General features: G+C 35.0%; 7 protein-coding genes across 37 annotated transcripts; 4 read left to right on the top strand and 3 right to left on the bottom strand.

The window, feature by feature from the left end:
* Nucleotides 1-35,441: 35,441 nt before the first annotated feature.
* Nucleotides 35,442-50,865, top strand: LOC131165410 (probable protein S-acyltransferase 15). The gene is made up of 7 exons (XM_058123197.1): nt 35,442-35,895; nt 38,277-38,369; nt 38,498-38,599; nt 38,686-38,757; nt 49,962-50,060; nt 50,160-50,255; nt 50,345-50,865. Exons 1-7 carry the CDS (start codon nt 35,623-35,625, stop codon nt 50,438-50,440), a joined length of 831 nt encoding a protein of 276 aa, XP_057979180.1. The 5' UTR covers nt 35,442-35,622; the 3' UTR covers nt 50,441-50,865.
* An 18,051-nt stretch (nt 50,866-68,916) lies between these two features.
* Nucleotides 68,917-77,206, top strand: LOC131165407 (amino acid transporter AVT1C-like). 19 transcript variants are annotated; one of them, XM_058123173.1, is made up of 14 exons: nt 68,924-69,149; nt 69,775-69,814; nt 69,963-70,221; nt 70,639-70,955; nt 72,733-72,947; nt 73,253-73,276; nt 73,718-73,898; nt 74,153-74,372; nt 74,818-74,953; nt 75,531-75,554; nt 75,742-75,883; nt 76,472-76,515; nt 76,613-76,675; nt 76,834-77,206. In XM_058123173.1, exons 3-14 carry the CDS (start codon nt 70,040-70,042, stop codon nt 76,927-76,929), a joined length of 1,644 nt encoding a protein of 547 aa, XP_057979156.1. In that variant the 5' UTR covers nt 68,924-69,149; nt 69,775-69,814; nt 69,963-70,039; the 3' UTR covers nt 76,930-77,206. The 19 variants fall into 19 exon arrangements, with proteins under 19 accessions (XP_057979171.1, XP_057979156.1, XP_057979157.1 ...); XM_058123174.1 differs by having other exon boundaries at nt 69,765-69,814; XM_058123175.1 differs by having other exon boundaries at nt 68,992-69,149; nt 69,765-69,814; nt 70,007-70,221.
* Nucleotides 77,207-79,461: 2,255 nt separating this feature from the next.
* Nucleotides 79,462-83,802, top strand: LOC131165409 (thioredoxin-like 3-2, chloroplastic). Of its 3 annotated transcripts, XM_058123194.1 has the most exons (5): nt 79,831-80,282; nt 80,657-80,731; nt 83,043-83,109; nt 83,411-83,428; nt 83,505-83,802. In XM_058123194.1, exons 1-5 carry the CDS (start codon nt 79,966-79,968, stop codon nt 83,607-83,609), a joined length of 582 nt encoding a protein of 193 aa, XP_057979177.1. In that variant the 5' UTR covers nt 79,831-79,965; the 3' UTR covers nt 83,610-83,802. The 3 variants fall into 3 exon arrangements, with proteins under 3 accessions (XP_057979179.1, XP_057979178.1, XP_057979177.1); XM_058123196.1 differs by lacking the exon at nt 83,411-83,428 and having other exon boundaries at nt 79,462-80,282; nt 83,494-83,802; XM_058123195.1 differs by lacking the exon at nt 83,505-83,802 and having other exon boundaries at nt 79,828-80,282; nt 83,339-83,421.
* Nucleotides 83,803-86,014: 2,212 nt separating this feature from the next.
* LOC131165405 (pumilio homolog 4) lies at nt 86,015-102,999 on the top strand. 3 transcript variants are annotated; one of them, XM_058123172.1, is made up of 12 exons: nt 86,015-86,310; nt 86,475-86,530; nt 86,643-87,339; nt 91,758-92,562; nt 92,704-93,271; nt 93,361-93,502; nt 93,592-93,699; nt 99,205-99,417; nt 99,510-99,620; nt 101,108-101,302; nt 102,157-102,331; nt 102,435-102,999. In XM_058123172.1, the coding sequence occupies exons 3-12, from the start codon at nt 86,653-86,655 to the stop codon at nt 102,470-102,472; spliced, it is 3,042 nt and encodes a 1,013-aa protein (XP_057979155.1). In that variant the 5' UTR covers nt 86,015-86,310; nt 86,475-86,530; nt 86,643-86,652; the 3' UTR covers nt 102,473-102,999. The 3 variants fall into 3 exon arrangements, with proteins under 3 accessions (XP_057979155.1, XP_057979153.1, XP_057979154.1); XM_058123170.1 differs by lacking the exon at nt 86,475-86,530; XM_058123171.1 differs by having other exon boundaries at nt 86,015-86,530.
* A 1,890-nt stretch (nt 103,000-104,889) lies between these two features.
* On the bottom strand, nt 104,890-108,295 carry LOC131165404 (uncharacterized). The gene is made up of 3 exons (XM_058123169.1): nt 108,259-108,295; nt 105,501-105,836; nt 104,890-105,408 (listed from the first exon to the last, which is right to left on the bottom strand). Exons 2-3 carry the CDS (start codon nt 105,748-105,750, stop codon nt 105,311-105,313), a joined length of 348 nt encoding a protein of 115 aa, XP_057979152.1. The 5' UTR covers nt 105,751-105,836; nt 108,259-108,295; the 3' UTR covers nt 104,890-105,310.
* A 129-nt stretch (nt 108,296-108,424) lies between these two features.
* LOC131165401 (protein WHAT'S THIS FACTOR 9, mitochondrial) lies at nt 108,425-110,984 on the bottom strand. Its single transcript, XM_058123158.1, has 2 exons — nt 109,855-110,984; nt 108,425-109,753 (listed from the first exon to the last, which is right to left on the bottom strand). Exons 1-2 carry the CDS (start codon nt 109,874-109,876, stop codon nt 108,594-108,596), a joined length of 1,182 nt encoding a protein of 393 aa, XP_057979141.1. The 5' UTR covers nt 109,877-110,984; the 3' UTR covers nt 108,425-108,593.
* Nucleotides 110,985-116,253: 5,269 nt separating this feature from the next.
* Nucleotides 116,254-129,864, bottom strand: LOC131165403 (OVARIAN TUMOR DOMAIN-containing deubiquitinating enzyme 9). 9 transcript variants are annotated; one of them, XM_058123165.1, is made up of 12 exons: nt 129,620-129,864; nt 128,567-128,610; nt 127,473-127,832; nt 127,202-127,380; nt 126,648-126,721; nt 125,853-125,907; nt 123,296-123,370; nt 122,414-122,487; nt 122,243-122,291; nt 120,198-120,282; nt 118,632-118,688; nt 116,254-116,770 (listed from the first exon to the last, which is right to left on the bottom strand). In XM_058123165.1, exons 2-12 carry the CDS (start codon nt 128,574-128,576, stop codon nt 116,721-116,723), a joined length of 1,068 nt encoding a protein of 355 aa, XP_057979148.1. In that variant the 5' UTR covers nt 128,577-128,610; nt 129,620-129,864; the 3' UTR covers nt 116,254-116,720. The 9 variants fall into 9 exon arrangements, with proteins under 9 accessions (XP_057979148.1, XP_057979145.1, XP_057979147.1 ...); XM_058123162.1 differs by having other exon boundaries at nt 116,254-116,613; nt 129,620-129,863; XM_058123164.1 differs by lacking the exon at nt 129,620-129,864 and adding an exon at nt 129,455-129,568 and having other exon boundaries at nt 116,254-116,613.
* Nucleotides 129,865-144,179: the final 14,315 nt, after the last annotated feature.

Raw genomic sequence — 144,179 nt, 5'->3', positions numbered from 1 at the left:
GACTACATCCACGGGAGCAAACGACAATAATTTACTATCTTTTTGTCCAAAGGACATGAACAATACATCAACCCCTCTACCAAATACATCACAAATGACATATAAATAGAGTTCCTGGAGGTTTTCCCTCTAAACCTCAACCAAATTAACGTCCTCTTATTCAAATTTGAAATATGCGTTGGGTTCCCTGAGCCAAACCGTCGAGGGTTTCAAACAGAATGAAAATTCATTCAGACACTGTCCCAAACTAACGATGATTATAGGATTATCATCGACGATTTGCCCTACTGATCCTATATTCCTTCATAATTTTCCTTTGTACATGCTTTTTACTTAGTATATGAGTCACATATCACAACAAATTTAAGCTATATATTAAGAATCCTAAGAATGGTTAATTATCTGTAAATGCCTCTATTGCTAGAGCTCATTAGAATTGGAGAGTGAAAAAAGTACAGACCCATCATACCTTGAGCTAAATTTTTAATTAATTAGAAAAGTTGGGTGGTGAAGATCCAACTCCGAAGGTTTATGGCTAAAGATGCTCTTACCGTGCAGGTCAATGAATTTATTTATATAAAAAATGAATAAAAGAAGCCAACTAGATTGATCTTGAGCATACAGTAATTAATCTCATCTAAAACTAATGATGATAGAATAGATAAGATGATATGTAGACTGTCTCGGTGAAACTTTTTATTTTATTTTATTTTATTTATTTATTTATTTTTGTAAGAGAATTAAGAGTATGTTAAATAAATTAATTGATCATCACAAAACCTATAGAGAAAATGTTACTAATAAAATAAAATAAAATAAATCATAAAGGAAACAATCATACAACTTTGTAATTAAATGATAAATATTCAAACATGTGTGATGCATGCAAGCGATAAAAAAAGAAAAAAAGAAAAAAAAATATTGCTATACATTAATACAGTGCTCATGAATTCACTTTAAAATTTAGATCTAATCATTACTAAATAAGATTTTAGATATAATTTTTAATTACCATGCATGAGCAACAAAAAAGAAAAAGATGTACCTTAACTTGAAAATATATACTATGCTCAAGAATTCACTTGAAAGTTAAAATTTATTAGTGGTAAGATTTTAGAAATAATTTTGAATTATCTCTAAAGCTTCAAGTTGCATGAATATGGTACCCTGCCGAAGAACGCAGCCCCCACACATATAAGGTTTCGGGATCTTTTAATCGTTTTCGATGTGGGATAGAAGTGCCCTACCTATCCTTTAGTACTTGACGAGACACTTAATCTACCCCTCCTGAATGCTTCACGTGTCACCTATATATATATATAGACACACAGCAAATTAAATTTAATGATGATGAGCATGCGCGCAGGTCACCATGGAGGGAGTGTTGTTCGATTGTTAGGGACCAGATTAGAATATATACAGATATGCAGACCATAAGTTACATATATACAGACAATACAATTCACATCCATAAATATGTGCATGACAGCTTCTGCAATGGAGTCTAGATGGCAGTGACATCCCCGTCAAACAGATAATACATAATATAGCTAGCTACGCTTCTTGTTAACTTCAACTTCATGCTTGCTTTTATTTATGCTTTCATGTATATGTCCTTTTCGTGTGTTAATTTGATTCGGTGGCTTAAGTTTACTGAGTTGGAGTTGTTATGATACGTGACTTGTTGAGAATTTTACTTATAAGTTTGTCTCGTTGAAAGAATATATATAGAAGAGGAATATTTATATATATGGTTAGATTCAAGACTTAATGTCTTAAATTTTTTGGTTAAGTTGGTGCTCACTTATCTATTTGAATTGGATTCAAGCGTCCATGCATGTGTTTCTACGGATGTTAGTCTCGTAAAAAAGGAGCAGTAGATCCTACGGATGCTAATCCTATAGATCCGTTCAAGGGATACGATAGTGGTTGAAATTCACTAGTGAGGGATATTGTTGAAAATTCTACTTGTGAGTTAATCTCATATTGAAAAGATTTAGTGCAGGATGGATGTTTTTATGCATGGTTAAGCTTATGTTTGACTTATTGCCTTAAAATTTTGAGTTAAGTTAGTACTCTCTCGTAGGGGTGAGCAAACGGTCGGTTCAGCCAATTTCGGTTAATTAATCGAAATTTTCGGTTAAAGAACACTATTAACCGAACCAACCGAACTGTTGGGCCTCACTGAACCGAACCCGACCGAATATCTTTTCGGATAATTCGGTTAACTGAATTTAACCGAAATTAACAATGCAGACCAAGAGGAGGTAAGTGCGGTATCAGAATAACAGACATTGACAGAATTATTTTCTTCCAAGCTAGTGGGTTCTTTCATTTGGGACCCAAAATTTGAATTGGGCTCGTTGAGTTGCATGCACAACTAGAGTGAAGAAGGTTTCAGGAACCCGCCAGTAGACGATGATCTCATGTCCAGGAATTGTTTGGGCGCGGCGGCAGAGGAACCATTGTTGGGCACTGTGTTTTCATTTAAATTTTTTTATTTTGTCTAAAAAAAAATTGGCACTTGGTAGGTGACGGGAGATGATTGTGTGTACACATTATTTATAAGAACAGGGGACATCATGGGGGCTAGCACGAACGCCAAAATCAGCTTGGCGCTCTTCGACGGCAACGGCACGATGGTGGAGATGTCGGATTTGGAGGCATGGGGCGGGCTCATGTGTAAATTCACAACTATCAAATACAAAGTTATACAAAAGTAGTAAACAAACGTGTGTAAATAAGAGTCACATATGTAGTAAATTATAAAGCAATGTAATTCATTATTCACACCTTCGTATGCAACATGTATTTAGTGAGGAAAGCAAGATTGTTAAACATGTTTACAATAGTTTGTGATTTTTATAATGACTAATGAATGTCACTCACCCTTCCATAGATAGCTTTTTGTCCTATATATTTTAGTTTGGCACTAGGAAACATCATACCGACCAAGCACTCATAGTCTCATTTTACACCAAGGCATTATCCTATTAAAAGAATAACCTATATTATTATTTACATGATGATTACCCATCCCATGTATACAAGCAAGCGGTCACATGCAAGAACAATGCCTTGGACAAGTTAGCTTTGTGACAAGCTAGCCTTGTGACTTTCTCCCCCCAACTTATGTGATCGATGTTCTCGTAAACCTTGACACTAAGTATTCTTCAACTTTGTTCATGAATGGTTACATGTCTTTCACTGACATCCAGTTGACTTCTTCATACTTCATTAAGAACTCATGCTACTTTTTCCTTGATGATGTGAAGTCTATGTTTACAAGGATATCTTCAACTTCTTATTTGTCGAGTTATAACGCCTTCAATGATACCTTCCGGTTGACTAACTTTTGCTTGGATTTTCAATTTTGGCTAAATGGGTTGACACAACTGAAAACATGGTATACTTTCAACTGACTTCATATATGTTTATTTATTATTTGTGCTTAACTCTTTATTCGACAGTTATGAATTTATTCATGTGATGAAAACCATATGCAATATACTTTCGGTTAACTAGTTAAGTAAGAGTGTTATACCTAGTTATCTACACAACCCTTTACAAGGTATGAAATGTTTGACCTATGGCAGTAGGCGAAGGATGATTATAGGCATAACCTAACCAAGCTACTAAAAAGCACAACCAAAGGAACCCCCCCTCCCCAACAAAACCAAACCCCCTATCCTACCCCAATGATTCCCCCCTCCCTTCCCTTTAAATTTCGAGTGGAAAAAACCCCCTCCCTTTTGAAATTCGGGAAGAACAAACACCCAAGATGTAAGAACCCAACCCGAGATATGCAGATTGAATAAATGAGAAAGGGAAAAAGGTAAATTTAGCAGGCTTCATCAATGAAGCCATTGTTCTCGTCGACGAAGGCCCTCATACTCTTCGTCGCCGAAATTCAGAGCCTCGTCGATGAAGAGATACCAAACAAGTTGTAAAATATTGGAATAGGGTTCGTTGCCAAAGGAACCAGTTCGTCGACGAAATGTGTAGATGATTCATTGACAAAGGTGCTATCTCATCGACGAATTGGACCGGGTCAAGGGTCTATAAATAGGATATTTTGTTGCTTCATAGCTAAGAAACCTCAAAATCTCTCTCTCTCTCTCTCTAGAACTCGAATCCTACCTCTCTCTCTCTCTCTAAGATTTCAGGTCGTCTGTTGCCCGAATCAACGATCTAACGTTACCACGTGGATTAGGAGGAGAAGCTCTACATTTATAGCGGATCGAAAATTCGTTTCGAGGATTTTCTGGATTTTGACCCAAAATCGAGGTAAGGGTCCGATTTCATTTTCGTTCCAGTAGATCTGTAGAGAATAATATTGTAAGGAAGTATTATTCTTCGTTGTTTAGGTTTTGGTGCCTCGGTTCGTAGTTTTGGAGCTGTAGAGTTCGGGTTTGTGGTATTCGGAAAAAGGTAAAGGGATTTTGTTTATATTAGTTATTTTTTAAATTAGAATCAATAAACATGTAATGATTCAGAAAATTTAATGATAAAATAATTGCAAAAAATAATTGATGAACAAGATAAATAAGGAATAAAGAAAAAGAGGGGAAAAGAAAAGTTTAGAAGAAAAAGGGAAAATAAATTTTAAAAAGGGTAAAAACAGGTGCTCGTCAACGAGCAGGATTTTCTCGTCAACGAGAGATCTTCAGAAACTCGTCACGGAGTATGTATGTCTCGTCGAAGAGGATTAAACGAGAGGGTTTTGGTTTTCCTGAAACTCGTATACGAGCTTATGGCCTTGTCGATGAGTGTTCTTTAGTGATTCGTCGACAAGTTCTATCTTCTTGTCGATGAGTCCATATGGCAAAGTAGAGTATAAGAAGGTTTGAGGAAGCTTCTCTGCAAAGGAAACATATTTTCCTTCAGCTTTCTCTCTCTAAACTTGTCTCTCTGCCTTCTCTTTAAGAGTTCGGCCTGGATTCAGCCCGAATCGATCATTGGATGACTCACTCGAAAAATGAGCAGCTCGAAAGCTATCCCAAGTATAGGAGTTACGTCGTGTAATATTAAGCCCAAGGGCTAGATCGTCTCCTCAGGGAATGCGTTTAATCTCAGATTTTACGTTCTTCCAATCGAAATTAAAAAGGTACTGAACTCAGTTCAGATTCGGGTTTTTCAAGAGTTGTTCAATTTTACTTTTTCCGAATTAAATGACATGTAATTTAAAAACCCTAAAACTAACATGCAATAAATAAAAGAAAATAAGAATAGAAACCCTACGTCTACTTAAGGAAACATTGGGACATGCACTAATTAAAAATAGAAACTACAAATAAGGAATTAAAACACGCTAGAATATAAACTCTAATCTACCTAAGAAAACATTAAAGCACGTGTCAATTAAAGAAGGGAACTTTGAATATAAAATTAAAAACACACAATAGAAACTAAACCAAACACACACACACGCAATAAAAACCAAACCTTTAATCACGAATTAAAAACTCAAACTAAAATAAACTATTAATGATTTAACCGATAACAGAATACGATAAATAAAAACATAAACTCTAATAAAAACCGAACCTAAATTAAACCGAACTTCAATCAAAAATCAAATTTTACGAAAGAAAGGCACTAAATTACTTTCTAAAATAAAGACAATTTTTTTTCTTTTTGTATTTTATTCAAGAAATCAAACTTAACATACTCAAACAAAAAAAAAAACAAAACCAACAAAAAATAACTTTAATGGAAACATAATACTCAATAAAACAAAGAATTTAAATTCCCTAAACAATAACAATTTAACTTAAACTTTACTTGGAATAAAAAAAAACAACTAGACATTGATGGAGAATGGAAGAAATAGGAACAACCAAACAAATAATAAACTAAAATAAAATAGAGAGAGAGAGAGAGAGGAAAAACAGAGCATGGCTGCCGTGGAGTGCTTCGAGTCTGTTGTGGAGGAGCTGGAGTTGCAGGGAGCTGGCTAGTGTTGTAGGAGCCGACTGCTGCTGGAGTGCTGGCAGCAACAAAGAGATGGCCTCATGTTGGCCGTGCTGGTTTTGGAGCAACCCGAAGGCATAAGTGAGGCTCTCGAGTCTTCAAAGTTCTGGAATTTCTGTGCTTGCAGGGATGAACAGAGGAGGGTGTTGGTGCTTCCGGGTGAGTAACCGAGAGGAATGGGGCTGAGTGAGTATGAGAGAATGAAAGGGGGAGAGAGCAACCAAGGGGATACAGAGGGAGAACGAGAATAAGCAAGGTACACAAAGAGAAGAAGAAGAAGAAGATGAAGAAGAAAGGATAGGAGAAAAGAAGATGGAATAGAAAAACTTAAGGAAAAAAAACAGAGAAAGAAGAAGGAGAAGAGAGGATGGGAGCCGGCTCCTCAAAGGGAAGAAAAGAATTTAAAGGAGAAGGCGGTGCCCTAGGACCCAGCGAAGAAACCCCCGACCCGTATCTCACAAAACTCAAAACACAAAAGTTGTAGATAATCCTTTTCTCTTTCTCTAAAAATTTGAATCGTCTCAATCGGAGCTCGGACGGAAAAGTTATGCACAAAATACGAACAGGTGTCGGTTTTGGTTCCCGGGAATTTTCCTGCGACAAAAAATTACCAAAACTTCATAAATAGTGCAATAAAGATCAAGAATGATGATTTTGACACTTTATTAAAATATTGGACAATTTTGAACATTTAATTAAAAATATAAACAGTAAAGTCCGGATTAAGATGCCCAATTACGCAGTTTCGGCACGTAATCACACCCCCCCCCCCAACTAACATTTTGTTAGTTTCTAGCAAATGACGTGAATGAATCTTAGGATGGTGTCTAGAACTATATACTTTGGTGATCATGAAATCAATGCACATGCGACAATATTATACCACTTCACATTCAAGAACATAACTAAATTTCACACAAGCTCGTTCATATTCAATGGACACGACTCCAAAGCACGCCACTCATGCAAGTTTCATCGTTTATATGTGATTTGAAAGTAGTATACTCACATGAAGTTAATCAGTAGCCTATTCAGAGTTAATGCAATCATACAAGTTCGAGTATAAACAGGTAAACTCTCGAGGTGTGTGTGATGTGTGTGACTCAATACACCTAGGACGCTAGTGGACACCTACAAAACAGTCGCTTTGACTCGGCATAACTGGTATACCCTCAAAAACACTCAAAGAAAATGGGTTCACTCATCATATGTGAGGAGGAGTGTCACGATCAAACATCCCATATATTAAAAGGAACAACGCTAAGTATATGGAGTGGACTAGTTAGGAAATGATCTAGCCTATCTATGAGGTGTCGGGTCCTTCACCCTAGCATCTTCTCACCTACTCGCCATATCCAACCGAGACCACCCTAGATCAACTTATTCACAAACTTGTCGTGAACACATCTGAGGCATTAACTGGTTGAAGCATCTTCATATGTGGAAAATATGTGTCATCCTTGACTTTTTGTGATATGTATTTGGGCCGGCATTGACATTTCATTTCATGCGCATGTGTATTGCTTATTCTTTTTTCTGCTCATTCTTTATTTTCTGTCTTTTCTTAAGCAATAAGGACAATATTAACACTTCTTTTGTAATCTTCATACCATCAATGGGAATTAAGCTCGAATAGGAGTTCATGAACTAAGTCTATCTCTAGGGGTGGTTCAGCCTTCACATCTTGAATAAGCTACAAGACCTAGGTTTATATCTCCCCACTAGGTGTCACCTCTAGGCTAGCAAATAAAAAACAAAGACTAGTGTACAAAGAATCATCCAGAAAAAGAGAATTGAGTTCCATGAACTCTGATTTGATATTAAAGCTCAAAAGGACGATAAATAGCTCAAGGATATCTCACAAGGTGTCATAATCTCCACGGGTATTCTCTCAGTGCTCACAAGGAACCCTAAGTGCAATGAATCACGTGAATGTGTTTATTCAGCCTTGTGAGATGCTGTGTAAATACAGGAAATTATATAGCCAAATTAACACGAATGTACTACCAATCGATTCTTCATGGAGTCATAAGATCATATAAAGAGAAAACTACGCATGATTGACTCAAGTGTGTCATTCTTAAGTTATACGCAAGTATGCAAAAGGTATGAGTCAGTGTTAAGTATGGCATAATGCAATGTAATCCTTCAGTGCTCCTCCTTTCTTTCTCTCTTTCTTTTTGATTTTTATTTTTTTGTTTTTTTGTTTTTTATTTTTTTATTTTTTTTTTTTGAAATATAAAACCCAGTACGTGTACGTGCACAGTGTTACATGCGAATGCTCATCCCCCCCCCAATTAAAATGGAACATTGTCCTCAATGTGAAAGCATAGGGGAAATAGAAAGGACTGTGTATGGGAAAAGTAAAGCGTACCTGAATGGCGAAATAACAAAAATCGAACTACGAGAAAATAAACCTAAAAACTAACTAAAAATAAAATAAGATAAAATAAAAGGAAAATAAGGGAAAGAAAAACATCACAATTGTCTGGCGGAGGCTCAGGAGGAATTTCGTCTGGTGGTCGCAGATCTATAAATGGCATCGGCGGGTCTCCAAATTTGAGCCGCCACAGTGGATCAGTCTTTATACCTGCACGAAAATCAGCCTCAAATGAATAAATGCATGTCAAAATACCAAACAATACGTGCGCAGGTTGACCCTCATGTGTGGATAAGAAAGGGTCTATATTCAACATTGTGTCCAGGAAATATGCTTCTTTGCGAACTAACGGTTGAGAGAAAGTGATCGGAATAATTACCTGCAGTTCTTCAAAAGCATTAACATTAAAGGTTTTACCTGGTTCTTTGAAAATTATATGCTCACCAGACTGGTCACCCTCTTTATCGGGTGTACATATTATCATACCACTGCAAGAGTCTGCCTCCACATTAGGCTCCTTAACATCTGATTCAGGCGGGAGTGGCGGTTTCACGATTGCTGAGCTTGGAGTATTAGGTACCACATGTTCGTACTCCGTATAAGTATCAGTCTCCTCATCAACTAACTGCTCCGCTTCTAGGCTCGTTTCCTCTGATTTTTCTTTGAATTCATCTATTTTAGCCGTAACTTCCGGTGCTGGGACAACTGTTTGCCCGGCGATGAGCATTTCAGATTGGGGATCGTCTTTCTCGCTACTGAAGGGGATGGTGGTCTCTGCTGTCTCAAGAGAAACATCATGTATTTGTTGTTGCGGTTGCTGGTACTCTTGAGAACTAGGCTGAGGTTCTGCGAGTGTTTCCTCGTTTTCTAAGATGTCCAACTGTGTGCTTATCGCATTAATGGTGTCCCGCAATTCATTATTATGATCGACTTGAGTTTGCATGAACTGTTGGAGCATGCTCGCCATCTAAGTCATGCTATCCTCCAGAAATTCTGATGGCGTACAGCTCAGAGAGATCTGTGGTGGCTAGTATTGAGGCGGAGGAATATCCGGGCAGTTTGGTGGTTCATATGCATCACCACCACTAATTGTGCTGATAGGATGTGCAGTCATGGGTGCCTAAGTGTATCGTGTGTTGCACTGTGGGACATTGTCAGCTAAGTAATCAAAGAATGATAATACCTGATCTAGATCCTCACTGACGGGCTCTCCATTAGACATAGTCTGAACAAAACGCTTGCAATCAGGGGTAAGAGTAATATAAAAATAATCGGCTAACCTCCATGAGTCAAACCCGTGATGTGGACAAGTGCGTAATAGATCCTTGAATCGCTCCCAGCAAGCCCTAAATGTCTCGTCATCCTGCTGCACAAAATTAAGAATCTGTTCTTGCAAAAATTGAGTTTTCTGTGAGGAACAAAACGCATGCAGAAATTCACGCTCCATATCAGTCCAATTAATGATAGAGTGCGGTCTCAAGGAATGAAACCAAATCAGTGCCCTATCCTGCAAAGTAGCAAGAAATAAATTCAGTCTAATAGATTCGTCAGCTCTAGCATAAGAGAAAAACATGTTGCAGGTTAACTCAAACTCTGCTAGGTGCTGATAAGGGCACTCAGATTCCGTCCCGTAGAACTCGGGTAGCAACGACGTCCTCCCGCGCTACATCATGAAATTAAGCTCGTCATAAGGCAAAACAGTGGAAGAGGATGCAGTGGCATATTCAAGCTGCAAAAAATCCATTATCGTGCGCGGTGCAGGTGCAGCCATTTTTCAAAACTCAAAAAAAATTTTTGTTTTTTTTTTCTATTTTTTTTTTTCATAAAACTAACAAAAATGACGGGAAAAACGTAAATTTGAGACTAAGACCGACATTCCCCGGCAACGGCGCCAAAAAACTTGACTCACTCGAAAAATGAGCAGCTCAAAAGCTATCCCAAGTATAGGAGTTACGTCGTGTAATATTAAGCCCAAGGGCTAGATCGTCTGCTCAAGGAATGCGTTTAATCTCAGATTTTACGTTCTTCCAATCGAAATTAAAAAGGTACTGAACTCAGTTCAGATTCGGGTTTTTCAAGAGTTGTTCAATTTTACTTTTGCCGAATTAAATGACACGTAATTTAAAAACCCTAAAACTAACATGCACTAAATAAAAGAAAACAAGAATAGAAACCCTACGTCTACTTAAGGAAACATTGGGACATGCACTAATTAAAAATAGAAACTACAAATAAGGAATTAAAACACGCTAGAATATAAACTCTAATCTACCTAAGGAAACATTAAGCACATGTCAATTAAAGAAGGGAACTTTGAATATAAAATTAAAAACACACAATAGAAACTAAACCAAACACACACACACGCAATAAAAACCAAACCTTTAATCACGAATTAAAAACTCGAACTAAAATAAACTATTAATGATTTAACCGATAACAGAATACGATAAATAAAAACATAAACTCTAATAAAAACCGAACCTAAATTAAACCGAACTTCAATCAAAAATCAAATTTTACGAAAGAAAGGCACTAAATTACTTTCTAAAATAAAGACAATTTTTTTTCTTTTTGTATTTTATTCAAGAAATCAAACTTAACATACTCAAACAAAAAAAAAACAAAACCAACAAAAAATAACTTTAATGGAAACATAATACTCAATAAAACAAAGAATTTAAATTCCCTAAACAATAACAATTTAACTTAAACTTTACTTGGAATAAAAAAAAACAACTAGACATTGATGGAGAATGGAAGAAATAGGAACAACCAAACAAATAATAAACTAAAATAAAATAGAGAGAGAGAGAGGAAAAACAGAGCATGGCTGCCGTGGAGTGCTTCGAGTCTGTTGTGGAGGAGCTGGAGTTGCAGGGAGCTGGCTAGTGTTGTAGGAGCCGACTGCTGCTGGAGTGCTGGCAGCAACAAAGAGATGGCCTCATGTTGGCCGTGCTGGTTTTGGAGCAACCCGAAGGCATAAGTGAGGCTCTCGAGTCTTCAAAGTTCTGGAATTTCTGTGCTTGCAGGGATGAACAGAGGAGGGTGTTGGTGCTTCCGGGTGAGTAACCGAGAGGAATGGGGCTGAGTGAGTATGAGAGAATGAAAGGGGGAGAGAGCAACCAAGGGGATACAGAGGGGGAACGAGAATAAGCAAGGTACACAAAGAGAAGAAGAAGAAGATGAAGAAGAAAGGATAGGAGAAAAGAAGATGGAATAGCAAAACTTAAGGAAAAAAAACAGAGAAAGAAGAAGGAGAAGAGAGGATGGGAGCCGGCTCCTCAAAGGGAAGAAAAGAATTTAAAGGAGAAGTCGGTGCCCTAGGACCCAGTGAAGAAACCCCCAACCCGGCCATGCATGGCCGGGTCACATCAATAACCCATTCGAATGTACATTTTTTTCATTTTTTATTATTCTCTGTTCGTTGCAAATTATGCTCTTCTGGAGCCCGTATCTCACAAAACTCAAAACATCAAAGTTGTAGATAATCCTTTCCTCTTTCTCTGGAAATTTGAATCGTCTTAATCGGAGCTCGGACAGAAAGTTATGCATGAAATACGAACAAGTATCGGTTTTGGTTCCCGGGAATTTTCCTGCGACAAAAAATTATCAAAACTTCATAAATAGTGCAATAAAGATCAAGAATGATGATTTTGACACTTTATTAAAATATTGGATAATTTTGGACATTTAATTAAAAATATAAACGGTAAAGCCCGGGTTAAGATGCCCAATTACGCAGTTTCGGCACGTAATCATTGGAGGTCGCTGCAGTGTTCTAGGGAAGATTCTCTACACATCTAGCAAAATAGTTTCTTAAACTAGGCTTTTCGGGAAACGTTCCTAAGTTGAGGTAAGGATCTGGATTCTCAGTTTTGGGTTTTTAAAAGGTTATTCAAGGTTTATAAGTTGAGAAAATGCAGAAATAATAGTTTATTTAGAGTTTATTTAATTAAACTAGGGTTTTTGAACTAGGGACTGGGTGAGCATCATAGGCGTAAGTTTGGGATACTTGTTGGTGTAATTCGAGGATTCAGGTAAGGAGGCAATTTATATATTAAATCAGTTTTTTCATGAATTAATTGAAAAAAATGGACTATATTATATATATGTATTTATGTTTTCATATGGCTATAAAATGTCAACCATGTAAATTATGTTTTCTGAGTTTAGGGTTGTTTGTTTAGCTATGTATATGTGAAAATGAACTGATGAAAATGGAAAATATTTTTCAGTATATAAACATTAAATGTTGGTTGACTTATTTTACAGGCAATGTATGAGTTTTACAGTTAAATTGGGTGGCATGAGTAGATGATAATGTAGTGTAAACGTATGTTATATATATGAGATGCAGGCTATGTAAGTGCACTGATTATGAAATGTTATAACGACCATGTTGCTTGTGTTTGATAATGCAACCATGTAAGCAATGGTAGCTAAAAGGAGCTGTTGACTAATTGATAACAGCTAAAAGGAGTTGTGTTAGCAGATTCTAGTGCATTTCTATATGGACTAACTGATGTACAGCTAAAAGGAGCTGTAGTACGAATAAATGAAATAAAATGGAAATGTGAATGAAATAGATATGAAATATGAAATGTGAACGATGTAAAATGTGAAAGGTTACGTAAAGTGAAATGTTATGAAATGTTAAAGTTATGAACATGAACAGTTATGGATGGTTGAATAACAACAAACAGAATAACGTATTATGGTACTATCAAGTATTTATGCTAGTAGAACATGTTACGCTAGGGCAAGACAAACTCTTCGCCTGAGGGCTTACTGAGAAAGGAGAGTGCACTAATAGTATCAGATGTAGCAATAGGCTGCATAACGCACTAGGGCAGAGGGAAACTACTTGTATAGGTAGGTAGATTTAATTATTCTTAGGGGTCTTCGCTGGTAAACTTTGTATGAATTGTGTGAGTACGAAATTAATTTATCACTTGAGGGCTTAATGAGTAAGGTGAGTGCCCTGGTATACTTCATTTGTGACCTTTGGGTTGCCTAATGTATCAGGGCAAAGGGGTGCTACTTGTATGAGCGAGTAATCACTCCTATCCTTTGGCAGTCTCATGGGTAAATACTTTGCATATGTTTGAATAAGATCGGAAAATGGTTATAAGAATTTATGTTTATTGTTTGCAAATGATATTAAAATGTTGATTATATTCTCATGTTGACCACACGCTATTTTAATATATATAGCTTCTTCCCTTACTGAGATGTGTCTTACCCGATTACAAATTTATCATTTCAGGTCTACCACATAAATGAGCTTAGAGAAGCTCGAGGTTAATAGCATTTTTTGGGTTCTAGATAAAGAAAAGGGTATAAATATTTTTGATGATATTTGGGATGTAAATAAGTTATGTTTTATGTTTTATGTTTTAAGTCTTTTGCATTTTATGGATGGTTGTGAATACTGGAAATGTTGGTTATATTTTTGGAGATATGTGTATATATGGAAATGCAGGTAATGAATGGTTATTATGGATTATGGATAGAACTAGTAAACTCTAGTATTATTTGTATGATTGAGGATCATAGTTATGTTTTCCACTGCGTATGTATGATTTCATTATGGATTATCAAAATTTAATCAAGTATAATGCACTGGACCAGGTTTAAGTGTTCGGGGCGTTACATTTTGGTATCAGAGTAATGATTTTGGGATTTTGAGAACTTAGGAAATGATTTATACCAAAGTATAGAAATGAGTTAGGATGAAAATAGGAGATGGGTAGGTTAGGTATTGATAAGTATAGGATTTTGTCTTGTAGCCTGAAGGTAGAAATCCCTTGGCAGACTTCTGTGATTTTCTTATTCAGTAAACGGTTTCAGAAAACCATAGTAAATCCATCGATGGTGATGTTTCCTAATCGTGAGATTGGTCCTTATGTGGAGATTTTGGATTTTTATTGGATTTAATTTAATGATTATGATGTTTGGGGATTATGATATGGAATTCTTATCTCTTTTCTATCCTATATTTAGGAAGGATCCTAAAGATGAGGACTTAGAAGTTGAAGGAAGGGAAGGTTCAGATACTTCCAGTGAAGAGGACGTTGATACCTCCAAGGTGCTACGGGGTATAGTCTGTCAGGTTAGGGCAGAGATGAAGAAGGATCCAAAAGAACAGAATTGTCCACCTACAGGCTAGGGCTGGAGCATTAGGGGGTTTATGAGGATGAACCCTCCGGCTTTTGTAGGAGGACCTGATCTAGTGGCTGCAAAGAATTGGGTACAAAAAATAGTGGAGATTATGGCTATACTCGATTGTACGGATGAGCAGAAGGTCCGTTATGCTGCATTCAAGATAACTAGAGATGCGAAATCCTAGTGGCTTTCTGTGAAGCTGCTAGAGGACCAGAGGCTGGAAAAGGTAACTCCTACCTAAGAGAGATTCAAGGAGCTGTTCTTTGATAGGTATTTTCCTTCATCTATCAGAGAAGTGAAGATTGAGGAATTTACTAATCCAACCTAGGGGGAGATGACCGTTGCAAAATAAGCAGCAAAATTTGTGGAGCTATCACGCTTCGCACCATTTCTGATTCTGGACGAGGCAAGGAAACCCAAGAAGTTTAAAAAAGTCCTGAGACACAGAATATACGAGCTGGTGGTGGGGTTCAGGTTTAGACTTTCTCAAAATTGGTTGATAAGGTTTCTGTACTGGAGAAAGGCATTTAGAGCAGCACAGAGCCTTCAAAGCAGAAGAAGAGGCCTGCATCATCTGGTTTTCAGTTTGAGGCCAGTCAGGGATCAAGGAAGAAAGGAAAAGAGGCAGTAGACTTCGTATGCCGGAAATGTAATAAAAGGCACAGGGGCGAATGCTGGTTTGGCACTCTGAATTGTTTCAGGTGCGGTAAACCAGGGCATATCAAGAAAAATTATTGGGAACCATTGCCTATGATATTTTTTCAGAACCAAGATTGGGGAAAATAGGAGGTACCACTTGGGAGAGGTGCTCCAACCCGATTGTATACACTTTAGGCTGAGGAGGATGCCATGAGAGAATCAGGTATGGGTTTATGATTAAGGAAATTATAAATTAATTCAGTTATGAATGATTGAGCAGTATACATGATGATTTAAATGTTTATGATGATGTGATCAATTTTAAATAATGTAGGGATTTAGGTGATATACATATTGAATTGTATGGCTTAGTGAATTCTAATGATGTGAAAGGATGATTAGTAGGTAAAATTTCGAGGACAAAATTTCTTAAGGGGGGAAGAATGTAATAACCCAGAAAATTTAATGATAAAATAATTGAAAAAAATAATAGATGAAAAAGATAAATAAGGAATAAAGAAAAATAGGGGAAAAGAAAAGCTTAGAAGAAAAAGGGAAAAGAAATTTTAAAAAGGGTACAAACAGGTGCTCGTCGATGAGCAGGATTTACTCGTTGACGAGAGATCTTCAGAAACTCGTCACCGAGTATGCATGTCTCGTCGACGAGGATTAACCGAGAGGGTTTTGGCTATTTTGAAACTCGTCGACGAGCTTACAGCCTTATCGACAAGTGTTTTTTAGTGGTTCGTCGACAAGTTCTATCTTCTCGTCAACGAGTCCACACGGCAAAGTCGAGTATAAGAAGGTTTAAGAAAGCTTCTTTGTGAAGGAAACTTATTTTCCTTCAGATTTCTCTCTCTAAATTCGTCTTTCTGCCTTCTCTCTAAGAATCCGGTCTGAATTCAGTCTGAATCGACGATCAAAGGTCGCTACAGTGTTCTAGGGAAGATTCTCTACACATCTAGCAGAACAGTTTTTTAAACTGGGCTTTTCTGGAAACCCTCCTAAGTTGACGTAAGGATTTGGATTCTCAGTTTTGGGTTTTTAAAAGGTTATTTGAGGTTTATAAGTTGAGAAAATGCAGAAACAATAGTTTGTATAGAGTTTATTTAATTAAACTAGGGTTTTTGAACTAGGGACTGGGTAAGCATCACAGGCATCAGTTTGGGATACCTGTTAGTGTAATTCGAGGATTCAGATAAGGGGGAAATTTATATATTAAATCAGTTTTTCATGAATTAATTAAAAAAATGGACTATGTTATATATATGTATGTATGTTTTCATGTGGGTATAAAATGTCAACCATGTAAATTATATTTTCTAAACTTAGGGTTATTTATTTAGTTACGTATATGTGAAAATGAACTGATAAAAGTGAAAAATATTTTTCAAGATAATTATTTGAGAAATGAAGGTATATTTTCAGTATATCAACATTAAATATTGGTTGACTTATTTTACTGGCAATGTATGAGTTTTATTATTAAATTGTGTGGCATGAGTTGATGATAATGTAGTGTGAATGTATGTTATATGTATGTGATGCAAGCTATGTAAGAAATGCATTGATTATGAAATGTAATAAGGACCATGTTGTTTATGTTTGATAATGCAACCATGTATGTAATGATAGCTAAAAGAAGTTGTAGACTAATTGATGATAGCTAAAAGGAGTTGTACATGTTAGCAGATTCTAGCGCATTTCTATATGGACTAACTGATGTACAGCTAAAAGGAGTTGTAGTACGAATGAATGAAATGAAAATGAAATTAAATGGAAATGTAAATGAAATGGATATGAAATATGAAATGTGAACGATGTAAAATGTGAAAGGTTACGTAAAGTGAAATGTTATAAAATGTAAAAGTTATGAACATGAACAGTTACAGATGGTTGAATAATGACAGATAGAATAATGTATTATGGTGTTATCAAGTATTTATGTCAGTAGAACATGTTGTGCTAGGGCAGGGAAAACTCTTCGCCTAAGGGTTTGCTGAGAAAAGCGAGTGCACTAATAGTATCAGATGTAGCAACAGGCTACATAACGCGCTAGGACAAAGGGAAACTACTTGTATAGGCAGGTAGATTTCCTTATTCTTAGGGGCCTTCACTGGTAAACTTTGTATGAATTTTGTGAGTACAAAATTAATTTATCACTTGAGGGCTTACTAAGTAAGGTGAGTGCCCTAATATGCTTCAGTTGTGACCTTTGAGTTGCCTAATGTATCAGAGCAAAGGGGTACTACTTGTATGGGTGGGTAATCACCCCTATCCATGGGTAGTCTCATGGGTAAATACTTTGCATGTGTTTGAATAGGATCAGAAAATGGTTTTAAGAATTTATGTTAATGGTTTGCAAATGATATTAAAATGTTGATTATATTCTCACGTTAACCACACACTGTTTTAATATATATAGCTTCTTCCCTTACTGATATGTGTCTCACCCAATTACAAATTTATCTTTTCAGGTCTACCACGTAAACGAGCTTAGAGAAGTTCGAGGCTAATAACATTTTTGGGGTTCTAGATAAAGAAAAGTGTATAAATATTTTTGATGATATTTGGGATGTAAATAAGTTATGTTTTATGTTTTATGTTTTAAGTCTTTTGGATTTTATGGATGGTTGTGAATACTGGAAGTGTTGGTTATATTTTTGGAGATATGTGTATATATAGAAATGCAGGTAATGAATGGTTATTATGGATTATGGATAGAACTAGTAAACTTTGGTATTATTTGTATGATTGAGGATCATAGTTATGTTTTCCGCTGCGTATGTATGATTTAATTATGGATTATCAGAATTTAATCAGGTATAACACATCGGACCAATTTTAAGGGTTCAGGGCGTCACAAAACATGTAGTTTACGATTGTATGTATGTTTTGGCTACTTATTTGGGAAATTCTATAGGGTAAAAAAGCAGGATTTTTGGGTTACAGTTTTGGAGAAAATTTGGGGTTTCAAGTATCATCTCTATTTCGGTTAGAAAATCATATGTTGTATAAAATTGTAATAATGAGATGACTGTACTTGTATTTGTATTAAACTGTATTTCTTGAACTGAAAATGATATGATTGTTGTATACTCAAATAAGTGTGGAATGAACTGTTGTATGTAAAATGTTCCAAGTTTTGTAAAACAGCTAGGGGTGGCTAATTACCGTACACTGATGAGTATAGGAACATGAGTTCAAAAATTGTTCCAGGTTTTGTGAAATTTGCCATGTATCGGCTAATTACCCTGGGCAAACGCCATGTTTCAGTTAAATAAAGTGGGCAAAAGTGTCCGACTCTATATCTGAGGGTGTGAAATATCGTATGTTTGTTCCGACTGGTCACCGATGAGTGTGAGTGGCCACAGTATTAGCACGATATCGCTGTGAGGCTTTGGTTATTGTAGGGTATCGGGTGCTTGAGTGTGACGACACTGATCGTATGTTTTGTATCAGATGTACTGGAACTGGATTGTGAAAATAATGGAACTGTATTGTGTTATGTTTTATGTCGAAATAACACTTGTATGTCACACACTAATATAACCTACTTTCTTCCTTATTGAGAGATGTCTCACCCCGAATAAACAAATGTTTTTTAGGTCTTTCAAGTAGCCGAAATTAGCATCCTAGTGTTCGAAAGTGTGGGTGTCGGTTAGCTACGTATAGTACTTGAGTAAGTACTGATTTTGCAATTGGGTTGTCATTGTTGGGTTTTGTAGACACCCGGGGTATGTACTGTATTTTGGAGCGTAGACTCTAGTTATGTATAGACTCTGGTATGGTATGATGTATGTATAGAGAGAACATTTTCGTGCTTATTTGATGTGTATGTATGTGTATGTGATTGTGTATAGGATTTATGTGTACCCCACGGGATTGGACCTTCATTCAGTGTAGTATCATGTATGTTTTAAATGATACAGAGACATGTTAGGTTACTAAAATCACACCTGGGGCCCATCCTCGGGTTCAGGGCGTGATAGCTTGGTATTAGAGCTAACCAGGTTGTTAGGTCTTATAGACTTGGTTAGGCGTAGCTATGTGTACATACCAGAGTATAAGATGTACGAAACTGGTAGAGTAGGTCGAGGGTTGTTTTGGTTCTAGAAGGGGACTCATTCGTGGTGTTCTGTGTTTTTCCTATAATGACGATTTCAGTAAAATCATGGCAAACCATTGATGGTTTCATGTCGGTGTGATAGGACAGACCTGGACTCGTAAGAGTTGTAGTTAACATGATTAACTTTCAATGATTGTGTTTATTGTGTATGATATAAGAATTCTAACTGATTCCTATCTTACTTTCATAATGGAGCCCAAGGATAACAACTTGGATAGTGGTTCCGAGGGGACTGCGAGTGATGAGTCTCCTTCTGTGCCTCGGGGTTTGACGAGGCAGGTTATGCGAGAGATCAAGCAAAATGTTAGGAGACGTGAGCATTCTCCTACTACTACGGGTTGTACCATGGAAAGGTTCACCCACATACACCCTCCGACGTTTACGGGAGGACCCGATCCGATAGTGGTAGAAAACTTGGTGTAGAAGACCGAGAAGATATTGGAAGTTTTGCATTGCACTGACAAGCTGAAGGTTCTCTATTCTACTTTTCAGCTAGCAAGAGAGGGTGAAAATGGTAGACGGCGACGAGTCTGCTTGAGAAGCAGAGAGCTGGTCTATTTGTTATGACTTGAAGTCGTTTCAATGAGGTATTTTTTGAGAGATACTTCCCGGCTTCCACTCATGATGCAAAGGGTGATGAGTTCTAGAGCCTGACTCAAGGAACCCTGATGGTGCAGAGATATGCTGCTAGATATATTGAGCTATCTCGTTGCGCGTTATATTTTATCTCGAACGAGTATAAGAAGACTTAAAGGTTCAAGAAGAGTCTGAGGAAGGATATCCACGGGCTTGTGGGTATGCTGTAGATTCGAGAGTTCTCTGTTCTGGTGGATAAAGCCACCATAGTTGAGGCTGACCTTCTGGGGGATGAAGTGGTATAGGAACAGAAGAAGAGGCCAGTACCTTCTAGTTTTCAGACTGGTCCTCGACAGGGACAGTAGAATAAGAAGAAGAACTATAGTTCGGGTTATCGTTAGAATACCGAACGACAGGACTCTCAGGGGGATCTATCTTCTGCACTATGCACCAAGTGCTATAAATGGCATGATGGTGAATTCCAGCCGTTCTAGGGTAACTGCTACAATTGTGGCAAACCAGGCCACATATCCTGAAACTTCCACACACTAAAGAGTGATATGCTTGCACAGAGCCAAAATCATGGAAGTAATCAAATGGCTCGGGGAAACTATTAGGAAAATACGGCTCCGGCGAGGGTATACTCACTTACTTCAGCCGTCACTGAGCATGCTGGAAACATGGTGACAGGTACCATGCCATTACTTTTGAATTGAATTGTTGTCTTATTTGATTCGGGAGCAACCCATTTTTTTATATCAGCAAGTTTTGTGAAACTGTGTGGGGTTGAAACCCAAGTGATGGATGAGTGGTTGTCTATGGCTTCACCGTCTGGGAGTATAATGATCTATAGTAAGATGTTAGGAAACTGCCTAGTGGTTATTCAGGGAAGGCTGCTATCAAGGAACCTAGTAGTGTATGACATGTGTGGATTTGATGTCATACTGGAGATAGATTAGTTATTCTCTAGTTATGCGGTGATTGATTGTCGTAGGAAGGTACTAGTGTTCAAACCTCCTAGGGAGCAGGAGTATGAGTTCATAGGATCGTGTGTGCGTTCGATGCCATAGATTCTGTCAGCTATGCAGGCGAGAAGGTTACTCTTGGAGGGTTGTCAGGGGTACCTAGCTTGTGTGAAGGAACCACCACGGGATGATTTGAAACTTGAAGATATCTGAGTGGTTAATGAATTTTCGAATGTATTCCTAGAAGACTTACTCGGTTTACCTCCTGATCGTGAGGTGGAGTTTGTTATTGAATTGCTGCCATGTAAGGCACCGATTTCTAAAGCTCCATACCAGATGGCTCCAACTGAACTTAGAGAGTTGAAGGAGCAATTATAGGAACTAATGGATAAGGGCTTTATCCAACCTTGTGTTTTGTCCTGGGGAGCTTCAGTGTTGTTTGTGAAGAAGAAAGATGGGTCAATGAGAATGTGCATTGATTACTGTGAGATCAACAAGGTAACAGTGAAGAAATGATACCCATTGCCTCATATAGATGATCTTTTTTACCAACTGTAAGGAACACAGCTCTTTTAGAAGATCGATCTACGGCCAGGGTATCATCAGGTGAAAGTTAGGACTGAGGATGTTGCAAAGACTGCTTTCCAAACCAGATATAGTCACTACGAGTTTCTGGTCATTCCATTTGGGTTGACTAACACTCCGACAGTGTTTATGGATCTAATGAACAGAGTTTTCCATGAATATTTGGACCAATTCGTGGTGGTGTTTATCGAAAACATTCTGGTATATTCTAAGAGTTCGGAAGAGCACGAAAACCATCTGAGGTTGGTACTTCAGGTACTACAAGAGAAGAAACTATATGCTAAGTTGAAGAAATGGGAGTTCTAGATAAATCAGGTCGCGTTTCTAGGCCATGTCATGTCGAAGGATGGTATCTTAGTTGATCCTAGTAAGATACAAGTAGTGGTTGACTCGGTGAAATCGAAGAGCGTACGGGATGTTCAGAGTTTCCTAGGACTGACTGGGTATTATCGGCTGTTTGTGGAAGGATTCTCTATGTTATCGAGCCCCCTAACATGGTTGATGAGGAAGGGTGTGCGATTTGATTGGACCGACAAGTGCAAGCAGAGTTTCCAAGAGTTGAAACACTAACTGGTCACTACTCTAGTTTTAACCATCCTATATGGGGACAGTGGTTTTGTGATTTACAGTGACGCATCGCTAAAGGGTTTGGGGTGTATGCTGATGCAACAGAGGAAAGTAATTTCTTATGTTTCTCAGCAACTTAAGGAGTACGAGAAGAATTACCCATGCACGATCTGGAGTTGGTGGCGGTAGTATATGCGTTGAAGATCTGGAGACACTATTTATATGGTGAACAGTGTGAGATCTTCACGGACCACAAGAGCCTCAAATACTTTTTCACACAGAAGGAGTTGAACATGAGGCAGAAGAGGTGATTAGAACTGATCAAGGACTACAATTGCACGATTAGCTATCATCCAGGGAAAGCTAACGTGATAGCTGATTCGTTGACTCGAAAGTCAAAGCACGCGTCAGTATCTGCAATAGTAGGTCGGCATCATATTAGACAGGATCTAGAAATTCTTGGCATGGAGTTGGTAGATGGTAATCATTAGGCTTTCATTGCTAGCTTGGTGATCCAGTCGACATTATTTAAGAGGATTAAAGCCGTGTAGGCTAATGATATGGAGTTAGTCGAGGTTGTAGAGAAAGTGCAGCAAAGGTTGGCTACAGATTTTAACATCTCTAAGGGAGGTGTACTAAGGTTTGGGACCAGGAGGTGCATCCAAACGATGATGGGATAAATAGGACGATCCTAGAGGAGGCGCATCGTTCTTTGTATATGGTACATCCGGGTAGTACGAAGATGTATCAGGATTTGCATGAATCTTTCAGGTGGAGTGGCATAAAACGGGAGAGTGCTCGGTTTGTGGAGCACTATTTGATGTGTCAGCAGGTAAAGGTTGAACATCAGAGGCCGGCAGGGCCATTGCAGCCATTGAGTATTCTAGAGTGGAAATGGGAGCATATTTCCATGGACTTTGTCACCGGGTTACCACTAGTACTATACAGGCAGAATGTCATCTGGGTAATCGTGTACAGGTTAACTAAATCTGCTCACTTTGTACTGATGAAGGTTAGCTGCTCTTTAAGTAGGCTAACATATTTGTACGTGCAAAAGATAGTCAGAATACACGGGGTTCCGGTGTCCATTGTTTTAGATCAAGACCCGAGGTTCACTTCTCAATTATGGAAGAGCTTACAGGAAGCATTGGGGACGAAGCTTACTTTCAATACAGCGTTCCACCCGCAGATTGATGGACAGTTAGAGAGGATGATACAGATCTTAGAGGATATGTTACGGGCTTATATTTTAGACTTCGGTAGTAGTTGGATTCAGTTTCTACCATTGGTGGAGTTTGCCTATAACAACAACTTTCAGGCTAATATTGGGATGACACCATTCGATGCATTGTATGGTCGGAGGTGTCGGTCTCCTCTGTATTGGGATGAGGTTGGTGAATGGCAAATATTGGGTCCCGAACTCGTAAAACAAGCTTCTTAGAAGGTCAGGTTGATCAGGGATAGGATTAAATCAACTTAGAGTCGGCAGAAGAGTTACGAGGATGTTCGTTGCCATGAATTGGAATTTTAGGTGGGGGATAAGATATTCTTGAGAATAGCTCCAATGAAATAGGTGATGAGATTCGGGAAAAAAAGGCAAACTGAGCCCTAGGTATATCAGACCATTCGAGGTACTGGAACGAGTGGGTCCGGTGGCCTACAGAATTGCACTACCCCTAGTGCTCTCGAGAATCCATGATGTGTTTCACGTATCCATGTTGAGGAGGTACGTGTCGGATCCACCGCATGTGATTAGTTACGAATCTTTAGAGATTGGGGATGCTTTGGCATATAAGGAGACACCCATTCAAATTCTAGACCATAAAGGTCAAAAGTTGTGTACCAAGGAGATACCGTTAGTGAAGGTACTATGGAGGAATCACGCGGTTGAGGAAGCTTTTTGGGAGTTAGAGACGTAAATACGCCGGAAACATCCATAGTTGTTCTGAGTAGTAGTTTTGACAGCAGGATTAGTATGGGTATGTATATATATGGTATTCTGTTATTGTAGTAATATCGTGTGTTTAGTCTTTTGGGGAATTGTGTGATATCGTGAGCTCCTAAGACAGTGTATGTATGTAACCACGGTATTCCTCCGCCATAAGTGAGGGTGTGTATGTATTTGGGACGGGGCTACTATGTGGGTGGTCGTCGACTCTTTCTAGAGTCGGATATGCATTTGGGTATGTAGTTGAGTCGGTAAAAGAGAGATGACAAATTTCGAGGACGAAATTTTTGTAAGGAGGGGAGGTTGTAAGAACCCAACCTGAGATATGTAGATTGAATAAATGAGTAAAAAAGGTAAATTTAGTAGGCTTCATCGATGAAGTTATTGTCTCGTCGACGAAGGCTCTCATACTCTTCGTCGTCGAAATTCACAGCCTCATTGATGAAGATATACCGAACGACTTGTAAAATATCGGAACAGGATTCGTCGCCGAAGGAACCTGTTCGTTGACGAAATGTGTAGATGATTTGTCGATGAAGGTGTTGTCTCGTCAACGAATTGGATTGGGTTAAGGGTCTATAAATAGGATATTTTGTTGCTTCATTACTAAGAAACCTCAAAACCTCTCTCTCTCTCTCTCTCTCTCTCTCTCTCTCTCTCTCTAGGATTTCAGGCCATTTGTTGTTAGAATCAATGATCCGACGTTATCACGTGGATCAGAAGGAGAAGCTCTATGCTTATAGCTGATCGAAAATTCGTTTTGAGGATTTATGGGTTTTGACCCAATATCAAGGTAAAGGATTGATTTCATTTCGTTCCGGTAGATTTGTAGAGAATAGTATTGTAAGGAAGTATTGTTCTTCGTTATTTAGGTTTTGGTGCTTCGATTCGTAGTTTTAGAGCTGTAGAGTTCGAGTTTGTGGTATTTGGAAAAAAGGTAAGGGAATTCTGTTTATATTAATTATTTTTTAAATCGTAATCGGTAAACATATAGTTTACGATTGTATGTATGTTTTGGCTACTTATTTGGGAAAATCTATCGAGTAAAATGTGGGATTTTCGAGTTACATTTTTGGGGAAAATTAGGGGTTTCGGTTATCATCTCTATTTCGATTGGAAATCATATGTTGTATAAAACTGTAGTAATGAGATGATTGTACCTGTATTTGTATTAAATTGTATTTCTCGAACTGAAAACGATATGATTGTTGTATACTCAAATAAGTGTGGAATGAACTATTGTATGTAAAATGTTCTAGGTTTTGTAAAACAGCTAGGGGCGTCTAATTACCATACGCTGATGAGTATAGGAACATGAGTTCCAAAATAGTTACAGGTTTTGTGAAATTTGACACGTCTCGGCTAATTATTGTGGGCAAACGCCATGTCTCGGCTAAATACAATGGGCGAGAGTATCCGGCTCTATATCCGAGGGTGTGAAATATCGTCTATTTGTTCTGGCTGGTCATCGATAGGTGTGAGTGGACACCGTATTAGCACGATATCGCTATGAGGCTTCAATTATTGTAGGGCATCGAGTGCTTGAGTGTGACGACACTGACCGTATGTTTTGTATCGTATGCACTGGAACTGGATTGTGAAAATACTGGAACTGTATTGTGTTATGTTTTATGTCGAAATAATACTTGTATGTCACACACTGATATAACATGCTTTCTTTCTTACTTAGAGGTGTCTCACCCCGAATATACAAATGTTTTTCAAGTCCTTTGAGTTGCCGAAACTAGCATCCTAGCATTCGGAAGCGTGGTTGTTGATTAGCTACATATAGTACTTGAGTAAGTACTGATTTTGTAACCGGGTTGTCATTGTTGGATTTTGTAGACACTCGGGGTATGTACTGTACTTTGGAGCGCAAACTCTAGTTATGTATAGACTATGGTATGATATGATGTATGTATAGAGAGAACATTTTCGCTACGTATTTGATGTGTATGTATATGTAATTGTGTATAGGGTTTACCTGTACCCCACGGGGTCTGACCCTTATTCAGTGTAGTATCATGTATGTTTTAAATGATACAGAGATAGGTTAAGTTACTAAAATTACACCTGGGGCCTATCAGTGGGTTCAGGGCGTGACACAAGAGGATCGAAGCCTCGACCTCCCCATAGCAAGGCCAAGCAATGAACCACTGGCTGGGCTAAAGCTTTGGTTCCGTTACTACATGTTACTTGGTGGTGCAATGTGTGTGGTAAAACTTTAAGGATCAAGTTACTATCATTTAAGCTATTCAATCACTTAGGTTGCATTTAGTTCATGGGACTATTTTTAAATGTAATGTGGTTAGAATAGAAGAATTTTATGTTTACAAAGTAAAAAAATATATATTAATTTCATAAATCAAAAAAAGAAAAAAGAAATACAGAACATCTTACAAATCCACAAGAAGGAATAGGTCAAAAATGACTATTCACAAATTTTATCATGAAAGCTTCTATCCTTTTCCTGTTATATGTTGAATGTAATGACATAAACTTCTTCTTCTTCTTCTTTTTTTCTTTAATTTTTGTTTTTGTATGAATGAATATTTTTTAATAATCACATATCTATAATTTTTTTATTCGATCGGTAATGTGTAAAATGTATTAATCTAATAGATATGTACAATATATACCAAGCATACTCAGGCAAAGTGGAAGCCAAGCCCCACACAATTGCATAGCAATAAACAAAAATCAAGCTACATAAAACCTGGGTAGCCAGTGCAAGACCACAAGTTACATCAAAACCAAGTATCCAAGGAACATGTAGAAAGATCAACAAAACACAATCTATCACAAACTGTCGACGAATTTAATGAGACTGTCAACAAAAACAGGACAATTGAAAGTGACCCAAGCAAAGTTAGGCCTCCACATATCTCAAATCCCAGTCATAAGAATAATATGAGAATCTTTTATAGACAACTCTATACGTGTGTATTTGGATCACCTTAAACACTTCCTTAGGTTCAATATTCAAGTCTTCGAATTTACACTTGTTCCTGATATGTATAGACAACTCTATACATATGTATACAATTTTCATTGCATTATCATTGGATTATGCCTTATTCTTATCATGTAAACCATACATAAAATTGGGATACTCGTAACATAGTTCAAGCTAATTGATATGGAAATTTTTAAAAAAATTAGATTGATCTTTAAAGAAGAGGGGTCAAGTAGATTTTTCCATGCTATAATTTTATGATATTCTTAATTTACATGTACCCCAATTTTGGGAGTTTGAAATTTGATTTTAGATTTGTGGATTTGGTCCTTTGGATAAGTTATAGTTCAAATTGTATTGAATTTCGTCCAAATCCATATACTCAAATTCAAGGCTTAAAATTCCCAAATACAACTTGTTAACATATACTAACTTAGAGTCCAAAGTTTGGGTTGCACTAGGCTACTTCTGCATTTGGATTGAGGAGAAAGACATTGACCTCTTATGAGGTTTGGAAAATAATAATAATAATAATAATAATAATAATAATAATAATAATAATAATAATAATGAATCTCATATGAGGTTTCAAAATTTCATGTACCTATCCCGAGGTTTTTTTTTTTTTTTTTTGACATTTATTGTAAAGACCTGCCTATTTTTACCATAATTTTTTTAAAAAACATATAATATAAAAATCTTGTACTGCTGAAAAACATAGTCAACCTGGACCTATGGATACTAAGGATAAACCTGAAATACAATTTTGATACCTAAGCAGCAGGAAACGTCAAAATCGCATACATACCAAATCATCCAACCAACACAATACCAGAGTTTTACTACAACTATCATATACATACACATATTTCAAAATATCAAAAAAGTGCCATAGGGTTGCCACCTAAAATTCCGTCAAACCCTAGAAATGACTTACCCTTCAGACAGGGTAGAATAGTTGAACTCTAACGTTGTGGAACTCTATTTGTTCTTCTATCTAGGGCTCCTGATATGTTTATATAGTTGGGGTGAGACACCTCTTAGTAAAGGAAATAAACTAGTATCAGTGCATGGCAACATGAGTATTTTCGTGTTATACGTATAACAATCCATAAATCATACTTGATAAAACTATCTATATCATATCTAGATAAAACATAATTTATCATAACATGGTATAACATACTGAATTTCTATACATATAAATCATCTCATATAACTGTACATGAAAAACACCCTAGATGGATAGCTGGCTGGTGTCATGTCTTACTTCCACATGATTGGGTTGTGTGACCCAAAGGCAGGACCTAGTAATGGCACGCTAAATCAACATAAGTCTGTAAGTACAATGGATCTGCCCCTCCCGGTCCAGACACCAGAGGGATGCCTGCATTACCATAAAATCACATCGACTGTCGATTTCCCATTGCCCCTTACGGTAAGTGGTAGCACTAACATATAAATGATCGTGATCATATAGCTACGACAGCGTGCTTCGTGAAAGCCTAAACCATGCCAACAAGATTCTGATAACATATAGTATATTTCCAAAAAATGATACATGACTATTTCATAATAATATTTGTCATGTTAATATTTTCATAAAACCTTGCATAACATATAATATAAAATTCACGGCAATTACGCCGACATATCATATAAAATCCTCGGCCCTTACGTCGGTATATCATATAAAATCCTCAGTTTGCAAATCGCTGTATCATTTTATTATTTCCCTAAAAGCAGTAATAACATACTTAATTACTTTGTAAACATAATATTTCATCATCATAATTTTCATGGTAAATAATACTCATGCCACACAAAAGAAGTAATATTCAGCACATAAAATCTGTTTTACAATTATATTTCTGATATAATACATGAAAATCATATTTCTGATCAACAACATTATTTCTAACATAATCCTATAATATACATATTTGTCTGAAATTAAATGCAGTAAAATAGTAAATACATTTTCACAAAAACCTGACTTAGTTTATCCTCTTACCTGACTTATGAAAAAGCCTATGAATTACTCCAAAAATCACACCTGTGTGGTCCCCAACTCAACACCCTGAAATTGATATTTTTCCCAACAAAACTTCAATATTTGTTTTCCTAACATATTCTCCTCAAAACAGAAATTCCAAATACCCAATAAAATTGAAATTTAACCAACTTACCCAAAATTTGGGATGGTTCCTAAGTTAGCCTAACTGACGAATCACTCCAGCAGATTTGTAGAAAATTTTCCTAGGAGTGATGTGACGGCTTCTGATCGTCGAACGGGTGGAGAATGGGACTGAAAACAAAGAGAGAAGGGGTGGAGGATGAAGAAAGAGAAAGAGGAGGGTTTGCATGCAGGTTTTCTCGCTGAAAACCGAAGTTTGAGCTATTTATACACATGCCCTCGTCGACGAACACTTATTCATCGTCGACAAATTTCAAGCCCTGAAATAATGCCTTTCGGTAATTCCTCGTCGATGAGACACGTGTCCCCATCGACGGTCTCGAAAAGCCGCTTCGTCGACGAAGACCTGCTGAAACCCCCTTTAAAATTTCCTTTTTCTCTCTTTCCTTTTATTATTTAATTACTATAATTCACTAGGTCTCTATATTTATACTCCTGTCTTTTATCAAATATAAAAAGAGATTTGTATCTTTGTATAAAATCTCAATACTCCATTTTTAAAATTTTTAAAATTTTAATGAGATTTGTATTTTTTTGACAAATCTGAGAAGATGTCATTACCTCATTTATCTATTACCCTTGCACTAAAAATGGGCAATATCTTGGCCCAAACCCAGATCCTATCATTTTTGTATGAGGTAATTGGTTGGGATCTGTTGGGCCGGCCTGGCATCACCAACACTACTGCAGCCCAACTCTCATCCCTTGACGAACTCTAGCCGTACCATTGAAGCCCAACAATATTGTTCTACATTTTGATATGATAGGACATGAGTCAAAGCCTAAACATAATTAGAATCAGTGATGAGTTGTTTGATTTCTTCTCTAGGAGAAGGATCTTAATATTTTGTTTGCCAATAGCCTCTACAAGCTTGCCTAAAACTTGGTTCAAATTGTTTCCATTGGACATTCAAGATATTGTTTAGTGAGAGTTTCAAAAAATTAGTTTTGAAGAGTTTCAAAAAATTAGTTTTGTTTTATACTTAGAATGTATCAATTAAAAAATATAAATATCAGGAAGATTAATGAGAAAGACTAGAGATTCTAATGATACATATAAATGGAGGAGTATATGATGAATATATAGATACAGGACATATACAATATAGCAATGACTAGTGTTTGAACTACGAGTGAAGAGTTTATCAAATTCCCAATTACGGTGAGTGTACATTAAAGCTGTATTTGAGAGTTTGATATCAGACTTTGAATTTGGATTTATTTGAATAAATTTTAATATAATTTTATATTATATCTTATCCAAATTCAAGATCTCTCCAAACATAGGATAAGATGCATTTGATTTATAATATTTTTTTAACATTTTAGGAAATGAAAGATAGGCACGTCATTCTCATCCTCTCCGATAGGCAGGTTTAAAGTGCATTCCATTCCTATAGAAATCTTACTTTTTTTTAACCAAATTGCTCTTGTTATTTTGACGAGTGGGACAAAAATGCCTCTAGAATCGAGTATTATTACCCTCCATTATTATATTTAAAATAATAAATTATTAGTAAATGAAAGTATTATTTTTATTGCATTATAATAATATAATTTGATCATTAATATTTACACACCATATTAACTCAATGTGAGTGTTGATTTTTTTTAAATTATGATTTTTGAGAACTTTACGATATGGATTTAATTAACAATATATTCTTAGCAATTTTCTTTCTTGAAAATATAATTATTCTTCGTGTATTAGGTATACACATGCCAATGGTCTACTTTGAATATCTATCTTTTTATCATTGGTGAAACTGAATGAATTTAGTAGGAATATCAAAAATTATGTTCCAATGTACTATTTATTTGCAGATGAAATATTTTTTGGTTGATGAAACTAGAGGCTAAATAGAAATCAAGTTAGAAATGTGGAAAGAAGTTTTAGAATTTTTAAATCTAAGACTTTATGAAATATAATTTTAGCTATATTAGAACTTGAAAATCAATTTAGTATATATATATTTTTTTTTTGAAAATTTGAAGGATTTATAATTGGTTAATTTGTGTATAACAATCGTTTTAGAAATCAACATAGAAAAATAAAAAATAAAGTGCACATAGAATACGGATACACATAAATGTAAACATATTGAAAACCCTAATGTCCAAAAGATAATAAGAACCTTACTTGCAATGGTTGTTTACTATAATTAGCACGCTAATAATAAAATGGGATGACTAGATTAATAAAATTGCTCAAAAATAAAATAGAAGAATAAAATAAAAAAATATATATTTATATATGTAGAAAAATTATAATGTTGTTAATTTATATTCCATTATTCCACACTTTCACATATAATTCTTCATTTCTTTAAATACCAAGAATTAGTTGCTCCTTAGGAATAAATATACAATCAATTGTAAATTTTATGCCTAAGACCAATTTACACCACTATTAGCAATACCTAATTTTGTTTGTATTAACAAGAAGTAGCTTAAAATTGCTTAGGGTGTATTTTTAAAAAATTAGGACTTTTCCATTTATTTATAGTTATATTTTCCTTGCTATTTTTCTTATTTATAACTTTTGAAAGAAGACTATTTAACTTTAAATCACGCCATTTTACTATATGTTTTGTGAATGTGTGTGTATTTATGTGTAGATAAAAACTGAAAAACATTGCTTTCATAAAAAATAAATTTAAATTAGATGAGAAGTGACTATTTTTCAAGTATTGTCATGGAATGATTTTTTCTAATGTTATTCCATATCGATATTATTTGGAATAACAACTTAAATAAAATACCTTTTTCCCTTTTTTTCTGAAGTAATGGCTAATTTATTATGATATTGTTTCATATCGTGAATCATATGTAATTTCAGTATTCTAATCCTTCTCAACAAGTATAGAATAATATCCCTATGTTGATAGCATGCAACAAGATTAAACCAATCCAATAGTAGCACATAACAAAAGTCAACTTCGCACATAGACATGAACATACCTCAAGCTTTTTATAACCTCAAACTATTTTTTCTTTTTCCTAAATTATTTTATATCTATCTAAAATTCTTCAACACCATTGAAGTTTACAAGCACACCGAGTTTGAATTACAACAATCTCTCTAATTCCAAGAGACTGCATTTTCATTAGCACACAAAGTGATAATTTTTTGAGTTCGATCCCTGGTTTTGATAATAACATACCGCATGTTACGAATGTGTGTGTTTAAGTACTTAAACAAGTTAATCATTCAGAACATACACATGAAAGTGATGTGGCTGCCAAAAAGACCTTAATGAGCATATACTCCTGGCATAATTTATGGAAATCTGAAGAGTAAAAGAAAGAGGAAGAAGTTTTTCATTGTATTCTTTTAGTTTTTAAATTTGGTGTGTAATATAATTACATGTCTTACATGATAGATTGCATAAGCTCAATAAGACTATAGAATGACTGTAGGAATCCCTCAAGCATTTAAGTTAATAACTCACATTTATAGGAATTTAACTTAGGTCTTTATTTGGGTCAAATTTAGGATTGAGGACAAATTCAGTCGATCGAACCTAGGCAATGTAAATTGCCTCAGCCGACTAAACTGGGTGGAAGTCAACAATTTGACTTCACTTGGTCAATTGTATTCTTTTTGAATGTATCTTCCTCAGTCGACCGAACACATACGTGTCTGCCCCTCAACAACTCAATTGACCAAACTTCCAGTTCATTTTTTATTGACTCGACCGAACCATAAGAATAGCAAACTGAAGTTCAAATACAATTAACCGAACCTTGAAGGGTTCAGACATCACCCTGTGTTAGTTGACTGAACTTTCAATTCAAAATCTTCTTGGTCGATCGAACTTGGCAATTGGGTTAACCGAACTTAAAATATAGTCGACCGAAAACTCTCAGGTTGAACATTTTTAACTGTAATAAAACAAGGTTAATTTTTTTTAACCTTCATTAATCTTTTCTAAAAATACTGCTGTCCCTCAATGGTTATATTTTTGTGTATGTCTATATATACTAGTTCATTTGGAAAGATTAAGTGTGATTAGAAAATATCATTAACAAAAAATTCTCTAAAATTTCAAAGACTCACAATCCCTTTCTTACTCATCCTACTTGCTAAAATCTCTTGGTAAGAGTATTATTAAGGTTGTTCATATTAGCTTACACTCTCATTGTATTTTTTTGATATTGATTTTATCGAGAGTGAGCTTAAGAGTTCCCTTGTGATTTAATTCATAAGTTTTCAGTGGGAATAGTCTCTAAAGCTTGTGAGTCTTACATTATTGTTACAAGTATTTAAAGGCTTGTTTTTGCGCTTTAATAAAATACTTTTCAAATAAACTTGATTTCAAATATCTCCTATACTTTATATTTGATATTTATTCTAGAGATATTTGAGTGTGCTTTTGAGATCTTTGAGGTTATTGCTTGTGATTGATATAAATATTTTTAACTCAAAGATATATTCACGCTACTCTTACACATAAATTATTATTGTTGCATGTAACTAAGAGTTAACATTTAGACTTCATTGAGCTTATACTTTCATATTACAGAAGTGCAATTTGTAATTATATTGAGCATATTGTTGTACAAATCTGCTTGTGTTAGAAGCACCTTTGTTTGTACAAAAAATATTACTTGATTGTAATCCAGGCGTGGCCTGAGATGGGAATTCTCCGCCCCGTAAGGAGAGTGTGTAAAGGTTGAGGTTAGCCTTGACAATTTGACCTGGTTGTAACCGGTGCTACTCCACCCGTTAAGTGAGCAGTAGTGGTAATCCTCAGGTTTGCAAACTGAAACGGAAACGTAAGCAGTATTGGCCGAACCCCAATAACATTTCTTGTATCTACTTTTAATTTTTACATTTTAAATTTCAGTATTTGAATGTTCGCGTTTAATTGTTTTAATATTTGATTGAGTTTATGATTATACAGAAAGACCCTAAGTTTGTGCATTACTGGATGAGGAATCCGAATTGACCTAGGTAAAAGTCTTAAAATTTCAATTCACTCCCCTCTTAGGAATACACCAATTCTAACACAAAGTATACAAATTTACCTACTAATTGGAAAAGAAAAGTTTTTTGGAAATTGGTTCAACTACTATATTCCAAGGTTGAATATTTTATTCCTAGCGAGTCAAAATCAAATAAAAATAACACATTTTAAGTAAAATACAATTGAATGGATTCACTTTATATAGAATAATGTAAAATATTCAATCGAGTAGATTGAACATAGAAGAAGGCTAATGGACATCAATTTCGTGGGCATAGACACACTTAGAATTCATCAAATATATTTAAGAAAAGATTGATGTGGAAGAATCACATGCAAGAATGTAAGAACCCTAATGTATCGAATGCAATTGTAAAAGAAGAGACAAGATGAGGAGGTATGATTCTAGTTAAAAAGGAAAAAAAGAGAAGAAAGAGAATGAGAGAAAACATCCTTTAAATAGGAAGTGTCAAATTATGACATTTGCTCTCTTTTCATTTTTTGTATGGGCAAATGACTTTTAAGGATTGGTAAAAAGAAGGTGTATCTCACAAGAGATTTAGTAAACTCCTCAACACTTTGAAAATCTTTTGACTTCCCTAATAATTTAATTTTTGGAACACTTGTATCTCTCATTTTCTTATATTTTTAGCTAATATTTGAAAAAAAAAATTGTATTTTTTTGCTAAACTTTGAGATAGGCATGTGTGGGTTTTAAAAGTTCAAGAAAAGATGATCTTTTTACTAAACCTTAAAAGAGGTTCACGGGATTTTCAAAATGTTAAGAAATGTTCATGTTGTCTTTGTACTGTTTCATGAGAGGTTTGTGAAATTTTTAAAAATCTTTAAATTTTTTTTATCTTTTTATCAAACTTTAAGGAATATCAATGTCTTTCACCTTATTTTTAAATTTTTACTTATTTATTTAGAAAGTTATTGGTCAAGCTCATTGATTAATGCAATTATAATTGCGATTTACTAATAAATTTGACCAACCATATTCAAGATGGTAATAAAAATGTATACTTTTAATTTAAACGGTGAAAGTAAGTTACAAATAATTCCATAATTTTGATTATTTCTCAATCTTTTTTTTGAAATATTTAAAATATCTCTACCAACATGTGCATATTTTGCACAAAGGGAATGTAATTAAAATAAGTAAAATAGGATTTATCACTCTATTTTCATCATATTTTATTTATACTTTTTTAAAAAATATTCCTATAACAATTTATTTGCTTTAATAATTAATATGGATATATAGGAGAATATTATATAATTATTTTTTGAAATTAAAAATTGTTAAAAATTCGAGAAAAGTAATATGGTTATTTGTTTTTTTTTGTTGTTGTTTTTTGCTTCTCGTTTTTTATTTTTTGTTTTCTGTTTTCGTTAAAAAAAAAAGTGAACGAGTTATAACCGAGTTCGACTTCCCGAGTTGCCGAGCTTCTCCGTGCTCATTCCTCGATCCCACCCCCCACAATAGCGGTTTTTCCGGCATCGAGTTCCCTGAATCGACTTCTCGCTAGAAGTCAAAACCCACTGCTCTTTTCTGCCAACGAATCAATGAAATGCAGAAAGCTTCTATCAATCCCTATTATATCGGTGCTTCTCATGGTGGGTTTCGTTTATTGCGTCACAATTTTCGTCTTCGTCGATGATTGGCTAGGGTTGCAGAGCTCCGCCGGGATTTTGAACGCTTTGATCTTCACTTTCCTGGCCTTCCTCTGTGGTTTCTCTTTCTTCGTTTGCGTTCTTGCTGACCCAGGACATGTTCCCTCTTCCTATGTTCCTGACATTGAAGACAGTGATGTCTCAGATCAAGAACCTAAGAAAATTGTTAGTTTTTTCTGTGTGTGTTTTTGAGGTGCTTTGTTATTGGAATAAAAGAATAATTGACTGGATGGTTATCTTTAGCTAAAGCTCCGTTTGATTGCTGACAGAATGAACGAAAATTTTTTTTGGGGGGGGGGGGGGTGGGTGGGAGAAGAATAGAAGTTTCTAATCTTTGACATGATCAAATTGAGCTGTAGGAAAATACATTGACATAGCAAAAATTTGTTCATTGCGGGCATCCGCCTCGTTGATTGTATTACCATCTCTGGATGCGCAAATACTTTATTCTTTCTTTATTTGAATAGCAGCTTTCATTTATTTTTCTTTTATTTGTTTTTACGTGTTCAACGATACATATAATCTAGGGTCCAACACCATGTTGGACCTGGGTTCAAACATTAGGAGTGGGGAAGTGATATGGGATGGAAGATTAGCTTATCTGCCATGGTGTAGCTCATGGACCAAAAAAATAAGACATCAATGATCCTTGAGTCAGTTGTCCCTCCCAAGGGTTGCTCAGGTGGTAAACTTAAGGATTTCCTAGTTAAAATGTCAGGGTTTAAATCTTGGGGGTTTCGGTTTTCCAGTTAAGATAATATATGATATTTAAGTGGAGAAGGGTAGAGGTGCGAAAAAGGATTCATGTAGCCCCATCTAGTGGGACTTAAGGATTGGTTGTTGTTTTTGTTGTTGCTATTGTAATTTTAGTCATGTTAGGAGGAATATTGGAGAAAATACTGAATTTGATGGTTAATAAATTAATAGCACTTGTACATTTTGATATCTTGGATCTATTACGCAAGTAGGAAAAAATTGGCGAAATTGTAATACATAGAATTAGAGTAGGTTGGGGAACTAGAGAAGCTTTGGGCATGTTGTATGATTGTAGAATACTTTTGAAAGTAAGAGCAAAGTTGGATGATCATATGAGCAGCTATGTTATATGAATTAGATTGAGAACCCAGTAAGTAACATATCCAAAAAAGTAAAAGTTGTAGAAATGAAAATGCAAAAGTGGATGAGTGGTGGGTATTGCCCAATGTAGCCGTCCCCACCTAATGGACTTATTCGGTGGCTGATGTTATTTTGTATTTTCTAAGAGGTTTAAACATGCTATAAATAATGTAATTGATCTTATGTGGCAATGTTGTATTCCTGGAACATTAAATGCCCCTTTATTAATGCTTTTCGATTTGAACTTATCTATTCTTTGGGAGCTAGTATTCAGGCCCTGTATTTGGTTCTGTGGATTTAAGCATAGTGCATTTCAGATATGTATTTAGGTTTGTATATCATACAATCCAAAAGCATGGCCTGAAATGCATGCTCCTAAACCCAACCTTAGTCTTTGGATTTGTGAATGATAAACGCTAATCTTAAAATAAGGACAAAGGGAATTTCAAATTTGGCTTCTCTAGTCACTGAGGGGCTGTTTATCATTGCCAAAAATTATGCAAACGAAAACTAGAAATGAAAACTAAAATCCAAAAACCTGAGACAACTTCTTGTTTGGTTAATATTGCTAAAACTAAAAAAAACTAATAACTTGATTAAATAGATGCTCATCTTTGTCCTTGAATCTCATAACAATTCAAAAGATATGATTTAAATTTCCTTAAAAAACACAAAATAATACAAATTTACAATACTATAATAAAAATAAAAGTGATTATAATTATTTTTCTTAATTTTTATATTTCAAAATTCGCTTTACAAGAATATTCTTATTGTACATAATAATTGAAAAATAGTAAAAAAAGTTTGTAAATGGTTTTATAATTTTTATTTTTTTGAAATTTTATGGTAAATTTTTTTTAAATTATTTAAATTCATATGGTCATTTTGTTTTAATTTTAGTTAAAAAGTATGTATAAAATGAATGATTTAATTTAAAAAAAGTTAGTTCTAAATATTAAAATATACTAGCAATAGGTTTCCAAAACAATTGGGAACCATAAATTTGGTTTTCAGTTTTTTCGCAAACAAGCTAAAAACCAACAATAGAAACAGAAACTTGACTGCGTAAATTTCTATAATAAGTTTTTTCACTGTATAAAGAAAACAGAAATGATACCAAACAGACCCTAAAAAGTACCCTAAGCAGCCCTTAAGTGCAGTTTTTGAATAAGACTTTAAAAATATAGCTCAGATTGTTATTATGGCAACTATGGAGTGTATAGCACCTTAATAATGTGTTCTTGATTGATCATTTAGTTCATATTATTGTTGATTATTTGCTCTCTCTCTCTCTCTCTCTGCACATATGTTTCTTAATGGTTGTTGTTTTGGAGGAATACGATAAGTGTTTTCTGTTCTTTGGATTCCATTCAGTTGGAATAAAAAATGTACATTGGCTGAATTCCTGGATATATGAATTCTGACAGGGCAGACATGTGCGTTACTGTGACAAGTGTCATACATACAAGCCTCTGAGGGCACATCATTGCCGGGTCTGCAGGAAGTGTATTTTAAGGATGGTTAGTGCACTTACATTCAACTATTTTTTATGCCTGTTTCTTTCAAGAGCCAACAGTGTTTTTGTTTTCTGCTTGGACTATAAACTTTTAATATGTTCTTTGTTTCTGACAGTAAAAAATTGGTGTAGGATCATCACTGTCTATGGATAAATAATTGTGTTGGTTATTGGAACTACAAGGCCTTTGTTATCCTTGTCCTGTATGCAGCTATTGGAAGCATGTATTCAACTGTATGCTTTATCTTGTCTCCCCTTTACTTGTTTTACTGTTATCTAGTCTCCTTGAGGCTTGAATTCTAAGAGTTTCGCATGCTTAGGTCATGATTGTAAACTGTGCACTACAGAAAGACTGGGATTTTAGCGGAAGCAGCTCTGTCAAGATCTTCTTTGTAAGTTGGTAGTTGAGTTAATTACTTATATGTATTATGTTGGATTTGTACTGTGTTTTCTTGGATTTGAGCTTATCAAGGCAAACAACCGAAGTCCAGGTAGGCATCATGGTTGTGCCCTCCCTCCACTTCACTTTCCAATACAAATCTAGGGGATTTGAGACTTGGCATTCCCATATACCTATCAAAGACGTTATCTCATTTGAATGTCAAACATTTCATGCCTTCTCAATCTGAGATTTGAACAGACAAACTGGCAAATGACTTTTAGAAATTTGCAGAGTTGTTGGGTATAGTATTTGACTAGGTTTATTTGATATTTTGGGTCTCTCACTTGGATTCCTTTGTACGATAGATTTCAGGAACTAGAGTTTGAAAAAGATCTGGATGATGTTCGAATATTTGGATTTTGTTTATTTCAAAGTCAAGAACTGTTGGAAATGTGCCTTTACAATATTTTAACATGCTAAAGCTACTGGATTTTGCCTAGATTTTCTTATTCACAACTTATGCCAGGAATGAGGGTTTTGACTACCCATCATGGACATATTTATTCTACATCACATGTAATCCATGTTTCTTATCATCCTGTCTTGACTTGAAAATTTTTGTGCCTTCACCTATGTTTTCATTGTAGTACTCTAATTGATCATTTGAATCTATTTGCTTATTTGAGAAGAGCAAAGTTATCACAAGTTTTCTGCAGATGTTCGAGTTTGAATAAGTTGTGAAGCTATCAACCCGTGCGGTCCTCACAGCCACCAGATTCTTGGCTCATTTAACATTATAGTTTCAAACAGTGGTAGAAAGTAGCATAGCGTAATGTTACAGTGTAGTGGAAAACAAGAGTCTAGGAGATTTTACATAACAAGAAGCAGGTGTGACAGGCATGCATTTTTTCAGGCATACACTACTTTATCTAGGCTAGTCATTTTTTCTTCTTTTGGTTGCAAGTGAGTAATATATCTATAATAAGTGTAAAATAATGATCCAGAATGAAACTCAGGAAAAAAAATCAGTAGAAGCTTATCTATAGGAATGCCTTCAGGTTTTGGAAGGATTATTATAAATCATAAATATATTTGGGTTTCCAATGACCAGTTTAAGTTTGTTATGGCACTATTTTTAACAACTTTGAAATAAAAGCAGTTTTAGATCCAAAAGGTAAAAGTTTCTGAAATGCGAAAGCTGTGGTGGTTGAGTGGTATAACATTAAAGAGACGAACATATTTGCCATAAGTTAGGCATAGCACTGGTACAATATAAGAGTAGGGAGGAACAACTTAGATGGTCTGGGCATTTGAAACGCAGGCCAAGTAGTGCACCAATAAGGAGTGAGTTAGTTATTGTTACTGGTATTAGAAGGGGTAGGTGTAAACTTAAAATAACTTGGAATGATATATTGAGAAAGGATTTAATAGCTCTTATGTTAGCCAAGAAAATTCCCTCGATTGTGTGAATTGGTGGAAAAGGATTCACGTAACCGACCCCACTTAGTGGGACCTAAGGCTTGTTCTTGCTGTTGTAATATCTTAGTTAGAAAGTGATCTTTGTTCTAAAATTAATGTTGGAGAAATCTTTGACAACCAACCTTTTTGTCATAAAGATTTTAGGTTTAAAATCAGTTTTTAACTCCAAAAATGTATTATACTCATCAAATTACTAAATAATAACTTAAAAAATTATTTTACATTATAAAATTAATTATGTTAAAGACTATCCCAAATGGGCACTGTGTAACACATCTAGTGAAGAGTATAATTTTACCTCTAATATAGCATGCAACAATTTAGTTGGAAAGTGATATTTGTTCTAAATCAACTATGAAGAAAGCTTTGACATCTGACTTTGCGCTGCAAAGTGATTTTAGTTTTAAAATAAGTTTTCAACTCCAAAAATGTGATTTTTAGCCTAAAACTAAATTTGCATTATAAAAATATTTCCATTTAGCTGTCCTAAATAGGCATTATGTAGCGTAGCAAATGAAGTTTTATTCACTAAATAGTTTGCACAATGCCAAAGAAATACAAATTTTAAAATTCTCTTGGAATAAAGAGGAACACAACTGATTGTGACAATGTGACATGATTGTAGTTTAATTTAATTTTGAAGGTATTCATTTTTGTTTATTTTATGAAATTGAGAGTGAATAGGCACCACTTGCACTGCAAGCAAGTAAAGCAACTTAGAATAGTTATTGATTTTTGTGGGTGGTTTGATTTAATCTCATGGTATTTAAGTTAACAAAATTGTACTAGAACTTCAATTTTTCTTGGAGAAAGTAGGTGATAAAAAAGATTTGAGTTTAATTGAACTACTTATTGTCATTAATAATTATTTAATAAAGAAACTTTGTTTAATTGAAGGAGAGTTCAATGTAATTGATAAATTTTGTTAAGGGAACCGACTCTGATTATATGTGTGTGTGTGTGTGTGTGTATTTGTATTGATCAACAATGAGAATTTCATTAAAGAGCTTAAAGGGATGCTCCCAAGCACAAACAAACAAAAGGAAATCACTTAGACTGCATGGTCTCAAAAAAGTCAAGAATTACAGGATTATCAATCAAAAACAATCCATTATGCAAGCTAGTGATGGTAGCAAACCATTGATCTTTAATAACATGTAAGGGCGTAGCAATGCTTTGAAAGCTTATTTCTCTCCCTCCACACAAACCAAAAGATAGCAAGGGAATAAGGGATAAATATTTTCTCTTTTCCTTGCTTGACCTGGTAACTTTCCTAGCCCATCACTCTCCTTCCACTGTTCTGGCAGTAACTGATTGACTGTGTGATCAGAGAAGTGGCCAAGTTCAAAATGTTCCTGGTCTTGGACCAATGCAAGAGGATGTAATTAGTAGATTCAGCGTTCTCCAAACATGAGAAACACCTGATAACAAAGGATGTAATTAACTGATTACACTCTCCTTCCACTGTTCTGGCAGTAACTGATTGACTGTGTGATCAGAGAAGTGGCCAAGTTCAAAATATTCCTGGTCTTGGACCAGTGCAAGGGGATGTAATTAATAGATTCAGCATTCTCCAAACATGAGAAGCACCTAATAACAAAGGATGACCCCCCCTTTTAAGGTTATAAATGTTAAAAATGATTAGCACCGGAGGAGTCCATGGGTAAACTTGATACATATAGGTAAACACCAACTTGACTCAAAAGCTTAAGCTTATTGAGTTTTGGATCCAATTGTGTATATAAGCACCCATCATCTACTCAAATTTTTCAATGTGAGACAAACTCACTAGTGGAATTCTCAACAATCTCTCCCTCACTTGTGAGTTCCAACTACTCCCCCTTGAATGGAAATCTCTCCCTCATGGGAGTAAGCCCAATTCTCCAACAGTTGCTCAAGTGGGCCTTACCATCGCATCTTACATGCCTCGAATTGCATTCCACATGCCTCCAAACCAATTGTACCTCCCACGTTTTGATCCTATTCGAATTCATCTTCCAGACAACTAGATGATCTTTATTGGCTTTAGTCACACACTTGGTCTTTCAACTGTTCACACGTCAGGAGAATTAGCTTCATGCCACGACCTTTTTACGATGTCGCTTACGTAAAGTTACGAACTGTCGGCTCTGATACCGGTTGTTAGCACCGAAAGAGTCCGTGGGTAGACTTGATACACATGGGTGAGCACCAACTTGACCCAAAAGTTTAAGCCTATTGAGTTTTGGGTCCAACCATATATATAAGCACTCATCATCCACTCAATTTTTTCAATGTGAGACAAACTCACAAGTGAAATTTTCAATAAAAATCTTCCCAAGAGTTGCCTCCCTCACAAACTAACCTGATTGAGGCCTGCTGTTCTCCAGATGGGTTTCCATAGGAGTTGATGTTTGATGCATAGGAATGAGATATTGATAATGGGATCTGACCGTAAATCTACTAATTTTTATCCTGGGTCCACTTAGGATTGTTAGTAGTGTTCATATATTGGAATTTCTACAAGCTACCTTGAAATTTTGTAAGATGGTCATTTCCCAATCAAAGACATTTCTAAGTAATGGAATTTTCCATAAAATCCCTTGATTTGTAATTTGAAGGTGATTATTGATTAGTGCATCCTTTTTGCAAGCTAAATTGAATGTGGAAGGGAATTTTGTCTCGATGGTAGATTGACACACCAAATATTGTGCCAAAAGAAAACATGCTCCCCATTCCCCACTTTGAAATTTTTAAGGGAGAAAAAATCATTACAACTTTTCCAAATGAGAAATTTAGTACTTGGTTGATTTATATTGTTTCGTTAAGTTTACCTATTTAAGCATCCCAAGGGAATTGATGGAAACTAGAGTATCTCGTACTCTTGGAATTAAAAAAGAGAGTGCTTACCCTTTCCACAACAGCCTCCAGCTTCCTGTGTTTGACTGTTTTTATTATGTTAAAATTGTGCAAAAATAAAAATAAAAATAAAAATATGTTTTTGGGGCTAAATTAAGTTCTTGGGGCTTGGTCTTTATGTGAGATCTGGTCCTTTCTTTATTTTCTATTCTTCTTATTTATTTCTAATAAGTGTAATTACTACTTGATCTCTTTTTTTCCTGAAGAAGGTTAAAATAACTTTATTAGCCCAAAAGGGAGACAATACAAGCCTAACTATACAGGGTTGTCAAGGTCATTTAGGCATTGATATCTGCCTGTGACATCGAAAATTACATCTTCAACAATTCTCAATGTATATTGGAGAGCTTTTGTAGAGCTTTGAGTTCCTTGCGTTCCACATATGGTGAGTGGCTGTAGTCTAGGTTAGCTTGCAGGTTGTTGGGAGTTTCTTGCTGCTTGCGCCAAGAGGAAATCCAAAGGAGTTTAGTGTCTCATGAGCTAGTTCTTCTTCTGACAGCGCAAATGTTTCTTCCTCGAAGCTCATAGGTGCGGACCTAAGTGATCCAAAAGGGATGGTTTGAAAAAAGGAGATTTTTCTGGAGCATTTTGGGAAAGGAGACTTGGTTACAGTCAGTGACAAGCTTCAAGCCCAAACCTCCTCCTCTAGGGCCATGCTGAGGTTTTTCCTGTTGATTTTGCAGCCATTAGTGTTCCAATAATTACCTTTCCAATAAAAGCTTTGCCACCAGCCACCAGCCACCAGCCACCAATAGCCTTGAGTGCTTTGAAGGACATGCTTTATGATTTAAACTCTTCCTGCATACAAGAGGTATTTGTAAGATCAAGAGTGGATCTTGCCAGAGATTTGCTTAATTAGGAGATCACAATATTGCTTGCTAATTTTTTTGGTAACAAGGGGGAGGCCAAGATATTTGACGAGGAGGGTGCCTTCATCCACACCTAGAACTTGATTTATTTCATGCTATGTCTGAGGGGTATTCCTGCACAATAGATTTCGGACTTGGAGGAGTTAGGCTAGTTCACTCTCAGGTCAGTGGAATGGAAGAGGGTAAAAGGATGCTTGATGCTGCTAGCCAAGTTTATGTCTCCATGAGTCTGAATTAAGAGGTCCACTATGAAGCATATATTAAAATTCTAGCTTTGCAGCTATTGTTGTGGTACTTCAAATTACATATGTGACAGCTTTCTTAAAATTTTGATAAGAACTACCCTAGTGGTCACAATTCACAAGTAGGATGATGATGGATTGCCTTGTCTCAAGCCCTTCCTGCCTCGGATATATCCTTCCATGGAGCCGTTTATGATAATAAAAGCTAGGAGTGGATATACATCCTCTTGTCCGGTTTATAAAGGAGATAGGAGTTTCAATATTTTTGAGGATGGTGAGGATGAAGCTCCAGTCTATTGATTCAAAAGGCTTTTTGATGCCAACTTAGAGAGCAAATCTTTGGCACGTGGTTTTGGGGGTGGCGAGGAGGAATTGTCAAGGTGGTAATTGTGCAAAAGGTATGAGCAAGAAGAATGTTGTCGTGAATGGCTCTTCCTTTAATAAGGTAGTTCTGTTGTTGCTGATGAAGGAACACGGGCAATCTTGGAGTCTTTTTGCTATGATTTTGGTTTAGCATTTGGAGAAGAATTTGCAGGCAGGCTATGGGGCAGTAGTCTGAGTAGGAATGAGGGGGAGGGAGGTGGCATTCGTTTGTCAAGGTGGCAATTGTGCAAGAGGCCATGAGCAACACAAATGTTGTCTTGAATAGTTCTACATTCAACAAAGGCAGTTTGGTTGTTGTTGAAGGAATCCAGGCAATGTTGGAGTATGTTGGCCATGATTTTAGTTAAGCATTTGGAGAAGAATTTGCAGCAGGCTATGGGGCAATAATCTGAGTAGGAATATAAGGGTGAGGAAGGTGGCATTCATTTGTTTAAAAGAAAAGTGGAGGCTTTCAAAAAAGAGAGAGCAGCAGCAATGAAGTCATGTTCATCAAATTTCCAGCAGGTTTTAGAGAAGTTAGCATTGTAGCTATCCAGTCATGGGGCTTTATCATTTGAGAGAGAAAAGACAGCTTTCTTATTTCTTCCTCAACTGCTTTCCCCAGAGTAGTTTTTTCCTCTTCAGACAGGGAGAAGCAAAGGTCATTTATGAAGGTGGGATTGCTAGGGAGGATGTCCTTGTCTGTGGTACCCTAGATTTTGGTGTAGAATTTGAACAATTCTTTCCATGATGCTATCTAAGGTATCAATGGTATCCCTTTTCTGCTTGGATTGTTCTGATTTCATGCCTAATCTTTCTATCATTTACTGTGAGGGTGAAAGATCTATTGTTTCTTTCACCAAGGTGCAGCCACTATATTCTGGATCTTTGTCTAAGGATTTTCTCTTCATCCTTGACAATGCCTGCATAGACTTTGAGGTTGTTATTGGAAGTGCTGAACTGCTGATGGTTGTCTCATCTGCATGGGAATGGAGGAGTTGAGGTTGGGGCTTAAGGTCAGTTTCTTTCCTCCACGTATGAGTCATACTTTTGATTCATATAATGTTAAAATGATGTCTGAATTACTATACAAAGTAGTGTGTATCTAAATCATATTATTTGATTGCTATACTAGTGTATAATTCACTTGCATGTGCAAGTGCATTGCTTGAGACTTAATTATTTTACTAGATTCAAATTTCACTTATATTTTCAAATTATTTTTTGAGAAGGTAAGAAAGAATATATTAGCATTTAGGGGAAAACAAGGTACAGGGAACAAAACAAAACAAACCAGAAGGAGAACTTAGCTTAGCCTCCTAATGCTTGAAATGTGACCATTAACATCAAATATAACAGCCTGCAGAACAGCATGAAGATCAAAAGGAGAATTCTCAAACGCAACCAAGTTCCTAGCTCTCCAAGTGTGGTAGCTTGAAGCAGGCCAAATGAGCTTGCAGAGAATAGCAAATTTAGGGTCTGTTCAGTCGTGGAAAACATTTTCCGTTTTCTAATTTTAGTTTTTCAAAGAATTATAACAATTTTAGCTTGTTTTCTAATTTTTCAAGATTCATAACACAAAGGTAGAAAAATAAAGAGTTTGTTTAAAGTTACAAAACAATTTTCATCTTTTATTTCTAGATTTCAAAATGATCACAAAAACGATAACTTGTTTCCAATTTTCCAAAATTTATATAAGGTAATATTTAGAATTCATGAATTTTGGGGCTTGAATTTGGATTTGTGTGCATTTAGAAGAAACTCTATCTGTAATCCACACAAATTAAAGTGTAAGATCCAAATTTGATGCTCCCATACACAAAGGTAGAGTTAGAAATCAAGAAAAATAATGAAAAGATGTTTTCCAACTTTTCTATATAAATTTGAAAAATTGGAAAACAAGGTGGCATGTTTGTATTTATTTTAAAAAATTAGAAATGAAAAATGAAACTATTTCCACAAGCAAATAGTGTCAAAACTGCTTATTGTTGTCCATTTATTTCATACAATTGTTGTAAAAATGAAAAATTGGCTAACTCTTTTTTTTTTTTTTAATTTTTTAGAAAATTAAAATGGAAAATGAAATTTGGGCAGCCTTTGATGACAAAGAAGGCAAACAGCTGAATTGGTTTTTCCACACCAAAAGCCTCTCAAGAGCATATAACCTGTTCCAGGAGTCATCCATGCAGTGAAAACATGTATTGGGATATTTTCCTTAAACCAAACAGCAGAAATCCAGGGGACCCTGGAATCTTTGCTATGAAGATGATCCCAGACAGTGGAAATGGAGAAAATGACCAGAAGGTGAGAGCAATCGAATAGAAGTACAAATATGCAAAAGGTAGCTTGGCAGCATAACACTCTCTTAGGACAGAAAGACTTAAGATCCGGCCCTCCTTCAGAAGAAGGCCTACAGATTTTAGCCCAACTGATTTTACTCTGATTAGTGTTTTGACTCTTACCCTTCCAGAAGAAAGCGATGAAAATATGCTCGAGTCTGTTTGTTACAGCAGCGGGGGGAGAGGAAGAGCAGATCCTCTCCCCCCCCCCCCCACCCCCTTACCGGGTAATTTCTCAGCATAAGAAAGATACTTGTGGATCCAGCAATGAATCCTAGCTGAAATTTTCTCCATTAACTGGTTATAATCATGCTTATTGATCTTTTTAGAAACCAGGGGAAGGTGCAAGTACTTTAGAGGTAAGGAGTTTTTAGGGACCCTCAAGATTTGTACAATATTCCTCTTTGGATCCTCGTTAATACCATCAGTGAAAGGGGAGGACTTTGAAGGATTTGCCTGGAGTCTTGAGAACAAATAGAAAAAGGTCTAGGAATTGTGGATACTATTTGCTTCTCTAATGCTTCCACAAGAGAAAATAAGGATATCATTGGAAAAAAAGACTTGTCAGACCTATATTATCACATAGGGTGGAAGCTAAGCTTCCCCTGAATGGCTCCACTTGCCAGGATTCTTTTTAACAATTTCATCACCATCGCAAAGTTATATGGAGAAATGGGGTTTCCCTGCCCTATCCCTTTTTTTTTTTCTTTTAAAATAGCCTTGCATTGAACCTTTGGTTGAAAGAGAAAAGCAATGACTAGTAATACACTCCATAATCCAACCAACAAAAGGAGCATTAATAGCAATAAGGATCTTACCAGTAAGGTCCCAATGAATAGAATCAAAGGATTTTCTTAAATCAACCTTAAGAGCAAGAGTAGGAGAACCTTTCAAAGGTGGTAGTTGCGAAGTAATTTTCTTGAGCAAGATTTTAGTGATGCATTTATACAGAATGTTACAACATGCTAGGGGTCTGAAATCGGCAGGAGAAGAGGGATTCTGAACTTCTGGGACTAAGACAAGCAGGGTAGAATTGACCTGCTTTAGAAGCCTCAAGCTTTGGAAAAAATAGAGGATGGCAGCCATCAAATCAGATACAATTATGCTTCAGCAGGAATTATAGAATTTTTTGGAACAAAGATAGAGTCCTTATCAACAGATATAAAAAACAAATCAAAGTTGTATACACAAATTTTTCATGTTTAGAACCTAAGCTATCTGAAATAAATTCTCCAACTATTGTTTTATGTTATTCTCGGGAACTTATTTCTTTTTAATGAATGTTGTCTTATTTTTAATCTATAGGGACATTTTTCCCACAAAACTATGCAGCCTTAACGTGATTTGCATGTTTTAAGCCCTAACCCTTCTTAAAAAAGTTTTTAAAGTTCATTTTGGATCCTTTAGTTCAGTTGACTTGCATTGTTTAGCAAGGATAATAAATTTTATATTTGTCTTAAAATGCTACTGTCAGAGAAAAATTATATTTTTCAAATTTTATATGTGATAAATAAATTTCAGGGCATCCCTGGGCCATAAGGCTCCCCGCTTCACGAGGGTAAGAGGAGGGTTGTCAAAGTGTACACAGCCTTACCCCTACTTTTATGTAGAGAGGCTGTTTCCTTGGACTTGAACCCATGATCAACCTCGTCACAAAGGAGCAATCTTACCGTTGATTCAAGGCCCACCCTCATGTGATAAATAAATTAACAAAACAAAGTACATTATCATGTAGTAGGGTGTGCTCTAATAATTTAATAGGGACATAAAACATACAACAATAAACAGGTTCCATTATTATTGTTAAATCTTGATATACATTGTAGACCCACAACCCAAAAGCTTAAGTATATAGGTAAAGTGATACTCTAACAGGGTATCAGCGCTATGGTTGTCAGGAGCTCCTGGGCTCTAGTCATGTTGTCTGCATTTGTTATTTGTTTAACAATTATCTTATTCTTTGTAATTAATGTTGTTTATCTTTTGTCTATTTCTCCTTGTCCTATCAGACCGCACGTGCGGGAGAGTGTTGTTAGAGCTTAATGTAACATTGTTGGCCGGTTGGCCCAGCTTTTAGGTAAAATGGTAATCTAACAATTATATTAGTCGAAATAATGAAAAATGTTAGAAGAGACTATGTTATTTTAGTAATTAGGTTGTGTGAGTGGATTTTTGCCTTCAAATTTATTATTATTATTAATATATAAGAGGGTGGATCTGGTGGCACCAGGAAATTGCCGCCCCTTTTTTCTCTTGCTTTCTTCTGCTTTTCTTCTTCGTTTCTCTTCTTCTTCTCTGCTCCATCTCTAACTTTACAACATGGTATCAGAGCGTTTACTTCTCAAAATCTGATTTATTTTAGCTTTTTTTTAGACACTCCATTTATTTCTTTCTTTGTTTTTTTTCCCCTTGTTTTCCTGAATTAGTTCTCAAATCTGATTTTCTGGTTGGTTTGAGAGTTGCTAGGACACCTTTCATCTTGTTTTGGCTGCGCCGCATCCTTGGTAGCATTCTCAATATTTCACAATAAATTTAGACCAGCACTTTTCTTCTCTGCTCTGTCTCCAACTTTACAGCAAAAAAAAACTACTAAATTTAGACCAGCAAATCAAACTATATGATATAAGCTTTAAACTCACAATACTCTAATCATAAAATTTATGATTAAAAAATAAATTATTAACAACTTGAACAAGACAAAAACTAGAAGAGAATAGGATGTAGAAATTGAATAATATAGAAATTAAATATGTAATGAGTAATATTATCAACATAAATAATTTTTTTCAGAACATTGTTCATATCAAATTGTCAATTAATGCATCTCTTGTCAATATTACAAAAAAAAATGAAAAAATGAATATATATTTTTATCATTCTCATAATAATCTTCCAACCCCCCCCCCCCCCCCCCCCCATAATGTAGGTCATTACAGTTATTTAACACCATGATTAAAAGACTTTTGTTTACTGACTCATCCTTATCAACCCTTCTGCTTTTTCTTATACCAATATATGTTTCAGGTTACTTGTGGGGCAATGGTGTTTGGCTTAAGTTTGACATTGGGAACTCTCTTAGGTTGGCATATCTATCTTGTCACTCATAATATGACAACCATAGAGGTATATGTTTGGTGTTTTATGCACAAAATGGATGTTTTCTTGGAGTTGTAAATGACCTGGGTATGCTTTTTATTTTATTTATTTCTATGTTTCTGCCAGCATCGTGAAGGAACTCGGGCAGCATGGCTGGCAAAGAAATCTGGGCAGAGTTATCGTCATCCATATGATGTTGGCATCTACAAAAATATTACTTTGGTATGCCTCTCTTTCTCCCAATTTGCTTTCTTGTGGTCGGGATCTATGTTACATTTCTCAATATGGTAACTTATCTTCATTCTGGTCAGATCTTAGGTCCGAACATGCTGAAATGGTTATGGCCAACTGCAGTAAACCATTTGAAAGACGGAATCAGTTTCCCTACTTTACGTGATGCTTCATAAATATTTTCTGCCTCTTCTTTGGTTTTAGAATTGGTTGCATCTCATGCTTGAAGATCAGCATTAAAGAATTTTGCAATTTGTTATTCCGAAGGTGGAAATGAGTTTTCAAAAGAGGGAAGTTTGCTGGTGGCAACTATTTCCCCCCTGGATGAGGTTTGGTTAATTCTCAACTTTAAATAGGTGAGTCAGATAGTCAGTGTCATGTAAAGAAAGTTATATAGGTCATTGCCTTTTTGTACAAGTTACAGCTGCAAATTGAATTCTTTTTTCTTTTTTTCTTTTTTTTTTTGTTTTTTTTTTTTCTGCAAATTGAATTCTGTTATGTTGCATATACTGGATTATTGGAAGATGGTGGGGTCTTTGTAACATGTTTGTATTACCATAGTAAATGGTGGGAATGTGAGAAAATTTGGTGATTCATTTTATGAAGAACCTTAGTCTGTGAACTGTTTATGCAGAGATTTTGATCTTCTAATTGCAGACAGCCACCCGCTTATTAAATTGGCACATGATGGGCAACTCAGAAGAAATTCCTGTATATTTTAAGCTCTGGCATCTAATGTTCTTGTTGCAAAATAGATATATATATTTTACTAAATTGTTATGAAATAGAAAGCCCTTTTACATCATGCTCAATAAGTCAAGTGATATTCTTTATACCCATTTCTGTCATCTTGTAGTGTTGTGAGTTCCTGTAATATATAGTGAGACATGTTTGCTTATTTTTTGTAGAGATTGTCTGAAGTCGTGTTCCTAAACTTCAGATGTGGTTAACTGCTACCTAGTTCTGTTATTTATTTATTTAAATCTTGTTGTATTCCCCTGTATAACCATATGCCCCTGCACTTAATTTCCTTTGTTTTAAGTAATTTGTATTAAATCACTATTAGTGCGGGTAAGCTACTGTATATGTGGAGATTCAACAAGTCATGCTACAAATATGATTATACAACTCAAGTGGTATGTGATGGCTTCCTTAGAACTTGCAGTGGTATGGACAGAGGCTGTTCACCTGGAAATGCATAGTTGGTGCCATCTAAACAACTTAACTGAAAAGCTTTTGTCTATTTGCTTGCATGAAAGAGATGGATAGTGAGTTTGTGACTGAAATCTTATTGGGCAGCATATTTGAATAACTGGTGTCTATTACTCTTTGATGAGCTTTAGGTTTCCTTGGTTCTGACTATGACCTGCAGCACCATAGGAGATTCTAATCATATGAGATCTGCCCCTGACAGACGTGGTTTCACACTGGTTTTGTGATTCTTCTACCAGATCTGCGACTGAGATATTCTGATATTTTCATGATACACCTCATCCAAGAATGAAGTATCCTAATAGGAAGCCCAAAACAAATTTTATGGCTTGCTAGTTTGTGAAATGGGACTGATCTGAACTGGGAACGAAGATAGAATGAAATTTAAGAAATTTAAGATGTGTGGGAGAATCTCAACTGTTTATTGCTGGCCGTGCTGCTGCTGCTGCCTATGTGCAGAGGGTGATTTCATTTCATTTTCCTATTCACTAAGCCCCATGTGAGGGGCTGATATTATTTTTATGCATGATCTTCGGTGCAGGTAGACGTTAAAATTTTGAACCTTCAGCCCCTCGGTCTCTATCAAAAGCAAGTCTGCCTGTAAACAGGACTGAAGCTTGGCTGAAACGGGTAGATCTTTGCACCTTGGATCAAAACCTTTTTTTTTCTTCCTTCAAGCCGCACTAAACAGTAGTGTGCACACATGATTTAGGACAATAATTGAATCATTTGATCTGAAAAGTTACCTTAATCAATCTGTGTTGCTGTATATTATGATCGGTTGGGTGACTTCATTTCGACTTGAATAATGTTTGAATGTGATTTGCTGTTGGGAAGATTAATGGCAAAAAATTTACGGAAGTTCCAAACACTGGGGGGTTGGGGGAGTGGAATAAATATGGCATAGTAAGCAAATAAAATAATGTCGAGTGCATGGTTAGCAGTTTCACCTTGTTAATGGATGCTGAGGTGCATTGCATGATTGCAAAATTGATTCATAAATGCCCAAAGCATCTCAGTTTGTGTAGAACCCTAATAATATTTTTCGCTCATCAGTCATCTGTCTCTTTTAAATTTTGTTTTGGGGGGGTGGTGGGGCTAGGTTACGGTGATGGAGATTGAATAATTATCCAGAGGGAATGCCTATTTCAAGAATAAAACAAGAAGGCATTATGTCTGAAGTTTCTACATGTGTATGTGTGTGTAATTGTGTTTGGTGGGCTTCTTGCATTGGATGCAATGATGCAAAATGACATGAAGAAATAGGGCATCTTCTTCTCTTTCCTATTGGATCTCAAGTGTAAGTGTATACCTTGGTGTATGTATATATATATTTCCCTCTGTGGGGTGGGTGATGGGTTCATGTCATCTTCCTGTAAATTGAATGAACAACGAGCCAGCCAGGCACAGGCGACAAGAACCGTCGTGTATGTCTTACAGTATAATTTCAATCCTTACATTCCTACTTTCTAATTTAATAATCATTTCAAATGTGAGCCCTCCCCAATATATATATATATATATGGTTAACGCGATGTTCTATTTTTAAGTCATAATGATTTAACCTTGTTAGTACAAGAGTATATGGGTAAGTTTGATACACATGGTTAAACACCACTTAATCCAAAAGTTTAAGGTCTTGGACCCAGCCATGCATATAAGATTTTAAGTCGCAAATACCAATTTTTTCAATGTGGGACAAACTCACAAGTAAAATTCTCAACAATCTTCTCCTCACTTGTGAATTTCAACTGCTCCCCTTTGAACAGAAATCGTCTCCCTTATGGAGTAAGCCCAATTCTCCAACAATTGCTCAAGTCGGTCTTACCACAATGCCTCAAGTGTCCCAAATTTGCATTCCACGTGCCTTTGAACCAATCCTACTTTCCACGTCTTGACCCTATTCAAATTCATTTTCCAGGCCTAAATGATCATTATTTGTCTCGATCACATACTTGATCCTTAACTATTAACACGTGAGAAGAATTAGCTTCATGTTTCAACTTTTACGATGTTGCTCACCCAGAGTTCAAACCATTAGCTTACAAGTGGAATTCTCAACAATATTTCCCTCATTTGTGAGTTCCAACTGCTCCCTCTTGAACGGAGACTGTCTCCCTTATGGAGTAAGCTTAATTCTCCAACGGTTGCTCAAGTGGGCCTTATCACCGCGCCTTACGTGCCTCGGGTCCATTTCACGTGACTCCGAACCAATTCTACTTTCCACGTCTTGACCCTATTCAGATCCATCTTCCAAGCCTAGATGATCCTTATTTGTCTCAATCACACAATTGGTCCTCAATTGTTAGCACGTCAACATAATTAGATTCATGTCTCGACTTTTACGATGTCACACACCCAGAGTTACGAACCATCGGTTCTGATATCACTTGTTAACACCGGAAAAGTCCATGGATAGGTTTGATACACATGAGTGAACACTAACTTGACCCAAAAGCTTAAACCTATTGGGTCTTGAGCCTAATCATGTACATAAATGTCCATCATCTACTCAATTTTTTCAGTGTGTGATAAACTCACAAATGAAATTCTCAACAAACCTTTAATATAAAAAAAATTTTAAACTTAAATAGAATATTCATAACCTATTAGCCTTTAATGTAAAAGTTTTGTACTTCAATCATACAATATATTTTAGGAGACACTAAAAGGAGAAGAAGAAGAAGAGAGGAGCTATCTAGGCTACATGAGTTTTACTCCTAGATTTTTTTATTTTTTGTTTTTTAAAAACTATCTAGTCTCCTTAGTGAAAATTTTTTTGAAATAAAGTTATCATTAAATATGCTAAAAAGTAATATATATATATATATATATATATATATATATTCTAAAAGTTTTTTTTTTTTGTTTGTGTGAATAAAATTTTAATGAAAATTAATATATTAGTTTAAAGTAGGGATATTAGTAAATTACGTTTGCTTGTCACTTACTCATATTCGTTTGGTCGTCTTGTTTTTAATTCGACTCGACTCAATTCTACACAAGTTTGAGTCAAAGTTGAATTGCTCAAATAGTTTAGAGTCGTGCAAGTTTTGTAATACTGTTCTTGAGCTTAATCAAGTCACTAATCTTTTATTTTTATTATTTTTATATTGCAATCATATAAAAGATATTTAGTACACATTTAATATTTTTATGTATTATATCTTTTATACATAAATCAAATTTTAATTTATATTCAAATCAATCTTAATAGAGTTGAGTTTAATTTTTAAAATTTTATAATCAAGTATAGTTCGACTTAAATAATTTTAAGACCAATCAAGTTTGAATCGAGTCAAGAGCTTGAATATCCCACTAAGTTAATTCAATTCAATTTGAATACAACCCTAATTTAAGATGTTTTACTCGATAAAAAAAATGGCTCATAAATTAAATTTTTTAAACAGATCAAAGGTGGAGGGAATCAAATAAATAAATAGTTAAGAGTTCAATAATGAAATTTTTTTTGACATATTTATTTTAAAATTGTGAGCGACTTTTTGAGTTCCTTTGCACAACGGTATTTTTATTTATTTATTTATGGCAAAACGGGTATCAATTTTCGGGAGATGTATAAGCCACCTAATCATTCAAATCCCAATCTCCTTATATACACGACTTATGTAATCAAATTCTCGCCTCCAAAGCGGAGGATAGGAGATGATCCATGAACTCAAGAAAAAGTATTTAGCTCAAAGAAATTGAAAATTGTTGATCATTGTTCTGGATAGTTAAATCTTTTAAGGTCTGTTTGGTATCATTTTTATTTTTTATTTTTTTTTAATTTTTTATGTTTATTTATATTATCAATTTTATATTTTTATTATTAGTTTTTAATTGTTTTGAAAAAAATTTAAAATAAAATTTTCAATGTGTTGCCAGCATTATAATATTCAGAATTAACTTTTATGGATTAAATTATTTATTTTATGCATATTTTTTATTAAAATTAAATTGAATGTCCACGTAAATTTTTCAATTGTCACGCATAATAAGATTGCTCTTATACTACTAAACGATGAGTTTTAAAATATAATAATTAAGTAAAATAATTATAATAGTTTCTATTTTTATTATAATATTTTATAGTTGTATTCTTTTTGACCAATTGGCAATGGGTTCGAATCCAATAAACTATCTCTTTTTATAAAGTAGAGGTAAGACTGCGTACACTATGACAACCCTCTTCTTATCCTCGCAGAGGGAAGAGCCTTGGGGTCAAGGAATATTTTTTTTAATATTATTTTTTTGTATTATTGTTTTGAATTGTTATTTAATTCAAAGACATAAAATTAGTATTGGCTATTTTAACTTTAAAAGCATTACTTGAACAAGTTATTGATTTTTAATTTGTAATTTTTTATTTTTGATTTTTAATTTTAGTTTTTAATTTTTATTCTTTATTTTCATAATTTTTGAAAATATACAAATGACCCCTCTAGAAAATCTCCAAATTTATGCTTTAAAAAATAGTTAAAGCAGGTCAATCAAACTGATAAATATCATTTCCCAAAGATATATATATATATATATATATCCTTTTTTTTTTTAATTACGCATCGGGTGTCCACGTGTCCGTTTTATGGTCCACGTGACTAATCTTGCGCCCCTTGAAGTTGACCCCACAACTCCAAAGGAAGGGTAAATTCAGGAGTTCAGGGACGGAAATGGGCACAGGAGGATTTGAATATTTGACCTCATGAGAGGCACTCCCGTAACCCACACTACCACCTGAACCACACCCTGGCGGTTATATATATATATCCTTTACCAAAGATATGGTAGAGAAATTGGGAGTAGGTACTTTAATTGTGGAGGGTGCCTTGATTTTGAGATAGACAGCAAAAAAAAAAAACAAATGAAATGATGAGAGAGAGAAGTTATAAAAAAGTGTTACCCAAAAATATGACTAACAAAAATATAGAAATATATTATGAAAAGTATAAAAATTGATGGCTGTTATTGCTGTTTTTTTCATTATCATAAATTATGTGTTATCCTTATTATTCTATAAAAGAACCCTCTCATTTTGATATAAAAAAAAAAACTTGGAATGTGCAGACGAATAAAAAGGATGAGAGAAAGAGAAGAGATAGAAAGAAAGATATTTTGTATAAGTTTAGTTCCAAATTATCTCATAATTTCTCTCAAAATAGTGAAATTTTTTATCTCATCCGCCCGTGAAGTAGACATAGTCGAATCCCGTAAAATTTATGTCTCGTCTCTATTTATTCTTCTACATCTTTTATAATAAAATATGATTTAAAAAAGGAATGGTGACTGATATAATTGATCGATGAAAACTAGAGAAAGAAATAATGATATGTGATAGTGCCTATATTATTGAAGAAAAAGTTTTAAAGGTAAGATTTGTTTTTACAAATCCTAAATTTATCCTCATCAAATCAACTTTCTAAAATATTTTAAGATTACGAGATTGATTACATATGTATCACATATCTTACAATAAATTTTAAATTAGCTTTATAAGTTAAGATTTTTTTTTTTTTTGACATATTGCAAGTTAAAATAAATTTAAAATATAGAACAGGAGATAACTCATCTTCCATCTCATACTCCTTTCTGCACTTACTTAAGATTTGAACCCTAAAATTTTAAAGATAAAAATTTCAAGTTTAAAAGTGGTGCAAATGTACACATGTGACTAATTATTAATTAATGAGCAATTAACAGAAGCCCAATATTGGGGCAAGTTCATAGTTGGGGCAAAATTGTAAATTGACATCCACACAAGGGATACATAGCCGATAGCTCTCCGACATAAATGCAGCTATTCCCCAACAAATGCATAGATAGCTATGAATTTAATTATGAGATTAGCAATCAAATAAGGGGGGATTATTAAATCCAATGATACCATTATATGGTGTTTTGTGGAGCTAATGTTGTCAGCTTCCTAAACCTAATAGCAGCATTTAATTAAAATATTAGAGATAGTTTGTTGGTTTACTTAACATAATTACTCGCTTGAATATTACAAATAGGGTCAAGGTGGCCTTTCATGAGGTGCATGCCCATGTGTAAAAGCTGTCCTGATTTTGGATTATTATATATAATATATATATTATATATGGTATCATCTTGTCTCGCTCTTTGATTGATTGGTGTTATTAATTTGAATCAACCCATCATTTCAAATTGGTTTGATTTGATGATAATTTGCTTTCACACTTCCACCAGCCCTTTCCACAATCGATGTGGGATAACCCAACAATCTCCTCCTCACACATCGGGCTCTAAATCAGCAGCACAACATAGCCGGCATCTCAGAGAGAATGTTGAACCATGACTTTGATACCAGTATTGGGTGGTCAAGGGCTTCTTAACTCTAAAAGTTAGTTTATGAGGTGACACTTTCTCTTATACTTAATAACTAACCATCAACCTCTTCCACAATCGATGTGAGATAACCCAAGACAATCAATCACTCGTTAATTAGTCTATTATATGATAGTTTTTTTTTATTATTATTTCTTTATTATTATTATTATTAAGCCTAAATTACACAACAAAAGATAATCCATCTCCATCTCCCATCATATATCTCTTTCCACTATTATTGGGTTTCAAACATGAAACTTATAACAAAGATGTTTGACCACTAGAACGTCTCATAGCATACCATTTAATCTCCCAAAGAGATAGACCTCATAAAAAGGCTACCTCCTGAAGAGATGTTAAAATCAACCTCCTGAAAATGTGAGACGTTTATTCTCCAGATGAGGTAGTACATTTAACCTCCGGAAGATGTGGTAAATTATTATCCATTTTTATATTGTTGTTAAAATCATACTCCTGAAGAAGATCTTAACATAAGAAGATCTTAATTATAAAAATTAATGATTGTTACCCCTACATTTTCCACCTCCATAAATTATGTCCCTTCGTTTTCCAACACCATAAATTATGTGCTATCCAAAGGGTCATCTCTCCCTCTCATTTTGACATGCACACATAAGGCTTGGAGTAGGCATATGAATAGAAAGGATGAGAGATAGAAAGAAGAGAAATATTTTGTATAAGGTTGGTTTCAAATTATCTTGTAATTCATCCCAAAATAGTCAAGTTTTTTATCTCATCCGCCCGTGGAGTAGGCACAGTCGAACCACGTAAAATTTCTGTCTTGTCTAAAGAAAAAATGAAACAAGAAGAACCAATGATATTTTTATTACAATAATTGAACCATGAACACTAAGTGCTTAAGGAAGATACTTGCTGGAGTATTTAAACAAGTTTAGAAGATATAGTTAACAATAAATGAGATATCATAAATTCCATGAAATCTGAGATAAAATCTGCGTTATTGACATATATGCTCCTTTTGAATCAATAGGCTTTGATTTGTTAGCATATATGATCCTCACAAAATTGAATTTGAATCTTTGACGCTCCTTAGTCTTTATTGTGATGATTTGTCTCGGACTTTCATCATTTAAATCTGCAGTAGAGAAATATAACCGTTGATGGTTTCCTTCTGAGTTTGCTTCCGCCAGAAACAGTCGATGTAACCGTCGACGGTATTACTCTCATTGATTGTGCCAAGCTGTGATGCATTGTTAACACCCTCCCGTAAACTTTGCTAGGGCTGAAGGCAAAGTTTGTTATGAAAAATAATGAAAAGCGGCCTTTGAAGGTGTGGATATGCTCTGTTATTGTTGTGTGATCTTCTTTCCAAAGGTAGTTGATTTGTTGATGACTTTCGCCATGTTATAAATGCATCTGTTAATTGAGAAATGGTGTCAACGGGTCTAATCCACCCTCGAAGGGGACGGTCAAACTTCCATCATGCTATGAAAGCATCTGTTATTGAGAAATGGTGTCGACGGGTCCGATCCACTCTCGAAAAAGACGATTAGACTTCTGTCATGCTATGAAAGCATCTATTAATTGAGAAATGGTGTCGATAGGTCCAATCCACCCTCAAAGGAGACGGTTAGACTTTCGCCATGCTATGATGTAGCATTGAGAGATAGTGTGGCCATGGTGAAAGGAAAAACAACAGAAGATAAGTAGGAGGTGTATGATAATACAGAGGCTGTGATTTTTTATTTTTTATTTTTTGACATAGTGTTCTCAATGGCTTTGATACCATAAAGAAAAAATGAAACATGAAGAAGCAATGGTATTTTTATTGCAATAACTGAACCATGAACACTAAGTGCTTAAGGAGGATACTTGCTAGGGTATTTAAACAAATTTATAAGATATAGTTAACAATAAATGAGATATCATAAATCCCATAAAATTTGAAATAAAATTTGCGTTGCTGACATATATGCTTCTTTTGAATCAATAGATTCTAATTTGTTAGCATATAAGATCATCAGACAATTGACTTTGGATTTTGGACGCTCCATAATATTTATTGTGATGTTTTGTCTCGGATCTTCGTCATTTAAATCTGTTGCGGACAAATGTAATCGTTGATGGTTTGATGAAACTATCGACGATTTTCTTCTGAGTTTGTTTCTAGCTAAAACCGTTGATGTAACCATCGACGGCATTACTCTCACATCAACGGTATTACTCTCATTGAGTGTGCCGAGTTGTGATGCATTGTTAACATCGTCTCTATTTATTTTTCTATATCTTTTACAACAAATCTATCCAAACTAATATTAAATTGTTCCATTAAATATTTTGGTGATTGACATTCTAAAAAATGTATTTTTGTATCTGTCGAATGATAATTTTATTCAATAATGTATCAAAATGAGTGAATTCGATGTCTGATTAATATGAAATAGGTGGATAAGGTTGCACCTTCATGTTGGGTCTTTAGGTGACATTTTAGGTTTTCCAATTCTGGAAACTGGAGAGGCACAGAGCATTGCACTAATCAATTTGGGCATCAAATTAATACTGGGACCATAATCCCATCACTTTTAATTTTTAAAGCTTAATTATGTATCTTCCACATTATTCTGGCATTTTCTTATTTGTATTTAAATATTTATTTATTTATTTAAAAGCCACATTAAATATTTTTAAATATAAAATTTATATAATACTTTTGAAAAATATTTTTATTAACTTTTTAAAATGTAACTTTTACTATATTTTTGGATAGATAATGAATTTGAAATTGTATTGGATTTGAATAAGAAATAATTTAACATTGTATTGAAATTTGTCCAAATTTATTCAAATTCAAATTCATGCTCCCAAATGTACCATTAACCTTTTTCAAAACTTTTTGTAAAAAAATGAACTTGACATTTCGATAAACTAATAATTAACTAAAATTAGTAGAAGCGAGCCAATGATAACCAAACAAAAAAAAATTGTGAAAGACTATAAATGCTAGCATCTTTACTTGATTGACTTAAGGGAAAAAATAAATACTTTTATGACCTTAACTATCTATCATTTTATTGATTTAACCTTAAATATTAAAATAAACGTATAATCCTTTATATTGTCTTTTTAACTATAAAATATCCTTTCTATTAAATAATTATGTTAAATTTAAGAGATTATCATTGCATGTATGGTGCATGAATAAGTAATATTTGTGTAAGTTAAATTTTCGGAGTAAGTTTAAAGAGGATTATTATAAATGAATTTTGATAAATGAGCATGATCAAGACACCTAATTTTCATAGTAGTCTTACACCTACTTGTTTTAGTTATCTGTTCTTTAGATTCTATTTGGAACTTGAAAATAAGGAAAAATAAAGAAATATTGAAAGAAATATTTTTCTTATGTTTGACTATAAAAGAAAGTGAGAGAAAAAAAAATAAAGTAATGAACAAAAAAATGATTTTAATTTTTTTAATGTTTGATAATATTAGAATAAATTTTAATTTTTTATAGTATTTAATATAGAAAGTAAAAATAATAGAAAATGAGTTTTCTTCTCATTTTCTTTTGATTTTTTTCCCAAATAGAATCATTGATCCAAACTAATCCTTAATGAAGTAAAATTCAACAAAAGCAAGAAAATTACACATTAACTTGTGTTAGAAGTACTAATAATATAAAATAATAAATTTACAAATAAAAAATAAAAAAAAATCACGATTCACAAATAGGCTGAGGCACGAATATCTCGCCCCCTTTAAAGAGATTTAAGTCCTCTGCGGTTTATTGGCTTAGCCCTCAAACCGGTGCAGCAAATTTCCTCAAGACTTGTTTCCCCCAAGATACAACAACCCGATTTGAATTGTATGACTCTCTCCAATTTTGCACAAACAGAAGAGTCCAAAACTGTAAAAAAAAAATACATTTCTTTGCTTGTCAAACTCTCTAGATTCAAAATAAGAATTATATGATGAAAATGAAGAGAAGAAATAAGTGTGTTGTGCTAATACTTCAAGAGCCTATTTATAGGCAAAAAATGACCTTTCATTTTCCATGTACTTAAAAAATAAGTTATGTATATATTAAGTAGATACAACCTTACATTCAAAGTACATTCATCTAATTAACCTTGTGCATTTAAGAGATATATGAATAAATGACCATAACCCAATCTAAGATACATTTTCTTTTTTCCAAGATAAAATAATAATATATGTCACGCCCCGAACCCAGAAATGGGACCTGGGGGTGAGAATGTAACCTACCTGTCCCTGTATCTGATAAAACATCCAAAGATACAGTCCAATGGATGAGGGTTCGACCCCGTGGGGTTCCCAAGCACCCTAAACACATCCAATCACAATCATATACGTAGCGGAAAAAAGGTCATTCTATAACATCATATACAGTACCATACCAAAATCTATACATGAGCCAAACACAGTTCTATCAAAACGTACAACCGGATGCCCAAATACAACTCAAAATGACAACCCAACAAAATGCAGTCCTAACACTTACTCAAGCGCTAAACACAATACACCGGCCACTATGCTCCCTACACCAGGACGCTAGTTCCAGTTACTCAAAGGACTTGTAAAAATGTACGTACAGTAGGGGTGAAACACCTCTTAGTAAGGAAGAACATAGGTTATATCGGTGTGTGGCATTTGAGTGTTATCATGATGCAACATAAACGCAGTTGAATGCAATCCAGTACTAATTTACACAGTGCATACACACACACACAACACATGATCAGCAACCCGGTGTTGTCACACCCTTCGGCTCGAAGCCGGTCCACGACAATCCGGTGTTGGCTTGGCCAACCCGCAAAGCACGGTGCCACCGGCACATGGCTAGTCCCCGACTCCCATGGCATCGTACCGGTGCTAACTAGTGGATCCACACCCTTCGGCCTGATCTGTCGGAATAGGCTCACGCCCTTGGATATAGAGCCGGACACTCTTGCCTATGTGGTAGGCGATAAACACACGCTCTCGGATATAGAGCCGGACACTCTCAGTACTTGAAATCATTTTGGAACCCAGTTCCTACTAGCATTTCAACATATCACACACACATGCATGCTCATATAACTAAACAAACCACACCCATTTGGTAATCTAAATCATGGTTTTCCAAACAAATACAGTTTAAACAAGTCAAGGCACGGTCATGCCAATCACGCAGTATGAATCAACATATACATAGGTTTTCATCAAAACCAAGGATGCAGCCCGTCGCCCCTTTTTTTCCAAAACTGTAATAATGAAAAACCCATAGTTTTCCCTATTAGATCCCCCCAAATGAGTAGCCAAAACATACACAGGATCGTGGACCACAGTTCCACTGAGTTCGATTTCAAAAATAATCAATATAAACATAGTTCCTCTTACCTTTTCCCCGAAAGCAAATCCTGAACTCCAAGGTCCCTAAATAGCGAACCGAGTTCCAAAACCTACAATCAACAGTACAGAATATACTCACAACACAATTGCCTACAAAACTACCGGATCAGAATTGAAATCCGAGCCTTACCTCGATTTTATACCAAAACTCGAAAAACTCCGAAACGAGATTTCGATCCATAAAAACTGTAGAGAATCCTTCCACGATCCTCGTGGTAACTTCAGATTTCCGATTCCATCAACGATCGGCGAAAAAATTTAGAGGGAGAAAGAGAGAGTAGGGAGAGGTTTAGAGAGAGAGAGAGAGATAGGATTGAGTTTTCTTAATGAAGAAGAAATGAAAATTTCCTTTTATAGCCCTTTGACCCGGCCCAATTTCGTCGACGAAATGGTACCTTCGTCTATGAATCTTTGACAGAATTCGTCGACAAATCAGTGGCCTCGTCGACGAAGTCTGATATTTCCAATTTCCTAGAACTCTTGACTTCTCCTCGTCGACGAATCTCTGAATTTCGTCGACGAGAAGAACAAAGGCTTCGTTGATGAAATTCGGCTTCGTCGACGAATTTGTTCTTTTACCAAAATGTCCCTCTCTTTATATATATATATAAACCCATTATCACGGTTCGGGTTCTTACAATATACATCTTCTTTTCCAAGATAAAATAATAATATTAAAATAATATTAAAATCACTAACAATTCCCCCCTTATTTTAATATTATGTATGTATCATGCATATAGAGAGTTTAACAAACAAAAAATGAACAATTATGCATAATGAAGGTGTGCTCTACATTGAACCTTCACTTAGCAAACAGTAATCTTTACTCCAGAGTCAGTAGTGGTCTTAGACTTGAACTATGACTACTTTTGGGAAATAAAGTATTACTGCTCACACATAACCACTAAGGTGTTGACATGAGCTTTAATAGCTAGCACATTTTGGCTTTGTGCTTATCCCAATTTCATGAGCATATTTGAGAATAAGCTCAATCCTCATAGAGAGTGACCCCACTCCTATGCTCACATAGGTGAAATCTGTCAAGGGTGTTCCTGCAACTCTGACACCCCACTCGTAAGAGATGCAGATTATCATTATCATTAAGAGTTTTTAAAAAACTCAACCTCCTTCATTATAGGATAAATGTACTTACACCATAGGGATGAGTAAAAAATAATAGTGCATTTCTTTCGACCACCATATGATTCGTTCTTCCCATTGAACCTAATTACAGGATCTTTGGTCCTTGGGTTGGCTATCCTCCTACATGGTTCATGATTATATGGGCTTTAATCTCATCCCCCTCGATGCATTCTAGACCCTTTTTCTTGCTAATGTCTTAGTTAATGAATCCGCAAGATTTTCAGAAGATTCTATATAACTCACATTAATGATGTCACTACTCAAACATGATCTCACAATACTGTGTTTTCTTCTTATGGGTCTAGATTTACCGTTATAATAACGGTTGTTCACTCTACCAATTGCAGCAACACTATCACAGTTAATTAGGATAAGTGTATTGGTTTTTCCCAAAATGAGATTTCATACAACATATCTCTTAACCAACTTACTTCTTCACTAGCTAATGCTAAAGCAATAAGCTCAGCTTCCATAGTTGAGTTAGCAATTATTATTATTATTATTTTAGATTTCCAGCAAATAGCATCACCACCTAAAGTAAAAATATAACATGTGGTAGAGAGAGAGTCACTTGACAAAGTATTCCAATCAGCATCACAAAAACCTTCACGTACAACAGGATACTTAGTAAAAGATAAGCCATAATTTTTTGGTACCAACTAAATATTACATTACACGTTCAAGAACATTCTAATGTTCTCTTCCTGACTAGTTCGAAAATCTACTAAGTATTCCTGTTGCATATGTAATGTCAAGTCTAGTTAAATCAGTTGCATATCTCAGGCTACCAATAATGCTATTATATTCCTCTTGATTAACCATTTCATTCTCATTCTTAACAGTAAATAAATGATTACTTAAATCAAAAGGAGTAGTAACATGCTAGCAATTATTATAGTCATATTTTATCAAAATTTTGTCAATATAATGTGACTGATCAAGAAATATACCATCACACGATCTTGTAATTTTGATGTCTAAAACAATATTAGCCTCACTTAAATCTTTTATCTCAAAATATTATTTTTTAGCATAGTTTTTGGTTCCTAAAAAAAGAAGTGTACACGTTGAACCAAGTTTTATCATAACAGACATGCCTATTAGCACCTGAGTCTGCCCACCACCCCTCAATATTGTGGACCATATTTATATCAATAAACATCGCCACAAATTGTTCCTCAATAATATTAGATTGAGGAATAGGTCCACGATTTCGAAATTTGCAAATTCGAGTAATATGCCCACTTTTGCCACAAACATTACAAACATTATTGTTTTGCTTGTGAGGGGGTCCTTGGTTCAAATTCTTTTGATTAGGGTTGCCCCTTTTCATTTTGTAAGGTTTATTTTTATTTTTCATATTTCTCCTCTTAGGCTTTAATTCATGGTTTTTAGGAAAAAGACCTTTGGACAAAGTATTATGTTCTGAAGTAATAAAATTTACCTTTGTAGTATTACTGTTATTGTTATTATCATTTTCTTACAGAATTACATCTTACCTTTTTCCTCCTTGGTATCATAATTATTATGTAAAACCTTTTTGTCTTTCCATCTTTTGAAGTGGACTCCTCTAAACCGAAAAAACTTGTCTCGATCTCCAACATATTCACTCGGTTTCTCAAGGACTGTAGGCTTCATACTTTGAATCTCCTTAAAATTGTTAGAAATACTAATGATATAAAATGATAAATTTATAAATAAAAAAAAAAAATCACGATTCACAAATAGGCTGAGACACGAATATCTCACTCTCTTTAAGGAGATTTAAGTTCTCTGCGGTTTATTGGCTTAGTCCACAAATCGGTGCATCAGATTTCCTTAAGACTTATCTCCCCCAGGATATAACAGCCCGATTTGAATCGTATGACTCTCTCCAATTTTGCACAAACAGAGGAATCCAAAATTGTACAAAAAAAATACATTTCTTTGCTTATCAAACTCTCTAGATTCAAAATAAGAATTATATGATGAGAATGAAGAGAAGAAATAAGTGTATTGTGCTAATACTTCAAGGGCCTATTTATAGGCAAAAAATGACCTTTCATTTTTCATGAAGTTATGTATATATTAAGTAGATACAACCTTACATTCAAGGTACATTCATCTAATTAACCTTGTGCATTTAAGAGATATATGAATAAATGACCATAACCCAATCCAAGTATTATCTTCTTTTTTCCAAGATAAAATAATAATATACATCTTCTTTTCCAAGATAAAATAATAATATTAAAATAATATTAAAATACACTAACAACTTGTGATATATATTAATTTAATACAAAAAAAAAAAACTAAAGATATAATCCCTTGTATTATCATCACAAAATAAAAGTAGAGAGTTTTTAGCAAACATCAAAAGTTCCGATAGTTAATTAATTATATAAAAGAAAAAATAAAATTACCCTATATTGGTATTGAATTTAGAGTCATATTAAATTTAGATAAGATGTAATATAAAATTATATTGAAATTTGTCCAAATTCACTTAAATCTAAATTTAAAGTCTAAAATCTATGCTCTCAAATACTAACTTAGTGTTTCAATCATTATATGAGTTTCAAAAATTAAATAAAATGGTCAATACTAACAACTAGAAGTAAAAAAATTTATCGGTTGTTCCATTAATTTAATTAGGGCAAAAGACACTAACCTGAGGCTTCAAAAAATTTTGGGACCTTTTTTTAGGTTTTAGAATTGGAACATCTTCTGAGATTTCTCAAAAAGGTTCAAACATTCTTTACATTTTATCAAAAAATAAGTTTTTTCAAGAAATTTCTGTATCTTTTTGGCAAACCTCAGGTAAGGTCTATGACATTTTTGAAACATCAGAAAATGTTTGTGTCATTTTTGACAAATTTCGGGGGAGGTCCTTGAAATTTTTAAAACCTGAGAATAAGTCTTTGCCTTTTTTTTATCAAACCTAAGGAGCGATGAGCGTCTTTTGTCTATTTAATTAATATAAATATTGAAATAAATAAAAGTTGCTAAAATCATAACTACTTGTACTGTCTTGTAATTTCATTTAAGTCAATTATTTGTAGGATGACGTTTTCCTTATTTAAGTTTACAAGACAATTTTATCTAATTAATAATTAATTATTTGTGTGCCATGCACATGTTTTCTAAATCCATTATAATAAATAGTTTTTTGTTAATAAAAGAAGTGTTTTGTAAGTGTCTTGTGTAGGTGATTTTTATTTTTATTTTTTTTTATTTTATTATCTACTCTCATGCATATTGAACAATTTTTGTTAATACAATTTAGTTTTTGGGTTTTCTTAAACTTTTCCAAGATTCATATTTTAAAACTTCTAAAGCTAAAATCTAACTCTATTTAATCTACCTATTATTATATTTTATGAATATCTTCAGTATTGGTTTTTTAAATATTATAAATTATCCATGAATTATATATATATATATATATATCCTAAAAAATATATTAATTTATAACTTTTTATAAGGGATGTGCCACATTCTTAATTAGAAGGTTAAAAGAGATAGATTTGGTTAAAAAAAAAAAAATTAAGATGAAAGGACTAAGGGATTGTTTGGAACCATTTATGTCAAAGTATTTTTTTCAAAATAAGTATTGAATTGTAAAAGTATTGAAAGTTATAAGTGATATTTGATTGTCCTTAAAATAAATGGTATTTGGATGTTTACTTTTTATTATAGCTATACAATTATTTTTAAACATATTTTTAATTAAAAATTCTATTTTTAATTAAATTTTTCATATCAACTAAAAATAATGTAATATTATTATTTATCAATTAACAATAATTTTTTTATTAATGCATATTTTATAACATATTATTATCACATTAATTTATGCTAAAAATAGTATTAATAACTAAATTAAAAATTTTAATTAATTTAATGTTAATTTAAATGTACGGATGGTTCTTTTTATTAATCTCATAATTTAATTATATTTATTAATAATTAATAGGTTATAATGCATAATAAAGTAATATATAATTAATTTTTAATTAATAATTATGTTAAATATTATTTTTAATATATATTTTTAATTAATAATAATCTTATTCTTGATTCATATTTGACATATGATTATGATATTAATTTATGTTACAAAATATGATTAATTAAATTAATATTTTTAATTTTTAATATTAATTTAAATTAATAGTTAGTTCTTATTCTTTGTTCTAAAATTGAATTATGTTTTATTATAAATGTTTATTAACGTACAAATGAAATGTTATTTTTTTTAAAAATATTTATTTTATAATATATTTTGTTATAAAATATATATATATATATATATATATATATATATATATATATATATATATATATATATATATAGAGGGCATTCTCTCTGCACTAAGGAAGAAAAAATTAAATGATATAATTATGGTAATGTGGATTAGTTGTATGCATTAATTTTAAAATTGACAGCGCCACGTTGCTTCGTTGTCGTCGTCGATCCCAATCGCAGCATTTTTGTGGCGAGGATTTCTGCAAGTGCAAATGGGCCCACACTCCCTTTCTCCATCCCCAGCTCCGAGCGAAAAAAAAAAAAAAACGTGAGGTGAAACGCATAGCGGGGAGACGGGCGAAGCTGTGTGTATAAATACCACAGCGGAGGATTTCTCAGGTGGAATGCACCAACCAGCTTCTACAACATTTCGTACGGAGCCTTCTCTCTCTCTCTCTCTCTCTGAGGAAATAGAGCTTCTTCTTCTTCTTCTTCTTCTTCTTCTTTAGCAGCAGCATCCGAGATCCAAAATTCAAGAATATTCTGGAAAAGTAAAGGTGCGCGGTTTTGATTCTAAGTCATTCAATGAATTGCGCATTCCTTGTTTTCAGAGCGTCCGCACATGTGCTGCTGTAATTTTAGCGGTTCTGCGAAATTCGATGAAAAACGAAACCGTAGTTTGTTTGAGTTTATGCGTGAAATATGAAATCGTTTGGAAAAGTTTAAACTCGCGCTTTGAACTCCCAGGATGTTTTGATTAATTTTAGCTCGTGATTTTGGTATTGGCGGGTAAATTCCTTTTGAATCTGATTATTTGAAGGTTTTTTTCTTAAATTTTTTCTGAGTGTGTTACATTTTGAATTTTGATTTCGTTTTTTCCGTTATCGTTTTTGACGATTCGATGATCAGTTGAGCGGCTGAATTCGTGGATGAGACGCATGACTTTCCTTTTTTGATTTTCGCTCGCTGATAAATTAAAGCTCTTATTTAACTAATTATTGTAAGGATACAAGCTGATTTCCACTTTTGAGTGTTGGAAGGATAATTTCTACTATGCACAGACGTGAATTCCGTTCTCACTGTCTTTGAAATTTATCGATAATTTATACAGGAAATCTTACATTGGCTAATAAATTTCTTTCTTCATCTGATAAGTGACAACGTCTTGCCAGGATTTTGCAGGTTGTTCGGTACGTACAGTCTCAATCATTTTGTTTGGAAGGTGAGCAATCTTTTCCCCTGTTTCTTATTCATTCATTGCGCTAGTTAAAAGCTCTCCAGATCCGCTATCAATTTTCAGTCATGAAGGATGATAGAAGTTTCTACATTTTCTGATTACTTTATATGATTTGTGCACTAATTGCGAAAAGGGGTGGAACTCCGTTGAAACACACTAGTTTCTGAGAGTTTTCAGGGAGGCATTTCTTGAGGAACAGGATCGAAGAAAATGAAAAACTCTGTTTCAGATCAGAGCTTGTACATAGAGAGCGAAGAAGAGGATGAAGAAAAAGAATTCATCAACAAAGCCCATGATGATGGAAATGATTCTGATTCTTCCAATTTCTCCGCTGAGAATCAGCAGCAGGTCAAACCCAGTTCTTACAACACCTCATGGCCTCAGAGTTACAGGTTTGTTGAAACCCCCTGTCTCCTCCTTTATCCGTCTTCCTCTGCTCTTCTCTGTTCAGTTTTATGGGTTTCTATGCTACCGAAGATGTGAAGAAGGCCTTCTCCTTTAGTCCATGAATGATTTTGCCCGAATAGAGAACGGAATATGCCACTCATTTATTTGCTTTAATGCCGAAAAGGCTGGTCTCTTTAACACAAGACAGGACAACTTTCCCGCATGTATATGTATATAAAGCAGAAGTCTAGTTAATTCTACCATAAACATCCTCAAAGTCTAGAACTCATTTAATCACATGCAGCTTACAATTTCACATAGTTTAAACGAATTCTACGCAATAAAACAAGTATTCCTTTGATTATCATCTTCTAGTGAATGAATGTTCCGTCTAAATGTGGTTTGGTTGTTGTTTCTTGCAGGCAGTCAATTGACCTGTACAGTAGCGTGCCTTCTCCGAGTATTGGGTTTCTGGGCACTCCCTCATTGTCCAGATTAGGCAGTTCATTTCTTTCGTCGTCACTGACCGGAAGACACGTGCCGGAAGCAATATCTTCCATAGTGAAACCTCTCTTGCCAAAGGTTGCGGATGAGCATCTGCAGCAGCAAAGGCCAAGTTCTCATGCCTTGCCTCCTTCAATTCCATCAAGGAAGCCTTCCATAAGGGAAAAGCCCTCCCAGATCTCACATGAACTTCCACTCTCTCGCCAATGCTCATTCGGACAGGCTGTGCTAAATGGTAAGTCACAAGAACCAACATATTTGTGCTCACATCATTCCCCTTAAGAAGCCTTAATTTTTCCCTGTTTTTCGTTTTTTAATTTATTTTTCCAATAATTTGTGATGAGCTGGTTACTCTGAGGGGCATTGATTGTCTCCTTAATTTCCTCCATGCTTCAACAATGCCTTTTTCCTTCTCCCTACTAGACAACTGAGGTGGTGACATTTTTTGTAGCGCTGAAACTTTTATGTGTGTTAGATTTGTGCCCCGTAGCTTTAATGGGTGAAAATTAACGACCCATTCAATTTAATATTCATAGGCAATGAAATAGACGGAAGCTCCATCAGGCAAGGACTCCAGTCACTCCATTTAGGAGTAGCTAGGCCAACTATTGTAGGGCTAGGCCGTGCTATTTTTGGAATACGCACCGGGTATCCACGCATCCGTTTTACGGTTCACGTGACTAATCCTGCGCCCCTTGAAGTTGACCCCATAACTCCAAAGGGAGGGTAAATTTAGGAGTTCAAGGACAGAAATGAGGCCGGGAGGGTTTGAACACCTGACCTTGTGAAAGGCACTCCCGCAGCCCGCACTACCACTTGAACCATACCCTGGAGGTGTTAAGCCGTGCTATTGAAAGGCAGAATAGTTAAAGTGGACTAGGTGAGGACCCTAGAGTAGACTAGTCATGTTGGGAACATCTCAATGGTTCCAATTTGAGACTTTGGGTCCAAAATTTAGATTCCAACTAAGATAGACTACCATCCAATAATTATTTATTAAAAATACCCAAACTTTCAAGATTTAATGTGATTAATCAGACTATCTAATAGTTTTTCCTGGAATGAAAAAAAAAAAAAGTGGATTAGTCATGTACTCATGCTGGTTGTGACATTAATACTAGGTATTGTTTAGATTCATCCTGAATGTCTCTCAGAGGTTTTTTGTTTTTTTTTTTTAACACTTTGGATGGGTGACGAAGAATGTCGGCTAGGCTGCCACTTGCCTTCTTTGGATAATTGGATTACTACAAACACTTACCTTAGTTGTAGGGTAGGTCCCTTTGCTGCTGAGGCCACATGAACCTGCTCATAGACTACTGTAGAACACACCGGCCCATCCTCAATCCCTTAAGCTCACTCAGCCAGTTCAGGGAGGGTAGGGCCACATCCACATCCTTGTCCACATTCATGACTAAACCTAGGGTTTAAATTTTTAATTTTTTATATAGGGTTTCTAAAGCTAAAGTTTGATGATGCCTCCTTTTATATGTTTATGAATTATGCCTTCTGATCACGTAACTCATTTTTTTTCTTTAGCAATAAAGCGACCTTTCTTTATAAATAAAAATGCCTTTTATTGGCAGGTTGCCACTTGCCAACTACATTATGACCACGGAGGGTTAGCAGCCTTTCATGTCAATTTCAGCTTATATCAATTTCATGTTTCCGCATCTCATTTGACGAATAACGAATATAGTATGTATTTCAAGAAAATTATATTCATGAGATGAGAAGGCTTTTCGTCGTACAGTGTGGATATCTTATCTGCCACGCACCCCTTGTCCTTTCCAATGACCTGTAGCCCCCCACCCACGTGCTGCATATGGAAAGGTCAACTTTGTTGAGCTGAAATATCATTTTGATCATTTGAGCATGTTTCTGCAAATCATAATACGATTTTACAAAATAAAATTTAACATAATTCTTTTGAAGTTCAGTTAATTAATTACTCTGCGCAATTATAAATTCAAAGAGTGAAAATCTTACAAAATGATTTAATATATGGGTGGTAGGAATGAATGTTCTGTGTGGGGTTGGCATTCTTTCTACTCCGTATGCGGTGAAAGAAGGGGGATGGGCTGGGCTGTCCCTACTTGTGATATTTGGATTGCTGTCTTACTACACTGGAGTCCTCTTGCGTTGCTGCTTAGACAGTGAGCCTGACCTTGAGACATACCCGGACATCGGCCAAGCTGCATTTGGCACCGCCGGCCGGGTTCTCATCTCGGCAAGTCCTTTTTTCCCCTCTTGTAATTTTTTTTTTAAATTGCTTATTTTTTAATTGAATTCAACGAATTAAAAGATGAAACAATGTATTTTTATAAATGGTTCCAGAAATGAAAAGAGAGAGAGAGAGAGAGAGAGAGAATATGGCTCTTGCATGATCTAGATGAAAATATTACTTTTGTTTTGGAAAATTTCGAAACAAAAATTATGCTGTTTTTTTTTTCGGGTAATTATCTCAGCGCTGGCTGGATATATAACCGTGATTGGGCGCTGACACTGTTCCTATTTTTGTCTTTTTGGGTGCAGATAGTATTATACGTGGAGCTTTATGTAAGTGCATCTGGCTTTCCTTTGTGTTCTCTAATGTGTGTGTTGGTCAAAGAAATATTTTAATTAAAATATAAAACTTTAGCCAGCCGGACCACCCAGGTGGCAATGCACACCGGATATGTTGTCTAGGAAATGTTTTATTTAAAAATATGACGTTATTTTTAATTTAAATTTGTGATAAATTTATTAAAATGTAATAAAATTATGTTTTGTTAATTAACTAATTTCGCACAATTTTATCTAAAGTTTCAACCACAATTTCAGTCCCTTCCAATTATTTTTGTTTGTGGGGCATCACATATATAATAATGCTCAATGGAACAAAAATTCTTGGGACATATCACAGGTATAATTCTTTATTTTCTCTTTCTAGAATTATTGCGAATTATATCTTCTCCATAGCAGCATGAAGCCTCCCACATACATCCTCTCTATTTGCAGGCATGTTGTGTTGAATATATAATTTTGGAGAGTGATAACCTGTCATCATTATTTCCAAATGCACATTTAAGTATGGGAGGATTCGAGTTAAATTCACACCATTTCTTTGCGTTGCTGACCACACTTGCTGTTCTTCCCACTGTTTGGCTTCGAGACCTCAGTGTTCTTAGTTATATCTCTGGTGAGTTCTAAGTACAGCAATTTCTTAGCATGTATATTGAGTACTATTTCTGTAACCACAAATAATTTGAATTGCTGGGGTGGCTCAAAATTAAACTGCTCACACTGCTTCCTTGAAAGGCTGCTTTACAATTTAGGGGGCTGTTGATTATCAATTTGTGTGAAGCCAAAAACAGTATGTATGGCTTGCACATTCTGATTGCGTATTGGTCTCTTGCGAGTTTTTAGATTGTGATTAATTATCTTTGTTTCCAGCTGGTGGAGTTGTTGCATCAATATTAGTCGTCCTGTGCTTGTGTTGGGTTGGCCTGGTAGACGAAGTTGGCTTTCAGAGCAAAGGGACCACACTCAACCTCACGACTCTTCCTGTTGCTATCGGCCTCTATGGGTACTGCTATTCAGGACATGCTGTTCTCCCTAACATCTACACATCAATGGAAAAACGAAGCCAATATCCAGCAGTGCTCTTAACTGCGTAAGCTTTCCGTGTGCTTAAAAGTGACTCTTTAGTTTGATATCCTTATCGAATCCTGTCAACTCATGTGCATCTACTGCAGCCTTGTCTCAAAAGTATGGACTAGATGCAGGCTGAAGTGTATTAAATCTAGCTGAGTCCTAATTCATTGCCAAATAGACCTTTTTATTACCCATGTTTGGGCTTTGGTCCCTCTATGCACCGTACTTTTATCTCTAATTTTTATCATATGGACTGTTATGATCTGCTTTTGTGGTACTGCTTGTTGGAAACATTTGATGGTGGGTTTTGCCATATTGGCTAGACAGTGCAATACATTTAAAAATGGGGTTAAATATGCTAGTTACGATATAGAAAAATCAAATATTACTCTGAAAACAATCCTGGTAATTTGATATCCCAATTTTTTGATTTGTTTTTAAAATGTGCTTCTTGATCTTCGCAGTTTTGGTATTTGTACAATGTTGTATGCTGGAGTTGCTGTTGTTGGATACATGATGTTTGGTAAATTGACTGAATCTCAGTTCACTCTAAACATGCCCCATAATTTGGTCGCCTCCAAAATTGCTGTCTGGACTACGGTATGTTCAATGCAGTGTTTTTTTCATTGTTATGCTGCATTTCCAATTATTGTTAGATACTTTCCCAGAATGATAGCTCAGCAATATTCTGAATGCGTATCTCCTATTTCCAGTAAATCATTAACGGAAATCTCATATTTACCCCCGTTTTTTTTATATTACTATTATTATCATTCATTTGGAGAATTCTCTGTAAAACCATGTACTAGGCCATGTCCACTCGATGCCATCTGGTTCCATTCAAATCACTGTCTGCCAACCTAGGTCAATGCCACTGTCAGTCAACCTGTATTGCAGATAATGAGTAATACATAGTAAGATTAACGTAATTATTAAAATAAATAGAGATTTGGTATGGTCAACCACATCTTTTCACCTGGGTTTTAGCTCAATCAATTGTATTTGGCTCAAATCCCTAAGGCTCTGTTTGGAACTCATAAAACATTAAAGAAAGGAAAGGAAAGGAAAATATTAAACCAGAAGGCCTTGGGTGTCTGCGAAGTGTTTTTTTCCTTCCCCACATGAGGTTTGGTGGTCATTATCATTCACTTTATCTTCTGTTTGTTTTTTCTTGCAGGTTGTTAACCCATTCACCAAATATCCTTTGATGTAATTTTAGAAAATCTGCTTACAGACTGAGCTGGTGATGAAGTATGGTTTCCTAATTTCTTTTTGAAGGAAATAGATTAGCGAATTCTTTTCTTTGCTGTGAGATATTGAATTATTACATTAATGAAGTAAAATCTGGGGTTTTTTTTTTTTTTTTTCCTTAACTAGAAATCACATATGCACTAACCATGACTCCAGTGGCAATGAGTCTGGAAGAGTTGATCCCATCGGATCATCTAAAGTCTCATATTTATTCCATCCTCATTCGAACAGCATTGGTGATTTCTACCCTGATCGTGGGCCTATCTGTCCCCTTCTTTGGTGAGTATCTCTGCTCAAATTTAGTCATTATGATGTTCCATGTAATTGCCAATAAGGCTGTCTTTCATGGCAACAACTGGAGCATAATGAAATGAAGATAAATAGAGGAAACCAATTATATTTGCAAAATACAATTGGAAGCCTTTATGTTAGATTACTACTTTACTTAAAAGTTTAAGTTGTGGACGAACAATGTATATCAAGCTTTAACACTACCCCGCACGTGCAGTCCAACAGCAAGTAGAGAGATAAACACATGATAAATAGCACTCATAATAAGAAATGTAAATTTTTTTTTTTAAATTGCGGACAATAAGACTAGAACCCAAGACCTCCTGGTAACTAGCTCTGATACCATGTTAGGTTACTACTTTATCTAAAAGCTTAAACTGTTAGGTTGTGGGCAAATAATGTATATTAAGTTTTAACACATTTTGGATTAAGAAGGGCATATGACACTGGTATTCTATTCTGATTAGTATATTGTACTATGTCATCAACTCTTTATTGTAAAACTAAAGCCTTGTTTGGAACCTGCCCATGCTGATTAGTTTTTTTGTCATGTTGTCACCTCTTTGTCATCAACAGGTCTGGTGATGGCACTGATTGGATCTTTTCTTACAATGCTCGTAGTAAGTTGTTTATTATTATTATTGATCTCAATGAAGTCAATTTAGAAATACAATATGAAACTTTGCACTGTCATATGATTAAATATTTATATTGCAGTCATTGATTCTTCCTTGTGCTTGTTACCTGAGCATCTTGAAGGGAAGAGTAACCCATTTGCAGGTATGGCCACTTCATACCACGACTAGTATATCATATGACAACAATCTTATATATTCATCCACAAGGCTAAAATACAAAAACCCTAGAAAAGGAGATCATCAGCAGTAAATTGTTTGTGTAGCATGCATGCCTTCTGATATATTTTGTTAATTTTGTAGGGATCACTCTGTGTATTGGTTATCGTGGTCGGTTCTTTATCATCAGCCATTGGAACATATTCCGCCCTCTCCAAGATTATTGAGAGTTTGAATTGAGATTGTTGCCAAGTTTCTTCAACAGATTGATTCTGCAGACATCATTCCAAATTTTGTTCCTCTTCCTTATTAGTTTTTTTTTTTTCTTCTGATTGAACTTCGAGTGGTCGGATTTAGTACTTCTCCTTATCTTTTTCTTTATTTTTTTTTAATGTTTCATATTTTGAAATTATGTATGTTTTTGCATTTTTCTTAGGAAAGGATTAAGACGCATAGCATGGATTTTACTTTTGTCTTTTGGAATTGAAATCTAGTGCATTTTATTCGTGCAATCAAACCATAATAGGCCAAATCTGCATTTGATGTTTTGAAGGACATTAAAACATTGATTGATCTCATTCTATTTATAACTAGCATGAAAAATACCTTGCTCTGAATTATACAATGTTATCTATGTAGGTAAAACAAATCATCATTTTATACATATATATTTTTTATTTTTTTATATATGATTGTATCATATAAAATATTTTTTTATTTTCAGCTTAAGTTAGCGGTGCATTAGTTCTGTAGCCCTCTAGGCTAAGCCAACTATCCAAAAACATTTGGACTGCCAAATAACCTGAAATGCTCAAGCAAAGATGTTTGGTAGCATGCATACCCAAGTTTACAAACTGGATAATCTTTCCTCCGCAACAAATGGGGTGAGAATTGGAGTATTTGAAATTCCACTCTCTTGTTCAAGATAGCACACAGTAAGTTAATCCTATGTCACACGATAAGTTAATCTATATCTCCCGAGATAGATTAATAGGATAGCACAACTCCACATAACGTGTTCATCTCCCCCACATAGGTAACATGTTGGGTGTCTTCTAATTGCACCGATTCCACTAACTTGTAACACGTATGCTCAACAAAGACTGCACATGTGACAGTGATATAAATATGGGAGATCCTCATGTGCATGCAAAGCCCTGCTGACAAATATTAGGGGTGTCTCAATAGACGGACGACTTTAATCTCCGGATTTGGTGTCGCACCATAATGTTCAAAATGATGCAATGGTGGCTGGAGTCTCCAAATTATCAAATATATATATTCAAAATTTTTACAAATAAAAGAATAAAGATAGGGCTAAACTTACCATTTTCAAGAATCTAGTCACTGATGTAGTTTGACCTCTCTATATCTAGTTTGTGACAACAAACTTGTTAAAAAAAGTCTATTCAAATAAGTGAAAAAATTATTTAGCCCTTGTATGAAGCTGAGTATTTGAAAAAAAAATTGTAAATTGATTGAAAATGTTTAAATGACAAATGGACATGTCAATTCGAGATGTTTTTCATTAAATTAATTATCAAAAATTCAATTTGATAAATTTACTCGTTTCATATTGCACATGCTATAGATAAAAATTAATAAAACTACAATAAATATATGCCTCATAGTTTTAAAGCTGTTTAGAATAAGAGGAATGGAAAATATTAAAAGTAATATCTGAAAATAAAAATGATCTAATATTATATATGTGTGTGTGTACACATGCGCACTCAAATTAGTACTAAAGTATAATAATAGTGTCATTTTACCTCTTGTGCATCAATATAGATCCAATGACCATACACAAGACTAGTAACAATCATGTCATGAATTTCGTTCATATTTATAGTATTTAGATCAACACTTCCTAAGTAAAACTATGTTAATCTTTTCAATGATAGTATTTGGATCTAAATATTTGCTAATTCTTAATCACACGTAGCATATTGTCTTATATTTACGTGAAGTCCTTGGAAGCAATATTTTTTTTTCTTATCCCAAATAATTTTTCCATACACATTTAAGTGAGGATTGAATGTAGTTAAGTACTTCATAGTGTTTGTCATTCTCACTCGAAAGATCAACTACAAAGAACTAGCTATAGCGTTTTTGTGTATTGGTATGGTTCATAGAAATATTTTAATTTGGGATTATGAAAAGGGAAAGAAAAATATGGGCAGGAGGGATAGAGGGTGAGAGAGTGATAACTTTTGATACTATAAAATGATAAGGGACACCCGTAGAAATAGTTTTTTTTTTTTAAAGTCTGTTTTTAGTTTTTTAAATAATTTATTAAAAAGATAAAAATCAACTCTTTAAAAGTTGAAAAAGGTATTTACCAAACACATCAAGTCCAAAAATTTTACTTTTAAAAAAGAGATTTGAGTTTTAAAAGGACTAAACTTAACCTAAAAATATCTAAAACCTTAAATTGCAAGTCAGTGAAATTCCACTAAAAAATTCAATAAAAAAGATCCATTAACAATAATCTTAATATTCATGCAATAGACTAAATTGATTATCAAACCCAACTAATTAATGAATAAAATAATGGAACCTCTTAAATAACCTAAAATTATAAATTGAATCATGATCTTCCCATATTTCAAAGGGTTTCGTGTTATACTATTTTTCACTATGTGAAAAAATATTAGAGATATATAATCAACTAAGAATAGTTGATTAAGCAACAATTTATTGAATGTGTCAAAAAATTTTAATATTATCTAAACTAATTTATAAAATTAAAAAATTAACTTGCACTTCAGTGGAGGAGTGTTATATTTATTAATAAAAAATTATTTAAAAAAAAATAGTAATTATAAAAAAAAATTAAATGGTAATGAAACCTATGTAAGAAACTCTCACGTGTCCATTTATGAAAATACTTATATTTTTTTTATTAGTTAATTCTCATCGTACCTTTCGTTTTTCTTTGTCCTTATGCCCGGCAGTTTTGCAAATACTTTTGTGCTGTCCGAGATAACTGTGGAGTGCAGACCTTTCAGTCTTCTCCACGTGGATTGGCAGCATCTGATTTATCCTCAAACTACAACCGTCCGATCTGTCCCACTGCCAGCTGACTCTCCATCCAACAGTGAATTCGGTTCAACGTACGGGCCCCAGACTACCCAACACGCACGAGGCTAACATGCGCCATTCGGCCCCCTTCCTCGAACTCGAACCCTCCGCCGGCTGCTCATCCTCTGAGTCTTTACCGGTTACCACCACTGTTCACGGGTTCCACCACATACTTCATTTACCTTCCTCAGCATGTCTCACTCTATGCGACTCTCCCCATCTCTCAAACTCTCTCAATCGAAAAATCCACCGAGACGTTCTCGGCATTTCCCAATCTCAGGCCTCAAATCATCTTCTTTGGTTGCGGATACTGTGTTTTGTCGCAAGCAATTTCCTGCAATCGCTGCCCAAATTACAGCTCCTGCGACTGCTTGGAGAGAAGAAGGGCCTCTGGAGGGCCTCGATGACCTGCCGTTCTCGGTTGAGCTCGGACCCATTTGCAGCGAAACCCAGTTCGATCGAATCGTCGCCGAGGCGCAACAGCTTGAAGAATCCTTGATCATCGTCTGGTGGGTATCAGGGTATTGATGAGTTTGTCTGTTTTTTGTTGATTTTACTATCTGGGTTGTTTGAATAATGATTGAATTTGGTGAGGTTTTGGGGTTCAGTTCGAATAATTGAGTGTTGATTGTTTGTTTTTTATGTGGTTGTTTGAAAATAGTTCTTATGTTACGCCAACTTGGTAGAAGGTTAGGTTCCATTATGATTGCACTTGAGTGTGAATGAACTATGAAATAAATCCATGAGTTAAGTTCATGAATTGTGTTTTCTTTAATGCATGAACCGAGTTTTATTATTCGGTATGACAAACTTTGTAATTGTTTACATTCGTCTGAAGAAGAACATCAGTTGGGTTCATAACCAAGATGGTTTGTACTTGTAGGATGGCAAGCTGGTGCAGGAAATGTATACATTTGAAACCAAAACTGGAAAAATTGGCTGCTGATCACTATCCCAGGTTAGATTGACTTTCTTTTTCAGGCTTTTTAATAGGATATTCTGAACCCTATGATGGTTGAAATTCATTTGGGGTTGAAAAGAATAATGGAACTATTCTTTTTTTTTTTCCCGATGGCAAAGAAGAAAGGAAAGAATGTATAAACAGGATCATAATAAATCCTTCTTGTCAGAGATGAGGACCAAAAAGGAAAAGTATTGAATCAGTACTACCATCTAATCACGCAGTAAATATAATGGAACTAATTATTGTTGCCTCTCCCCACAAGTCTTTTTTCTGAATGATTTAGATATAATTTGTCAAGGTTTTTTTTTTTTTTTTTTTTTTTTTAAATTTTTATTAAAGGTTATTAGAATGATACTTGTAGAATGAATTTAAGGATCTAATCATTTTAAAGGCATAATTTTTAAAACAGTTGAATGGTCTTGAGGAAGACATGGGCTCTCACTAATCAATTATCCGATAACTCTAGTCTTGGAAATCACAAGAAGAAAGTGCCTGTGGAAAATTTTTTGAAAAGAAGAGATAACTTAAAGCATCGGAGTGAAAAGTGAAGTACAACCAAAATTAATTAGGCCTTGTGTGTTTGTCATGGTTTGAGCCAATATGTAACATGTGAACCTTATGTTTCAAGCCAACTTACACCTCAAGGTGTGTGTCTTTTTTTTCCTGAGCCTGCCTTTTCATGCCTTTTGTTGTCGCATGGCAACTCATTCTATTCTAGAACCCTGACTAATAGTGTTTGGTTTAAACTAGTGGAAGATTATTGTTCTTGTCATTGTAAAATTTCAAACTAGAAAGACACTTTTTCATTACTCGGAAAAAAAAATTACTATTGTTCTTTTGGCATTCATTTATTTCCTTTAGCCTATACATGAATAGTTGAATGCCTTATTGGATCTATCTGGATCTTTTTGGGTCTTGGTGTAATAATCAATTTTAGGTAACATGGCTTTTAGTTTGTGCAAGTATGATATTTGCAGGGCATGCAATTCTTAACAATCAGAAACCTCTATTTTGTAGTTTGAACATAAATTGGCTCTAGATGCTAACTCAAAAGATTTAATGTAAAGGAAAAGTGCTGAAATGTTCAGTGATAATCATGTTACGGATGTTTGCTATGCTTTTTTTAGATGCAATTTTAAAATGACAAAAATATTAGGTATTCTTTTAGGTTGCTAAGCTGCTCTGGGGCGACCTTTCTGGTGCTATCAGTGAGGTGTGGGTGTACCAGTGTAGCTAGTACAGAAGGTTTGTGAGTGTAGATTTTTTGGGGCTTGGGAAAAATAAGAAGAATGGGACTATGTGGCGAATGTTTGGTTTGCATTCTTTGGATCTTGTGAACTGAGAAGAATGAGAGGATTTTCATGATGGAAAGAGTTGTGTTCTTAGCTTTGCTTTGATCCTTTTCTTATGATGCTTTTTTGGGGATCTTTCCTTAGGTGATTGTGATTTGCAGCATGATAGGAGAAATGCTTTTGATTTCAAACATTGTCTTTACTGAAATGTCATGCTGCAGGATAAAGCAATTTTTATTCAAACAAGTGTAGACTTTTGTTCCAAAAAATTCTTTTAAAAAAGTTATTTTATTCAAACAATGTTTATATGATAATGGAACAATATGCACTAAAAAAATCGAATCCATCTATGGGAAGAACTTGGGTTTTGTTCCAAGTCAACCTGCCCGGCTTAATCAGATCATTGGCTTTCAGTCCCCTTGATAATTTGCTTTCTGGTTCTTATCTGACTGGACTCAGGACATGGCTTCTCTCATTAAGGGCCCGCTTAGCTGTGAAAATACTTCCAGTTTTTCAAAGAATTACAAAAATTGTCACCTTGTTTTCCAGTTTTCCAACATTTGTCTGGAATAGTTGGAAAATGTGTTTTTATTGTTTTCCAGCTTTCCACTATGAATGTTGGAAAACTAGAAAACAAGGTAGCATCTTTTGTAATTATTTGGAAGACTGAAAATGGAAAACGAAAACTGTTTCTCACGACTAAATAGGCTTCTAAGCCTCTCTTTTGGCTGCCTATGCATCACATTGTTTTTATGCTTTGTCATGTGTTGTGTCATGGCCACTTTTTCCCATTTCCCTTAAAGGAGGACACCAGAAATGAAGCATTTAAGGCAGTGATCTCACCTGGTTGTCTGTTTGTTGGATTGCTTGCCCATATTTTTGTTATAAATCGCACCAACCATTGTGTTTACAATTATCAGAGATACTTATATCTTTTTCTGGTGGACTGTACATTGTAAATATGGCTTGCCCAATAACTGAGTGTTTTCTTTCTTTGAAATACTGTTTTGTAGAATTCGGTTTTACTATGTTGATGTCAATGCAGTCCCACACAGGCTTGTAGCCCATGCAGGAGTCACTGTAAGTCTGTCTTGTGCTCCAGATGGTTTATATTTCAACGATAAGAATATCAGAGATAGCAGTAGCTAATTATATTAACTGGAATAAGATCAACCCACCCTTACCTAGTCTAAGTGATATTTCAAATGAAATGTTTGCATTTCTGGACTTGCATGACCTTTCCTTTCTGAAACAAATGGCCATGGGAATTATTTCACCTTATTAATCCCATGGATTTGCATTGCTCTAGAGATCAACTTTCAGGATGCTGTTTGACTTAATTTTTCATGTTTCTTAACCTGCAAACTTCAAACGTGTGCAGAAGATGCCGACGATACAGGTAACTTTCTAGTGCTGTAATTTACCTTACGGAAGTTTCCTTCGTCTTGTTACTAATGAAAACAGCTGTGGAGCAGCTATGGAGAGGTACTGAAAAGCAAGCTGAGGTGATCGGAGGACACAAAGCATATTTGGTTGTAAATGAGGTCCGCGAGATGATTGAAAATGATTGTAATATATAATTTATTTAATAAAAAAAAATTCTCTTGCAAACCCCCCAAATTTTAAACATGCTAGGGTCACAGCTGAGATGTATAAAAGAAAAATGGCATTTATGTTCATTTGAGTCACTGCACCATATCAATGTTTCTTCTTCAAGATGAAAAACAGTTGAATTCCTTGCAATGAAAGAACAAAAATGGATTCATGAGGGTTTATTACTGAATCATGCCCCAATGGTACGTTCACGAAGATCTGATTCTAAGTTCTTTTTCAAAGGAATCTTGCATAGTTCTATTTTATACAGGTAGTACTTTGTCAAAATTGAAAGAAATTGATTCAACCAGAGTATGTATATTTGGTTCTCTGTGGGTAATGTTTTGCCCTCTTGAACGTGTTAGCATGAGAAAATTGAAAGCCAGCATGCCTGGGGATCATTTTAATCTCCCTTGTATTTTCTTGTGGGAGGAAATACTCGCCATAAATTTGTGGAACGCTTGTTTTCTTTGGAGTGATTCTGCAGTTTATGCACAACGGGTTCTAAAAAGGAAGCACATATGGACATGGTATATCATGGTTTATGGTGAAGGCAACATCTGTACCTGATGATTCAGGGCATGCCAATTACTTTGTCCTGCTTCGAAGCCAATTCTTCAACTGCATTTGAAGGTATTGTTCTTCCTATTAATGGCGGAGAAACTTCTGGCTTTTACTGTTCTTATTTTGCACTTGGCATTGTAGTTCTGTGGTCGGAGCTTGTTTGTGGACAGGTCTCTTTATGTGAAAGCTCTCCTTTTTACCCTTCTTATCTATAAATGTTCTTGAAACCAATTTTCCTTACCTTTTTCCTCATTTTCTCCAAAATCAAGGTTTGGGTAGATAAGATGTCCTGCCATTGGACCATGCTGCTACAAGCATGCAGGCAAGGCCAATGTGCAAATGTTGGAGAGGTTGATGGTATGGTTGTGATGGTTTCTGGGGGCTTGTGGTGGGGAAGCGTGCTGGCTCTGGTGTATTGTAAGTTGGCAACTTGGCATTCTAGTGGAGTTGTTGAACGATGATGATATGCCTCTTGGGGGATGCGATGGTGGCGATGGTCCAATTCTGTTGCTAGATTCTATTAAAGTTAGCTACGATTTGCCTTTGGTTCTCAATGACCTAACAAATTTCTAACAAAAAGAAGTGAACAAAATGTCATGTTGCCTTGTGGGAGAGAGTGGGTAATATTGAAATACTAATGGCAACACTGTCCGAATTCTTTATAACCTGAAGCACCATGTTTCCATTATGATTTGATCTACATTCTTAACTTGTGTCATTCAAATATGATGTCACATATTGTCAACAATCTGTTTTCCATTTCTTTTCAAGCAATTGTGAGTTGGTGTTGGGAATTCAAGTCGTGATGAGGGCTTTGATCCCACCTGTAGTACCGAAAAGCTGTGTCATTACTTAGAAAACCAGGGCTGGTAGTGATTGTGGTACAGCATGATGTCAAATTTTCACTAGGACTTCACCTGCCTACTGAGCTGTAATCACAGTGACCATTTAATACCAAAATTGGGTGTACAACCCAAAATAAGTAAATGAATAATTGAAAAATAAAAATAAAAACAAAAACAAAAAATTTTGAAGTATTACACCTTGAGAAGTAAAATTACCAGAAACTAGAAAGAGAGGGTAGGTTGAATCAAACAATTGCTTGCTTTTGTGTTGGGTGCTCCAAAGATCTTAGATTTAAAAAATCTTTGTTCAAACTAAAGTTTTGATTATCCTAAATTATAAATCCATATTCAGTTAAATTATAGGTGGACTGCCGACTTAATTCCTGCATCAAGTATGTTTCAAATGCCCTCCAAAGTTTCGAACATAATACACCAAAGGTCTTTCTCAGGCTCCGTCGAGAGAAATTTCATCAATTAAAGTAAGAGATACCATGTCAGGTTTGATCTGGTCTCAAAATCTAATGAATTAATAATAACAATAATGGTAAAGGTTATTGACGTCAGCATCAAGCAATAATATGTCAATCTTTTTTAAGCTTTAAAAATTATCTTTTGTTAATTATTAAGAAAGATCGATGATAGGCATCAGTATATTTTTTAAAGAATCAATATTATTTGTTGAAGAATAATATTTGAGTCTTGGGTTTTAAATCTCGATAGTAGCATTAGATTTCTTTGGCCTAAACACCTTTTTCCCAACCTCCCAAAAACAAACCACCTTCCCCATTTTGGTTTGCCACTGCTTGTGTCGATGCTGCCTATAATTCTACCCTTCTCTTTCCCCATATTTTATAATTTAAACCCAAACATTATTAATGCATTCATAACTCGAAAGCCCAAATGAGTCAAAAGGGCACAATGTAAACGCAACGCCAGCGTATATATGTATATGCCCGATGCCCATGCACCACGTAACACCCACACTTCACCCACTCACCGTCCAATCTTTAATCAACCGCCCTTCCTGTCCCGTCCGCCCTCCCACGCGTCCTCTCTCTCTCTTAACTGATCCTTTCGAAAAATCTCAATACCTCGCGATCTCTTCCCCCTCCTGTGTATTCACATTTCACACCTTCCCCTTCGAATTGTTCCAAGTTGTTTGCTAGATTTTCGATCTTCAGCTTCGTCAACCCACCCTCCACCCCCTCGTGCCCTGAATTCCTCTGGTTTGTTCAATCATCTCGCGTTGATTCGACGCACCGCCCTCCGGTTCCATGCCGTAAGCTCTTTGCGATCTCAAATAACTCTCCTGGTTTTTAAATTTCAGCATAATTTATTTTTTTTCCAAGAAATGGGTGGCCAGTGTTCCAACCTTTTTTAAATATTTGTATGTATTCTCGTCGATTTTTAAAATATTCTTCTTTTTTTAAAAAATAAAATCAGCTCTCGAACAGTCAGTTTTGCAATCTGTTCGAATTTATGCGGGGATTCGGGTAAAGGTAAGAGATGTTGATGATTTTTTTGGTTTTAATTTGTGTCGTATTTTTCCTAATTTTTGGTATTTTTTTAGTGCATATTTGATAATTTTGGTTTTATTTTGTGGTGAATTAGGGTTTTGGAGATGGTGATTGGGAGTAATTTGGATACGTTGCCTGACGGACTTGTACAGACAACCATAGATGACCGTCTGGGAGGATCGACTGGGAATTTAGAGAATAGGTTGCATAGTGAGATTCAATCCTTGCTGGGGGACCACCGCAATCGAAGCTTCATTGATCGGGAAAGGGATCTGAATATGCATAGGAGCGGTAGCGCGCCGCCCACAGTTGAGGGTTCGTTGAATGCTGTGGAAAGTTTGTTTGGGAACTCAAATTTTCAAGAGTTTAGTAATAGTAGTAACGCCAATAGAGTTTTGTCGGAAGATGACATTCGTTTGCACCCTGCATATCTTTCATATTATTACTCCCATGACAATATTAATCCTAGGCTTCCCCCACCATTGTTGTCGAAAGAGGATTGGCGTGTCGCCCAGAGGTTCCAGGCTGGGGCATCTTCGTTTGAGGGAGTTGGGGATTGGAGGAGAAAGAAGTTGGTTGATGACGGAGATAGTTCTTCATTGTTTTCGATGCAGCCTGGAATATCCTTACTGATGCCCGAGGATGAATTTATTGACGCAAGTAAGCTTTCTGCAAAGAGTCTCACTCGGCAAACTTCTGCTGAATGGCTTGATAGGGGCCCTAATGGTTTGGTTGGGCTGTCGGGTGCCAGACTGGGTGCAAGGAGGAAGAGTTTTGCTGACATTCTTCAGGTGAGTGATGCTATGTGGAAATAAATTTTGTAATGTCATAATATTTACTTCAGAGTTCTGTGTAGTAATTTGCTTCTGTGCTCCTCTCATTCCTGGTTTTGAGAATTTCATTATGGATTCTTTTGATGTTGGATGGCATTTTGGCATCTTCATGATTTCATTCTTGGTGGTTCTTAGGGGAGATTGTATTGATCATCCATTACACCTTTTGAAAAAAAAAAAAAAAAAAAGGAAAAATCTATAGTGAGTTGTAATGCTTAATTTTGGTGAATGTGAATTTGTACAAGGATAATCTTATAGTGGTACTGAGTTTATTGTTGGATCGTAATGTGAAGTCTGATGAATAGTTTAAAATAAAGAATGTGGACACCAGTGGTCAGGAGATTACTAAAAACTTAAATATAATAATGTGTTTATATGATTATGAACCATATGGCTATTTATTAATCCATTAATTGCTTGGAAAATTTCATTGACAAATCAATTTAAAGCCACTCAATTGAGTTTTTTTTTTTGCCAACTCTAATTTATTTTTGATGTAGATATTCAATTGTAATTTGCACCACTTTGCATGTTCACATGATTTACTATAGTGCTTTAGGACCAATAATCAAAAACATACCATGGGAATGATTAAGCTCCAATTGTTTTATTGTGGGTGTCCCTAGGAACCTTTACTATTTTAATACAAAATATGTACATAGATGCACCTGTTCACACAGTAGATCAATCTGAAACTTCTTCTTGAAAGAGTTATTGTGCTGGTGTTTGATAGCTATTCTATGGTTAAAAGATAACCATAGGGCTAGCTGGATTTTTTTTGCCCCCTCTGAAAGAAATTTAAATTTTTTTCCTTGTGGTACTCAGAACCCTCGAAGTTTTGATACTTCACATTCATGTTCCCCAGAGAAAAGGAAGCCTAAGCTTAACATTTTTTCATTTAGCATTAGTATTTGCAAGTGAGTAATACTGAATAAATATGTCTGCATTTTATAATTTATAAGTGGACATATTTTATTTGATTGTATGAAGTATGAACTAATCAATCCACCAGTCGACAAGATTTTCTGTGCTAACTCACAATTTCCAGTGGGCAAGTTTCTGATTTGCAGGGTTCTGTCTTCTTTCAGTTTTTCTTAGTTGTTTGCACAACAAACAAAAAAGAAAATAAGGACATATTAAATAAATTATAGATAGTTAGACATAACCTGAATACTAGACTAAAACTGACAGTGACAGTTAAGATAAAAATAAAATTAGAACTTATTAAAATTTTATTTACTAACTTCATAGGGAGCAAGCTGAACAATTACTCTTACCGGAGAGAAAATTTTTAACTGCATTGGTTGTTGGTTTATTTAATACTAGATTTTTAATTCTTGTTTATTTAAATTTATTAATTGTGTGGTACATTATTACTACTCCTAAATTTCATAAGATGGCTGCATTATTATATGTTATCAAATTTTTTTACATAATTATCCAGCATGTTTTCGATTTTTTTTTTTTTGTCAAACTAGTTGATAATACCTTCCAGCGATTAGGTATATTATAAATCAAAGTACCAACACTCGGCTCGTTTATTTCCCGGAATAGTTATTCCTTGGAATAAGATGGAATAGAGTGAACATTTTGGAAATGTAGGTAATAGCTATTTCTTGTATGTTCCTTTTTATTTCATTCAACATGTAATAAGAAATTATTAGACATTCCCATGGTGAAATTTGGGAATAGTTATTCATCGTCTATTCCTTGTTATGAACTCATAAAAAGCTTCACATTGTTATATGTTTTATGGTATCAACATAATTTTTTATATAACTAATTGTAACTAGCATATTCTAACTAATCTAATCCTAAGAATAGACATTCCGAGAACCAAACATAGGGTTAAAAGTTATTTCTAGAAATGTCATATGGTTTATATGGTCACTATATATTCTTTGCAATAAGTGAAACAAATTCTTTTTTCTTGAAGATAAAAATTTTAAAATGAGGTTTGATATGTGAACTTGATTAAACTTTGTTGTGATTAGGCTTATTATGAATATGATATTGACAACATGTCATACTCAAAGAATCATTTTTTCTCAAGTGAATGTTTTAGAAGGAAGTTGAATGTGTGCATCTAATCCCAAAATTTTGCATGATGTTTGAGATGGTTTATTTATGCTACCAGGTTGTTTTTAATATGCTATATGAGTTGAGTGGTTAAACTATCTTAAATCATGGTTAAATAATTTTCTGAAAACCATTTTCTTTTCTCAATAATAAATTCTGGATGTATCCCAACTTGAATGGAGATAAAGATGGTGCAAGACCTTATTAGACTTTGATAGACAAAGTGATGTAGGACAGCCACAGAAATTCAGAAATCAGAGAGAGAGAGAATTATGGGAGAGAAGTAGGAAGAAGAGGAGAAGAAGAATGAAGACAGCAGGCTTCTGGGCAGCAAAGGGCATAACAGGAAGACAGAAAAAGAGTTAGATATAGAAGCAATAAAGACATTTTTGTGTGGTTAAATGAGGATCAAAATATCTCCCAGAAGCTTCATCTAAGACTTGAGCTTCTATTTGAGTATAGAATGGAATTTCTAAGTTTCACTAAAGATAATTTTGGTCTGGTCCAATACAAATGTGGTATGGAGAAGTAGAAGGCAATAAAGACATTTTTGTGTGGTTAAAGGAGAATCAAAATATCTCCCAAAACCTTCATCTAAGGCTTGAGCTTCTAGATTACGAGTATAGAATGGAATTTGTAAGTTTCACAAAAGATAATTTTGGTCTGGTCCAACACAAATGTCATGCCTCTAATATTATGGGTAAGTGTTCCTTGGTTTGGAACAACAACAACAATAACAAGCTTGAAGTCCCACTATGTGGGGTTGGCTTTATGAATCCTTTTCTGCTAATTAATCGATCCAGTGCATTTTTTTCAACTAACTTAAAAGCTATTGAATCCTTTCTCACTACTTCATTCCAATTTTTTTTAGGGCTACCCTTTTTTCTCCTAGTACCATTAACAATGACTAGTTCGCTCCTCCTCTTTGGTACACTAATTGGCCTACGCTTTAAATGTCCAAACCATCTAGTATCTTCTACTAGTGCTATGCCTAACTTATTGCGAATATTTTCATTGCTTATTTTATCCTTTAATGTTGTACCACTCATCCACCTTATCTTATGCATTTCGGCCACTTTTATTTTTTGAATGTGTTGTTTCTTAGTTGCCCAACATTTTGATTAATATAGCATGGCTGGTCTTACAGCTGTATTATAGAAGGAAAAAAGAAAAAAGGCATCCCTAGGTCACAAGGCTCCCCACTCTGTGAGGGTAGGGGGAGGATCATCACAGTGTACACAGCCGTCCTATAGAACTTTCCTTTTAATTTTAATGGTATTCTATAATCACACAGTACACCTGACACACTCCTTCCTTTTACCGAACATGCTTTAACTCTATGTACTAGATCCTCTTCAATTTTCTCCCTCCTTTTGCATAATAGAACCAAGATATCAAAATCTATTAGTACCGTTGATTTCATGATTATCAAGTTTAATCTTGTCTTCAATATTCCTCCTTACATACATTCATATATTCTATCTTATTTTTACTTAACCTAAATCCTCTAGACTCTAATCTTGTCTTCGATCTTCTTCCTTACATACATTCATATATTCTATCTTATTTTCACTTAACCTAAATCCTCTAGACTCTAATGCTGCTCTCCAAAGTTCTAGCTTAGGTTCTACCTGCTCTTACTTCCATCAATCTTCCTTTGGTTTGGAAGTCATTATTAAAGTTTCTGTTCCATTACATTATGCATTAGCACATGACCATGGTGATTCTCTTCATTTTCTTTTTTTTGTGTGAGATTTTTCCTTCTCCTTTTTTTTTTTCTGTTGAGTGGGTGGGAGTAGGTTTGTTTACTAAATTTCACCATTGATTGCGTTATTCTTTACCCTGCACTACATTTTCATCTTGCTGGGCAAAAGTTACTGGCATGACTATTGTAGTATTGTCTTCACCTTTCTTGGTATTTCTTCTGCCTGGGTCACTATCACATTAGTTGTTAATGGCAAAATTTGTGTAATATTTCATATGTATTACTGTTTAGAAAACTCCTCTTCTCATTTTGTTTTGTTTTGTTTTTTTAAATTCCGATGGAAGCTGAAGATGGTGACAAATGAGTTATTAAGCTTTTTTGCCTTGGTCCAACAATCTGGCATTACTTTATGCATTGCTTGAAGTTATAGTTACCTGCAAGACTTCATTGTTGCTTATCAATATGGTTCAAGCAGTTTGAGTCAGCAGTGTATGCACAAATATGCAATAGATACACGGGCTATTTTATCATAGTATCTTACATTGATATCCTGTTCGACTGATAAATAATTTGATGTTTATATGTGCTCTAGGAAGGAATAGACAGACCTACTTCCTTGTCAGGTTCTCTGTCTCGGCCAGCTAGCCATAACGCTGTTTGTGATACTATGGATAGAACAGCATTCTCTGATCTGCATCCTGCAGATTTGCATAATGGAGGGGAATCAATAAAGGCCTTTCATTCCAGAGCAACTGCCACTGGCGTAGTTAGAGTTCAGAACCATGGTACAACAGTTTCTCATTCTTTCGCACCTGCTGTGGGTTCATCCCTGTCAAGGAGCACAACCCCTGAACCTCAGCTAGTTGGAAGGTCGGCTGGTTCTGGTCTTCCCCCTGTTGGTAGCAGGATTTGCTCTATTGAGAAGAAGAATATTGTCGGGTCAAATGTCCAAAATGGTTTTTCTTCAAGCATGACCAAGCTTGATGATATTGCAGCTGCTTTATCTAGCTTAAACCTGTCAAGAAATAGAGTTGTAGAAGGTAGTCATTTACAGGTCCAGATGCAACAGGAAGTTGATAATCAACATAACTTCATCTCCAACCCTGAAAATCTAGGACTTCCTACCAACTATGCTGATTTGGCAAGGGAAAATGGAATCATAACAGACCAGAATGTTTCTAAGATGAGTTTGGATGGGGGGCAAGCAAACTTTCCAAAAAGAATATCTTCTTCGTCCAGTCTGTATGGAAAAATGAATTCTCCGGGGTTTGGAAATTTAGAAGGATCTAACTTTAATAATTCAAATATCTCAGGTATGGACTATACTGCCCACGTGCCTGGCATGTATTCTGTAAATGGTAAGCTGGGTTCGGCAGTCAACAATCATCTTGATGCAGGTAATTTCACTTGTCTCTTGCTGAAGTTTTTCCTTGCTGAAGCCTTTCCTTGCTGAAGCCTTTCCTGTAACTCTTCCAATCATCACAGAAGTTTGGTTAGCAATAATTGATTTTTTTTTTAATGGTCACTTTTTGGTTCAGATTTAACTGGTAATGGAGATAGACACAGTTCACACAGAAATCCAGCTGCACAGGACCTTCATTTGCCAGTTTTGGATTCACGTTATGCTCAGTGCTCACAAAGAGCTTCTGATTATGCAGTGCGTGCTCCAGGTGGCCTGAATGATCCTTCTATAGCAAGAAACTACACTGGCACTTCACATAGGGATTTGCTAGTGCTTCAAAAAGCATACCTTGAGGCAATGCTTGCTCAACAAAAACAGCAGTATGAGTTGCTAAATTTAAGTAAATCAGGTGGCATGAATCATGGATATTATGCAAATCCATCTTATGGTCCTGGCATGCCATTTCAAAATTCATTGGCAAATTCTCCTGTTGGACCTGGAAGTGCAATGTTTCCGAATGAACGATTCTCTCGTTTTACTTCTGTGGTGAGGGGTCCAATTGGCGGATCTGTTGGATCATGGAACTCCGAACTTAGTAATAACATGGATGGGATATTTGCATCATCCTTGTTAGAAGAGTTCAAGAGCAACAAGGCCAGATCTTTTGAACTCTCGGACATTGTTGATCATGTAGTTGAATTCAGGTAAAATTGTAAAGCTCTATTTGGTATTTTATTTTTCTTATGGACCACTAGCTACAATCTCGAGTTCTTCACTCCTGTTGGTATTGCAGTACTGATCAGTATGGGAGTCGCTTTATTCAGCAGAAACTCGAAACTGCCATGGTGGAAGAGAAGAACAAGATATTCGTGGAGATTGTTCCTCATGCTCGTACACTGATGACTGATGTCTTTGGGAATTATGTCATACAGAAAGTATATTATTTTCATTTATTCAATTGTGAGCAACAAATATGTTGCACATAGATTTTGAATTTATCCGCTGATTGTTCTTGAATTTTCAGTTTTTTGAGCATGGTACAGAAAGTCAGAGAAAAGAGCTAGCTAGCCAACTTATTGGGCATGTCTTACCTCTCAGTCTTCAAATGTATGGCTGCAGAGTTATTCAGAAGGTGCTCTGTGAAGCTCTATCTCTTGATTTGTTCCCTTAGCAGATGCATATTATAATTTTTCTTCACTTCTCTGATCTGTCTGATTTTTATCTTAACTTGTTTCCTTTTGCATTAAATAAATCCATGCTCTTTAGCAAGATGATGTAACTTTTCATGTGTACAACTGCTCATTTCATCTATTATATTGCTTTTTTTAGTCTTATCATTGCTATTCTTCAAATCTTCCGCTGGAGCCATACGATTTTTTATGAAATGACAATGCCTCTGCTCCAACTGAGAGAAAAAAAAAAAAAAAGGTGTTTGGCACCTGATATGCTCCAAAAGTAGTAGAATTATCTTCTGCTTGCTCTACCCTTGGAATTTTCTTCTGCTTGCTCTACCCACCGATTTCTTTACTCTTAGAACTTGTTTAATTCTCTTATCTCTGTCTACCCTCAATCTATTCAGAAGGTCAGACACCCAGACTGTTCCTGAAACATTTATCTTTGTTGTCTCTTGAAATTGGGTCCCTTTTCCTCTTTGAATAAAAAAGGTGATTAGAGCCTGCTGATTAACTTCTGCCTGTATAGATTTTTCCATGGTCAAATTTTTTGAGCATGTATTGAAATGCAACTGAGACCTGCAAACCATCGCATTCTGCACAATTAGTCATTTCCATTTGAGTAATATAATAAATACTACATGGCGTTGAGAACATTTTGGTTATGTTAATTGAGGGTACCTTTTTGAAGACATGCAAATAAGGAGATATTTTTGGAAGAGCATTCATTTCTGATTCTTGAAACAATGGAACATTCTGGATTAATGAGTAGTATAGGAAATTAAACATATTAGAATTTTCAAATTGAAAAATTGTTACACATCGACTAGTTTTATGAGTGAGTTGGATTCTGAATATCTGATGAATATGATGTTCACATGCACATACCAGAAGTGATATATTAACACCATCTTCATGCTGTAGCAGTAATGAACAACAATCATTCCAACTGACCTGAATTTGACCCCTGAGGGTGACTCACTGGTGGCCTAGGCCCTGAGGTTGCATGTCAGATTTAGTTCCAAAACCCGCATTGAGACCACTCACATGACTATGACCAAGCTTTATGTCATGCTCCAATAATTGCATCCTTTCCACTAAAAGAAGAGAGCTTTCAGCATTCTTGTTTCTACTAGGGAGAGGATCTGCATCTGCCCATCAAAGGTAGTTTCTAGGTGTCATATAATTGAGACATGTTAGAGGGATGTGGAAAGACAGAGAACGGTGTAACATTAAGGGCCTGTTTGGTATCGTTGTTCTTTTCTGTTTTTTGTTTCTGTTTCTCCACAATGAAGAAACAAATTATAAAAGCGTGTTTGTTTAGGGTTTGTCTTGTTTCTGCTTCTTCATAGTGAAAAAACAGATTATAAAAATGCGTTTATTTCTTTTGTCAGTTTTTTGTTTTTATTACTAGTTTTTAGTTGTTTGCCAAAAAACTGAAAACCAGATTTTGTGGTTTTCAGTTGTTTTGGCAACATGTTTGCAAAAATTTTAATATCCAAAAATAGTTTTTTTAGATTAATTAGTCATTTTATACACTTTTAAATTAAAATCAAAATTAAATGATTATATAAATTTAAATATAATTAAAATAAAAATATACATATATTTTAAAAAATAATAATAAAGCTAATTATAAAATACTTTTACTATTTTTCAATTATCATGTCTAATAAAAATTTTATTGTAAAGTAAATTTTGAAAGTAGAACAATTAAGTAAAATAATTATAATAAATTTTATTTTTATTATAGTAATTTTTTTAATGTTTATTATTTTTAATTTTATTATTTCAATCATAATTTGATTTAAAGATGAAAATGACAATTTTTAATTAAGTTTTTAAGTTGTATTAGTTTTATAAATGTTAACCAAATAGGTTGCTAGTTTCTAGTTTTTAGTTTCTGTTTCTGATTTTTGGTTTTCATTTCTAGTTTTCGTTTCTCTAATTTTTGACATTGATACCAAATGACCATTTATGTTGTCAGGCAATCTGTTGCCAAAAATTTTAATATCCTAAAACATAGTAGTCAAAAGTGCGCCTGACGCGCGCCTAGGATGGAGGCATAGTGGGGCGACGATGCTAGTGCCTTATCATGGTTGAGGCAAGGCGACCTTCAAGAGGCGCAGTGAGTCGCGCTTCAGATATCTGACCTTTTAACTTCATTTTTTTTTTAACCTTTTAAGGAAGAAAACGTAGCTTGACTCGAACCAGTCCCTAGCCCTAGTTCTAGCCAGAGGCTTTGACTCAAACTAGCAGGTCCAGGTTTTGTCTTCGAGCCTTTGAACCATGGTTTTAAATCGTGGTTGCGGGTAGCGTAACGTAACATTAACGGGAAGCGGGAGTAGCAGATGTTACATTAACGGGAAGCACGCACAACCTTGTGCATATTAGCGTACTTGCATGTTTTAAGCTTTTAGTCCTTCTTAGAAAGAGTTTTAGTGTATTTTGGATCCTTTAGTTCGAGTAACTAAGTTATTTGGTAAGGGCAACAAGTTTACATTTGTTTTAAACCACCATTGATAGAAAAATTATGTGTGTGTGTGTGTGTGTGTGTATTTATACTTCTCATTGTTTTTATCTGTGATAAATTCTTATGTGTGCTAAATTAATTAATAGAACAAAATACATTATTCACTCCATTAATCTATTAGACATATAAGACATACAAATAATACAAATATAAAATAGCTAGAAAAGAAAGAAGGTTGAAGTTGAAAAATATAGAACATAAATATCACATTACTAATATTATCAAAATAAAATATTTTCCTAACAAGTTAGCATTTTCAAATAGTTAATTAATGCATCTATTGTGAGTATTTAAAGAAATAGTAAATTTTGTATTATTATCATCCTCATTATAATCTTTCCCCCCTCTCGCCACATGGTATATTGAGAATGATTTATGAAAGAGAGGAAAAAAGTGAGAAGAAAAAGTAAAAAATAAAATATTTTGTTTGGTGTAACAGTCTTGTAGCGGTTACGTAACAGCCGTAGCGGCCTTTACGTAACGGTCGCAGCCGTTATTTAAAACCATGCTTTGAACCAACACAAAACCAGCAGTCCAGGCTTCGTCTTCACATCTTCAAGCCTTCACCAGCAAGAGAACCATTGCAGGAGCCCTTCGTCTATGAGGTTCAAGCCTTCAAACCAGCACAATCTTCATCCTCAAGCCTTTGAACCAGCACAAAACACCTTCATCTTCAAGCCTTCGAGTCTTCGAGCCTTCGCAAGAGCCCTTTGTCTTTGAGGTTCAAGCCTTCGAACCAGCACGATTTTGGTCTTTGAGTCTTCGAGCCTTCCACCAGCAAGAGAGCCTTCACCAGAGCCTTCGAACAAGTGAGAGGCTTTGAGCCATTGAGTTGTCATTGCCAGTCTTCATGATTCGTCAGGCTGCTTCAAACTAGTAAGTCTTCTTCTTGTTGTTGTCATTGTTCTTCTTCTTCTTTAGTATTTTGCTATTGTTGTTGCCTCCTCCTTCTTCGGCTTCTGCTTCTTTTTCAGTTCCTATTCTGCTTCTTCTTCTTCTTCTTCAGTTCTTCGTCTGCTTCTTCTTCTTCTTCTTCTTCTTCTTCTTCTTCTGCTCCTGCTGCTTGCTGGTGGCTAGCAGGCTGCCCCTGCTCTTGGCAAGTTAGAGATTAACTTGCATTAGGCCACTATGTTGATGCTTTTGGGTCTTCGGCCTGGCAATTTCATTTCCTTTCTAATTTGAAGCTTGAACTCTTGCATGTGTACTTACTTATGTTGAGCTATGTTTGTTTCACTTGGAACTTGGTACTACTTGTCATAATTTCAATGTGTTTATGTTTTGGTGTTGAATATTTGGCATTTTAAATTATAATATTACTATTGATGTGTTTTCATATATCAAATTACCCATCAAAGAGGCATTGTGCACAAGTTTAATAATTGTGTGCCTCACCTTTGTGAGGTCTCGTGCCTCGGCTCCAAGTACCCTTTGCACCTCAAAGTGTCTTGCGCCTTTGACTACTATGTCCTGAAATAATTTTTTTGGATTAAATTATTCATTTTATACACTTCTGGGAATATTAATATAATTAAAAGAAAAATATACATAAATTTCAAAAAATAATAATAAATCCAATTACAAAATACCTTTTCTACTTTTCAGTTGTCAATAAAATTTTTGTTGTAAAGTAAATTTTGAAATAAGTGAAATAATTATATTAAATTTTTTTTATTATAGTAATTTTTTTAATGTTTATTATTTATAATTTTATTATTTTAATCATACTTTATAATATTAATTGATTTAAAGATGAAAATGAGCATTTTTTTAATTAAGTTTTTAATTTTTATTAATTTTATAAATGTTAACCAAACAGGTTGCTGGTTTCTAGTTTTTAGTTTTTGGCTTTCTTTTCTCTAATTTGGGGTAGTGATACCAAGCGGCCCCTAAGCTGTTTGCAAACAGTGATACACTGATGGAATTTATTGCTGGTCAAGATCTGTTGGGAATCTTGCAAAATTCATCATTTTTTTTGGGGTGGTCAAGTGTTTGGCCATCCGCCATCTTTCATCCATCCTTCCTTGTGTCAAGTAGAAAATAACCTTACAATCACTGGTAAACTAAAGTGGAATTACATCTTTCCATGGAAATTTATTCTGAAGTTCTTGTTCCCTTCAATTTTCATACATTACAGGAATATGTCTAATTTTTTTAAAAAGTAAAGACATCAGATACAAACCAAAAGAGGAAATATTTTTAAAAATAAGAAAAATAAAAAAGAAATAGAGGGGTAGCATTCATCTCATGATTGTAATCACACATTCATCCTTGAAATTTGTAATGGAACATCTGGCCATAGGAATGGGCTAATTTTTGAAAGCCTGAAATGCATGTGCAAGGTTTATAGTGAAGGCGATGCTAACATTATCATTTAGACATGCTGGAGATTTCTGGGGATTATTACTTCAAGCTGCCAATCAGACTACTGATTGGACGTCTGGTATTGGAAATGTCATAGAAACCACAAAAATGTGGCGAAGGAGTTAATGGGGCATGCCAAGGATCATCTTCCTCTATCGTGCTGGTAGATGAACATGTGGCTGTACTTTCTAATATGTCTATTTATCGCCAGCTGAACAAATCTCCCATGCTACACAAATCCACTTTTGGAGTTTAGCGAGAACATGATACTTGTCTCTGCATTTTAGATATGCTATCTCTGTGATTTGAACTTGATCTTTAATATGTCCATCCATTGAATTATCTGCATGACTAACATTTTTTGTTTAGTTTTGGGATGATATGATTGGCCAGGTGCTCCTCAGTTGATTGTAAATGAAGTCATGATTATTTTATCCAATTAGAATTGTTTAAGCATGCTAGAAGGAGTAATGGAAGTTTTTTACATAAGAGGAATCTCTTTGATTTAGCAAAGCTGAAAGTAATTTTTAATTTTTATGCAAAGTTCTTAATGCATTAATTCTTACAACAGGCATTGGAGGTGGTTGGTCTGGATCAGCAGACAAATATGGTGGCAGAGCTTAATGGTTCAGTCATGAAGTGTGTTCGGGATCAAAATGGTAACCATGTGATCCAGAAGTGTATAGAGTGTGTTCCTCAAGATCGAATTCAGTTTATTATCTCATCCTTTTATGGGCAAGTTGTGGCACTTTCCACCCACCCTTATGGCTGTCGCGTCATTCAGGTTTGAAATTTTAGTTTGTGTTGTTTTATTTATTTACATGTATATTTATCATAAATATAACAATGATCTGGCATTGCTTCTGGTGCTGTCAGAGGGTCCTGGAGCACTGTGATGATTTGGACACACAACAAATTATCATGGATGAAATCATGCAATCTGTGTGCACTCTAGCTCAAGATCAATATGGCAATTATGTTATTCAGGTATTTAGGCTTTATGTCCATCAGGCTTTCAACATGCTTAGGCGCTTCAGATCTTGTTTTTATGAATAAAAAATATGATAGTAAGTTGGGGCTTTGTTGTCTTGGTCATTTCTTTTGCATTAATAGTTTTTTGCCCGGTTTTTTGGTTATTTTCTAGGAAATGGAAAAAGAAAATTCTGCTTAACTTTTGTTCACCCACACTCAACCCTATACCTATGAGGGTTCAAGTAACATTATGTATAGTTATGTAGTCATATCCCGCTTTTTGTAGGGCCTACAAGGAACTGTGAGTAAGAGTTCCTACTGTTGGATCAAATAACTGCATTGTAGATTGTCCTTTAAATTTGGGCATCAACTGGTAACTGATGGGATCCAGTCAAGCCATTCAAAGTTCAGATCCTGTGAATGGGCTAAAAATTTCAAACGATGCTCTAACTTTACTGCATTGATTGGGTGCCTGTTTGTTGTTGATGGGATTCAAATTGGATTGACACACAATATAATGCAAACTAAATCGAATGGTAGCAACCTTTTTATGGTCCCGTGCAGGCCAACAAAAAATTGGTCTAAGTTAGTTTTACATCACATCATTTGAACCCTCTGTGTGTATGTGTCCATTCTCATTTATGCTGTGCATTCTGTCTGGGGCCAATTTTTGCTTGACCCTGTACTAATTGCCACTCTTTCTGCTTCCTCTAATTTTACATATTTTACATACTTATAAGAGCAATGGTAACAATGATGAATGATCATGAAATGCTTCAATATATGTATTACAAGGATTATCATTGTCACTAATCTGCTCCAAGTCCAAACTAATTTTCTATAGTTTTCTTTATCCAATTTTTTTTTCCCAAACTTAATAATTGTTATATTTTTTTCTTTGGCATGAATTTTAAAAAATAAAAAAGAAAAAAAAATGAATATATGGAGTGAGAGATGTTTGTGAAGAGAGGGTTAAAGAAGTGGGTGGCATGCAACAAGAATACAAGGACAATGTTAAACTGAGATAACATCTGTTTTCCGCCATAATAATAAATAAATAAACCAATGTTAAAGCACCTTGTTTTGCAAAAGCTTTTGTCTTTGAGTGGGTCGCTTGGATTACGTGAGAGAGTATAATCCATGTCTTTGGTTTATCCAGCACTGTTTCAATGATCTCTATCTCTGGCTTTTCTGCACTTAATTAAATTAGCATTCAAGGGAAATGAGAGGGCCAGGGTTGAAGTTCTTTCACTGTCAGAATTTTATATCTTCTCGTTAAAATTAGAAATATTGTATGGCATTTGACATGCTGATAGGTTTTGGGTGTTTTGTTTTCCTGTGGATTTATTAACCTTGACCCGTGAAACAAAATAGATTGAGGTATCAACCAAAAATTTTGCTAAATTTCTTGGAAGATTTTGTGCTTCAATTTTATTTCTTTAGTTTTATGTTTTAAATCATAAGCCATGTGTCACCTGATTCCATACATTTTTTCTGGTTAGCATGTCCTACAACATGGTAAAGCACATGAACGTTCTGCTATTATTAGCAAGCTAACAGGACAAATAGTGAAGATGAGCCAGCAGAAGTTTGCATCTAATGTTGTTGAGAAGTGCTTGAGTTTTGGTGGCCCAGAAGAGCGTCAACTATTGGTGAATGAGATGCTTGGTTCCACAAATGAAAATGAACCCTTGCAGGTTCTCACACCTTCTGCCCCTCTTAACTATGATGCTATATTTTTTTTGGATTGAAATGAACATAGCTGAATTTTCTGTTACAATCTGAAAAATGTTCAACCATTTGACGTTGACAGCATGTGATTCCCTTGAATATATATACTGAACATGCTTTTACTACCCTCTTTGTTCTTCTGGCAAACACTGCTTCTGTGTGCTGGTACCTGATTAAATTGTTTGATGCCAATAGAGATTAGTTGCAAATTAGAATTATGTGAGGATGTGCTAGAGTCTGAAGCAGTCAACAACCTGATCGACTTGAGCGGGTACATATGAATACAGATGCCAATCTAGGTGCTGGATTTGTTCTGATCCGCACGGAAGCATGAATGAATCTTTGAAGTGCCATTTAGTTTCCACTGCACCCTAGGACTGGAGTTATAGTATGACATGCTTTCCAAATATCTGGGTGACATAGTAACACAGATGAAGTGATACATGTTTTGAAATAATGTTTTGAAATATTCGAGGGACATAGTACGCACGGATGAATTATTTTGAGGAATACATGGATTATTTGTGATTTTTGGCACTCTTGTCAGATCTGTGGAAGTAGGTCTGTAGCCCTGCGTCTTATACCAGTAGTTGTTGTTGAAACAGATGCTTTCATATTTTGAAGTGTGCTGTGGCATGCAATGGCTTGTTGGTTAAATGACATGTTTGAACAAACTGAGGGCCTCCCTGGGGGAAAGGGGGGTTTGGTGGGGTGGATCTGTTTTGACTTGTAAAAAATGCAGAAATCTTAGATGTGAAAGGCCTATGCATCTATTTGCTGCTTGTTGAATAACCAGTACTGACAACATGCAACATTGCAGGCCATGATGAAAGATCCATTTGGGAACTACGTTGTGCAGAAGGTGCTTGAGACTTGCGATGATCTGAGCCGCGAATTGATTCTTTCTCGTGTCAAGGAACATTTGAATACCCTGAAGAGGTATACTTACGGGAAACATATAGTCTCTCGTGTTGAAAAGCTTATCACAGCTGGAGGTAAGGAACCCCTTTATTATTGTTGATTGCCTCTCTTTGCAAGGCCTACTCTTCTTTGTATATATATATATATATGAGAGAGCTTCTCATCTTTTATCTACAGAAAGGCGCATAGGGATATCCTCGTTTTCTTCTTCTTGAGTTGGAAGAAGAGTAGTTCTTTCTTTTCATCAAGAGACATTCTTGTACAGCTGACAGCAATGGTGATGGTGGTATTGGGAAGTTATATCATTAGGAGTCTTTTCCTAGAGAGAGGTTGTAATGGTTGTAAATAAACACGGGATCTAGCAAACCCTGCTGGAATAAGATTTGGTGCTCCTGCTGCCTCTCCCGCTCTCTTTTTCTGTATACTCAACTTTCATTTTTGTAATGAGAGAGAGAGAGAGAGAGAGTTGAGTTGGGTCGTTTTTCTGGTAAGGAGTCAAGAAGGTTAGGAGAGAAGGCGAATTATAGAGCCTATCCTTTCTGAGAGCAGTACTTGTACGAGGTTCATTAGCCTGTAAAGCAAAATTTTGAGTGTAGATGGGTAACCGCTGAGAAAAGGCCGAGTGCCTTAGAGTTGAGATTTTAGAGTCTTAATGGATTTGCATGTAAATATTCTGCAATTTTACTTTGTAGTTCTTTTTACCCTATTTATTTTGCAAATATGTCATTATTTCTTTACCAAATGACGTTTAATTTTCATTAATGGTGAGGCAGGATGGTTTCTTGTGTCAATTTAATGCCCCACACACATTATGGAAAGAGTGCATTTGAACATTGATATAAATCTGGATAAATTATGTTCTCTCTCTAAAACCTTGTGCTGTGTTTGGGAGCATAGGTTAAATTGTGGAATCAAACAAAATTTACTAAGATTTTTATGAATTTATTTGTCTTTTTGTTCTAATTTCTAAAACATTATTTGTCCAAAAATATAAGTGTCTTGACATTTTAGTGTAAAACAATTACAAATGATTAAAATTGTTAGATATAATAATAATAATAGTACTGAGCTTATCATGCGTAGATATATGTTGTCTTTATTTTTGAAGGATTGTGTACATTTTTAAGAGCATTATTGCAATTTTATGGAAATTAAAAGAATTTACGTGTAGAATGAAGCACAAATATAATAGGAAAATTTGTGGAAACCTCCGTTGTGGTTTTAACCCAAATACAATAGGCAACTATGTAATTTTATTATGATTGTTGAAGCCCTATATTATTTTCAAAATGATGGAAAATTATAATTATGTTAGCCTATGTAAACAAAAGTTTAAAAGGACCAAAAATAGCCTACGCATAATTAATAAAAACAAGGTATACATATCATATTACGTGAATAATACTAGATTAAACATTTAGATGGTGACCAACTGTAACCAGATTTTATAATTTTTAGTTATCACAACTTATACTTCAATGTCCAAAATTAACTTTATGGATTAATTCATTTATCCTATACAAAAAATTTAATTAAAATTAGAAACAAAATGGCCATCTGACTTTAAAATAGAGTAGAAATAAAAATATCCAGAATATTTCAAAAATTTTGAAAAAAAAAAAACAAAAAAATTCAAAAAAATCATTTTTAACTTTTTTCTAATGTCATGTACAATAAGGTTGTTCTTGGAGCACTAACAAGTGCATTTTACAACTTCTGTTATTTTGCTTTTAATATTTCAATAAATTTTTAATTATTGTTTGATTCAAGGGCAAAAATGAACATGACCTCAAGTAAATTTTTAATTTATTCTAGTTTTGAAAAAAATACCAAACATATTGCTAGTATTCTGGTTTTCAATATTTGTTTTATTTAATTTGTTTTGTTTTGAAGAACTTCTAGTTTTTAGTTTATGTTTTCCTAGTCTTCAGTTTTCATTTCTTGTTTTTACATCCATAATTTTTTATAGCTATAACAAGCCCCTGAGTTAACAACTAAATATGAAAAAGAGAACCATCCCTAAAATATCGACTCTTCCTTCCTTTTCTGCAAGAAATACCAAAAATGGTATAGAGGGCGATTCAATTAGTCTCAGCTTTCATTGCTACATTAAAGGATCCTCATACCAGATAGTTAGCAAATCAGCCGTCAAAAAGTTCTGTGATGACAAGAAACAATCATCTATGTTTCAATATAAATGTTCGAAAATAGGAAATTCGGCAGCATTATTGTAATTTTTCAAAAAAAATAAGTACAGCAATGGACCCAAAGGATTATAAATGAGTTCAGAATGTGAAAACAACCTCCAAAAATGCATCACAAGAAGCTGGTGAGACAAACCAAGCTCCTAAAATGCAATCATGACAAAAAATTGAAATAAGGCATGATGCATACTTATCATAGTGCAAAAATGTTAGTAACACAAAATCTTAAAACAAACGAAAAAGGGGAAAAAAAAAAAAAAGAACCCAAAAAAAGTCAAAGAAACCTCTGCACTGTCATTCAGATTATGAGTATTGGACCCAAAGTACGGACAGCAGATTGTACAAGCAAATCTATCCAACAAAATGCACGCCCTGTTTGTCTCAATTGAAAAATATATATATCATGACATAAGTGGAAAATCAAGTCATTAAATAAAGAATCATTATAATATAGTCAAAATGTTCATAACATATAAGAATTCGTTTAATATGAGAGCAGCAGATGTATATCCAATTTATTTCAGTATACAGGCATCCTTTAGAAGAACAAAGGACGTCACTTTCATTCAGTTTTTAGCTATTTATAATACGTGCTGCCAAGAAAGTCTCAACGTGATGCTGCTGCAAACAACATACAGGGAGTTCTATAAAATAAAATAAAATAAAATTCCAGGAGAGATTATTCCATGACACAAATGCAATCTATATCAACTAGCCATGGGGCGTTAAAAAAACATTGTAGTCTTATTGCAACTCCGTAAAACTTACAGGAACAAGATTCATCTGGTTCAACCTCTGGCCTACTCCACCATCCAGAGTAGACTCATCCTCTATCTCTAGACAACATGTTCAGTCATCATTGTCGACTAATTTTTCTCCCAGGCCAGAACATGAGCACGAAATTCCCATTCCATCTACCTCTTCCTCACCATTTTGAGGCCCTGCCACTGTAAACAACATTATCACAATAAATAAAGAAGAAAACAAACAGCCAAAGACAATAACTAATCAGAAAGACAGGTAATAATTTTTCCAATACCAGTGCCGCTGTGTCTTCTAGAGGGAGAAATCCAACCCTGTGCAAGAACAGATGCTTGCATTTGCTCATTCTCAGCACACAAAGATCCTGATGCTTCTACAGAAGCAAGGTGTGAAAATATTTCTTGAAGTGCATGTGCAATAATTTCATCATTCTCCACATTTATATTCTTATGTAATTCTAAATTGCCACTTGTTGGTTCTGTGCAAAAGGATGTTGTTTGTGAATCTTGCCAACTTGGCAAATCCATCCAACAACCTTTTCCCTCCTCTCATCGTGATACTTTAGGTCCTTTAGATTTGGTACACTCTGATGTTTTTCCACAAGCAACCGAAACTGAACAAAAGAATTGAAAACATCATATTTATTTGCAATCAGATACAACCATGTAAATCGACTGAAATCATCAATAAATGTTACATAAAATTTAAAACCACTATGTGAAACAAGAGGTGCAACCCAAACATCTGAGTGCACCAAATCTAAAGGACCTAAAGTCTCACAATGAGAGGAGGGAAAAGGTTGTTGGATGGATTTGCCAAGTTGGCCAGATTCACAAACAACATCCTTTTGCACAAAACCAACAAGTGGCAATTTAGAATTACATAGGACATGACGCAAGACAGACTCAAACGGATGACCTAAACGTTGATGCCAAAGAGAACTAGGTGCCTTGATTCCCATAAAAGCAATTAACCCCCTGCGCTTATTGTGCGATGGGTTAGCGAGATTGATAGGATAGAGCCCATTTTCACTCAGACCCTAAAGGAGCGTGATTCCCGTCTGATTGTCCTGAACAAAATAAGCATTATGTGTGAGAGGAAAAGTTACATCGTTATCGGCACAAAATTTGTTAATAGAAAGAAGATTGGTAGCAGCTTGAGGGCAGTGAAAAGTGAATAATGTTATCAAGAAGAAAACTGTTGTTATGAGAATGGACAATGGATGAACCATTCTGTTTAATAGACAAACCTACACCATTACGTACACCAACAGTCTCATTACCATCAAACGGGCGTTTGGAATCAAGATTCTCAGCATTATTGGTTACGTGTGCATTAGCACCACTATTCCCAAGCCATTGACTATTCAGAAAATCAGCATTAAGATCAGCAACCATGGCTGCCGGCTCTATAGGAGGATGACGTCCTTGAACTGAAAAATCCATCCGCTGAAAACAGTCCAACACCTTATGATTAGTGCCCTTGCAAATCTGGCAAGGCGAACAGACACCAGAGTTGGAAGAGGAAACAGGGCGAACGTCCTTTGTAGATATGGGGGTCGAAGGTTTAATGGACAAATTTGGCTTGGTAGCGTTGGATCTAGAAGAACCAGAAAATTGTAGTTTCCACTTCATAGGCTGAAATTTTTGACAAGTGGTAAACAGAGCAAAGGAGGGCGTCTCTGACGCAGGATTAAGTGGAGCATGACAGTTGAGAATTATTTCATGATTTGGCAGTTCAGACCTGAAATCAAAAAAAGACATAGAAGTCTCCCGAGAATGGAAGGAGTAAGAGGTGATGAACTGTGTCAAAGTGGGATTAAGACCCCCAATAATAAAAGAGATGATATCGTCATCATCAACTGACTTTTCAACAGCAGATAATTGATTAGCCAAGAACTTGGCTTTGGACAGATAAGAAGTGCAGGTCATAGAACCTTGTTGGAGGTTCTGTAGTTGATGTTTCAAATAGAAAATCCAGGAGTTCGACTAAGAAGCAAAACGAGCAGCAATGGACTGTCACACCAAAAACGATGTATCCAAACCATAGAGAGAAGACACCAGCGAAGGAGAAATAGAGGAGATGATCCAACTTAGCAGAAGTTGATTACGACTCTGCCAACTAGTGTAGGCCAGATTCATGGACTCACTTTTGGTTGCATTATCGTCAACAAACATAGCAGGACAAGGGTTAGAGCCTGACAAAACCAAGCAGATTGTGACTCTTGAGGATAGGTTTAAATGGAGCAGTCCACGCAAGATAGTTTGTCTCATCAAATTTGATAGAGACAAGTTGCGTTGGATTGGGAAAAACAAAATTGGATGAGGAGGAGGAACCAGACTCAGACATGTTTAGAAAAGTGGAGGCAGGATCTTAAAGTGTAAGCTAGATAAGCTCTGATACCATGAAAGATAATAGAGTAGTTTTGGCAAGATACCAAAACCGTGTATATCATTAAGCTTATATAAACTTTACAGTTGAGATATCAAATTACAATAACAACCAACATAACATGCAGGATATACACCAACAAAATAAAAAGTTTGAAAATCAAATAGTTTAGTTTGTAGAAAGCACGAGATTGATATCCTTGATATCCTTAACAGAAAGGACCTAAAAAAAAATGCCCATGACAAAATGCCCTTCAATAATTTTTGGCCTTGGCCTAGACTACAAAATGCTGACATCCACCTCTCCCAGACCCCACTCAAAGTGGGAGCCTTGTGCACTTGGTACGGGTACGGCCTAGACTACAGTAAATTATTGACAAACTAACAGTTTACAGTGTGTTAGAAAGACACCTTTCTCCCATGCATACCATTCCAGTCATAATATCACTAGAACAGTCCACAAATGAATATCCATAGGCAGAACATGGCACCACCACAAAAACTCATATGATCAAGTTCCAAAACAATAAGATGCTACAAGAAGTAAAATGATAAGGGCAACTATCAATGAATGAGTTTAGAAGAAAAATAATGCTCTTTACATCGACAAGGCATATCTCTAAAAATTATCTAAAAATGGGTTACCTTGCATCAAGTGACTTTCAGGGTTAGCAACTAAATCAGTACAGATTTCCTCAGGAGTTATTTTCTAGTGGACCCTGATTTCATTCATTAAAGGATTGAAGAAATGCCTACAGGACCAAGCATTCAAAGGCACCTGCTGCCATATCCCTGTCAACTGGAAAGTATAGTCCATGCACTATAGAAGTAATCTTATTTCTTAGACAAAAAATCTTCTAACAAACCATCAATAATTTAGCTCTTTTTTTTTTCAATTCCAAAAAGAAAGGCTCTCCCATATTCTCTCTTTTTTTTTAAAGCTAAAGCATGCCTACTCTAAATACATTTTGCAATAACATTTACAAAGAAACCTCTGCTATTTTGCCTGTGTCTGTGTCTACGCAGCCCAAGTCCAAATCTAAATCCACATTTCCAATATCAACAGTCCGGTTCTTCAGCCTTCTATTCTTCAAAATAACCTCTGATTTCTTCATCAACTTGATATACTTTTTCCTCACCTTTGAGAGGGGATGGGTATCTATGGCAAACTTATCGTTATACGCCTCTTTGAGAATTGCTGTGCAGGTCTTGTTCCTCAAAGACAAGTAGAACATATGGGGATGCCGCTCAAATGCCTTGTGAAATTTCTGGGGCAAACCCAGATACTTACGTAGGCAGAGGAGCTTCTTCCTCTCAGCTGAATGCTCCACAAATATGCTGAGTAACTCATGAATTACACCCACAATCCTTTTCTCTGATATATCACTGTTTGGATCCAAATGCAAAAAGTCTTCATAGGGGGAAACATATGGAAGCTTCTGGAACTCATCTAACCAATTTGCAATCTTTCTCCTCAACCTCAAGCCCTTTGATGGAAACATAGGGAATTCAATTGTCCTTTCAGATCCCTCATAGTAAATTCCTCTCTTTATAGTGTTTCTCTGCATCACAGACAAGACCCTTTCCTTTGACTCAACAGCCAATCCCATCATTTCATCTTCCATCTCCACAAATCTAAAAGATTCGTCAAGATTTGCCACCAGGTCTCGCAGAAAAACATCAGGCAACCCTAAGTACCACTGCATTCCCTGAATTATCTTCAAAGGAAGCCTCTTCTCCCTACTCATCAATATCAATTTCTTCAACCTTTCTCTAATCTCTGACTTTTGATCCTCATAAACTGCACTCTCTTCCCTGTCGAGCGCGACAGCTTCTGGGGTCAGCCTGAACCATGGAAGATTATACTGGGGCCCAGTATACTCTTCAAATACAGATGGGAACTGTCTGAGAAACCTAGAAACCTTCATGGGTACTCCCAATTCTACTCCCCTCTTTGACACAGCCGATATTGGTATGCATCCATTAGGATCTCGGGCTATGCAATTTTTGAGAGAGATCAGCGGTTTGAGCTCTATGGACCTGTGGATGGACTCAATAGAATCATAGTAAGGGTCTTTCTTCCACTTCATATACACATCTACATAACTGCACTTCTGGGCATACAGGTAAGCAGCTGACGCTTTGCAGAGAACACAAAAAATGGATCTTGAGAGAATCAGCTTATCCAGATATCTAAAGTTAGATTGATTGAACAGCACCATTTCAAGTTTGAGAGGGTACCTGTCTGGCTTCTAGTGATCATAAAGTGTTGATTTTATGCGAAGTCGCAGAGAATTATGCGAATAAATACAATAAAAATCAGAAACTAAAACAGCCAAAGCGGTCGGAATGTAAGATCGATCTTGATAAACGAAGAAAGGTATAAGGTGTGCGCGAGGGAAGAGCTTGGAACCAGAGTGCGAAAGATTAGTATGAAGACAATTACACGAGGGCTTTCTCACTTCACTTTAATTGACTCGCCGCAGTTCTTCGTTTATACCATTCTTAACCCCCTAGGCCATTAATAACAAAAATGACGTCGTCATACCATAAAACTTAAAAGGCAACTGTGCCCTAGCTTTCGCTCGCGAGTCCTTGCGAGCCTCCGTCGCCGGATGTCGCCTCGTCGAAGGCGAATCTCCGAACGGCGAATCTGAGAGAGGCAGGCGACGAAAATCTGAGAGAAGCAGGCGAAGAAAATCTTTAGTACACTGTTCAGGCGAAGAAAACAGAACAACTGTGCCCTGCTTTCCCTCGCGAGTTTTGAGAGCCTCCGTCGCCTCGTCGAAGGCGAATCTCCGAACGGCTCGTCGTCTTTTGGTTTCCTCCGACCCCCTGTCCAACGAGCAAAGCCGTTTTGTGAAGACCTTCTCAGACACGATAGTTTGGCAGTAGCTGGGAGCCCTAGTTTTTGCTCGCGACCGCTCGCAATCTCCGTCGCCGGATGCCGCCTCGTCGAAGGCTAATCTCCGAACGGCTCGTTGTCTTCTTGTTTCCTCCGCGACCCCGTCCAACGAGCGAAGGCACGGACTTCTTAACCCCTACGCGCAGGAAGAAGAAATATCGGGCTTCAATTCTAAGTAGGTACACTCACGAACCAGCACTACCTATAGATGGTGAGAATTTATTCTGTGAGCCAGCGAGAACTATGGATGGTAATGGAGATGTGTTTCGGGGATTGGGTCAATCGAACATCCAACTGATGCATAAAAACTGTGTTGGTATTCCGGACTTTACTTGATTAATGAGACCTAAGGGGAGGACGTTGATATGTAGGTTTGGTGTCGCACCAAGGAGTTCGAAAGGCTTGTTGGTGGTTGAAGTTCCTATGTAATAATAAATAAAAAAAAGTACGAATTTCTTCCCTGGTTATTTCTTCTTCTTTCCCTCTTCGTTATTCATTTGGGGATATCACGATTTAATTTCAAAGTGTTTTCAAACCCAAAACATTTTTCAACCTAAAAAAAAAAATTTAAACCCCACACCAGATTTTCAACCCAAACTTCAAACTTAATTTTTTCAAATAGCATTTTTTTATAGTGCACACTTAGGTTTTCATCCTTGCCCTTTTTGAGCGGCCTTTTGGTGACCCTTGTCGCCGGTGGGAAAGAGGGCTATCAAGTCTGGACCTTATGTAGATGGATTGGATTCTGTACGGGATGGAAAAATGGTTAAGAAAGAAAACAACGCTTTTTGTGCAAGACGTACTTTTGCGCAAGCACTTCAAAGACTTGTTCCTCAATCCAAATTTCGATTACCATTGAAGAAACCTGAGATAATCAACGAGAAATTAGCTTTCGTTTTTTCAGATGTTGAGATGGACAAAGCGGTCAAGGATCTAAAGTTTACACTTGTTCTTAAATTCTTATTAAAGAGACCGTCAATAGGTGTGTTGTGGCTTTAGATTATTAAGATATAGAGTTTCAGTGAGATTCAAATGATTAGCTTTATGGATGAATATCACGTGTTGCTGCACCTGGCGAATGAGAAGGATTATTTACAAGCATGGGCGAGGGAGGGATGAATTATGGCTGGTTGTTAGTTCTGTTTGTTCAACTGGACAGTTGATTTGGATGTCAAGAAAGAATCATCCATGACTCCTCAATGGATCTTCCTACCGAGTTTGTCGTTGATCTTGTATCGGTTGGATTGTCTTCAAATTCTAGCAACAACGTTTGGAAAATTTCTTAGAATGAATAATGCCACACTATATAGAACTCGCACTACGGGGGCAAGAATTTTTGTGGAAGTGGATTTGCAAGAGGAGTCAATAGAGGCTTCCCATTGGTGGTAGGTTAAAAATATCAAATTTGGCAGGAAGTAGTGTATAAGAAGTGCGATTTTTATTACAAAAAATGTTTTTGTTGGGGTCAGACAGAGGTTGCTTGTAGGTTGGGTGATCGTATCAAAGTGAAACCAGATAATAAGAATGAGATGATGATTGAAGGGAAGAAAGAGGAGGTCAAAGCTTGGAAGGAGATTCGAAGAAAGGACAAGAGTTTAAACGAAAGTGCAAGTGAAAATGTGGAGGTGTATCATATTATTGTGTTTGACAATAAAGAGATTGGAAAGAAGGTAATGTTAGTCGCAGATAAAGGAAAACAGGTTTTAGAGGAGGGTAGTCCTCACCCGATCCTCATTGATGAGGGATTGCATGCGGGTGGGTCTGGCAATAATTCTCAGGCAATTAGGAAGAGCAAGATGGTACAGCTTGAAGGACAAAGAGAGTGTAACACATTGGTGATGGATGAAGGTAGTAAGGGAGGAAAAGAAATTCCAGAGGTGGTTGAAGATTGTGTTGTGCATTAGTTGAGTGGAAGAGTGCAGGGTGAAGAGATGCTTGGAAAGAATATGATGATAAAGGAAGGGGAGATTGTTGAACCTGCTTCTAACGTAAGGGATACGGAGTTAGACCTCGAACAATTTCAGTTTGCTCATGAGAATGAGAGTAAACTATATGGTCTGACTTCTGACAAAGGCTATGATTCGGAAGGTAATTTTGCTCAACTCATAATTATTTTATTAAAAGCTTCCAGTAATAGAACGAGACAGTCCCAATAGGTTATTACTCGTCGTGTAAGACTTAATTTATGAGGACAAAAATGATGGTGTGGAACATGCGAGGTATAGGCACGTCAAAGAAGTGCTTCAGGAATTTAGTTAGGAAATATTCGATTTCTATGTTGGCCATTTCGGAACCGTTCATGCAGGTGATGTGCTGCTGAGTAAAATGAGAGGTCTAATTCGTATGGATAAGATGAGTATTTCGAGCCTTCGTCTTTAAATTTCATCATTTGATTTTCCTATGTTTTCTTCGGGTTTTTGTTTTGCAGGTAATTGATATCAAGTTGTAGGTAATTTGTTTTAATTTATGTTTGTGTTTGTTTTGATTACATATGAGCTTGTTTAGTTTGTTTTAATTGGATGATGGTACGGGTTTTTATAGACTTCTATTGGTTTTGATGTCTACGCTGGTTTTGATAGTTTATTTGTAAATCTCTTGTGGCATGTTTGTAACCACGGTTTTCTTCCGTCATAAGTGAGGGCTATCAATAAATTTGGGGTTTTCGTAAAAAATAAAAATAAAAATAAAAAACCATTAAAGGCAAAAAAAGAAGAAGAATTACTTTTGAGGATTTCATTGTTCTTGCTACCAAATTTGAATTGCCTTTTAAATATTAACTATATTAAGTTTATACTTCCACTAATTCTTTATTTTTTTTATTTATCAAAATATTTAAAAACTCCTAATTTTATTATTTAGTAATTTTTCAAAAAGCAATTACTCGGTTCACCCTAGTTAATTTGTTTAGCAAGAGTTATATAATTAACTATTAAAAACTAGCTACCTCTCAATTGTTAGTGAATTAGATTAAAATCAATTATTAAGAACTCATCATAATTTATCTGGTTAAAGTTGTATAATTAATGGGAATTATACATATTCTTTTTGTAATCATCGTTATTTTAAAGTATATCGTCTATGATAATGTCTTATAATTTAAAAATAGATACATTATCAATTGATCATGTTTTTTAGTCTATTTGAAAAGACTCATTCAACCCACTACATGAGATACGACTCATGTTTTGAAGGTAAATATTAGTGAGAAAAACTTTAATATGTAAAATTATAGCATGCAACCTTCTTATCATCTTCGAAGACTTTCCCGTTTATTTTATAAAAGCTTATTACAATGACTGTGACAATAGTAGTTTTTTAATTTTTACTAGCATTTTAATTAGGGTGATAGGCATTTAACCAGGTTAATAGTGTTTCCTTTTCTATGTCAAAATACAATACTTTTTGGTGTCTCTTCTAAAATATTTTATAGGTGAATGAAGACAGGAATGATTTAATTCTTAAGAGCAATGTTACAATAAAAGTTATTTGGTTCACAATAACTTATTTCTTATTTCTCACTTTCCTCTCTTTTTCTTTCTCTTATGGTCCATTTGGATCAAGAAATTTGACGAGGGAAAGGAAAGGATAATATGTAAAAAAAAAATTTTTTATTATATTTTCTCTCTATACCACATAATACTAAAAATAAAAAATTGATCTAGTATAATTAAAAATTAAGAAAAATCAATTGTTAATTAGACCTAAAATAAAAATTTTATTCATTAACTTGTTTTTTTTTTCTTTCTTGCTTTCCTTAATAACCAAACATGAACAAATGGATTCCTCCATATTTTCTTTTCCTTTCTCTCACATTTTCCAAGTTCCATATAGTGCCTTAGAGTTTATTTAAAATTTTAAATCAAGGATTTTAGTAGAGAAAAGGAAAAGAGAAGAAAATAAAAAAGGAAGCTCATTTCCACTACATTTTCTATTTTACCTATTTCTTACTTCTCACTCACCTCTCTCTCTCTCTCTCTCTCTCTCTCTCTCTCTCTCTCTCTCTCTCTCTCTCTCTCTCTCTCTCTCTCTCTCTTTTCTTTTCTTTTAGAGTTCGTTTGGATCAAGGATTTTAGTACAAAAAAGGAAAGGAAAAAAATATATATATATAAAACAAACTCATTTTCCGCTACATTTTCTATCTAAAACCAAATACTACTTAAAAATGAAGATTTGTTTTAATATGGTCAAAAATTAAGAAAAAATAAACGTTAACTATGCAAAAAAACAAATTTTTATCTATCGATTTGATTTTTTTTTTTCTTTCTCACTATTCTTAACAAACTAAAAATGAAGTTTTTCATATTTTTCTTTTCTTTCCGTAGTATTTTTTAAGTTCCAAATAAGGATTATAGAGATTCTCATTCACATCCTACTAAATCAATTTGACTTCTCTCCATTTTTATTATTCTCAATTTTCCTCTATTGTAATTCATTTTAATATCCGTATTAGTAGAAAACACGAATCAAATCCTACCGTCCAATCATTTGAAAGTAAAAACAATAAATTCCAATTTGGCTTAACGAAATATCACCATTTGATCTTTAAGTCAAAAGTTTAAAAGGGTTCTTTAAAGTTTCTTTTTTAATTCATAGTTTAAAATATTGAATTATTTCATAATTAATCTACTAAATTAATCTTCAAACCATATGATGCATTAAGTTGGTATTTGCTCATCTTAAAATTGATATAATACAAAGTGAAAGCAAAAGAGAGAATAAAATGGAAGGGAGCCAAATCCTACAACAGCACACAGCAAGTTTGGCCGCCCATGGTCGAGTCTTGAGTGATTCTTTGATATTCATGTCCTCTCCTCTCCTGAACTAATCATAAACTTAAAAGCATGGAACTCTCCCAGCAATGTCTTGAACTAATCATAAACATAAAACATAGTGCGAGCTCCCTAAGACTGTATGACAAATTTTAGGCTCCATTTGAAATTCAAAAAACATTAGAGAATCAAAACATCTATATTTTCAAAATTGATTATCAAAAAAGTGAAAGAAAATAATAAATATATCAAATCCATGAATAAAATTTTAATTTTATAAATCATTAATATTTAATTTTTCCTACTTTTTACTACCAAACTTTTATTTTTGAGTAGTATTTTATATTGAAGGAAAATATAATGAAAAATAAATTTTCTCCTTCTTTATATTTCTTTTTCTTTTCTCAAGCAAAATCCTTTCGAAGCCGCAGCCTTCTTGACGTCATCATCTCTTTTTCATCCTTTCTAAGCAATGGACATCTCCCAAAAGACCTTAGAGAGCAAATTTCATTCTCCCCGTATCCAAACCTCTTCATTATTTGGGAATAAGAATAGTATGGAATTGAACAAAATAAAATAAAATTTATCACTTTAGTTCCTTCAAATTCTCCATTCAATTTTTTATTTCATTCTATTCCTATCACATTCCATTCCACAAACCAAAACCAAACCAGAAGTAGGAAAATGGGAATTATCTTGCATATGACCACATGAAGCATATCTCAACATTAAACCCCGTTGTTTCCATAGAGATGAAGGGACCTCGCTGAATTCTCCATCCCCCACTCTCGCTTTTTCTTTGAGGACTCTGTAAAACAACATTGATATACTGCTACAATTATTGCCAACAACATTCATCATCACACTACCTGAAATCTTTATCCATGACTACATCGCACATTCATGCACTTCAAAAAGGAAAAACTATAATGTTATGCGTCAATAGATACAGCCAACAGATGCAAGTGAGAAAATATTTTCCTTGAGCCAAGCCAACAATGAGAAAACATAAGACCTAGAATTATTACATCAATCGAATTAGTCAAAACAATGACACTACAAAGCAAATGTCTGAGTCTGCCACAAAACAGGCATGCTCCAAAGGCGACAGAATAATACTTAGAAACAGCTACTAAAGAGACGAATCATTGAAAAGTAGTGGTCATTAAAAGAGAAATGGTGTGAATATGTACATAAAGAAGCCGGCAGAGGCGTCTCAAATTGACGAAACACTGGAGCAGGAGCGGAAATACAATAGCAGAGCCCATCACATTGGGAAAGAATGGTGATATCCGCCAGAAAATCCATCTCCAAAGGACCCGAAAGCTGTACAATGCCAACAAAGAGCTGAAGTCTTTTTAACAATAAAAAGACAAATTAATGTTGAGAGAAGCTAGCACAAGAAGATGGGAGAGATCCATCTGCTGCTCCCGTCAAAATTTCCACCACTTCTTCTTTTTCTTATTTTCTAATGAAGGCAGGTCTGACATAAAATGGCACAACAAAAGAACACAACAAAGAAAATCATTACAACCTTACAAGTAACCAAAAAGGGAGAAGGGAAAAAAAAAGCTACCACTGCAATCTCTCTTGATGTAGACATGGAACATTTTTATCCTCATTTTCAAAATTAACCCCTCAATCTGTTTGAATTATGTGTAAGTGCAGGTGGGTTGGTGCGCACGCCCTGTATGTGTGTGTGTGTGTGTGTGTGTGAGAGAGAGAGAGAGAGAGAGAGAGAGATAGAGAGGGTTCCCATCAACAGGAATCAATGTGCAAACACTCCAGGTTGTGTAACTATACCAGCCTTTGAAATTTTACAAAGTTACTTGGTAAGGATCCTACTTGCACCCCAAATGATGTTCTACACATTAAACCATATCGTTTTCGTTTTATATTTGAAGAGTTCTTCGATGCAATATTTTTTTGAAACAATAAATGATGAATATAAATCTCTTTAAATAGGGATTTAACCATTCAGTAATCCCCAAGTGTAATGGAATGGAATAATTCAGGGGCAGAATTTAAACAATGCTTTTACATTTTTCATTTACAAATGATTTTTCATTATATGATTTCATGAATATGAACTAAAAATTCATTTTACTATTTATCAATAAATATCATATAGTACTTATGGACCACAATCTCAGTTCAACATTCGAGGACTTTCTGCAACATAAATATTCATTTTGTTTACAGACACATTTATATTAATCATTAGGATTTCTAAGGTACAGACAATCTATTTAAAAAAGGTTCGAACTCCAAATGAGAAAATTTATATTTTTATCAATACTACAGACTAAGTGTAGGATTTATATTGGTTTATTACATGATGACACATTCTTCATACATAATGTCCAACTAAATGGTAAAAAAATAAATAAATAGATAAAGAACACACTAAAGATAACCTTTCATCTGTGTGTACTCTTTTTCAAACAAAAATTTACCACTTTTAGATTCAACAAAACACACAGATGTGACAAACATTTCTTAAAATAGAATGATCATGAGCCCAAAAATACACACATCTATGTCCAAAATTTGAAAAACCAAAACATGAAAATGCCCCCATATCAAATTTCAGTTCAAAGTTTTGATTTCTTATTTCTCTATTAAAAAAGACTTGGAATTCACAGTAGAAAGAGATCTCACAGGACTCCCCACTGTGCGAGGATAGGGGTAGGGTCGTCAAAGTATACGCAGCCTTACCCTGCTTTTATGCATAGAGGTGTTTGCTAGGACTCAAAACCTGTGACCAAACCAGTCACAAAAGAGCAGCCTTACTGTTGATCCAAGGCCCGCCCTCACAAACAGGAAATATAGAATCATAGATACATGAAAATCAAACACATAAAATATTACTAGAAGAAAAAAAAATAGAAACAAAATATTTTGATGCATTTTTTCCACTTTCAAGTGCCCCATAAGTGGGAATCAAAATGGGCCTCGAAAATAATGAGATGGATGATGCATAGAACTGCTTTTAGAACGCAATGTAATTGTAGAGTACTAGGAAAATTAATTCAACTGTGTTTAATGACAACTTCAAAATCCTAGGCAATATTTGATGGAATCAGGACCAATGCATCACAATATAAGAAGTAACAAGTATTCATTTGAAGAGGCCACTGACGAAAGACAAGGAAACATTATCTAAAACGGTCCAACCAACTCCAGAAAATATAGGGATCAGTCCGATTCCCAAACTGATTATACTCCTATTTCATGTCACTCTCATTTTTCCCTTCTGCCTAATTTTACACCTCTAAATGTGCCTAATTTTACCCTTGTAATATGCCAACTAAGTTTTGAAGCATCATCATACAAATGCTTACCTCCTGCTGGATAGATTGAGTTATAATGCACCTCCGCCCAAAAGCTCAGGGAAATAACTGCACAAAACACAGGTTTCAAAGTTTTAAACATGATAACAATTATACTATACAATACGGCCAGGAAAAGAAAACATATAGTACATATTCTTACCCTAGAAATAAACAAACTTTAGAAAATTGTAAAAATTATATAAACTTAAGTGAAATTATAACAATCACGATTGAATCATGAACAAATCTTTTAGTAAAAAGCAACTAGAGATGGATGGGCCATCTTAAGTAGGTTTTACAAGTGGCATTTAGTTCACAAATTGCAATACCCTCCCGAAAATTGTGATTCCTGAGAATTGCTATACTCAGATACAAGACTCCTAGGAATATAGGATTCCCACATTTGGTTATTGATAGATACCTAGGCATGCGGAATTCCCAAGTTTGGTTTATTCCTACAAATGAAGATAAAATAAATTTCTACTCCTGAAATGGTTAAGATGGATAAGTGATTTTTAATGGAAAGAGAAAAATGCTTGTCCAGGGCATTTTAGCACAAAATTCAACAGATAAACCAAAATAATAAAAATTAAAATTGCCTAAGTCATTGAACACACAGTATCAAAAATAAAATAAAACTATAAATTAGTGTAGAGCTAATTAAAAAATGCAATTTTTCTTCAAAACAAAATATAAAAAAATTATAAATAAAATAATAAATTAATTTAGAGCTAATCCAACAATACGATAATAATATGCAATCCACATATGCTTGCGAAGTTATGTCATTTAACCTTGTAAAGGTTTTTTTTTTTTTTTTTCTCTTTTGGACAATTCACATTATTTGAACCTAAAAAAATTAAATTCAAAAATCCAATAGTCAACACCAACTTCTGTCCCAAAGTTTTCACATTATTTAAAAAATCATCCATATGTGCAGAGGAGAGAGTGTGAGAGAGCTTTCGCTTGGGATTGAAATAGGTTATAAAAAAGGGGGAAGGGAGGTATTTTGGATTTGTAAATATAGCAAGGGCATTTTTTGTCACTTCATAATTTTTTTTATGATTCCCTCAAACTGGGAATTTGATACCCACCTTTTAAAATGGGAAAAGGAACGCCGGTGTCGAAGAGCTTTGTGGGAATATATGTACCATTCATGGAAAGGGATTCCAGGCTATAAAATGTGGACCAAGTGTGGAATACCCCGAAATCATGAAGATTCCTAGGAATCATAGGTTGAATCCATGAAGCGAATGCCGCATAAAGGGTAACTAATAGAACATGAATGTACATAATTAATGAAAACATTTTGGTTCTCATGCTGCCTTTCAAATATATTGTGCACTATTAAATTCCCCAACCACTCGAACCAAAAAAAGAACTGCAGCTGCTGCATGCTCGTTTTTATTTCCTTATTTATTTATTCATAATCTGGGGTGAGGCGGGAGGCCCAAGTCATTCCCCATAATATTTGACATACAGTAAAAAGCAAAATAAGGGGAAAAAAAAAAAAAAAAACCAAACAAACAAATAAAAAACACCATTGGAGAAATTTTGGGGAAAAGGCAAATATACCTCTATTTGACTTCTGAATTTGTGGAAGAATCTCAATGTAGCAGGTATCCTTAAACGACGTTATGACAAAAATCTTGAAACCATACTGCAATAATATGGCAGCCATACATTAGCCATCAATAGAATTGACTTTTTACAAAACATTAATTCTAATTCAACTTGTATAGTCCTAAATGAATGGGATATGAATAAACATTGTGGCATACAACTATACAAGAACTATGAGGTATAACACAGGGAAACCTAATGATGTTCTTTTTATATACAAGGCATAACACAGAAACCTAATGATCTTCTTCTTTTCTTTTCCTTTCGTTCCTTTTCACTTTGTTGGAAGGCCGTAATATTGATTTATGTGTAGTAAAACCAGGTCTTCTGAGGCTAAACGAACACATTTCTTTGTCTACATCTGTATTTTGCCAAGACACCTTCAACATTAATTATACCATTAAATATTGTAGTTGCAGGTATATTCCGTACAGGATGATGCATTTATTCAATTTCTACCATCTCGTCTGGAGCCACTGAACAATGTATATATTCATAACCTTTCCTTCCTTTTCTGGCAACTTCCAGCACATCTGCATTCTGTATAAGAACCCTGACCATGGCCAGCCAATTTGTCGTCTCATAAAACTTCAATTTCAATAGATGTAGAACAAGCACACAACACTTTCCAACATACTATTTCAAATAGCCAACTGACCCATCTCATTTCTAATTATCTGGACAGCATCAACCCCAATCTCTGCCTCATTATGGACAGTTTATCACAGGAGTCAACTTAATCACTTAGTAATCCTACATTCCTCTTTCTATCCATATAAAACCTGTTGATGCAAAAGCTTCTATCCACAATTTCATTTTTAATTTACCACTACTTCGGTTTTATCAATCCATACTAAATTATCAGCAACTCAGCATACGACATTCCCCATGGGACCTGACAACTGCTAGTTGCCTAGTCAAAGCATCCATACTTAAGATGAAAAAAACAGAAACTTAATATTGACCATTATGCAAGAACACCATGGTCAAAAATTACCTGGACTCTATTCCAATTGTTCAAATAGTAGATGCAGCTTCATCAAGCTTCCAAGTCTCAGCGAACTTTCAACTCCAGAAGCCTTATCATGCTTCTCTCCAAGTCGATGGAGACCATACGAAAGCTATGTACCCAGTGGCAGATCCACAAGCTCAAGTCAATGTGAGCTCTTATGCATAATGCATAATCTAGTTAGGCAGAGGCAATCACTGCCCCAAAGTTCCGCTGCACTTGGTCTCCCTTTTTTCAATCAATGTGCTGGCTATCTCAAATCTCATTCAATTTCTTCATTTTTTTTAATTCCCAGATACTCCTAAGTATATTGTTCATTTACAATTAGACCCCTTCACTGGACCATCTTAACTCTCCTTCCCTTATCTCTATAGGCACTACGCCTAACATATGCCATGGATGTGTTGCTTGCTACCAAAAAGATAGAGGGAAAAAATTGTTTTAGTGCTATGAATCCAATTATAGGGGTCTAAAAAACCATGCAAAGGTTCAATGCAAGTTGCTCCCATTTAAATATGTCCAACGCATAGCACCGAAAGATACTTCAATATTATATACAATAATTTTGCAAACAAGCTTTGAAAATTTGAGGCAACAAGCAATATTGCAAGCCTCCATAAACCAAACCTTATGACAGTCTAATAAAAAATGTCAAAATCCAACTTCTGATGGCTAATTTTTTACCAATTTCATAGCATAAGAAGCTCACTCCACTCTCACATAAGCAGGAAACAAGCAATTTCTATGACTTCCTGGATAAACTGAAGTTATTCGTGCATACACCTAAAATTTTAAGAAAAAACTATTGCTCATAAAGAAATAGATGAAAGGATTAAATTGCCTTGATATATGTTGAAAAAAGCTTAAGCTATGATCATAAAAGATGCATCAGTTAATGCTGCAATTCTTCATTTGCTTTCAGAAACCTAAAAGAAAATAGCTGGCTAAAAACTTAAAAACAGAAAAGAACAATGCATAGTAATAATACCGAATCAGCAGCAGCCTGCAATGTGACATGATCACCCCATTCACCATTCCTATTTTCATCCACGTAAAAGTATATTAGATTGACCAAAAACAAAACAAATTATTGGATCTGAGAGAGAAAGAAGAAAGAAAGGGAGAGGAGGGATGGGTAGATAGGAATATAGTATGTTACTTGCTGATTTTGTTCAAATAGTCACCATAAGCCATAGGAACATAACCCTCGTACATTTCTCGGTGAGCCTTTAGCTGTGACACCAAGATAATGTAATAAAAAAACCATTAACATTATATGTTCAAGTCATGGTCTTAAATTTCCACGAAATTGTCGAAATTTCCGATTTCCGTCACCCTCGAAATCGAAATGGCAATCAATTTCCGTCTTGCATAATTTCCGTCGAAATCTCAACGAATCATCCTAAATTTGTCGAAACCTCGAAATTTTAGCAAAATTTGTCGATATTTTAACTATACAATGAAATTTTGTCGAAATTCAAATGAGAGATTCAAGAGTGAAGTGAAATTTCTCTTTTAATTTATTTTATTGAAACAAAAGGTTATCACAAGTGCTTTTGAAATTATATGAAAAAATAAACTTATAGTAATATTTTATTTAACCATTCATGTCTAAATTATCAATGTTTGTATAATACATAATTTTTAAATGATTTATGAATTTTATTTGCATGAATTGAATATATTTAATGTACATTATCTTATAAGCATGTTTGATGCACGTACTATTTTACGACTTTTTCACTTCATACAAAACATAGATGTATTTAATTTGTAATATATTAGTCTTAAAACTTATATTATTATGTTTGTTAACCATTTCTAAAGTTTCACAAATAATTTCATGTTTTACTACTAGTTTCCGTTACTTTTTCAAATCGAAATCGAAATTGACATCGAAATCGAAATTGACATCAAAATCGAAATTTCCGTCGAAATTTCTGTACTTTTGGAGCTTCGAAATTTGAGTCAAAATCGAAATTTAAGACCTTGTGTTCAACAATAGCATTAAAATTAAGAAAATATTTCTGAGTGTACCAACCTGACTAAAAACTTCTTGTCTGACAAATTTGTGGTGCTCAGGTGTACGGTATATTTGATCTGATAAAGCACGAAACTGGGAAAATATGAAACTAATGAGAGATCGCATGAACTGATTAGAAGGAAAAAGAAATAAACATAACTAAAAGAAAAATTTTGGAAGAACAATATGCAAGTAACAATATAACCAATATAAATCCATCAATATGTGTTGTCAAGGTCAACTATAAATGGGATCTTGGAGAATTGAAGTCCAATAATTTATGGAGATCAGTTTCATTTCAAAAAAAACACCACCACCTCAATGACTTGCACTGAGAAGAGAAAAAAAATGTCTTAGCACTCATGGAATCATGGTTGACTACATGTGTATCTACAATCTACAAAACAATACAGCAGGGGCTGTTTGGTAACTTGTGTTTTCTATTTTCTTACTCTTTTTTTTTTTTTTTGCTACATAGTGAAGAAACAGGCTATCAAAACGGATCTGTTGTTTCGGTTGTAAGTTTTCACAAAAACTGAAAAACAGATTTTATAGTTTTTAGTTATGACAACCTATAGTACTTCAATATCCAAAATTAACTTTTATGAATTAATTCATTCCTCCTATACAAAAAATTTTATTAAAATAAAAATAAAATGGCCATCTGACTTTAAAATAGAGTTAAAATAAAAATATCCAGAATATTTCAAAAAATTTGAAAAAAAAATAACAAAAAAATTCAAAAAATCATTTTTAACTTTTTTCTAATGTCATGTACGATAAGGTTGTTCTTGGAGCACTAATAAGTGCATTTAAAATATAATGATTAAATAAAATAATAATTAATTTATATTTTTTTACAATTTCTGTTATTTTGCATTTTCATATTTCAATAAAATTTTTAATTATTGTTTGATTCAAGGGAAAAAATGAACATGACCTCAACTAAGTTTTTAATTTGTTTTAGTTTTGAAAAAAATACCAAACATATTACTAGTTTTCTGGTTTTCAATATTTGTTTTATTTAATTTGTTTTGTTTTGGAAATATTAACCAAACCAGTCACTACTTGTAGTTTTTAGCTTATGTTTTCATAGTTTTCAGTTTTCATTTCTTGTTTTTACTTCCATAATTTTTTATAGCAATAACAAGCCCCTGAGTTAACAACCAAATATGAAAAAGAGAACCATCCCTAAAATATTAACTCTTCCTTCCTTTTCTGCAAGAGATACCAAACATGGTATAGAGGGCAACTCAATTAGTTTCAGCTTTCATTGCTACATTAAAGGATCCTCATACCAGATAGTTAGCAAATCATCCATTGAAAAATTCTGTGATGACAAGAAACAATCATCTATGTTCCAAGTCCATAATAAGTTTATGACCCCATGTTTGGAGAGGCTTTAGATTTAGAGTCGTATTGGATCTTCGATAAGATGTAATATAAAATTGTATTGAAATTTGTCCAAATCAACTCAAATCCAAATCCAAGGTCCGAAATCCATGCTCCCAAAAAACCACCTGAAGGTGTTTGATTTTGAAAGTTAGTGCCTGTTTATTCATGGAAAATAATTTTCAGTTTCCATTTTTAATTTTCCGTATAGTTACAAAACTGCCACCTTATTTCTAGTTTTCCAACATTTGTATAAAAAATCTTGGAAACATCCTTTTATTGTTTTTCAAGATTCCTATACAAATATAAAGAAACTAGAAAACAAGTGGCATTATTGTAGTTCCTTGTAAATTTGAAATGAAAAATAAAAATTGTTAAAGGCTTGTTTAGTTGTGCATATTTACTTTGATTTTGAAAATTAGGGCCTGTTTAATTATGCAAAACAATTTTCAGTTTCCATTTTAAATTTTCCATATAGTTACAAAACTGCCATATTGTTTTCTAGTTTTCCAACATTTGCATACAAAAACTTAGAAAACATCCTTTTATTGTTTTTACTATAAAATGTGTGGAAACTGGAAAGCAAGTGGTATATTTGTAGTTCAGAAACTGGAGATGAAAAAAAAAAATTCTAAAGGCCTATTCAGTTGTGGAAAATAGTTTTTTATTTTCATTTGTTAGTTTCTAAATAATTACAAAAATGCAACCTTCTTTTCCAGTTTTTCAACATTTGTAGAGGTGAAGTGGAAAACAATAAAATAAGTTTCAAAATAAATATTGGAAAATAGGAAATTCTGCAGCATTGTTGTAATTTTTCAGAAAAAATAAGTACGGCAATGGACCCAAAGGATTATAAATGAGTTCAGAATGTGAAAACAACCTCCAAAAATGCATCACAAGAAGCTGGTGAGACAAATCAAGCTCCTAAAATGCAATCACGGCAAAAAATTGAAATAAGGCATGATGCATACTTTTCATTGTATAAATTGCATGGTACCAAAATGTTAGTAACACAAAATCTTAAAACAAACAAAAAATTAAAATATATATATATAAAAAAAACCCAAAACAGACAAAGAAACCTCTGCACTTCCATACAATTAAAAAAAAAAAAAAAAACACACACACACACACACACACACACTCACACACACACACGCACAGATGTATAAAAGAATCCAACCTGACAGTTCCCATCTCCTTGAACCTTAAACTCAACCAGATCATACAGCTTCAATCTGAAAGGACCAAGAATTTTCTTGCATTAAATATATATAGCATCTAAAACTAGCAGTGATAAAATTAAAATTAAGCAAAAAGCAATAATAAAAATGTTGAATGCCACTTACTGCCACCTAACCCCCTCCCTGAAAAAAACCAAAAAATGATAGCCATAATAATAGACAAGAAAGAAGAACTAAACTAAAGATTTGTTCATGACTTGTATCATCCAATTTGGGACATGATTTCTAACTGAAGGACAACGCATGGTTCACATCAGGTGTCATGTGCTTGTGAAATGGTAAAATGGTCCAATCTGAAGGTTCTATTTTCTCATGCAACTATTTCAAAATTCAATCTAGTATTTTCCTACTACTCACTTTTGTCTTATGCCCCCCTTTATACCCTGGATAAGACTGTTCTGTGAGTTCCTCACAACATACAGGGGAAAAAAATCTAATAAGTATAATAAGATACTATTGTTTGCACATCATTGACCCATTATATCTTGTATGTTATGGTAAACTCTGGAAAAAAAATTTAACTTAAGCACTAAATTTGGCAAGATAAACTAAATGAGAAGAATCATATTACTCCTGGCTCAATTCCGAATACGCAAATAATCAAGAAGTGATGGAAACTTCTAAGTCCAAAAACATCAAACAATAATACAAAAAGAACAGATACTCCCACAGAGCACTTATTATCCATCCATATCATGTATAAAAGCTATGAAGAAATAAAATTGGCAAAAGACCTGTCCAGCAGCCTTTGGTGATCCGATGTTTCTTCATCAACTGATGGAATCTCTCCATTGATTTTGGGAACATGCTGCACATACCCAGATTATGAGTATTGGACCCAAAGTACGGACTGCAGATTATACAAGCAAATCCATCCAACAAAATGCACACCCTGTTTGTCTCAATTGAAAAATATGTATATCATGACATAAGTGGAAAATCAAGTCATTAAATAAAAAATCATTATAATATTGTCAAAATGTTCATAACATATAAAAATTCGTTTAATATGAGAGCAGCAGATGCATATCCAATTTATTTCATTATACAGGCATCCTTTAGAAGAACAAAAGACGTCACTTTCATTCAATTTTTAGCTATTTATAATATGTGCTGCCAAGAAAGTCTCGACGTGATGCCGCTGCAAACAACATACAGGGAGTTCTATAAAATAAAATAAAATAAAATTCCAGGAGAGATTATTCCATGACACAAATGCAATCTATATCAACTAGCCATGGAGCATTAAAAAAATATTGCAGTCTTATTGCAACTCCGTAAAACTTACAGGAACAGGATTCATCTGGTTCAACCTCTTGCCTACTTCACCATCAAGAGTAGACTCATCCTCTATCTCTAGACAACATGTACAGTCATCATTGTTGACTAATTTTTCTCCCAGGCCAGAACATGAGCACGAAATTCCCATTCCATCTACCTCTTCCTCACCATTTTGAGGCCCTGCCACTGTAAACAACATTATCACGATAAATAAAGAAGAAAACAAACAGCCAAAGACAATAACTAATCAGAAAGACAGGTAATAATTTTTCCAATACCAGTGCTACTGTGTCTTCTAGAGGGAGAAATCCAATCCTGTGCAAGAACAGATGCTTGCATTTGCTCATTCTCCACATGCGAAGATCCTGATGCTTCTACAGATGCAAGGTGTGAAAATTCTTCTTGAAGTGCATGTGCAATAACCTCATCATTCTCCACATTTATATTCTCTGCTTCGCAATCTCTGCAATAACCTTCTCTAATATACTCAACTGGACAAGGATCTGCAGCATATTGAGTAATTCCACTACAAGAACCGTTATGAGAAAGAGAGCAAACGTCTAGAAGATGGAGACCCCACCGAACTATATCAGGGTCTAGCTCGTAGTTAATCATTTCCAACAAAGGTCTTGCAGCACCTAAAACCACATTGTGACAATGTAACATCTAGTGAGGAATCAAACAGGTTATACATGACAAAATTGACATTTAAAACAGCCAGTTAGTATAAAGATGTAAACAAGTCAAAGTAGCTTCCAACTTCAGGAACATAATGGAATGTAACTATCCTTAAAAATGCAAGAAATTATTACTTGGCCTTTGACCTCAAAAAATTTCAAAGCTGTTTATTTCAATTTGAAGTAGACAAATAAAGATTGCAACAGAATTATGCAATTTTTTCCCATTTAAAAAAATATTTCATCCAACCCCATATGTTAGAATATAAAAATTCAACCAGAATTTTTTCAGAATCTTTAGTTAATGTGTGGTACTGTTTCTGATTTTGTGTAAGAAATCACTCTCATCAAGATATGCAATCAAAAGGCAGGGCCCCTCTCCTTTTCTCCTTCCTTTTCCTCCTTTTTGATTGCAAATCATAGATCAACACCATCCATATTTTAATCCCTTAAGCTTGCACAAAATAAATTGATAAATAATTGCTAGCATCCAATCTGAATTCAATTTTTTTTTCAGCTGCTAAATAAGTAGGGTACTAGAATGCATAGCTAAAGATTATCAATTCAGCTAATTTTTTGCACACATGATTTTCACAAAGATATGAAACTAACGAGTGGTTTTAATTTGGTTCTTGAATCAAAAGGGTGTGAATCAAGGAGAAGAGAAGAGAAGGGAATGAATAAAGGAGCCCTACCCACAATCATTAGTCCAAGTTCATACTATTCCAACTACACCCTCCTGTTCAAGAAATAAAATAAATAACCTTATCATCCATAGCAGATAATGGAAATTGTATGACATTCTAGCAATTGCTATCTTCCAAAGCCTAAACCAGCTTGCATATCATATTTAGCAAAGTTAAGGACTTGCAATTACCAAATTTACATGTATGACATCCTTACATGCCCCAAAAAAAAAAAAAAAACCAATATAAAGAGTTGCATTATTGGAGCTCATCATTATCTTTTTTAAAAATTAGAGTTTAATGCAACTATAACCTTGTATTATATTATTGTTCCATAGCTAAACTGGCAATATGTTGTGAAAAATATAATGATATCCATGCCACAACCTCCAGTCTAATATACAGAAATTAATCAAGATTAAAACCAAAAAAGAACATAAATATCAACATCAGGACACATCTCCATGAAGAAACCCAACTGGACCAAAAGAAAAACTCCTCATTCCTTCAAACTTCAACAATACTTTTCACAAAAAATTGCTTCCAAATAGAAGAACGATTCTGAGTGCAAACAAAACATCATACTCAATCGAGAGAGATATAAATACAGAAGCAACAATAATACAACTATTTCATTAGTTATCAAGTCGATCATAATTCCCATCCCACCCCCAATCCCCACAAGAAAAAAAACAAAGTCCAAATAAGTAAACAAACATTTCTAGCTTCCAAGGTTTCAGTCAGAAATTTAAAATCGCCCAGCCGCCTTTGCCAACAACCATTAAACCAATAAACAAATAAACAACAAACCATTTCGGACTTAATTACGTGATCTTAAACTCACTCAAATTTCCATAAAGTAGACAAAACAAAAATTCAACAAATTGCAACTCTAACCATAAACCCTAAGAAAATCCAAGTCGGTCAATCCAAAAGCATCAAACCCCACCGTTAAAACAAAAAACAGCAAAATTCAATTTTTTTTTTTTAAAAAAAATCAGCTTTCAATACAATCAGAAATCATCTCAATTCTTGTTCCGTAATGAAAACGCAAATACGAACCTTGCACGAATTGAAAACCAAACAAGGAATCTTCAGAGAGCGGGACAGAGAAAAAGATGATTCTATATATATGTATAGAGAGAGAGAGAGAGAGAGAGAGATGTGGAGAATTTAAAGATCGTAGGTTTCCTCGTGGATTGGATTGGCCAGCGGCAGTAAATAAAGGTCGAGCAAGTTTAGGCGTGATGGCCTGTGAGAGAATCTGTGACTTGCCGTGCGTTTAAGCGTCTTTTTTTGAAGGTCGGTTGCCGTTCGCGGCTTGCTTTGTGAAAGCGAAAACTCCGCGCCCACGTGGCGCCACGACGTGGCAAGCTGCGTCAGTAACCGGAAAGTTCCGGCTCCGGTACGGGGTACGGGCTCGTTAATTTAAAATTAAAATTAAATCTTGTAAATGATTAATGAATTAATATTAATTAATTTAAAATGAAACAGTGGCTGTGAATATTAAATGACTTTTTCTTATTGAAATAATTAAGTCTATTGCCAAATTAGAATGATCATGCATTAATTAAAAATTAATAAATGGGGATTTTGTTGCAATAATGCTTATAAAATGGAGATCATGAAGTTTATCAATTTGGAATGTCAAAAAATCAAGCCCACTTTTCGGACCTATTCATTTTACTATTTTAGAATGAACAAATAAAAATTTTTAATTCATATATTGGGAAAATTATTATTAAAATTACAAAGTAAATAAAATAGAAGTATTTTTTAAGCTAATGAATAATAATATTTTTCTAATTTTTTTTATATATTAATAAATTTATTAAATTTGAATGTTTTCTCCTTTCTTGTACTAAATCATTTTTTTATAACACGTAAAATATAAATTTTTTCTGTTCTAAATTAGATGATTGAGGAAGAAAAGAAAAGGAAATTAAATTGTTGATTTTTAGAAAAAAAAGTCTTTTAATTTATATAATAAAACGCAAAAAATGTGATGAGACTAAAAACCCTTGTAATCTCTTTTTAAATCTTTTTTTAAATGAAAAAAGATTTGAAGAGAGAATATACAACTTTTGTAATAAATTTTTAGATTATCAAAATGTTAGTTCGTTCATCAAAAATAAAATTATAAGTTTAAAAAAATGAAAGGTCTTATTTTTTTTCTTTCTATTTGTTAATCCAAAAAAAGAGGACTTACCCTTTTCTATTGATTTTTCTTTACACATTAATAACAAAATCAAACCTTAAATCCCAATAGATGGAGTCAGTTACATTACTTTTTTTCATCAATTTATACAATTATGGAAAATTTCTTTTGATAATTTTAGCAGTATTAAATCCTCACTCACTATCTCAATTCAAGCTTTTTAATAATTATTAAAAATAAAATGAGAAACGGGAACTGAAAAAGTAGTACCATCATATCATTTCTTTTTTCTTTATTAAAAGAAAGTAATATTATTTCATCTTTTCCTCCTATTAAAAATAGAATAAGTACTGTTTTCACTGAAGATAAATAATCTAATATTATATACATTTTTAGAAAATATTTTGCTAAATTATTTTGTTTGTACAACACTTATTATTTTTTAAAATGTAAGATTTTCATGTGGGAGGTTTTGGATTTGAATTCTATGAGGGTGGAAAGGAGTATAAGATAGGAGATTGTTAGCTCTCGTTATATAAATTAAATCTAATGTAGGTTTCCAATTAATTAAAAAAATATTTTTATGTATTATGTTAATAATGATAAATTATAAGATATACTAAGTGAATAATTATAACTACTTAATTTAGTTAAAATATATACAGATGTTGAAATCATATTGATTATAGTATATAGACTCGACGTACCTCATATTTTCCCCTGAATAATAGCTCAAAATACACAAAGGTTACCTGAATATTCTCATTATTTTCAAAAATCAAAGTAGATATTTTGTCATTATCATTGATATACCTTAAATATATCAAGGTCAAAAGAGTTCATTTGCCATAAAAGAGCATTAAGGCACAACAACAATAAGGATCATCCTCAAAGACAATTGCTCAACCAAAGCAATTGACATCAACTCCATAAAGACTAGAGCGATTCATGCCCGCACAATAATTAGCCATTAAATGACATTACACCCTTGGGTCAACTCCCATCACTATAAATAGGGACTCGAAGAAGAGGTTAAGGTATCTCATTCTTAACCCATATTTATTGTTGCTTGCTACCTCTCTAGTGTGACGACCTGCTCAATTTCCACATTTTTTTTTAAAAAACTCAATATCACAAATCCCAATTCAGCAGATCATAATCCACCTTGACCCATGGTACCAGGGATAAATCAGAACACGACACGAAAGCCTAAGCAGCAGGAAACACATAATCACAATATTGTAAAAATATAAAACATCCATCACATTACTGCAAATACCAGAGTCACTATACCACTGTATTTCAGTATATACATCCCAACAGAACAAAATCTAGGGACACATCTCACCAAAATCTAACTGTCCCTAGTAAAACTTACCCTTCAAAAAGGGCAGACAAGAGCTCTAGCTTGGCGGGGCTTTTCCCGCTCTCCTATCTAAGGCTCCTGAAAAGTTTATAAAATTTAGGGATGAGATACCTCTCAGTAAGGGAAATAAACTAATACTAGTGTGTGGCAACATGAGTATTCCGTGTTATACACATATCATACATAACATGTACAGTAGCTGTTTTATCAAATCTGGGAAAACATATATATATATATATATATATATATATATATATATCAAAATATGGCGGAACATACTGCATTTTCATATTCATATCTCATCTCATATAATAATAATAATACGAAAAAATTCTTGGTAGGTTAGTTGGTTGTTGTCATGTATTACCCCCACATGACTGGGTTGTGTGGCCAGAAGGCAAGACCTGATAATGGTTGGCCTACCACTGCCAAGTCAAACGTACAGTCTGTAAGTTTGATTGGTCTGCCTGACCTGGTCCGTACACCAGGGGCGATCACACACACTTCTTAAAACCACATCGACCATCCAATCTCACACCACTCCGTACAGCAGCGTTAATACAAATATCATGATCACGAAAACCATGGATACATAGCAACGGTACCGTGCAAGTGCTAGCCTAGACCAAGCCAACCAGGTTTTGATATCATATAACATATACTAAAATTGTGATACATGGATATCTCATATCATTAATTACCAGATCAATCATATCATTTTGCATATATACGTATATCATGAAAATCATCGGCCCGTACGCCAGTATTTCACATTTTCATAACTCGGGCCATACGCCGGCAAAACATAGCACAGCCCGTACGCTGGCAAATCACAGTCACATAGCACGGCCTTACACCGGCAAATCATAGCACAACCCGTACGCTAGCAAATCACATCCACATAACACGGCCTGTACGCCGAGAAAACATATAAAAATCTCAGCCCGTATGCCGGTTTTTCCATTATAAAATTTGTATCATTCACATTCCCAAAAGACAATATTTTTTAATATATTATACTTATGTCACACCAACAAATTTTCACATATTCAGTATACCATCTGTGACAACTCGAATAAAATGGAATTTAAATAATAAAGAGGGAGGAAAAATGGAAACAGGAACAGAAGGAAAGCTGCCAAGCTTCATCGACGAACACAGGGTTTCGTCGACGAAGGCTTTAAGGATTTCGTCGATGAACACAGGGTTTCGTCGACAAGAAAATACCAAGAGGCGGTTTGGGCTGTTTAGAATTTCGTCGACGAAGTGACGTGCCTCGTCGACGAATGTGGCAGTATGAATAGTGAAAAATCGGGATATTTTGTCATTTTCAGCGCCCCTCACTCTCTCCTCTCTCTCTCTCTCTCTACGTATCTCTCTCACTTCTCTCTTCAATTTTGGTCCCGTCAGTCACTGGATCAAAGATTTGAGGCTACCACGACGCTCCTGGCGAAGTTCTCTACGAGTTTGCCGGAGTGGATCGTTGGGGAAACGAAGTTGAAAATTATCCCTGAGTTGAGGTAAGACTTTTTAAGCCGAATTTGGTCTTACAATAGTTATAGGAAATGATGTACACATGAAAATACTGAAATTTAATACTGGGAGTTTTAAGTTTCAGGGTATTGATCAGGAAATCCTACGAGGGTCAGGCTATGATATTTTAGGGGCTTTCTCAGTAGTCAGGTAAGGGAATAAACTAAATCAGTTACTTTCCATGCAAATTATTATTAATTATGAGTAAATTTAGTTTCATAAAAGCGTATGTTATATTTGTATATTATGGTTGAAATACGTTTGGGAAATACTGTTATTATGTTGAAATGTATATGTATGTATGAGATACCAGAGAATTACGATTTTTGAAAAAGAAGTATGATTTTATATAGCGCATGTGTGGCATGAATATTATTTTACGTGAAACGTATTATGATATGAAAGATTTTATGAGCAAAGTATGTTTTCAGGTATTATGAAATGATATGTTATGTTATAATGATTTTGACGAATGTATGATAATCGATTTATTTTCAAAACGTATATATCTGAGATGATTTCGGCACGAGGCCGTAATTACTATATATTCGGCACGAGGCCGTATTTACGATGTATTCGGCACGAGGCCGTAATTATGATGTATTTGGCATGAGGCCGTAATTATGATTTGTTCGGCGCAAGGCCGTAATTATGTTATGTATGATCATGTATTATATGTTATCACAACCTGAATGTTAGTTTAATTCAGTTCAGGAGCTCAATACCGTAGCTATATGTAGATCAGATATCTATGTTCAGATTAGTGCTAACCATCCCACGAGGGGATAAGAGATGGATAGTCGACGTGGCTTTCAATAGATTGTGGACGTCCACCTGGCAGTCCGGACCAGGGTGTGGCGGGCCCATCGTACTTACAGACATATTTGACTTGGCAGTGGTCGGCCAGCCATTGTCGGGTCCCGCCTTTGGGTTGCACAACCCATCATGGGGGGTAATACATGACATCAGCTAGTTATTCATCCTGGGTATATTTTCAGTATTACAGTTATAACAGATATTTTACGTATGTTATGATTTATTAAAAAATATGAAATTACATGATTATCCAGTATGATATGATGAATGTTTACAGAGTTATGAAATGTACTGTATACGTATAAGTGCCTTAAATATTCATGTTACCACACAACTGTATTTGGTTTATTTTCCCTTACTAAGAAGTGTCTCACCCCCGACCATTAAATGATTTTCAGGAAATCAAGAGGGATCGGCAGGTCAAGGCCGCCGTTGAGTGGGTTTAGCTTCCCTACTAAAAGGGTAAGCGTTGAACTAGGATCAGGAGATTTTTTGTTGTATGATCCTAGTGTTATTTTTTACTTTTTTTGAAAGAATGTAAATAAAACAGTATTTTGGGAATGTAGATAACTCTGGTATTATGCTTTATGGATGGATGATTGATATTTTATGTTTACTGCTGCTTAGGTTTCCGCTGTGATTGATAGATGCTCTGCTACCCACGGGTTTGAATTGACCATTTGATTTATTATGTTACATTTTATGTTAAGAAATTTAGGGTCACTACACCATCATTTTTAACAGTATTTACCCAAATATGAATCATATATATATAAACATATTTACTTTCTAGAAATCAAATACTATATATACATACATTTTCTCAAAAGGAACTACCTTAGTTTATCCCCTTACCTGATTCCTGAAAAGCCCCTAAGAAAATCTACCCCACTCCCGTAGGATTCTCAACTCAACACCCTGGAAATAATATTTTCCAGAACTAAAGTTTAGTATTTCTAAGCGTATAACACTTTTCTCAACTGTCACAAATCCAAATATTGAGTAAAAAGTCTTACCCTGGATTTGGGATGGTTTCCACCTTACTTTCACCAATGATCCGCTCCTGCAGATTTGGAGAGAACTTCCCTAGGAGCATCGTGGTGACTTCGAATTGTCGATCCGGCGAAGATCTGGCCCAAAATCGATGAAAGAGAGAGAGAGAACTGAAGGGGGAGAGAGAGAGGAGAGAGTTGGCTTCTTAAAGAAGTTAAAAATCAGATTTTTGTATATATATAGAACAAGCTTTGTCGACGAAACACGTCATTCGTCGACGAATCCTTTAATGATTTCGTCGACGAAATTCAGTCGGCTCAAACCCCCCTCTCGGTATTTCCTCGTCGACGAATCCCTTGTGTTCGTCGACGAATCCTCTTATGCCTTCATCGATGAATCCCCTATGTTCGTCGACGAATCCTCTTATACCTTCGTCGATGAATCTCCTGTGTTTGTCGACGAGACCCTGATAACCTTCCTTCGGAGTGCCTCCTTCTGTTTCGGTTTCCATTCCCCTTTCTTTTATTGTTTAAATACCATTTTAAATTTGGGTCGATACATCTAGAGCAATCCCTTACTTAGGCAGCAGAGTGATCCCTCGGAGTACACCCCGGGTCCTCTGAGCATTGCTTCTTTTTCTGTCCTTTTCAGGGGATCGAGATCGGAAGGTCTACAGGAGGTTCTTCAACTTTTTATCCCGCAACAGTTGGCTTCATTTGTAGGAACGCTTTTGAGAGGTGCTCATCATACCTCCAATCTCGATTTTTGAATCATGGCAGCAACCACCAATTCTAGGTCTGATCCTGCTGCGGGTGGCCAATCACCCCAATCCGTTCACTCCACGCCTGGAGACCGGTTGGGAGTGACAAGAGAAGAATTCCTTATCTTCCAAAGGAGAATGAAAGCCTCACAAAAGAATATGAAGGACATGTTCAATATGCTCTTGCAATAAAAGAGTCATGGAGAACTTGCTGTAGTGACCCGAAAAATAATAACATTTTAATAAAAAGAGGGAGAGAAAATAAATACAGAAACAGAAAGAGGCCGTAGACTTTGCATTTTGGAGATAATATAAAATAATCATAGTTGCGGGAAATTGCCAAGCTTCGTCGACGAACACAGGGTTTCGTCGACGAAGACTTTAAGGATTTCTTCGACGAATATAGGGCATCGTCAATGAGAAAATACCGAGAGGGGGTATAGAGCAGCCTAAATTTCGTCGACGAATACAGGGACTCGTCAACAAATTTAATGAAAGACTCGTTGACGAGATGACGTGTCTCGTCGAAGAATCTGGCAGCATAAAAATGGGAAATTCGGGATTTTTATCATTTTTCTCGCCACTCTCTCTCTCCTACGACTCTCTCTCCCTTCTCTTTTCGTTTTCGGCCCCACCAGTCACCGGATCGACGGTCCGAAGTTACCACGACGCTCCTGGTGGAATTCTCTACAAGTTTGCCGGAGCGGATTGTCGAGAAAACGAAGTTGAATTTCATCTCAAATTCAGGGTAAGGTCTTTTATTGAGTTTTAGACTTTCTGGCAGTTATAGGAAATGATGTAGACTAAGAAATACTGATGTTTTGTTCTGAAACATTGTGTTTTCAGGATGTTGAGTTAGGAATCCTGCGGGTATAGAGTCATATTTTTATATGAGCTTTTCAAAGTTGAGGTAAGGGAAATATGCTATGCTAGGAGTTTTGTAATGATATTAGAGATTTTATAGATGCATAACTACACCATTTTACTATACAGAATTTTCAGAATATGAGTTTGAAATAGTATTTATTTTAGAATATGAGTTTAAATGCTTGTGTGGCCTGAGTAGATTTTTATGAGATGAAGAAATTTATACAGTTATTATAATATATCATACTATACTGAATTGAGGGACGGCGATACGTAACGCCTCAATCTTAGTGAGAGATTATATAGATTATACAGATAAGGATATAAATATACAGAGAAATTTACATGCATATACAGTTTTTATACGAGTAGTTTCATGAACAGATATTTATATATATATATATATATACATATACATGTATGCATATTTATTCAGATCAGTATGTGTATCACAATTTTATACAGAATGTTATATATACAGAGATTACAGCATTTACTGTAACGTCCCTTAATTTCTTAATATAAAATGTCACATAATAGATCAAATGGTCAACCCGAACCCGTGGGTAGCAGGGACACCTATCAAACACAGCGGAAAACCTTGCAACAGTAAACATAAAATCTCAAACATCAAATCATAAAACATAATACCAGAGCTTTCTATAACATTATAAAACTGTACTTCTATACATCCTCATATACATCAAAATATCTTTAGGGTCAAACACAAAATTATTCTGACCCTATTACAAAATCTTACCCTTCTCACAGGGTAATCTCACTAGCTCAACGGCGGCCCTGACCCGCCGGTCTCTGAGGGGCTCCTGAAAAATTAATTAAGTTTGGGGGTGAGACACTTCTCAGTAAGGGAAAATAAACTATATACAGTTGTGTGGCAACACGAATATTTAAGGTACATATACGTATACATATGTAGTACATTTCATAATTCTGTAAACATCCATCATATCATACTGGATAAACATATATTTTCACATCTGTTAATAAATCATAACATACATAAAATCATCTGTTATAACTGTAGTATTGAAAACAAACCTAGGATGAATAGCTAGCTGGTGTCATGTATTACCCCCCATGACAGGTTGTGCAGCCCGAAGACGGGACCCGACAATGGCTGGCCAACCACTGCCGAATCAAATATGTCTGTAAGTACGATAAGCCCGCCACACCCTGGTCTGGACTTTCAGGTGGATGTCCACACTCTACTGAAAGCCACATCGACTATCCATCTCCCATCCCCTCGTGGGATGGTTAGCACTAATCTGACATATATATCTAATCTACACATATAGCTATGGTACCGAGCCCCTGAACTGAACTAAACTAACATCCTGGTGGTGATAACATATAATACATGATCATATATATAACATCATTACGGCCTCATACTGAAAATATAGTAATTACGGCCTCGTACCGAAAACATAAATACATGGCCACATGCCAATAACATAAATATGGCCTCGTGTCGATAACATAAATACATGGCCTCGCGCCAATAACATAAATACGGCCTCGTGCCGATAACATAAATATATGGCCTCGCGCTAATAACATAAATACGGCCTCGTGCCGATAACATAAATATATGGTCTCGGGCCAAAATTGTTTCAGGTATATATATTCTGAAAATACATCATTTATCATATAATCGTCAAAACTATCACAACATAATTCATCTTTTCATAATACCTGAAAACATGTTTCGTTCGTAAAATTTTTCAAATCATAATACATTCCACGTAAAACAATATTCATGCCACACATGTGCTGTAAAAAAAAAAACCATACTTCATATTCTAAAATCGTGAATTCCTTACATCTCATACATACATATACATTTTAATCATCATAACAGTATTTTCCCAATCCTACATTTCATTCGTAATACACAATATAACATATGCTTTTCTGAAAATAAATTTACTCATAATCAATAATAATTTGTATGAAAAATTATTGCTTTAGTTTATTCCCTTACCTGACTACTGAGAAATTCGTTAGGACCCAAAATTTCACGCCCTTGGCGGCCGAAATTTAACTCCTGCAATTTACATTTTCCTCAGATTAATTAATCTATTTCTCCAAAATAATACTCATCTAGCCTTTCCTAGGTTACATATACCTCAAATTAATATTTAAACTATTATTTAACATCCCCACTTAATTTTCTAAATTTTGCCTATGGGTCCCAAAATTACACTCGCGGCGCTCACCCGGGCCTTAAATTCCAGAAATCCTACTTCAGTCCTAAATGCTTAATATTTTAGCATTTCTAAATTAATGCTAATTAATTAAAAATAAGCCCCTTAATAACCCATGTACCCCAAATTTGGGGTTTTGGCCCAACACTCCCACGAGAATTCCGTCCCGCTAGACTTGTAGAGAATCATCCCTAGATTCTCGTGGTGGTGTCCGTTCGTCAATTGGGCTTATATTTTGCACGAAATTAAAGAAAAAGAGAAAAATGGCTTACCCTAGGGAATACGCTTACGCCGTTCCTACCACCGATCTACTTCGGTAGAAATGACGGCAACGGCGAATGGAGTCTAATGGTATCTTCGAATTTTCGATCGGGTGAAAATTCGTCACGAAATCGAGAAGAGAGGGAGAGAGAACGTGAGGAGAGAGAGAGAGAGAGAGAGAGAGTTGCAGAGAAAAGAAAAGAAAAGAAAAGAAAAGAAGAAGAAGAAGAAGATAATACCGGGGGGGCGTGGATTCAAATTAAGAATCCACCTGAAGCTTCTTTGAAGCTTTAGGTGGTTTAACATATATATATATATATATATATAGAATAATAATATATTTAATTAATATTAATAATATATTTTATTAAAAAAAATAAAAATAAAAATAAATTTTAATTATTATTTTTTTTCTTTTTCTTTTAAATCCGATTAATTAATTAGTTAATTAATTAATTACTTTTTTATTTTTTTATTTTTTTTATTTGGAAATCATTCCACTAATCTTTTATATCTCTTTTTTTGGGGTTTTTACATTTACAGTACAGAAAGAAGGAGTTACGATAATTTTGGAAACATGATGAAAACAGTAAAAGAGTATATATGTATATATGTATATAGTATCAGATCCCTGAGGAAAGATACACAGATAGATACAGATTACAGAGCACGGTACCATTGCTAGATACAGATAGAGTGCAACCACATATCTCAGATAGTATGTGGATACCGTCAGTCATGCTCAGAGAGTATGCAGCTCCCCAGTACACTAGGTTGAGGGGGCCGGTTTGATGAGGTAGTAGCTAGTCCCGAGCTTAGGAGAGGATGCAGTTTGGCCGGACTAAGGTAGTGTAGAGTATGATGACTTATCTGGAGGGCCGACGAGACAGAGTCCTACCTACGGGCCGCACAACCCTGTCATGAGGGGTCAAATCATGACGTATAGAGTTTTAGGGATACAGAATAGTTATATGTATGAAAACAATTTTACAGTATATGATGAGAATAGTATGATATATTATCAGTATGAAAAGTAGGAAACATGCGATACAGTATATTTTAATTGAGAAAGAAAGAAATGTTTGAAAGATATGTTTTACAGATTATTAATTGCATTACAGTTCAATTGTTGTTTTTAAGTATTCTTAACTTAGTTGCCACACACTAGCAATAGCATATTTCCACTTACTGAGCGTCGACTCACCCCATTATTTTACCATTTTCAGGTGAGCTAGTTAGGCGAGTAGATCAGGCTCGTGGATAGGAAGTAGTTAGATCACCCTGGTTATAGGGTGAGTTTTTGTCAGAGCTGTATATCTTTTAAGTAGATGACATTGGAGGGATATTTTTGTATGATCTATATATTCTGGATTCTGGTATTGTACAGTTTATGTATAAATGGTTTTATGATTTGTGTTTCTACTGCGTAGGAATGTTTATTGTATATATATTTTTTTTAAAATGATAAGAATTTTGAGGTCGTTACACTTGCCCCCTGCCAACAGCTAGTTGATCTTGACGCACAGGAGAAAGCGGAAGACCTGAAGGAGAGCAATGAAAAAACCAACCCCACGAAGAAGGTGGAGGACGCGAACAACGTAGGATTCAATGAACAAAGATCAAATGAGCTAGAGGAAAGAATAAAAAAGATTGATCAAATAGAAAAAATGATGAAAGAGGGTCGAACCAACCCCTCTTATGGAGAGGCTTCGTTAAAGTCGTCGAATCCACCATTCACCAAAGAAGTGATGGAGGTCCGGCTGCCCAGCAAGTTCAAAATGCCAACTTTTGAAAGTTATGAAGGCTCGATTGACACAGTTGATCACTTGGATGCCTTCAAGGTATTGATGTAATTGCAGGGCGCACTTGATGCCATAATGTGCCATGCGTTTGCTACTACCCTTAAGGCAACACCAGAGCATGGAACCGAACCCTTAAGCCTAGATCGAACAACTCTTTCTCTAAGATGGAGCAGAAATTCACTGGCCATTTCATTAGTAGTCAAAGGATCGCCAAGACCATGACCCATTCGATGAGTCTGGTTCAGGGAGAATGGGAAATGCTGAAGAAGTTTAAACACCGCTTCATCACAACAACCCTGGAGATTCGCAACCTGAATCACGGGGTGGCGCTGGTGGCCCTAACCATGGCCCTCCAACCTGGAGCCTTCCTATATTCGTTAGGGAAGAAGCCACCAGCCAACATGGGAGAGCTAATGGCCAGGGCACAAAAATACATCAACTTGGAAGAGATAATGGATACGAGGAGACACCGGGCCGAATTAAAAAGAGAGGGTGTGAGAGACATCGATGAAACTTCCAGAGCAGGAAAGAGACAGGAGAACAGCAAGTTACAAAGCAACTCCAGGGGGTTAGGACATGCAAGTAAGTTTCAATCTTATACCCCCCCTGAATGAAAGAACCAATGTACTCATGCATATAAGAGAAAAGGGATATGTTTCATGGCGTGAACCTATACGTACGCCCTCGCATGAGCGAAATATGTCAAAGTTCTATCAATTTCACAAGGATCATGGGCATGACACAGAGGAGTGCATTCACCTCAAAAATGAAATCGAGGCCCTGATAAAAAGAGGCCACCTATTAGGGTTCATGAAAAGGGGAGACCGCCAAAGGGAACCTCGAGATCAAAAAAGACCTGATATAGAAGAAAAGGGAGAGCAAATCGTCGGAGAGATTGTCGTCATCTTTGGTGGAACTGTTGAGATTGCAGGTGTGGATTCGTCGACAGCCGCACCAGCCTAGCCATGTTTTTTGACATTGGAGACCGGCGGCCACCAACCTCTACAAACTATGCTAAAATTGCAGCCACCGCCTTTGAATTTTACCCTCTTTATGTATATATATATAAGGGTGGAGTTGTGCAAATTGTGAGAAGAGGTGTGTGTGTGTGTATGTGTTATGCGTAGAGCTGTGTGTGTGTGCAGAGCAAAGAGTTGTTGTAATGTCCCCTTTTCGGGCGTTGTCACTTTCCTTATGGGCCTTGCGCCCGTGGCAACAACAGGTACCTATCATAGCACTCACTGAGATTGAGGTGTTACGTATTGTCGTGCCTCAATTCAGTATGCCCCCGGGCGGAGAGTCTTACTTTGCCACAATCATTCATAAGCGAGAGTTCCCGGGGATCGGGGTAACTAGCCCTTTGCTCTGATACCAAACTGTAACAACCTCAACTTCTTAACATAAAATGTAACATAATAAAATGAAAAAATCAACCCAAACCCGTGGGTAACAGGGACACCTGTTAATCACAATGAAAACCTAAGCAGCAGTAAACATAAAATATCAAACATCCAATCATAAAACATAATACCAGAGTTTACTATATCATCAAAAATACTGTTACTATAGACAACCTCCAAAAAGTCAAAATAACACTAGGATCGTATAACAAAAATCTCCCGATCCTAGTTCAACGCTTACCCTTCTAGTAGGGAAGCTCCAATCACTCAACGGCGGCCCTGACCCGCCGATCTCTCTGGGTTTTCTTAAAATCATTTAATGTTCAGGGGTGAGACACTTCTCAGTAAGGGAAAATAAACTAAATACAGTTATGTGGTAATATGAATATTTAATGTAATTATACATATACAGTACATTTCATATATCTGTAGACATTTATCATCACATACTGAATAATCATATACTTTCATAATTGTTGATAAATCATATCGTATGTAAACATCCGTCATACTGATAATACTGAAAACATACCCAGGATGAATAGTTAGCTGGTGTCATGTATTACCCCCCATGACGGGTTATGCAGCCCGAAGGCGGGACCCAACAATAGCTGGCCGACCACTGCCGAGTCAAATATGTTTGTAAGTACGATGGGCCGGCCACACCCTAGTCCGGACTGCCAGGTGGACGTCCATACTCTACTGAAAGCCACATCGACTATCCATCTCCCACCCCCTCGTGGGGTGGTTAGCACTAATCTGATCATAAACATCTTATCTATAAGCTACGGTACCGAACTCCTGAACTGAACTAAACTAACATCCGAGTTCTGATAACAAATAATACATGATCATATATAACATCATTACAGCCTCGTGCCGAACATATCGTAATTACGGCCTCGTGCCGAACATAACATAATTACGGCCTCGTGCCAAACATATCATAATTACTGCCTCATGCCAAACATATCGTAATTACAGCCTCGTGCCGAACATAATATAACTACGGTCTCTTGCCGAAATCATTTCAGGTATATACATTTTGAAAATAAATCAATTATCATGTATTCGTCAAAATCATCATAACATAATATATCATTTCATAATACCTGAAAACATACTTTGCTCATAAAATCTTTCATATCATAATATGTTTCACGTAAAATAATATTCATACCACACATGCGCTGTATAAAATCATACTTCTTATTCAAAAATCGTAATTCTCTGGCATTTCATACATACATATACATTTCAATATAATAGCAGTATTTCCCAAACGTACATTTCAACCATAATATACAAATATAACATATGCTTTTATGAAACTAAATTTACTCATAATTAATAATAATTTGCATGGAAAGTAACTGTTTTAGTTTATTCCTTTACTTGGCTACTAAGAAAAGCCCCTATAAACTTTGGTCTCACACTC

Source organism: Malania oleifera, chromosome 10 (assembly GCF_029873635.1).
Source record: "Malania oleifera isolate guangnan ecotype guangnan chromosome 10, ASM2987363v1, whole genome shotgun sequence".
Taxonomy (NCBI): domain Eukaryota; kingdom Viridiplantae; phylum Streptophyta; class Magnoliopsida; order Santalales; family Ximeniaceae; genus Malania; species Malania oleifera.
Note: the sequence above shows the minus strand (reverse complement) of the source record. Positions and strands in the feature narration are given on the sequence as shown.

What these genes read in the sequence shown, in the direction of transcription:
- LOC131165410 (XM_058123197.1), top strand. Translation starts at nt 35,623, where the DNA reads ATGAAATGCAGAAAGCTTCTATCAATCCCTATTATATCGGTGCTTCTC. An exon ending in TTGGAAGCATGTATTCAACT is followed by an intron (nt 38,600 to 38,685) that starts GTATGCTTTATC and finishes TCGCATGCTTAG; the next exon opens with GTCATGATTGTAAACTGTGC. An exon ending in TCTACAAAAATATTACTTTG is followed by an intron (nt 50,256 to 50,344) that starts GTATGCCTCTCT and finishes CATTCTGGTCAG; the next exon opens with ATCTTAGGTCCGAACATGCT.
- LOC131165407 (XM_058123173.1), top strand. Translation starts at nt 70,040, where the DNA reads ATGAAAAACTCTGTTTCAGATCAGAGCTTGTACATAGAGAGCGAAGAA. An exon ending in CCGGCCGGGTTCTCATCTCG is followed by an intron (nt 72,948 to 73,252) that starts GCAAGTCCTTTT and finishes TTTTGGGTGCAG; the next exon opens with ATAGTATTATACGTGGAGCT. An exon ending in CCAGCAGTGCTCTTAACTGC is followed by an intron (nt 74,373 to 74,817) that starts GTAAGCTTTCCG and finishes TGATCTTCGCAG; the next exon opens with TTTTGGTATTTGTACAATGT.
- LOC131165409 (XM_058123194.1), top strand. Translation starts at nt 79,966, where the DNA reads ATGTCTCACTCTATGCGACTCTCCCCATCTCTCAAACTCTCTCAATCG. An exon ending in GAATCCTTGATCATCGTCTG is followed by an intron (nt 80,283 to 80,656) that starts GTGGGTATCAGG and finishes TTGTACTTGTAG; the next exon opens with GATGGCAAGCTGGTGCAGGA. An exon ending in GCTGCTGATCACTATCCCAG is followed by an intron (nt 80,732 to 83,042) that starts GTTAGATTGACT and finishes ACTGTTTTGTAG; the next exon opens with AATTCGGTTTTACTATGTTG.
- LOC131165405 (XM_058123170.1), top strand. An exon ending in GGAATTATGTCATACAGAAA is followed by an intron (nt 93,503 to 93,591) that starts GTATATTATTTT and finishes TTGAATTTTCAG; the next exon opens with TTTTTTGAGCATGGTACAGA. An exon ending in ATGGCAATTATGTTATTCAG is followed by an intron (nt 99,621 to 101,107) that starts GTATTTAGGCTT and finishes TTTTCTGGTTAG; the next exon opens with CATGTCCTACAACATGGTAA.
- LOC131165404 (XM_058123169.1), bottom strand. Translation starts at nt 105,750, where the DNA reads ATGGATTTGCCAAGTTGGCAAGATTCACAAACAACATCCTTTTGCACA. An exon ending in TAGAAGACACAGCGGCACTG is followed by an intron (nt 105,409 to 105,500) that starts GTATTGGAAAAA and finishes TGTTGTTTACAG; the next exon opens with TGGCAGGGCCTCAAAATGGT.
- LOC131165401 (XM_058123158.1), bottom strand. Translation starts at nt 109,876, where the DNA reads ATGATCACTAGAAGCCAGACAG. An exon ending in GATCACTAGAAGCCAGACAG is followed by an intron (nt 109,754 to 109,854) that starts GTACCCTCTCAA and finishes TTCTCTGCAAAG; the next exon opens with CGTCAGCTGCTTACCTGTAT.
- LOC131165403 (XM_058123159.1), bottom strand. An exon ending in ACCAGATGAATCCTGTTCCT is followed by an intron (nt 126,722 to 127,201) that starts GTAAGTTTTACG and finishes GGGTATGTGCAG; the next exon opens with CATGTTCCCAAAATCAATGG. An exon ending in AAGGAGATGGGAACTGTCAG is followed by an intron (nt 123,371 to 125,852) that starts GTTGGATTCTTT and finishes ATATTTTCCCAG; the next exon opens with TTTCGTGCTTTATCAGATCA.